The sequence below is a fragment of the Myotis daubentonii genome, chromosome 17, assembly GCF_963259705.1.
Source record: "Myotis daubentonii chromosome 17, mMyoDau2.1, whole genome shotgun sequence".
NCBI classification, from domain to species: Eukaryota; Metazoa; Chordata; class Mammalia; order Chiroptera; family Vespertilionidae; genus Myotis; species Myotis daubentonii.
Window position 1 is genome coordinate 52,256,360 of NC_081856.1, and position 144,179 is coordinate 52,400,538.

A 144,179-nucleotide genomic window follows, 5' to 3' on the forward strand; every position below is an offset into this window, starting at 1 on the left:
CAACTATAGCTCTAATATATTGGTACATGAGCTGCGCCATATTAAAATTCAGCCCTTTCTTACTCCATCAGCTTACATCGCTCACTAAGAATAGTCCCTGTGGTCTTCCTTTTTCTCCCAGTCTCTCAGCCTTGCCCTGGTCTCACTTGATTCTAAGGTTGACCAAGAGGGTAAGTAGAGATCATCCCTGTAAACGTGTCAGAAGCCTCCATTCATCCCAGCAGGCTCCAGGTTCAGTGTGGAGGCCCCAGCAGGGCATCCTCAGGGATCCTGGCATCAGTTATGGAACCAAATCCCACTGCTACATCCTGTGGTGAAGGGGACTTGGGCGCCATCTAGAGGCTGAAATGAAGAACTTACATACAAGGAGCTGTGTTGAAATCAAAGATCTTGTTCACCTTTCCTTAAACTTTGACCCCAGTTTTGTGTGTGTGTGTGTGTGTGTGTGTTTGTTTGTTTTAAAGAGCACTCACAATGGCTTCCATTTTAAAATGTGCATAATTTAATAGAATTGGTGCCAAGAAAAGTGCTTCTAACATTGTCTGGCACGTACTAAGCACTCAACACATGTTAGAAATTACTAACTGGAACCAAAATTAGGCTATTGGTAGGTAGGCATTTTATTGCTGCTCCGATACCTAAATATTAATGCCAAGCCACGACATGATGATAAAATTTTAATTTTAAAAGTTCTGTCACCAGAATGTGCCTCGAGCTCATCAAGGTCAAGTATTTCCAAAAGATAGCTCTTTGGGATCAGATAGTGCAGTCTCTTAAGAGACATATAAGCAAGTGCCAATCACCATGTAATCACCTTGAATTTGTATTGTAAACACTTACAACGATCAGTTCTAAAGAGTTTCCTTGTAAAGCATTAAATGATATTCACATAATTGCCTCGTTGCAGTGCATTTTGATGGAAGTGGAAAAACACCCCTGGAATCCTTGGAATTGAACGGCGTGCTGATTCTGTTACTATTTCAGGGGGTGCTTGAAATGGGCATGTGTTTATAGCTAATCATAAGAGGAGGGTTTAGTGACCCTCAGTGTTTATTTTTATATCAGGATGCCTTTTTTAGGCTAGTAAAAGTCAGAAATAAAAACGATGATGCTCCAGAGATGCGTTTCAGCCCTTTGAAGGTCAGTGCGGATTTTGAGGCCCGTGCCACAGTTCACAGCGCCCAGTGCCGGGAACCTTGCCTGACAGGTTTGTGGGTGGTGGCTAGTGGATGGATACTAGATGGAAATTAACAGAATAAAACTGATTTCTACTCATTTTTCCCCTTTCTGTTTAGACAATTCACAATGAGTTATTAAAAAGGAAGTAACCGTTGAGAATTTTTCTCAGACTGTATGGAAAAAAATGACCTCTGAGATTAAGTGTGTTAAGAGATGAACCGAGGCGTGCTAAAAATTTCAAGGCTTTATTTGAGCAGAAATCAATTTGAATCGGTCAGCATTCAATCTAGCAGATAGGAAGGCGCTCCGAGGAGCTGTACAGAGTGAAAGACTTTTATAGACAGAAGAGATGGGGAACAAGGAAGTTATTCTAGGCAACACAAGCAGGTCTATTACTGCCAGATCTCTTTCCTTCGGGGTGTCAGGGATCTATCCGGCGATTACCTGGCTTAGTGCTGAGCAGGTGACTCCTGACTGACTGGTTTCTGATTCCATTTTTGCAAGAGCCAAAGCTGTAATTAAGTATCGGTGCGGTGATATGGAGGCTTAGCCTAAGTGATTCCATTTTGGGCCTGTTGTCTTGTTTTTAAACAGTTCTAAATACTGTATATGCCCCTTAATAACATGGGTCCTATGCAAATCACTCCACATCTCTGGGTTTCAGCATTCTCTTCTGCAAAGTAATAATTCTCACGTTTGTATGGCTTTGGGGGAAATAACACGAGGGAAAGTGTGTTCATCAAAGCAAGGGGTATGGGGCATAATAGCAGTGCAGACACATTTACTTAAACAGAGATTCTTGGATGGAAAAATGTTCCCAAAGCCCTAGCCCATGTGCTCAGTGGATAGTGTCGGCCTGCGGACTGAAGGGTGCTGGTTAGATTCCACTCAAGGGCGCGTGCCCCAGTTGTGGGCTTGATTCCCAGTAGAGGACACGCAGGAGGCAGCCGATCAATGATTCTCTCTTATCGTTGGTGTTTCTCTCTCTCTTTCCCTCTCCCTTCCTCTCTGAAATCAATAAAAATATATTTTAAAAAAATGTTCCCGAGGCCAGTCATCCGTTGATAGCCTCACCTGGGGACACGTATCACACAAGGTGGCCGTGCTCTCATGGACAGGACCAAGCTATTGTTTTTTAAAGACTCTCGGGACACACGTGTAAAATCGGTGAAATCGGAATGAGACCAATGGTTTGCATCAGGGCCCGTCTCGGGCTGTGATGTATCATAGTCATGCAAGGTGGGATCTTTGGGGGAAAGGTGGTGAAGGGAAGTGGGGTCTCTGTGTATTATTTCTTACAACTGCATGTTAATCTAAAGTCATTTCCAAGTAAAACGTTTTACACAAAAGGGACTCTTGGGATTGCACGCACTGCTCGACGAGCTGCTGGTCCGTCTAAGGCAGGAGACGAGACTATGAACACGAGGTGAGCCATCCCAGGCAAGTGGTGGTTCCATTAGTGGAATCACAGGGGACGAAAGGAGGTGAGTCACTCGCCTTCAGAAGTTTGTCGGCACAGCTGGGGAGCACAGCCAGCGGGCACTTGTGTTTGGACAGAGAGGGGGACCGCCGTGGATTTAAAACGATCCGATGTGACACCTTACACGACAAAAGCGGCAATTAGTGAGCGATCCCAGCCCGCCAGTCTGTCCCTGTCCAGTGCCCTCAATCACTGGCCTCGTTGTCATGTACTCATTGCTATTCTGTGGCTCTCAGTTGCCACAAACCATTCATTCCTTCATGTTATTTGCTGAGAAAAATAAAGGAGCATCTGAGCGTATGCTCGGTGAGGCGTGTGCAAGTCCTGTGGGCGCGGAGGTTTTAGCCCAGGCGTCAGTCCTTCTCCCGCGGGCACCGCCCACAGGCCCAGCCCCTGTGGCAGTGCCGTCTGCATGTCTAGGGGCCACAGAGCCAATCTGTCCAGATGGAGCTCTTGATGGCCCGTTATTTCTGCTTCTCTTCTGGCCTTCACCCCATCATGTATATTGCATCAGAAATGTTCAGTTACTCAAGCAAAAGTCATAGGAGTCATCTTAATATCTCTGTCTCCTCACCCTTCCTGCACATTTCATCCCCAAATCCCTCCATTCCGTTTCAAAATACAGTCAGTCCACGACTTACTTCCTCCTCACAGCGCTTACCTTGGCCAGGGCCGCTGTCTCTCCAGCCTGCATCTAATTAGTCTCCTTGGATTTCCAGCTTTTCTCTCCCTGGACCATTTTGAAGGAAGGGGGAAGTTATCTTTAATGAATGTAAATTATGTAGTTTTATTTTCCTGCTTAAAAACCTTCGCTATCTCCCCCACTAGTTGGGACTGAAACTCACGGAGCCACGGGCAAGGAGGACGCGGGATCTGGCCCACAGATTCACCTCACATTCGCCCCGATCACCCTCTGCGCACGGCTGGCTCCTCTGATGGGGCAGCTCGCAGAGGACTGTGTTAGTTTTTTAAATGTTTTTATTGATTTTAGAGAGAGAAAGGGAAAGGAACAGAGAGATAGAAACATCAATGAGAGAGGAACATCGTCTATTGGCTGCCTCCTGCACGCCCCACACTGGGGATCTAGCCCGCAATCCGGGCATGTGCCCTGACTGGGAATGGGACCTGCGACCTCTTAGTTTCTGGGTTGATGCTCCACCACTGAGCCACACCGAACGGGCAGAGGACTGTATTGACGACGCTAACTGAGATAGCAAAGCTCCGTTTACATCCGTTGAGTTCTGTCGCTGAGGAAACCCGGGAACGCTCTGTTGTCTGCTGCATGTGACTGTCCATCTGCTGCACTAACATCAGCTCCATGAAGACAGGACTGTCTGTGAGCCACTGCCCCCTGGACACAGCAGCGCCTGGTACCTGTTGGGTATTTGATAAATATTTTAGTGAGTCACACACAGAAAATTCTCAGACCACTGCCTGACACACCATAGCACTAAATAAATTGTCAGCCATTAGTGTACTTTCTATCACTTTTTGTTAGCTGAGTAATTGATTGAACAAATGCAATACATGATTATTTGCAGTTTCCTCATTTGAAAGGGAAGGACATGAACTAAATCATCCTTGACCCCCCCTCCCCTCCCCCATGTATGATTAAATAAATTATACGTTAAAATTGCATGGTGAAAACTTTCAAACACTTGCCCATTTTCCACCTGCTTCCCATAATAAATGTTAATTTGGGGCAGCTCTCTAGATCTTAGACACACATTGAAAAATGGGGGAGGGAGAGGTTATTAATTACTCTGAGACTCAGGCTCCCGAATGTACAGAGGGTAGATAGCAAGCCTGAGTCCTGGGTGGGTCCTGAGGTTTAGGTGGAGAGAGTGCTAACCTGCCGCGTGCTCGCTTGCTTCCACTTGAGCTACGTCCTCCGGGAGTTTGGGAGTGGTAGGAGGACAGGGTTACCTGGCAAAATGAAAAACATCTTCACGAGTCTAAAAATTTAAGAATAAAAGAGCTACCTACGTGCCACAGCGGTTCCCATTAGGAGCTAGTTGGTGAGATGTTGGCGAGGAGAGCGGGAGGAGCGTGGGGGAGCGAGATTGTGAGGAAGCTCTTCCTGAGAAAGAATGTGCTCCAAGAATTAATCGTCGTCAAATGAATTAAAGCTCGTGAACGTTGGTTTAGTTTCTGGACTGTAGTTTCTTTATTTGTGAGATGGCCTTGCTAAATCCTAAAATGTGAGCATGTCTAACACGGTTCCTGACCAATGATGCTCAATAATTGATAGTTTATTTTCCTTTCCACTGGCTTACATCTAAGAGTGTCTGTTCAAGAGAGCCCTTTGTCACAGTGATAGTCTAACAAAATGCACTCACACACACACAGGAGATGGTCTGAGAAATAATCCCCTCTGGTTTAGAGATGACAAAACTCTATTGATTTCTTCCCTTTGACCCTCTCTGTAATAACACATTCACGAGACAGGGAAATACTATCTATATATATCTATATATCCATATCTATATCTATATATCTATATCTATATATCTATATCTAATCTATCTATTTTATTTTTCCTTATTGGAGGACAAAGTTCAAAGAGCCCAGCAAGGTAAACCATTCCAATTCCTGAGACTCTGAAGGTCAGTGGTCAAGTTTAATTGCATCATTGGCAATTGAGATCCATGTTTCACAGAAAACATACATAAAAAAGGTTGTGTTGCTGCTTTCGGATGAAAATGATACATAGTCACTAAGCTCCTCTTCTTCTATCTAATGCAGAGCTTAAAATATAATTGGACTCACCAGATGTGCATTGAATTAAATATATAAATTCCTAAATGGAATATTTTTACACAGATTTTTTAAAAATTAAAATCTGCCCAGCGCTCAGTGCTGTGCATCAACCCATGAACCAGGAGGTCATGGTTTGATTCCCAGTCAGGGCACATATCCCAGTTGTGGGCTTGATCCCCAGTAGGGGCAGTAGGAGGCATGCAGGAGGCAGAAGATCAATGATTTTCTCATCATTGATGTTTCTATCTTCATCTCCCTCTTCCTTTCTCTGAAATCAATTAAAAAACAGCATATACAGTTTTTTTAAAAAAGAAGGTAATGGGGGGATTTGGAGTATTTTAGGAAGTGGTGGGAAACTTGGAGGTTCTAAGCCTACAGTGTGTGGTGCAGTTGTGGGGAGGTAGGGACCTAGCCGAGAGCTGGGGGAAGAGACCACGGGACTGTGCCAGACGAGCAGGGTGATGTTGGCTTTGAAAGGTGCCCAGGTAGTGTGCTCCACCCCCGGGAAGAAGTGATATTCCAAGGCGATATTCTTTAGGGGACACTACGCATATGGCACAAAGCCCTGACTCTGAGTTAGCCGTTCAGTAGGGCAAGGCCCCCACTTAGAGAGGCTCACTCAGGCTCCTTCGCACTGCACGGCGCTCACACGGTTATTTCAGCACACGGTACATGTTCTACAGTGAAAACCACACAGTTCTCTGGTAATCTGGTAGCTACAGAACACTATCAGGCCATATTTAATTTCTCCTGCCAAGGAGGTAATAACCCATAATATCTCTGTGCCTAAAGGAATGGAAGACTAGTGTGTGCCTCTGGGTCAGCGGTTCTCAACCTGTGGGTCGCGACCCCTTTGGGGGTCGAACGACCCTTTCACAGGGGTCGCCTAAGACCATCGGAAAACACATATATAATTACATATTGTTTTTGTGATTAATCACTATGTTTTAATTATGTTCAATCTGTAACAATGAAATTGGGGGTCACCACAACATGAGGAACTGTATTAAAGGGTCGTGGCGTTAGGAAGGCTGAGAACCACTGCTCTAGGTCTCAGAAGTCACGTGCGGCCAAAGCCAGTCTCATCCCAATTTCTCTACACCGGAAACTGGTCTTCTTGTTCCACTCAAGTTCCTACTTAATGTCACAGATCTATTTTAATTGTCATTTAAGACGTATCTCAAGTTGTAATTTTGTTTCTTTCCACGCCAAATCCTTTTCAGTAACTTTTTGCAATTTTGCCTTACTGTATTGTTATGCATCAAAGCGATACAGGAGCTGCTGTATGGTGGACGTATGGAAATGAGCACACACTGACAGAAGCAGAAACAGAACCCACCCGGGGCCAGGTTATTAAGACAATGACGGGAAGTGCTTACTTTCTGATTTTCTTCTCAAACGTGTTCTTTCCGGAATGGACCCACATTCTCTAATTATCGTTTCACCCGTCCTCTTCCTGTTAACATCCCATGGCGAGCGTTTGCCATGACATTAAACATTAGATGAAGACACTTTCCCTGGCTATTCTCATTTCTGCCTCCCTCGCCTCAAAGTGACAGTGACCTCACCGGCCAGAAAATTCCAGACGGATCGATGAAGATGTTTCTGGGAGAGGCTGACCTACCTGAGATCAGGCGTTACATCTCGGTTTGGTGTTATAGGCCTTTAGCATGAGTGACCGCTGGGGCCTGTGGTTTTTCTCTTTAACGCTGCTGGCTTCACGTTTCTGAAAAGCTCCTCTTTTCCTGGCCTGTTGAAAAGAGGGGCTTTGAATAAACCTTTGCACCCTGCCTATTTTAGCTTTCGTTGGAGGTAAACCTCTTAAATGAGTTATAATTAATACAGCATTTTTCTTCCTCCCCCAATGCCATAAAAGGCATCTATTTTCCTCAGTCACGTCTGTGACATCCACATTTTCTGCAAAATGCCATTCATCCTTCCTTTCCACCTCACATGTAATTCTGGATTAGTTTCCTGGGCTCTTGTTTGGGCTTTTCTAATGAGACAATGAGTTACGTTTGCAAATGCCCATTTAACCAGACTTGCTTGGTAATGACACCTTGTGGGTAGTTAGCCCACAATTGTCTTTTTTAAAGTGTTATTTATGTGTTAGATGTTGGTTGCTGCGCAGTCTCCTTGCTAATTGTGTCACAGTCTCTTTCAGGGGAGGCGCGCTCTTGTATTCTTTATCAGCGTTCCCTGTGGAGCTCCGGCGGAAGTTTTGGTAAAGAAATAAGCTAACATTTGTAGAAGCCACTGGAATTCATGGCGAAGCACCCCGGGGGTTACATGTGACTGGGACTTAGAGGCCAGAGTTCAAGTCTGTTTTACACCTGCTAGAATTTTTCTGGCCTCAGTTCCTCCTTATGTTTTTTTAAAAAAGAATAAAACCTACACTTAGAATGATGTAAAGATCACCAGAGACACTGAACTTGAAAAGAAAGAGCTTTGCCAATTGTAGAGAGAGACAGGGAAGTGAGGGGGGTGATTTTGCTCTGCAGGCTGAGCAGGGCCTCTGAGGGAGAGCAAGGACGGGTCCGCATTTTGTTTCCATTCTGTGCCTGGGCACTACGTCCTTTCTGGGCGCACATTCGTGGAGCGGGAAGTGAGGGGGGAGCAGGGTCTAGGCAAGTCCTTCCTTCCCCCCAGCATGCTTTTCTCTGCCTTGCCCCCCACCCCCCAGTCTTCTCTTTCTGTATCGATGCTCGGGAATGTTGATAAGCTTACTCTGTTTTGCAGTATTTTGATGGTCTCTAGCATAATTATATTTTTAAATTTTGATAATGTTATCAGCATATTATGCAACATTCTCTTCTCACTCCACACCATTTGATGCTTTCTTCAACTAATGTAACCTGGCCAAACCAACCGGCATACCTGTGCGTGTAGAAATGGCCTCAGAAAATATTTCACTTGAATCAAGTATGTGGAGCAGGAAGTGAATGACGAGTGGGCTTGCCTTTTTCATGGTGACGTGTCTTAATCACCAGCGCCCTCCTCGGGTGTTTGTAATCCTTCATTTTATTCCAGTCGAACCATTCTTTAGATTTTATCACCAAAAGTGGGGTGGGAGTGTCCGTGACTAATCAGGAAAGCTGGATTAGTGGGGTTTACTAGAAACGAAGCCAGTTTTAATCAAACCGCTGAACGGAGTCGTTAGGAAGAGGCTTCTGGAGGGGACGAGATTTATGTTTCCAGCCACAGTGCCGTCTGAGTTCTCTCAATGAAGATAAATGAATGACTCCGTCATCTCAAGGCGTAGTCTCTTCAACCAACACACTGTCTGCTCTATGATTTGTGATGGTTTTTCCCGGAAAAAAACTAACTGAGATATATCATGGCTGTCAGATCCTGGTATCCCTGTGGCCTTGGCGAACAGACGATTGCGCGGCTTTCATTATCTTTGTGTTACGGATAATGGGTAATAATCCAGCTTACGGCCCCCCAAGGAGAACTTCTCGGACCCCAGGAAAGGCTTCAGACTCACTGTGTGCACATTAAACTCTCCCTGCCCTCCCAACATGCCCAGAGTCAAATAACAATCACTTTACTTTCAAAATCAAGAATCAATTTTGCAGAGTTCCCTGGTTGAAAAGGATACCTTTATCTGTGATCCCATCTGACTCTTGAGGAATTTAATTCTCCATTTTTCACAGTTTTGTTGGGAGCACTCTAGGATCCACTGGGGCCCATTGTATACCCCAGGCGGCCTCCCAGGGCTCGTCTTTCTTTCTCATTTCAGACTCCAGATACGTGTCCTTTATTCTCTTTTTCTCCACGTCAGCACGTCCCCATCTGCCCTTGGGGTTAGGGAGGAGCCAGGCTATTCTCCCATGGGCCCTGGAAGAGGTTGATCTCCAGAACATGCTGGTTGAGTTTTCTTTCAGGGGTGCTGACCCCCAGCTTCCCACAAGGCACCAGTAGTTTATACAAGCAAGTACGAGAGTGATCTTACTGGTGAAGGCACAGGCAGACTTCTGGGAGGCTGAGCGGCCCGGCTCTAGGGGTTGCCTGTGGACGTCTGATGCCCATACCCGGGAGTCTTGGGGCCAATGAGGCTTCACACAGTGGGAAGGCAGGAAGACACGCACGCTACGGGAGCTGCGCCTGAGCACAGTGCTGTGGCTGGGAGGGTGGGCGAGATCCACGCAATCCAGACTGAGCACCAGGGTCATGACGGGAAAGCCTACTCTTCACATCACAGGGAATGTCAGTTACATGAGTGGTGACTTCATTCATTCCATCTGACATCACCAATATATGTGCTGCTCTATCTCGCAAGTCAGCAGACAATCCCAGTTTATATGGTCTCATGTGATCACTGCAAGTCTCCAGCGCTAGCTTATAGATTTAGAATAAGGACCATGTCATATTATCAGTGCCTAGTACGGTACCTGAAACATACTCTACTTGTTGAATAAATGCACATGAAATTCTTCTTAACTTCTGCAGTTTAATATGCGTGCAACTCAAATCCCATCAGCCCAACATTCCCATAGCTATCTCCTTGGCCATGTGCTTTCCAGTCTTACTACATTAATATAATTCAGATTCTGTTACATTATATGACTAATTATATTTAGATGATGAATGGGATGGTACCTCTGGACAACTTCTCATCTAAATGTAGTTCATTCTCTGTAACAAGGAGTTCTGCATCAGTGATGTCTTTTTAATGCCAGATAAAATATATATTTATGCAATTACTGCTGTAGAAAAATTGTAACCTTTCTTCTATTAATATAAAATTAGATACTAAAAGCCCCTTATTTAAGACTCATGAGTTACAGATAACAACCCATCCAGTGATCAAGGCCCATTGCTCTCAGAAATTTAATTAAAAATAAGTGGATATCACTGGTTCCAACTCCTACTTCCATATTTTAAAAATACGAGTTAATTAAATCACTAGGTCATCTTGGGAATTATGTCATTTTATAAACAACATTAAACTTGTCATCTGCAAGCTTTTCCTCAAGCTCAGCTGACGCCCTCAAAAGTCCAGCACTTCATGTGCATTGCTAGTAAATTCGCCAAAAACAACCTGTAGGAAACAAGAAGAATATACCATGATTCTAGTGATATTGGGCTTGCAGCTACACCTGCTTGAGAAAGCAGAGGGAATTTTGTGTTTCAAAAGCACGATGCGAATTCCTTAACAGGTTAATTAAGAGGCCAGTGATCCTGAGACCAGGGAATCAATTCATTTTCCTGACCCCATCATTAAGTACACAGTGCGGGGCTGGGGCAGAAGTAGGTTTGCAGTTGTGTGTGAAAGATAGAATTTGTTATTTATTAATTACTAGAGGCCCGGTGCACGGTTTCGTGCACTGGTGGGTCTTTCAGCCTGGCCTGTACCCTCTTGCAATCTGGGACCCCCTCGGGGTATGTTGGAGAGCTGGTTTTGGCCCAATCCCTGCAGGCCAGGCCGAGGGACTCCACAGGACTCTAGTATGCATATAAAATCTTTGGTTAATCTCTTCCCGCCCTCCCCTCTCCCCGCTTCCCTTTGAGATTCATCAGTCTGTTCCATGTTTCCATGCCTGTGTGTTGAGTATCTGCCCCCGGTGGTCATTGTGCATCATAGCTACCGGCGGTCAGCTGGTTGGCTGGTCGCTTAGGCTTTTATATATAGAGATTGTTATTTTCCATACAAAACACTGTGAACCTCCAGTTGCCCAAGCTTGTATTTTCCTTCCTTGGACCTCAGTTTCTCTTCCACAGGAGTAGCTACACAGTAGGTTAGTTGTTCCCGATCTTTCCTTCATGTACAGGTTATGTGATTGTGTGTGTTTGCATGTGTTTAAAATCAATGTTCTGAAGCTACTGTGCGCCAGTCAAACTGCATGAACCAGTCGCTCTGTGGGTTTCTGAGGGACATTCAGACATTGACCTTTGATCTTTCCTGACACATACAAAATAGCTCATATTGAGTTTGACAATGAAAGTTGAGAACCACTTAGCTGGATGACCTGCAAAGACGTGTTGGACTTGGTTACCCTAGTTTCATCTTAGTTTTTATTTAAATCATTTTTCACTTTTCAGTTACACTTGGTTACTCTAGCTTTAAAACCATGGTAATGCCTATGCCACTAGATTTTAATAAATTAATTGAAATAAAGCTTGCAAAATACATATGAGAAAATAAAATATTATATGCCATCACATGATTAAGATTATTCTAAAACCTCAAATAAACTTTTATGAGCAAATTGGAGAAATTGATATCCAGATGCTTGCATATGTGTGACATTCATTGAATTTGATTTATTCTTTTATTCAGCCATCAATTCAGTTATTCATCTAAATACTAAGCCACTAATGCAGCAAGTAACGCCATTGAGGATGGCACTGTGCAATGAACGAGACGCAGGATAATAGAATAATGGAGGACATATGAGAGAACAAATAAACAGTCTTTAATCGTGTGATAATCAGTATCATGCAGTCAGCAGAGATGCTGCGGAAAGGTCAGAGAGGGTCTGGAACGGGCAGGAGGTGTCTGGGAAGAGGTGACAACGAAGAGAATTTCAAGGAATGAGTGGGCCTTAGCCCCGGAGAGAAAGGTCCTTCCTTCTTCCTTCCTTCCTTCCTTCCTTCCTTCCTTCCTTCCTTCCTTCCTTCCTTCCTTCCTTCCTTCCTTCCTTCCTTCCTTCCTTTCTTCCTTCCTCCTTCCTTCCATCCTATCAATGCTGACAGCGCTTATCTGTGATTAGGTTTTCTTACAGCCTTGACGAGCCGGGGGAATGTGTCTCCTGCATACGCTTTCTGAACTGATTCCTGGGTTACCTGAATATCTCAACCAAGTCCTTAATTGTGGGGAAGATACAGCTTGAGTGAAAGAAGATAGGACTTAGGTTGATTTGCGATGGGGACAAAATTATGCCTGCCTGTCCCTCCAGATCTACCTGCCTTATTGTTCCGTTGTCCAATGTATGTTGAATGGTTCACTCCCTTCAGTATTCTCTATTTCCCCGTCTTCACTCATTTAGACATCTATCAGGTATTTCATTGGGTTTTTACAGTACGCCCACTGATGCTCTTGTGTCAAGGTGGTATGGAGATAGCAAATGAGAGAAAGAAGAAATAATATTGTGAAAAATAATAATGCAAATAAGGTTTGCAGCCCCGGTTCATTGAATTTGTCCTCACTCTCTCTTGATTTTCAAAGGAAAGTATTGTATTGACATCATTTTACATGGGTAACGTTCAGAGCAATGTCATCCAACTTTAAATATACAGATTGAGAGATATAAACCCAGGAATTTTGTCTTCATATCTCAAGAAACAACTGTCAACTATGGTGGCTGGAGAAGACTTTCCGGGTGAAATGGAAGTTCGAAGACTCCGGAACAGTTGTCTGAGATATCGATAGGTGACTCTAAGGATAACTAAACCATCGCAGAAGGGGACTCATCTGTGCAATGAGTCCTGAGTTACACTATTGACTTGAGCAGCTAGACAGCGACAACCCCACAAAGGTAGGCTGCAAACCCCCCCAAGATCAGACTAAGGCCTACACCCTGTCCTGTAGGCGAAGGGAAGCCACAGAGAATACTCCCCTTCATAGCTCTGCCTCAAGGGAGCCCGGGGCGGGGACAGAGGGATGAGACGTCTGAGGAGAGTTCCAGTTTTTCAGCATAGAGGTTATGTCTACACACTGCGGTGAAACTTCTTGCCTTTTTTTTTTTCTTTATTCCTGGGAGCTGGGTGCTCTGGATTTCCCTGTAGACGCCGGTGCAGGGCTGGGTGTTTAGAGGACTTGCCATGGTTATTGTTGCCATGGCGACTGCCTTCTTGATACTCACTTGCTCTCACATCTGTGGGTGTTTTGTTGATGACCATCGGAGAGAAGCATCCCTGCTGGAGGCTAGCCGGTGAAGAGGGGCTCGCTCCCCACTCAGAGAAGGCAGCACTCACCAGACCCACTGACCCACCGGGAAGCTTCCGCAGCATTGCTCTTCCTCTCATCACACAAGCTGGCGTTGGCATCGGCTGCCAGTGGAAGAAGTCATGGTTTGGGATGAAAAATGGAAATGGAAAGAAAATGGGAGAGTGGACGGGATTAGTGGCCGCCATGTCAGGAATTCCTGGTGTGTGTGTGTGTCGCTCTCTCAGTGGGATAGCCGAGCGACATCTCTCTTATTCAGAGTTTCTCCAAGGCCAGCGTTTCCTGGCGCGCATTCTCTCACGTACAGCACTTTGGGTCTGGGCTAGGGGTGGGACCAGTGAGAGTGCCAGTCCTCACAGTGACCCCTCACAGTGACCCCTCACAGTGACCCCTCACAGTGAACCCTCACAGTGAACCCTCACAGTGACCCCTCACAGTGACCCCTCACAGTGACCCCTCACAGTGAACCCTCACAGTGAACCCTCACAGTGAACCCTCACAGTGACTCCTCACAGTGACCCCTCACAGTGACCCCTCACAGTGACCCCTCACAGTGACCCCTCACAGTGACTCCTCACAGTGACCCCTCACAGTGACCCCTCACAGTGACCCCTCACGACACAGCAGCGCACGGCGAGGTCCGGTCCGGAAGGCTAGGTGGTCACCCCGCCCAGGCCATTTGTGTTTGGGGGAGGGAGGGCGATGATGAAGGTGGGTTCCTAGACAAGGACTTGGGGACGCTGGCACTTGTCCAAGGAAGGCAGGATTCAGCGAAGAAAATGATTTGCCAGGATGGAGCACTTTACCAGCGGACTTGGCTGGCCTTTGGAGACCAGAGGCTTCTAGAATTGGGCTTTAAGCGATGAATCTGTGCTGTGGTGCCAACACCCATTGGAAGAGAGAGGAGAAACTGGGATCCAGGAAGAAAAAAGAGCAAAGGGGCTGACTGTGTGTCTGGGAGCTGAGGAACTGGTCGGTGCCTGGAGCTGAGAAAGACAGTGGTGCCTGGTGCTCCCACCACACTGTCCTGCCGTCCCCAGATCCCACTCCCACATCGCTAGTGGAGGGGCGTGTCCAGTGCGGTGCTAGCCTTAGGAAGGACAGTTGGGCAAGCAAAGGCTAGGAGCGTCCTATGACTAAGCTAGACTCGCCGGTGTCACCCCAACGGGCCAAGACTCTCTCACCCACGTCTTTGTGTCCTCAGCATGCAGAACAGGGTCTGACTCAGGGAGACACAGCTGGGCGAGTGAGGAAGGGATAGATGGATGGCCACCTTGCACCAGGAAGTAGGGAGATGGTACGAAGGGCGGGGCCACATCAAGTGTGCAAGCAGCAGGAATTAGTGGCTATTGGTCATGGTTTAAAAAGAAAGCACCATCCATTTTCTGACAGTTTGTTATTTCATAGTTACCTGGAAGGAGTTTCAAAGAAACTGCCTGTAAGAGAGCGATTCTGAAAATCCCACGTAATAGAGCATGATGGCCACAGGCTGGACTCTAGACAAATCCAGGGAGCAGGGGGTTAGCCCAGATGGAGGTGGGTGGTGGCCAAGCAGCGAGCCAGGCGTACCCTCCCCCCCGCCCCCCCGCACCTGCGGCCCCACCTGTGTACATTGACTAAGCACCAGCTCCGGAATCTGACCGGGGGGGTCAAAGGCCGGTCCCACACGGCACTGCTGTGCACGCTTGGAGAAGTGACTTAACTCTGTGTGTCAGCCGCGTGGCTCTGTGATGGAGACGGTGCTAGTATGTAACGTTAAGGTTATTATGAGAAGAAAATAATGACTTTGAGTGGTGCCGTTGTTACCCATTCAGAGCCAGAACCCGAAGGGCTCACCCAAGGCTCAGAGTGAGCGAGTGGCGGAGACGGGGTGCGGACCCCAGTGACAGCTGCAGTATCTGTGTCTTCACTGCTTCCCAGGCCTTCTCTCTGGGGATTAGTGCAGGTCAGTGTCTGCTGTTCATATTTCTATAACCTTCTCCCGTCCAGTGGGGATCAGCTGTGTTCTGGCAAATAGTGAGGTTAGAGAACAGCGTTGCCGCAGCTGCTGATACCGTTGCTGCTATTGAAAATAGTGGCCACTATGACTTGCTCACTCTGTACTGTGCCTTTGCTGCGCATTTTACTTGACCATGTCACTTTATTACATAGTATCTAGTACAGCATAGTATCTCATTTAAATGGTCACAATGAAAACAATCCCAGCCATGACAAGGACCTGCTGATCCTCCTGTTACAGTGCATTGTACACTCTGAGCTCGTTTCATCCTCTCGAAGGCCCTGTAAGGAGGCACTTTGCTGTCCGCGGTTTATAAGTGAGAAACTGGGACACAGAAAGGTTTGGCGACTTGCCCACAGCACACAGCGAGTGAAGGCAGAGATGGGGGGCCTCACGGCAGCGTGGGTCAGAGTGCATACGCTCCATCCTCATCTGGAATCGAGAGGGAACGGGGCTCTGAACGGGCTCAACCACACGTCCAAGGGCGCAGCCAGTCGGGGATGAGTTATTAGAGGCGTTTAAAAGCGGCACCCGTTACTCACTGAGTGAAGGACTTGGTTCATTAATTGCCTCAACTGGGCACAGTGTGCAGAACGGCAGAGTGCAGCGAAGAGCCACCCCTTGTCCATTCACTGTGTTCTCTCTTCAGCGGATGCACTGTGAGCCCTGGCGGTGGGCTGCGCCCGGGGGCTGGCTCAGCAGACCCTGTAGGGTGCATGATGGACGTGCCCCTGTCCCCCTCCTTTCTGGACACTCCACAAGTGACTCTGGGTCAGCGAGTGCCGTGCACAGCTGCGCACAGCTGCTCTGGGGGACACGCAGGGGCTGGATCTAACCAGGGACCCAGGAAAGGCCGGCTGGAAGGAGGAACTGTGACAGGAGCCCTTCAGAATCGATCTTTGTCTACAGGTGACATAAGGACGTGGGTTAAAACTTAAGTTTGGGGAAACAAGTGAGCCTTCTCCATAAGTGTAACGACTGCAGTTGCTGGCACTGTATTTTCTGGGCTGAGTAGAGTGAGGAGATAATAAAATGCGAAGATTGGAACATCCATCCTCCTGCCACTTTTAAATTAGTTAAATAATTACCCTGGAAAATAATCTGTTTCAATGGGTTTATTTTATTATTGAAATATGGTTGCTTAATGCAATTACTGCAGCCAGGTCATATAACTCACTGTGATTGCTAATTCAATGAGTATAACATCTTATTTGTACAGAGATATATTTGTAGACCTAAAGGAATTCTGTTCTTTTACATCATAGGCCCTTCTTAATGGATGTTGTTATTGTTGTTTTAATGCAAGGGGGTCATCTCAGACCTCTGGCCACACATGCAGGGCAGACGGAAGGAGGTGAGGTTTTAGGCCGGAGACCAGGTAGGAGCATCGGACAGTCAGCGCGAGGAAATGAGGAGCCGGATGGAGGCAGGTTGGAAACGGAAAACAGGGCTCCTCTCCGCAGTGCTCAGAGTAAATCACGGGTTCATTATGCATGAAGTGGAGAAACAATTGAAAAGAATCATGGAGAACCTCGGATGGCCTTAGAATTAGACACTTAATAACTGAGCTAAGTTATCTTCTCCTTTTAGCTTCTTGTTTTCTCCTGCTTATAGACTCTTATGGACCTTTAGCTTCACCTCTTCGTAGCACAGACACACACTTTCACACACAAACACATACATACACCACACGTGTGTGGCTTACTTTGACTTTTAGACCCTGCACACCCTAAGGGCAGAATGTCGGTCTGTTTTCCTCTGCCCTTCTCTCCAAAACTCAGGCCCTACAGAGCTCCTGCCGAAATGACACAGAACTGAGCCCTGTCCACTAGCTCGTGTCCTTCGTCCACTGCCTCACGTTGTCATCACAACCATCGGAACAAACGCAGTAATCCCCCAGCTTCGTGCATGGAGTGACGCGGAAGAGGAAGTGTGAAATGCCTGTCCCAAGGTCACGGTTAGTAATAGTAGAGTAAGGATTTTACCCTAGAGTTGTCTGAGTTCAAATACAGCATGGCAGGAGGCTTTCCCTAGTTTCCCAGAATAATATGTGCGTGACACAAATCCACGAGTGAAAAAGGGTTGCATGGAACTTAACAACTGGCAGTTCTTATTTTATGCCGTGTTTGTTATGGACTGTGAGTCACATTTTGTTTTGCCTTTAACCTATCATGTCTTCTCCATCTCTAGAGAGCACCAAGAATGGGACCCCATGTGTGTCTTCTACTTCCGTTCAGCTCACTGTCCGTCTCTGTCATGTTTTCTCATCTCCCATCATCTTGAACAGAGATGCTAGCAATCTCTCCCATTTATTCCTCACTCTTTTCTTAAAGGCGGTGATTTCTCCACGCTCATTCACTCCCACTAGGGACAGGAGGGAAGTCCAAATAATTGCCTTGGAAATCTGATATATAATAACAATAATAGTATAGTGTTTGCAACAGTTTAATTTTGCGGCACAAATCTTATTACAAGTTTCTAAGTAGCAGCCACTAAGTTTACTGTTTTAGAACAGAAAGTTCTTCCTAAGAGAAATATGGCTCATGCACAAATGAGCAAAGGGATATTTATGGAGCTGAATAAATGAACACAGATTGGATACATATTGAAAATGTTGACCTTTAAATGACAAAGCAAGACCACGTGGTCACGAAACGGCACAAGGACAAGAAAATCACCGAAACGGGTTGCAAAGCCACGATCCATCAAGTGGCGTATGCAGGAAATATAGATCCTCTCGGAGAAAATGGATAGTTCTCAATAAAACTCCATCTGGCTTGCCGGGGCCTATCCTAGATCACTTTTATTCATCCCATCTCGAAGCTACCAGCTTGAGGCGGCCTGCATGGGAGCGCACAGAGGGGTTTGCAGGCTGTGGGCCCATAGCCACGCCCTGTGTACAAACTCCCATGAAACCCTTGTTCTGTCTCCTGATATCCCTGCCCACCTGCTTCTCACTGAGGGCGGCTTCTTGGGTCTCTTAGAATCACAAGAAATGAGACTTTTTGGAAACATTGCACCTTCAACACCCGGCTCCGAACTGCTCTTCGAGTGTGAATGGTTTGGCGTCCACATTCCGAGAACTCAGACGGGTCCTCTGAATGCCAGGCAGCCAGGAGTCCCAGCCCCACCTCACGTCTCAGAGACGCTTCGCCCAGGTTGTAAAGTGGAAAGACTTTCTTGTCGGTCACTTGGAACAGGAAAGCAAATTTCCATGACAGTGTCCCCTGTCCATTGCCTTGACTTTTCTTGGACAGCTGCTTGTATGCTTCTGTCCGGGCAGCAGTTCTCTAGAATGTATTCGTCTTGCCTAACTGAGATTTTATGCCTGTGGAGAACTGCCATAAAATGCAGATTTAGCCCCAGCCGGTTTGGCTCAGTGGATAGAGCGTCAGCCTGTGGACAGAAGGATCCCAGGTTCGATTCCGGTCAAGGGCATATGCCCGGGTTGCGGGCTTGATTCCATTACAGGGTGTGCAGAAGGCAGACGATCAATGATTCTCTCTCATCATAGATGTCTCTAACTCTCTCTCCCTCTCCCTTCCTGTCTGAAATCAATAAAAAAATATTTTAAAAATGCAGATATATTTTCCAAGTATAGATTTACAGTAACTTGATAGGTGAGTTTATGGAATAGCCAGAGGGGCAGTTTCATGTCACAGAGAGTATAGTTTCGTACCATCTTAAGATGTTTTAAATTCTAGCTTAGCCTCCTCCTGCTTATCTGACCCTAGGAAAGCTGAATCAGATATTGTTAAAATGCCTTCCAACTATTCTCCATGCTGCAGTCAAAAAGTAATCGTAATTAAGTGTTCGACTGTGTTCTAACATATACTTCTTTCCATTTTTTCATATATTTCCTGAATTTCTCTCTCAGTAACTTTCCCCTTGGGTTCATCCTATGTTCATTAAGTGCTTACAGGGATTTACTAAGTATGCAGAATTTAGAGGAATGAATGATGGTGTTACAATGTCTTTTGCACGTGTCCATTCTGTTAGTGTGTGTTGGGTAGGAGGGGAAATGTGTGAATATTCAGAAAGAAAAGACAGAGTTCAAGTCTGCAGTCGGGATTTGCTCAGTTTCCGTCTTCAGCTCGGGTGCGGGTGTCAGTCCATTCCAGTTCAGATTCTCTCTGCTCCTGCGTTACACTGCGGGATCTAATGGAGGGATAATGATTTGCATTCGGGGTGGCAATTTTGAGATCAAATATGGAAATAGACTTTGTCCTTTGCAGTTTGGCCCTGGTGTGGGGCCATGGGTCATCATAATTTGTTCTTTTTGCTCTGTTGCTTTAATCGGCATTCTACACTCAGAAGGTAATGGAATGACATATCAATTAGGACTTTTGTGGATAGAAACAGTATCAGGAAAGAGGTAGACTAACGGTTTCTTGAAAGCACCATTGGATACGTGGAATTATTGTCATCAATTGCAAGATGCTGAACACTTGCAAATAACAAAGATGCCTCTTCTGTGAGGTGGTGGAGCCAAGCTTCGAGGATAATCCTGGGGGTGTGGATTGTAAAGAACCATCCAGGGCTGCTGTCTATCCAGTGGCTCTGACCCAAGGCACCCCGAAGTGGCATAAATATTAGATGGTGACAAATAATACTGACATTTCGTCAGAAGCAGGACATGACTCAGACCAGCAGCTTGGCAGAGATGAGCCCCGTGTGGGTGACAGATGGCTCGAGTCTGGCAGGGTGCTGCACCACGTGGACTTCCATCCATCACAGGATATTTAAAAACAACGCAGAACTCAAAACACCCAACACTCAACATTGGTGACAGAGATGGAACCTGAGAAAAAGCAAGTCAGAGGCAGGAACTGAGAGAGCCTGACATGGAAAACGGGGACTCTCATTTCATTGTAGGATTCCCATTTTTCACCATTCTCACACTCCATTAGTCAGAAGTACATGTTTCTGATCCTTTGGGTAAAATCACAGAAAGAGAGAGTGTTGGGAGAGTCAGTGGTTGAAGTTGTGACCTGAACCCAGAGCCTGATCATCAAAGGTTTAGACATGACCTCGGCATTCTTTATACACACGTATGCACAGCGGACCATGGAGCAGCATGGCTTAGTTCACTGTTGTTTCATTATAACATTGATGAGGCCTAGGAACTGAACTGTCTATAGCAATTGGCCCTGGGTAAGGTTGGTTTCATTATGCCATTTCACTTAAAGTCATAGACAATGTTAAGGATGATGTTAATGAGGACTTACTCTACATATGTACAGATGTCCCTGTCTTCCTTCACACTGTCACCTCTACACAAAGGATGTCTTGTCTTTGGGCACATGCAGCACCCATCTTGTAGGAGAACGATTATATTTATTAGGAGAATAAATGAGTAAAAAAATAAATGGATGAAAAAATGCATTAAGAGTCGTGGCATGTTCTCTAAGGAAATTTGAAACTAATATTTTATAATTCTACTGTACCCTCTTTGGGTACACATACAACATATTAGGAGGTTGCTAATCCATTCATGGAGAGGCAGTATACAGAAAACAAGCTGGGAGAGTTAAGTACTATAATTCTCATGTTGCCTCTGGGTAAAGGACAGCTCAGAAGAGAGAAATAGCTGGCACAGGTCCGAGTCTCAGGTCCACTGTTCTTCTCACTCTTCCCACTGCCAGTGACAGTGGGCGGAATACCCTGTGCCCACCCATCCGCAGTCTGCAGAGTGAGGTTGCAAAGCAATTCCTGATGCTCGAATGATGCAAATGGCTCCATCTGCTGTCTGACAGCCTCGGCCTAAATGGCCAGTAGCTCGGGAGCGTTATGTATCTATTTCGTGTTTTCATTTTGGAACAGGATTTTTTTCTCACCTTTATTTCTCTTTATATCGTCTGGGGAAATGCTTATTCTTCTTAACATCTGAGTGTAATTTGATTCTTAACTGAAACAAGTCCCAAAGAGGAGCTTGTAGGCACTAAGAAGGAACGCAAACAAAGGCCAGGAAATTCACAGGTAAGTATGGGTGTGACTACACCATCTAACATCTCCTTTTATGTTAATTCCTGAAAAGTAGACACTTTAGTCCTGGTTTTATCTCTCATAACCATTTAATACAGACATTGAAAAAAATTATGGCGTCTTTCTGAATTTCCCCCCCTGTAAGCCAACGCCTATGTCAGGTTCTTGAACACCATCTCATATGGAAAAGGCACACAATTCCTGAATTCCTCTTTTTGTCTGGAACACCCTGGCACCCGAGAAAATACAGAAATGAGAGTAAATGCCGAGAACACTCAGTGACACAGACCTCACCGTGAAGCCTGCGTCAGTCATTACTAGCCCTCACTGTGGAGAGAGATTTTCTCCTTCAGGCTGGAATTAGGAACTTTCACTCCCATTCATAAAATCAGAAAAACTGTTTCCTGCACAGATTGAGATAACATGTGATTTAGTCTGTACAATTCATGGACACATGCGCTTACAGATGTCTCCCCAAATTAGAGGTGATTAAAAGTGTGTGTGTATGTGTGTGTGGCTGTGTGTGTTCTGGGGGAATTACTTTCTGCAGAGGTTTGGGTTATTTCTATAGCGCATGAAAACATGGGCATCATTCTACAGGTGACCTAAATGAGGTCACCTAAATGAGGTCTGAGCTGCTGGGACCCAGGAAATGCGACCTTTAGCTTCATCTCCGCTGCCATCTAACTGCATGATTTGGATGAGAGCATGACTTTCTCAATGGTCACATGTTCCGCGCATTTAATATGGATGGACCAGGCAGATCATTTATGTGATTTCCTCTGACTGAGTATCATTATTCTGTTCAATACAATCAAAAGCTTTTCTATGACAGAAACAAACTAGTAAAAACCTAATGAAGTCTCAAGGCTGCTGGGATACAAGGCTGAGGGAACGAAGATGAACTCCAATCTGGTCCCTCAGTCGTTTTCAGAAAACGCTCCCCCCCAGTAACAGCTCATGAGAAAGGCTGGCGTTGACTTCAGAAAGACTCGGTACGAAAATACTGCCCGGTGATGAGAAACCTTTGCAGATCACTCCAGACACCTGTCCTGTAAATCTCTGACAACTTGGTAAAGTGCAGAATGGCATCATTGCATCTAATGCACGTCACCTCCAATGTTCCATCAGTGAGAGGAGCATGCAGCATGGCACTGACATTTAAGTTAAGTAGTTACTGGGCACACATATGTACCTAGGAATCTGGACACAGGATTCAAATGAGCATCCAGTGTTCTCTCCCCGACTCATAAAATGCTCCTTTAACAAACCCACGGAGGAGGGCTGTGTGCTTTGGATGAACATGTGTTCCGTTTAGTTCAGGAAACCCATGGAGCTTCTGCTACGTGCTCCATATTGTACCCATCACAGAGGGACGATGTTCAGAAGTCAGCAAGGCCTTCCTCTCCCGGAAAAGAGTGCTCAGCTCCCAAACGCTCCTTCCTTCCAGCCATTTTATTTCAGTGCCATAGGTTGATTCCCACTTACTTACATGGTTATCGGTTGGTCTTGAGAAGTGATCACCTCATAGTCTAGGTCTCAATATCCATGGAAAGAAAGAACCCGACATTTAATAGTATTTATTGGCTACTTAACCAGTTATACTGATGGAACATGAGGTGCCCTAGACCATGGGTTGTATTTAGTGTCTTGAACGAACTGACATGGGTCATGATACTGCTAACTGACTAGTTATATAAGAAACATTGTCTTTCGTATTCATTAGTTTTTATTTAAAGTATTTTTACATACAATTATTTTTAAGTTTTTTATTTGCTCATCCAGCAAACACTGAGATGTAGGCAGAACAGGAACTTGGCTTCTCTTGATATGAGACTCATCAAGTCAGTGGCTGAAGGTCAGTGGTTGTAGGTCGTCGGTATTGCTGTGCAGCAGGGGTAGGCTTCCGTCTAAAGCCCTCCTCTTTATTGTCCTCCTAGTCAAATGCTTGTCCTGCTTCGGAATCTGAGCAACTCCAAGGGAGATGTTCAGAACTCAGGACGGTGTATTATGTGACGGAATAACCCATAATGTGCCCAGAGTTCACCAGGCTCCAATCCCTGCGGCTCCACATTGAAACGAGCTGTGAACTTCTTGTTAAATTGAAAGGATCTGCATGTTTTATGCCTCCAGTGACTTTACTGCTCACTAGAGATTTGCCATATTAAAAAAGCACCGAAATTACTTCTATCAATTAACGATATTATACTTAAAGTTTGGGTAAATTAGTGAGTGGTGTGTGGAGCTACTGTGGGAAACGTCCGCACTGAGTATGAAAATGAGCCAAGTCCTGTACCTGTGTAGGTGGGAAAGGCACGTCTGCATCCACAATAAACTGTGCTGCTGAGGGCGGTAGTGAGGACGGTGCCGATGAAGACTTCGCAGGCCCATTTGAAGAAACGGAGGATGCGGAGTTCCAGGATGTAGTCCCTGCCTCACATCTAGCCATTGGTGCAGGAAGTAAACCAACCCCGAATTCTGACATCACATGCTAAGAACAGCAAGGCTGAGCCCCGCACGCCACTGGAGTGCAGATAAGGGGCTCTACCCCATGCAGAAATGAGGCCAGTGAAGAATTCTGGGAGAGCAAGGTGCTTGACCTGAATCTCAAAGCTTATTAGAACTTACTCAGCCAAGAAGTGCGTGGGGATCCGCGAAAACAAGCTTTGAAACGCATGCTGCCACAAGGAATTATGGAGAAATGACGGGGCAATGGAAAACAAGCAAGTAGTTTTATTTGAGTAGAGTTCATGGTATAAAAGAAAGAATGGAAGGCAGTTAAAGGTCTTACGTAATACACCAGGCAGGCCAGGTGGGTCTCTGCCCCCTCGGGCTGTTACATGCATGAATCGCCAGGGTAGCAGAGACTGAAGTTTCATTCAAGCTCCATCAAAGCAGGTGAATATAAATATGCCACCTCTAACTATTATCATTAATTTATTGGAAACATATTCTGTTGAAGACCGGGTGGATGGTAATGCAGGTGATGCCTTGTCCCACTTGATTCTTGCAGCAGGACTATAACAGGTACAATCCGCTAATGTCACAGAGCAAGAGAGGCAGACATGTCAGCTGAGATGCCCAGGGTCATACATCCTGTGCTGGAGCCAAGAATTCCTATGAATTTTTCAGTCACTTCACATGTCATTCTCTTAATTACCACATCCTTCTGCCCAAGAGTTATCTTGCTTCTGACTTTTAATGTCTCAAATTTTATCTTTGACTGAAGTCTCTTGGCTTATATAAAAAAACTAATCATATTTCAGAAACTGTTGAATCTCTCTGCATTTTATGGAACCCCTGGGCATGATATGAACAAATTATCCTATGTAGCAAACATCACTGTAAATGAGTGACTTACTCTAAGAGACCAGTGACATTTATTTGAACAAAAATAGCTGGTATAGTGATTAAATTGTTGGCGTTAAACTAGGTTACAAAAGATCCCTCACCCTAATAATTCATTAGACTCTACTTCAAATAAGGTTGTTTTCAAAATTATTGTTTAGAAATAATAATTCAAACACATCTTTCTCTCCTGATATTGTAATTGAACCCTTATACTTATTAGCAGTGGAAAGGTTACATTTATTTATAGTTGTAGTCATAAAAAAACAACCCCATGGAACACCACACTTTCAGCCACTTGATATTCTCAGTAATTCTAAGGAAACTGACTCAGAAAACGAAATGGCTTGCCCGAGGGCATTGAAATCCTGGTCTTTTAACTCGAAGTCATTAGCTCACTGAATCACATGTGAATTACGAAAGGTTTTCTCAGTAAACTTCCTATTGGATAGACTTCTTGCTGGTGTTCTGTGGACACAGTAAAATGAATTGACTTAAAGTCAATTCTTGTGTTCAGATTTCTGGTCTGACCTTTGCAGGTATAAGACTTGGAGCGAGTTACTTGAATTCTTTGACCCAGAGTTCCTTCCATTTAAAAGTGAGGTTAAAAATAAAGTGCGCATTTAATATTACATTTGGGCCACAATAAAGTTAAGAAGTTAGTAACCGTTTTTGTGAAATTTAAGTTTAAGCATAGTCTTAACAATAAATGAATGCGTTCCTTAATAAAGCTTTTGTTTTTAGAAGCAGGTTGTCATAGTCTCTGTTTTTCTAGTGAGGAGCCATGTGTTGATGATGTTGCTAGTGCGAGAGCCCGCCGCAGTAAACACATGTGGGAAATTGCTGAAATGATTTAGTTGGTTTTTACAAGTAAACTTTGAGTCACTTTCATCTTTAGGGTTTTAGTGCGCCTTGAGGCCAAATTCTAGAGATGAAGAAGGGATTTTTTTCCCCTTTCTATTTTCAGTATCTTAGAGCCCAACAAAGTTTTTTCTGATGAAAAGAAGTGATGCCAACTAGAAACTTGGGTTTACAAAATGGAATGAAAAGCCCTGGAAATGGAAAATGTGTATGAAGTTATAGCATATTTCCTCTTTCTCAATTTCTTTAAAAGTGATGGATTCTTTAAAGCAAATGTGGACACAATGCATTATAATATTTATTGCATAAGTAGAAATAACTGTATTAAAGCAATAGCAAACAGACCGGGGTATATAAGTGGATATGTACCTTGGTAAAGCTCTTGTATCACATACAAAGTGGCATATTATTCATGGCAATTGATAATAAGCTAAGCATGCCTATTGTAATCCATATACTGTCCATTAAGTAAAGAAAACTATAAAATCAGTATTCAAAAAAAATCAGAGGGGGAGATAAAAGGAATACATAAACAAACAAATTAATACTTGATTTATCCAACCAAAGACAAGAGAGGGGAAAAAAACAGCAAACAAATTGGTAACAAATAACATGATAAACTTAAAACCAACTATAGCTATGCATATACATTACATGTAAACAAACTAAACTTCCCAGTTGAAAAGCAGAGACCATCAGACTGGAAAAAATGTAAAACTCACAATTTACATTTTACAACAGATACGTTTTAAATATAAAGAACCAGCGAGTAAACTAAAAGAATAGAAATGATGAAGTAGAATGATGAAAAAAACAATATAAATTTCACTCAGGAAACGGAGGGTGAGGAAAGATCTCCCAACTCATTCTATGAGACTGACATACGCATAAAACCAAAGACAGTGCATTTCAAGGAAATAAAATTACAGGCCAATATCTTTTTAATTCAAATGCCCTAGCCAGAGTATTAGCAAATCAAATTCAGCAATATGTGAGAAGGAATAATACACTGGGACTGAATGGGGCTTCTCCTGGCATGGCTTCACTTTCAGAAACCACCCAGGTAACCAACCACACCAACAGCAGGCAGATACATCCTACAGGCGGGCAGGGCTGAGACCTGACTTGGAAGAGTCAGAAAAGACGTTCTGAAGTGACCAGTGTACTGTGTTGTCTCATTGAAGGTTAGGTCATCAGGGTTTGCATTTTGGAAAACTTGAACTATGGACTTAGGACCTATGTATTGGCCTTATGTAAATTTACCTTAATAATCATCCCTATTCACCAATACATGCTGTGGCATATTCTTTACTATTTAGGATTGTCTTTTCATAGAATGAACACTCTACTCAATTTCATAAACTCTTTATATGAGGCTGTTTTCTCTGTATAATAAAAGAGTGCGTTCACCCCCCACCCCCAAGATTTGTTAATTTCTCTGAGCCTTAATTGTTTTGTTCTGCAAATTGGGTAAAACTGTCAGGAACCACCTGGTTGCACAAGGGCAATGTCAAGCGTTATAACTGAAGCCACTGCTCTGTGCTCCTCTTGCCCGGCTACACTCGGGTGCAGCGGCCATGGACTTGCAAACGCTGTGCCTGAGAGTGAGAGCTGCCCACTAATCACTCACGGCCGCCTCGGAATCTTATCCTTCCAGCAGCCCTCTCGGTTAGAGTACCGGCTTATACTAAGGATTATTAGTATTGGGGTCTTGGTCCTTATTAGAGTCCCACTTTATAGTAATATTTTTGTGGCTATCTCTCCTCTTTGAATTCCCCTCTGCTAAAATACCGTGGCATTTGGAGTTTGAAAGCACTAAGTTATGCACTTGCAGTGTCTTATGATCTTTCTGTTTTCCCTTCTGTATTGTTTCTCAATTACAGTGGACATTCAGTCTTACCGTGTGTTTAGTCTCAGGGGTACAGTGGAGTGGGTACACATTTATATCATTTACGAAGTGATCCCCTGGTAAGCTAGTACTTGCTGGCACTGTACATATTATCACAATATAATTGACTGTTACCTGAGCTGTCCTGTAATCCTCGTGACTGTTCCGTAACTACCAATTTGTACTTCTTGATTCCATCACCTTTTTCCACCCAGCCCCCAGCCCCTCCCATCTGGCACCCCTCACCCGTTCTCCTCTGTGGTCTTTGGAAGGACCTGTGTGTGTGGTAAGAAACAGTCTGCCCGATGGAGAGGCAGACTCCTGGGGTCCCGCTCCAGCTCCGTAGACTCGCCAGCCCCGCCTCGGGGATGTTTGTTCACATCTAGGAATCTTCCAGCCGTGCGTGTGGACAAGGAGGTTCTCTTAGATACTCTGTGAGCTGGGCTGCCGTTCAGCCCTGAGACTTCACCGACACACCAGCCCCTGGGGAGCCTTTCTTACCGGCTGTCAAGAGGCCCGCAGCAGCCCTGGAACTCTGCCGGGGTCATTACCTCTCCTCAGTGGCTGATTCTCTCCCAGGGGGCCCATTGGCTCTGGGGCAGCCGTGTGCACGGGGATATGCTTCAGGGGGAGAATTGGATCAAGAAGCCCACGATTCCCATGAGGACAAAAATCACCTTCCTTTTGACCTTGAGAATTGTTTACTCCTATATTTAAAATTAGTAATAAGAGATCAATTTCAATTGAGTCTCCATCGTTTGCCTTCTCAGAGAAGCAAATTTACTTGATCGATAGAAGGAATAAGCTGGTTTAGAAAATGCCAAATTCTCCTAGCATTGACAAGTGCCCATGTTTGGAAGTTCAAGGGAGAGCCAGTCAAGTCAGCTGGCCATAAGTCTGTGCAGTTTGTGAGATACACTACCAATGGGCATGGTCCTGAGAAATCACCTTTGTTCCCCCCCCCCAACTGTCCATCATGTGCAGGAGCATCCCTCAGCAGGTGAAACCCCCCCCCGAACTGTCCATCATGTGCAGGAGCATCCCTCAGCAGGTGAAACCCCCCCCCAACTGTCCATCATGTGCAGGAGCATCCCTCAGCAGGTGGGAAAGAACTGGAAACAACAGCTGAGTCAGGAGAGCAGGTAGAGTCCCACACAGGGAAAGATCAGAGCCCATAACGGCCCGAGAGCAGCATCAGGTCAGCTCAGTAACACTCCTCCTGTTGTAAGAACTTGCCCTTTCTTCAGAAAGCATTCACACACACAGACACACAGGCACACACAGACACAGACACACACAGACACAGACACACACAGGCACAGACACACACACACAGGCACACACACAGGCGTGCACACACACAGGCACAGGCACACACAGGCACAGACACACAGGCACACACACAGGCACACACACAGAGAGACACACACACAGACACACAAACACACACAGGCACACACACAGACACACACAGACACACAGGCACAGGCAGAGTGCTGACATTTGTAATACAGTCTCAAATGGGCCTCACCGGTGGTTCCACATTACTTCTTTTTTTTTAAAATATATTTTTATTAATTTTTTACAGAGAGGAAGGGAGAGAGATAGAGAGTCAGAAACATCGATGAGAGAGAAACATTGATCAGCCGCCTCCTGCACATCCCCCACCAGGGATGTGCCCGCAACCCAGGCACATGCCCCCAACCGGAATCGAACCTGGGACCCCTCAGTCCGCAGGCCGACGCTCTATCCACTGAGCCAAACTGGCTTCGGCCCACATTACTTCTTGACTGCCCAGCATCGCTCTTTCACTGAGCGGTTGGCTGGAGCCATCTTACTGGCTTGTGAAAGTCAATTGTTACATTTTCTGGAATGTGGCCAACTGGATGTTTCACATAGCCATTATTAAAAATGTAATTATAGCCTGGCCGGTGTGGCTCAGTGGTTGAGCATCGGCCTATGAACCAGGAGGTCATGATTTGATTCCTGGTCAGGGCACGTGCCTGGGTTGCGGGCTTGATCCCCAGTAGGGGGAGAGCAGGAGGCATCCAATCAATGATTCTCTCTCATTGCTGTTTCTCTCTTTCTCCCTTTCCCTTCCTCTCTGAAATAAATAAAAAATATATTTTAAAAAAGTAATTATCTACACTTACAGTTACATGAATTTTAACATGTGAATACAGAGATCAACATGGAAGTTTATCACTTCCTAAGTATTCCATTGCATTTCACTTTTATCTATCCAGGGGTGGGCAAACTTTTTGACTTGAAGGCCACAATGGGTTCTTAAACTGGACCGGAGGGCCGGAACAAAAGCATGGATGGAGTGTTTGTGTGAACTAATTCACACAAATTCAAAGTAAACATCATTACATAAAAGGGTACGGTCTTTTTTTTTTAAGTTTTATTCATTTCAAACGGGCCGGATCCAGCCTGCAGGCCATAGTTTGCCCATGGCTGACTATACGGTTGAGTGCCCATCTGGTGGGAAAGTGATTGGCCTCTTCCTCTCTAACAGGAAAAAGCAATCTCCACGCCAAAGCCCGCTTCCGCCAGCTGTCCTGTGGCTGAGCCATCGCGGGGACAGAGTTCTTGCTCTGAGCTAACACTCTCCCAGGACCAAGTAGCGTGTTTATCGCTGTCAGGTCGCCGGACCCAGCCCCCGCGCTCTGAGCCTCCTGCGGGCAGCCTCTGACCTGCTCCCCCTGGACCAGAAATTCCGTTTCTTTGTTATGGGGTGAGGCCACAACATTAGTAACAAAGAAACAGAATTTCCGGAGGATAAGGCCCAGAAATCAGGATTTCAAAAAGATTCCCAGGTGATTCTAATGTGCAGCCGAGGTTGAGAACCACTGCATTAGTCTTTTCCAGTCTGTCTCCTGGCCTCTTCTGACGGCTCGTGCTCAGCGCGCGGCTCCCCGGCACTGCTCCAGGATGGAGACGCGGCAGATGACCAGAGCGCCGTCCAGGCATCCGCGCCTGTGACCAGGGGGGCATCTCCCATCTCAAAGGGCAAAGGAAGTCCACAGTGCGCGGGCAGAGACGGTTAAAGAGAAACAAAACATCCCACACATCCCCAGACTCAACACAGAGCGACTGACGATCACGGCAGTTACTGCTCTTACAACACGTGGCAGTTTGTTGGTGAAATCCCACCATCACCGTGAAAAGACCACATTTACTCAGATCCACATCCAGTAAGAAAGGAAGGTCAGCTTTGCTTCCCCGGAGCACTGAGCAGGAACAAGAGACTACCACCCAGGCAGGTCACACAGCATAGCTGCCCAGACCTGGGACGTGGGGGTGTCATCATCAAAGCAGGCGGCCACCCAGTGGCCTGTCAGCATCGTCAGCCACCCCCAGCCACGCCCCTGGGACCTGGTGCTTAATGAGTTGCATGATGTTATCTCTGACATCGTGTCCCGTAAGGAGAGCGATTGAGGACTTCCTCAGCCATTACATCACCCACTACCTGAGTGGTCACTCCCCCCACAGAAACAGCCTGTGTGACCCAGAGGGCACGCGTTCTATGAGTGAACGAGGGTGTGGCCATCAGTTTTGCAAATGGTCTGTCCTAGAACACTCGTGGCGCGCTCCCGCAGCCCTCGAGGTGGCCGGGCCTGGTGTGTGTGTGTCAGTGGGTGTATGGCCATTTTCGCGAATGTGATTGACAAGGTTGCTGTTGCTAGAAATGGCAAGAGTTGAGGTTGACATGCCGTTTATATTTTAACCGGACTCCAGTGAAGACAAACACAATTCTCATATTCCCCCTTTCGTCATGTAGGACAGTTTCTCAGGTTAGAGAGCGGCAGACATGGACTGATTGTGCGCATGGGAAGTGCGGGGGAGAGGCCGTCTCTCCTCTCTCCGGCGGGTGACGTGTGTAATTCACATCCTTTGCATTTGAGGTCTCTTGGTGCCAGGCCAGCACACGAGACACAAGGTTGCTTCCCATCAGGCTCTGCTCACCTTGGCCGCTCTCACCTGCATTTTCTGACACTCTTCAACCCTAGCATTACTGCTGCCCAGTTCCTGAGCCAGACCACTGGGTCGGGGGCCTAGAATCCCCTTGCCTGTCACTTTCTCCTTTCCTCCTGGAAATGTAGCTCCCATAAGCCAGCTCACCACTGCTGGCCACATGGGATTGAGCGTGTGTGTGTGTGTGTGTGTGTGTGTGTGTGTGTTTCATTGACTTATTCTGCCATAGAGTAATACCCCAGACTTGTCAGGATTAGTATTTAAAGTGCAGACTGCTCTCCTGGATTATCTCTGCCTCGATCATAAGATCATAAGGGTTCTCCTTAGAGCCTAATAAAAGGGTGTTCACATAATTACCATGACACTCCAGTCAGCATAGAACCCTCCTAAACTGGAAAGGACCAGCAAAAAGGAGGTGACTCTGCAACTAATTACAATAGTTACTCCTTGCTCCTCATGTGTAGCCAGGACTGAAATACGTATTTCTGAACGTGCTGTGAAATTCCAATAGTCCAGCTATAGTGCCGATCCCTCTCGCTCTCTCCCAGGCCGTCCTTGCCCACATGTTAACTGTACGTAGCGTCGCACACACATGCTGCAGTCCTGCTATGAGACACGATTCTGACCCATACGGTGTTGGCCCTCCAACTAAAGACAAAGCGCCTGTGCCCTAAAGCCATCATAGCCGTGTGCGATGGATGACTCAGACCACGTGTGGTTCTGCCGTGCCCTCTCTACGTGGGAACTGAACGTCAGCCTTTTCTCTTTTCCTTCTGTATGTGCTTTACTTCCCTAAGCAGGGACCCAGTGCCCGAGTCCCTTGCCTCCTCCTCAGCCTGTGCTGTGGGTCCCGCTGCTTTCACTGCTCCCCTCGGGGCCCGCACACAGACGCCACCTTCCTGCTGTCGGGAAGGAGGCTCTGGCACAGGGCATCTCTCTTTGTAATCAGGGCACACCCAGTGCCTTCAGTTGTGCGGAACTGAAATGCCCAGGGACAGAGTCGGAGGGAGGAGGAAGCTTGCTCCGTGGCCCTCGAGTCTGTCGTCAGCAGCCTTCGTGCCGTATTCTCTTGACTTGCCGTCACCCAAGCAGGACTCCCAGGGCAGTAGCTCACCTGCTCTCTGCACCACCCTCCACCTTGTCGCCAGCAGGGAGGCCATTTCACCTTGTCTCCAGTGGCTGACCCCTTGCCTGAGACGGGACTTGCTCTTCCCTCCCCTGAGGATGGCACCAAGGACTTGTCCCACCCTGCTTTCCTGTGCGGACATTCCCTGGCTATTTATTGAGCCCGAGTTTGCTGCCCGTGACCAGCCCTGCCCTCATGCGGGCGCCCAGTGTCACCTTTGGGACCTGGGACTTGCATTCCAGCTCCATCTTCCCCTGGAAGGCAATTCAGAGGCCGTTCTGAGGGGGACTTCTCCACTACGTGCGTTCCCCTTTCATCTACAGTAACTCATAAAGGCAAATTCAGAAGCAGGCTACTGGTCTGCATCTGAGGTGTGGCATTTCAGAATCCCAGGGTGGTGCAGGCTATGACCACATCATTTTTAATAGTTGTACAATGTTCTTTTTTTTAAATCATTTCCATTGTTGGCTCTTTAAGTTTATGCTAGTTCTAAAATTAAAAAAAAAAACACACACCATATACACAAACCATAAAAATTGTGACTATGTAACCAATTTCCCCTCAAATTGAGGATTATCCTTTTAGAATATGTTAGTGCACGTGTTTACTAGGGCCAGAGCCTTACGGGTTTAAAAGGCTCTGTAGCCGCATCGCCACCCTCATCGCATTTTTATTTACTGTCATCAGAAAGCCTGGCCCCGCTGGTCCCGTCCGATGCGTTGCCGCATTAATGTTGCCACTTTCCTTGTGAAACTCAGTCATTGGAGTTACAGCACTGGAGTAATTACTCTTTAGTGTTCGCTTGTAGGGGAAGAAAAATGACGTGCCTCGTTTATTTATGTAATATATTAGTGGGCGCTTATTAGTTATGGTCCCACCTACTGAACGGACGGCAGAAACCACACAAGCGTGAGTCTGGTCACTTAGAGCTTACATTCTAATGGCATATGTTCTAGTTAAAAAAGTAGAAAAAGCATGTTGGCATCTTGATTGAGTTTTGAAGAACTGCGACTTCCCCCTGCCCCCCTCAAGCTAATCAAATCCCAGACATACAAACAGAGACCCCATCTTAAACAGAAAAGCTTTGCTTTGGGATTTTATTCTGTTTTTAAACCATTTGGCTGGGAAGCCTGGAAATGGAGGGTTGTCGTGTAATGGTTTCTGCAACGCCAGCTCCTCTCCAGCTTCCTTCTCCGCATTACTGTGTTGCTTCCCCAGCCAGGGCGCCCAGCGGAGCCCTGGACGGTGGCTCCTGTGCTGAGCACCAGGGAGGAACGCCGTGCAGCTGCTGGTGTGGCTCCTGCCAGCTAGTCAGCCTGGGAAACTAAAATTACCCCGATGAGACAATTTGATAAATGTGACAATTCTTCTTCCTGCAGTGCAATGTGTCAAGCTTAGGAAACTCATTTTTTTGTTGTTGTTGTTTTTATTTTTGCCAACTCTTTAATTCAGCCTTTAGTTTCCCAGCCCAAGCCCAAGAGAAGAGAAAATATCAAGGGGCAGAAAACATCAGGGAAATAGCAGCTAAAATAGTCTGGTTCTGCACCCCAGAGTTCCTCCAATGGCCACTGTCACTAATGTTGTGGCCTCACCCCATAACAAAGAAACAGAATCTCCAGAGGATGAGGCCCAGAAATCAGGATTTTAAGAAGATTCCCAGGTGATTCTAATGTGCAGCCAAGGTTGAGAACCACTGGTCTAGAGCATCTTGCATTCCATCTTCAAAGTGTTATGCTGTCAGGTTATGTCATATCACATGTCTGGTCTATGTGACAAGTCTTTTTTTTTATTTTATTTTTTTTTATTGCTTAAAGTATTACAAAGGGTATTACATATGTATCCATTTTATCCCCCCGCCCTAGACAGTCCCCTAGCCTCCCCTATCCCCCAGTGTCTTATGTCCATTGGTTATGCTTATATGCATGCAAACAAGTCCTTTAGTTGATCTCTTACCCCCCTACCTCCTGCCCCCCAACCCTCCCCGGCCTTCCCGCTGCAGTTTGATAATCTGTTTGAGGCAGCTCTGCCTCTGTATCTATTATTGTTCAAAAGTTTATAATGGTCTCTATTGTCCATGAATGAGTGAGATCATGTGGTGTTTTTCCTTTATTGACTGGCTTATTTCACTTAGCATAATGCTCTCCAGTTCCATCCATGACGTTGCAAATGGTAAGAGTTCCTTCCTTTTTACAGCAGCATAGTATTCCATCGTGTAGATGTACCACAGTTTTCTAATCCATTCATCTACTGATGGGCACTTAGGCTGTTTCCAGATCTTAGCTATGGTGAATTGTGCTGCTATGAACATAGGGGTGGATATATCCTTTCTGATTGGTGTTTCTGGTTTCTTGGGATATATTCCTAGAAGTGGGATCACAGGGTCAAATGGGAGTTCCATTTTCAGTTTTTTAAGGAAACTCCATACTGTCTTCCATAGTGGCTGCACCAGTCTGCATTCCCACCAGCAGTGCACAAGTGTTCCTTTTTCTCCACATCCTCTCCAGCACTTGTCGTTTGTTGATTTGTTGATGATAGCCAGTCTGACAGGTGTGAGATGGTACCTCATTGCTGTTTTGATTTGCATCTCTCAGATGATTAGTGACTTTGAGCATGTTTTCATATGTCTCTTGGCTTTCTGAATGTCCTCTTTTGAAAGGTGTCTATTTAGGTCCTTTGCCCATTTTTTTATTGGATTGTTTATCTTCCTTTTGTTAAGTTGTATGAGTTCCCTATAAATTTTGGAGATTAGGCCCTTATCAGATATGTCATTGGCAAATATGTTTTCCCACACAGTGGGTTTTCTCGTTGTTTTGTTGATGGTTTCTTTTGCTGTGCAGAAGCTTTTTATTTTGATGTAGTCCCATTTGTTCATTTTTTCTTTAGTTTCAAGTGCCCTAGGAGCTGTATCAGTGAAGAAATTGCTTCGGCATATGTCTGAGATTTTCTTGCCTTTGGATTCTTCTAGAATTTTTATGGTATCCTGTCGTACATTTAAGTCCTTTATCCATTTTGAGTTTATTTTTGTGTATGGTGTAAGTTGGTGGTCTAGTTTCATTTTCTTGCATATATCTGTCCAATTTTCCCAACACCATTTATTGAAGAGACTATCTTGGCTCCATTGTATGTTCTTGCCTCCTTTGTCAAATATTAATTGAGCATATTGGTTCGGGCCGATTTCTGGGCTCTCTATTCTATTCCATTGATCTATATGCCTATTCTTGTGCCAGTACCAGGCAGTTTTGAGAACAGTGGCTTTGTAATACAACTTGATATCTGGTATTGAGATCCCACCTACTTTGTTCTTTTTCAGGATTGCTGCAGCTATTCGGGGTCTTTTTTTATTCCAGATGAATTTTTGGAAAGTTCGTTCTAGATCTCTGAAGTATGCTGTTGGTACTTTAATGGGAAGTGCGTTGAATTTATAGATTGCTTTGGGTAGTATGGACATTTTAATGATGTTGATTCTACCAATCCATGAACACGGTATGTTCTTCCATCTGTTTATGTCTTCCTCTATGTCTTTTTTCAACGTCCTGTAGTTTTCTGAGTAGAGGTCTTTTACCTCTTTAGTTAAGTTTATTCCTAGGTAGCTTAATTTTTTTTGGTGTGATGGTAAATGGGATTGTTTTTATAATCTCTCTTTCTGAAAGTTCACTATTGGTGTATAGAAATGCCTCAGATTTCTTGGGGTTAATTTTGTATCCTGCTACATTGCCAAATTCATGTATTAAGTCTAGTAGCTTTTTGATGGAATCTCTAGGGTTTTGTATGTATAATATCATGTCGTCTGCAAATAAGGACAGTTTTACTTCCTCTTTTCCAATTTGGATGCCTTTTATTTCTTCTTCTTGCCGAATTGCAATGGCTAACACTTCCAGTACTATGTTGAACAGGAGTGGTGAGAGGGGGCATCCCTGTCTTGTTCCTGTTCTTAGGGGAAATGGTGTTAGTTTTTGTCCGTTGAGTATGATGTTGGCTGTGGGCCTGTCATATATGGCTTTTATTATGTTGAGGTATGATCCTTCTACTCCCACCTTGCTGAGAGTTTTTATCAAAAATGGGTGTTGAATTTTGTCAAATGCTTTTTCTGCATCAATTGATATGACCATGTGGTTTTTTTCTTTCAATTTGTTTATGTGATGTATCACGTTTATTGATTTGCGGATATTGTACCATCCTTGCATCCCTGGGATAAATCCTACTTGGTCATGGTGTATGATCTTTCTGATGTACTGCTGGATCCGATTTGCTAAGATTTTGTTGAGGATTTTGGCATCTATGTTCATGAGGGATATTGGCCTGTAATTCTCTTTCATTGTGTTGTCTTTACCTGGTTTTGGTATTAGGGTGATGCTGGCTTCATAGAATGAGCTTGGAAGTGTTCCTTCCTCTTGAATTTTTTGTAGTAGTCTGAGGAGGATAGGTTTTAGTTCTTCCTTGAATGTTTGGTAAAACTCCCCTGTGAAGCCGTCTGGTCCTGGGCTTTTGTTTGATGGAAGCTTTTTGATGATTTCTTCAATTGCTTCCATAGTTATTGGCCTGTTGAGATTTTTAGATTCTTCCTGATTGAGTTTTGGAATGCTGTATTTTTCTAGGAATTTGTCCATTTCCTCCAGGTTGTCTAGTTTGTTGGAGTAAAGCTGTATGTGACAAGTCTTGATCATGGTTCCTGACCTTGTTTTTTCTATGACACTTGAGGTGATGAAAAAACATGTTGTGTTTGTATTCCCTTTGCCAACCATAGTGTGTGGCTCAGGCACATTGTCAGCAATTTTCTGTAAACTGAATCCTTTTGGGCAACTTAATTTTATTTACCTGTCTATCCACCTATCTACTTGTCTTCATAATAGATAGCTGTGTTTCTGTCAGTTTACATCCCACATCTGCAACCTCACAGACGGTGATTATAATGAAATAAAAAGGAAGGCTTACTTGACTCTGGGCCTCAGGTCCCTCATTATTAAGTAAGTAGAAGTGAGCACAGGATGGTGTTCCTCAAAATAAGATCTTCTCAGCTAAAAATACCCACATTGCCTACCTCACAGCATAATTAAAAGCCTAAATGAGAATGCAGGTGAATGTACTTTAAAAATAGCGCTCTGGTTGCTGTGTCCGCTGTGTGGTTTCAATGGCCGTTCCAAACGGGGAGCTTTTAAAATATAAGCATCCCTGACTCCAGTAAATCCCCAGTGAGTCCGAGTCCCAGGGCGCATCCCACCACGACGTCTTACACATCTTCCCAGGCTCTTTTGATGTGCAGCCTCCGGTAAGACCTCCATAATCCACGCTGAGTACTGGGGGGAGGGTCTTGAATGAATGGCACCCATTTGCTCCAGGAATCACTTACAGAACAAAAGCTTATCGCAAGGCAGACTTGTATTTGTTAAACTTATTCGACAAGAATTGGGTTTTTATGTAGGAATTGTGTGTGAAACCTACTTGGTGATCTGCTTTAAGTGACAGTGTGTCCTTGAATAATGCTTTGTTCGATGTTGTTTTGTTACAACGTCCATGAGATGCTGGAGGAACTTCCCTTTTGTTCCCATCACTGAGCCAGTGGTGAAACCGGTACATATCGTTTCACTGCATTTCCTGGACCCCATTGATGGCCGTAAGTGAGGACTTACTGACACAGAATGGAATTGGAATAGAATATTTTGATTTTCTGAAAAGAGTACAAAAGCATTGTCTGTTTTAGGAGTTGGCCTTTCTTCAATTTTTCCCCCCCAAATTTTAACCATTCCTAAATTTTATCCAAGGATGATTGGTTTTTATTTACCTTCTTCTTCTAATTCCTACACACTGACATTTCCCATAAACAAGTATTTATTCCATTATTATGCTTCAAATTTGATGAAAACAACAGTGAAATGAAGAAATCCCAGCACAACCCAGAAGGTTGGTGTAGCCTGTTGCCTATAATGGTCTCTGATTTCCGCAGGTTTCTGATACCTGCCTTCTGTCTCCCTCGGAGACCCCGGGTCAGACCAGAGAGGCTGCATTGTTTATGCAGATAGAGTGTCAACTCTATTAAAATCTTGAAATTTTAAAATTATGAAAAAGACTTCTCATAGACCTCTGTGGAGACATTTCTAAGAAACAGAACTCCCATTTCAACTGATCCTTTTGTTGAAACCAGAGGGGCCAGACTGTAGCTGCTCGGCTAAATTCTTGGTTGACACAGAATACAAGTTGATCCTTAAAAAACAGAGTGCTCTGTTGGACAAGTGGAATGTAACCAGAGGTTGAAACGTGTGATTCTGTGAACCTGGTTTTGTATTAGCTTGATGGCTGAGCAGACTGAACTCCCCGGGAAACCAGACTTGGACCCAGTGGTCCTGTGTCCCTGTCACCAGGATGGAGTCTCGGGCAGCATCGGCCCTCGGTCAGTGTCTGAAGTGGACGCTGAGATGGGAAAATGTCATCCACATGGTGTGGCCCAGTCACAGGGAAAACTGCTTCTGAAAATCATGACATAAACGCCTTTGCAGGTTGATTACGTCCATGTGCCGCAGGCTACAGCCCTGAAAAGGATCCATTTGCCTCTTATCTGTAGACCAATCGAATAATGCAGAGCATTGCCAATCTCTGTGCACTCAGGGTCACATTGCTTTGTCGACCTCGGGACAGAGTGATCCCCACAAGTTAACTGTGGAGTTCATAAAACTGAAGTCAACTCAAGAAACAGAAGAGGTCTTCGCAAAATGCACATCTTCTTCACTTTCATAGGAAAAAAAAAAAGAAAAAAAAATATATATATGTATATATATGGTTTTTCTTTTACAAAGCTTAGACCACAGGAATCCCCCAAGTGGACTGGAACCGAACAAGCCCATTCCCATCCCTGACACGGAGAGAACAGCCTCAGGGTGGGCCGCTGCCTAGGAGCTGGAAGTAGCAAGTCCCATGTCCCATCCTGGTTGGTTCCAGCGTCTTGTATTTGGGAAACATGGACGTATCGCATTTGCAGAGGGGCAGGCTGGATGATCTTGTTTCAAAATTCTTCTTCAACTTCTCAGAAGCTTGGCATGCCCCTGAGCCTTCCTTCGTAGGAAGCGCTCTTTCTTCCAGTGACATCTCATCCGCTGGCCTTTTCGCCACCTGCTCTGGCTGCTGAATTCTCTCCGATGGACTTTTAAACGCTGGAGTTTTCCCAGGTTTTGTCTTGGTCCCCTTTCCGCTCTTCCCCCCCTCCATTCTCTATAGCCCACCCTGTTCTCAGTCACAAATGCAGTAGCGCCGCTCCCTGATGGTGCAGCTGATTACGCACGCTCCCCGCGCATAGTTCATTCCCAGTGACTCACTCTCACTGTTATTATATTGCTCCTCCCTGCTTCTGTTGTTGCTTTACATTTAAGCTAATGGCAAAACCATACACAGCTGATGGCATTAAACTCTTGCAACTAAGGTGTTTGCTTTTTGCCCCTCCTCTGTCTCCTGGTCATACCCAATTAACATCCAATTAACTGATCCTCCCCAATTAATCTCCGAGTCACGTGGAGGCTGCCTTTGTGGCGTGTCTCAGTGGGATGACTATTTTTATCCCCACCTTGTCATCCTAGTCTGCGAGCCAGCTTCCTCGTCGGGAACTTGTTCTCCATTTTCTCCATTAATCCATCATTCTTACTGCTGGAAGGTAATTAGTTTTAGCACATTTCATTATGTTAGGCAGTTGCTAAAGAATCTAACGCCCAGAATATAAATTAAGGCCTTGCTTGGTCTGACACTAGCCTGATTTCCAGTCTTATCACATGCTTTTTTCTCACTGCTTCTGCTGCAGCCATGCTTACCTAAACATATATCCAGCCCCCCAATTTTACCCCCTTTAGAGTCCTTATACACGGACTGCCTCTGCCTGAAATACTTGCCCTCTCTCTCCTCTGTCATGTTCTTCTGGTTAGAAAGGCTGACCTGAGAGAACCCCAGCTCTGGCCATGATGCGATGACACATATCTTACATCTTGTATTCCCATAATCTGCCTGTGTTCTCTTAAATTTGGACACAATATGATAAGGAACTCTCTCTTTTAAAATAGGCTTTATTTTTTAGAGCAGTTATGAGTTTGAGTTTATATATGTGTCAGGAAATTTGTTAACAACTTCACTTGCCTTAGCTTAATCCTTTCATTATTCTTACGACTTAGAAGTTATTATCCCACTATTAAAGAGGAGGATTTTGAATTGAGCTAAATAACTCCCTTAAGATAACACAGTGCCCAGAGCTGACATTTTATTCCTGGGAGTTGACTCAAAGCTGCCTTTTCCATATGACTTTGATCCACTGCCTCCCCCAGATGGTGCTGGTCATTATTGTCGCAGGCATTATCAACCTGTGTTCCTTTCTCTGTGGCTCATCTCCAGATCCTCAGCAGATGAACACCCTGACGCGATGCAGTCCCTTCAGCTTCAAGGAACTCACAAGTCCAGGGGCAGCACGCTCACTGAACATCTCCAGGGTTTGTTATTCTGAACTAGAACTTCGGGCTGGACCTCACACATCCCCTGTGAGCTCTGCAGAGCTAGTCTACACTCTTTTGAAATGACAACCTTTAAAATACAAGAGAATGTCTTCCCTGGCAGGTGGCTCAGTTGGTTGGAGTGTTGTTCTATACATCAAAAGGTTGTGGGTTCAATTCCTGGTCAGGGCACATTCCTAGGTTGGGTTGCGTACTGGAGAGAACCAATCGATGTTTCTCTCTCACATTGATGTCTCTCTCTCCCTTCCTGTCTCTTTGAAATTAATAAACATATCTTCCGGTGAGAGTTAAAAAAATAATGTGAAACCTGATTTATTACTCCTCTCAAAAAATATTTTATTTGGTTTTTTAAAATAGAATTTTTTCATAGAGTTCCAGTCTTGCTATACATCCTATATTCCTTTCTAATTATTTCAAACATGTTAATTTATGAACAGCAATATATATTTATTTATATTTTGTGTGTGATTTCAATCCTCAAATGCTAATTCTCTGTTTTGTTGAATTTCTGCCTCGTTAGCATCTTGGAGACTTTGTGTCTTCGAATTGCTTGCAGTTATAATCAGGCCCTGGCTTGCAGCAGTGTGATTGCCTCTGGCAGGGTCCTTGGGCCCTGCCTGGCTTTGTCCAGGCTCCTCAGGCTTGCGAAGGCCTAGGTGAGTCCTCACTTCCGGAGGTGGGATGGTCACACTTGCTTAGAGGCGTCGGCTGTATTGGATCCATTGTGTGTGGTTCAGGACTGATGCTGTGACTGAGTTTTTAGTGGCACCATTTCGTCTGAAATCCTGGGACCCGCTCCTCCTGCAGGTGTTAGAACCCGAGCCCAGTCCCCAGGGCGCGTGTCTTCACTTCAGACCTCCATGGGTCGTGGGTCACTGTGACACTTTTGCTGGTTTATTGTCATTCAATTTATTCCTGGCACCGAGGACTTTTTTCTATTGAATTCAGCCAAGTTTTTTTTGTGTGTTTTGTTTTGTTTTGTTTTTTGCTGTGCCTACCAGTATTTGTAGCCATTTTATTTTTAGCATTTATATTGGTTTGTAGTCATTCTCATCGAGTCGTGTGCCATATTGCATGTTCCTCAGGACCATGCTTAGATTCCTCAAGTTCCACAGGAGCCTCTGTGCCCCTTTAGAATTCTCACTGGAAAGTCTCCGAAATGCCCGCACGTCCATGTGTCCCTGCAACCAACATCTGGTTACATATCGTTCCCAAGTAATTGCATAGGAGCTTTTTTTTTTTTTTGCTACAATAATGTAAACTGCTTAACACACACACGCCTATGCTCTAATCCTACAGCCAATGTGATAGTGGGCCCGTCTCCTCACAGGAGACTTCATTTCTCAATCAAAGAAGTCTGAAAAAACTGTAATCTAAATTCACACGTAGCGCATTTCAGTACATAAAGGACATTTATCTTCACAGTGAGGCTGGAGCCAGGCTTGGCCTTTGACTTTGCATATCAAGTTCAGGAGGGGATAGTCCAAGGCCATCCTGTTAAAACCCAGCAGAGACGGGATCGAGTGTCCGTTCTGCTCAGCGCCCACGCCCCTGCCGCACACCTCCTTGCTGTTTCCCGGGCAGTAAGTTGAGGTTGTCTGGAAAGCCGCAGGGGGCGATGGGCTTGCAGCGACCTTGTAAGTGGGAGAGGATGGTGTTCGCTGTGAGAACTGATGGTGGCTGTGAGGCAGGCTGTCAGAACCTGTCTCCACAGGGAGAAGCTGAGTCTGATAACTCGTTTACAAGGCACTTCTGATCTCGGTTAATCATTGTTCTGGCTGCCTCCACCAGGCTGCCCTCCTGGGGTTCAGGTGGGTGAGCAAAAGGCCCTCAGAAGAGCTGGGTTGGGTCTAAGGCAGTGATGGCGAACCTATGACACACGTGTCAGAGGTGACATGCAAACTCATTTTTTTGGTTGATTTTTCTTTGTTAAATGGCATTTAAATATATAAAATAAATATCAAAAGTATAAGTCTTTGTTTTACTATGGTTGAAAATATCAAAATATTTCTATATGTGACACGGCCCCAGAGTGAAGTTAGGGTTTTTCAAAATGCTGACACGCCGAGCTCAAAAGGTTCGCCATCACTGCACTAAGGGAACCTCGCTCAGTCTCGCTCGTTCATTAGAAAGGATCCCCAGATGACATTGCCTCTTGGGTCCTGAGCTCTTGCCCTGCCCCTGATCCTAGCAGTCTTGATCCCCATGTGATTTTACAGCTCGCCCTCCCTCTCCCTCTCCCTGGCTGGGTGCTGCCTATGTTGTGATATCCTGGTAGCTGGGCCTGCGTGACAGTGAGGGGCGAATTGAGATTATGAGCCAGCTCATTCCAGGTAGCGATGTTGCCACCACACTTGTCTGGGAGACTGGACAAGCCCTTCCCTTATCGTTAGACCAGCGGAAAACCATGTCAAAGCGTGGTGCCCTTAGAGGCCATACACATCCGAGCCAGTGCACTGACATGTTGGTTGATTGAAGAACTCTAAAGAATTCACCATTGCAGATGGTGCACTGAAGGAAACTGTATATTTGGGTGTCACTCTCTCTCTCTCTTTCTCTTGATGCAAAATTGTGCAATAAATGTATCTTCATTTATAGAACTGCCCCAAGTTGTTATGGCAACTGGGATTTGGGGTCAGGCAGAGCATGGACTGTTACTATTGTTCCCTGAGCCTAGAGAAATGGTTCTCACGTAGGATAAGAGCTGTGAGCATCATTGAAAAAAGGGGGATGTGTCCCTTTTGTGCTGAGAATTCCACCTCTAAATGCTCTCTTCTTGACAAATGTCACTGCGCCTAAACGCCTCCTCTTCCTAGTCACGCTTGTTTTACAGGGAGGCCGATGTTAAGTGTGTAGCTTGACTTGGAGTCCTGCCTGCGATTTCCAGGGAACATTCTTTCGGGACGGCTTCCTCGGGGATCTCAGAGGGACTGGTTCCAAGCTTGTGATGATCTTGGCCATATTTCAGAGAGTTTCTAACCTGTAACATGGATCTGGTAAAGCATGACCCTTAGGCCCCAGTCGGTTGGCTCAGTGGTAAGAGCATTGGCCCACAGACTGAAGGGCCTCGGGTTGATTCCCGTCAAGGGCACATACCTTGGTTGCAGGATTGATCTCAGGCCTCAGGTCAGGGCCCTTGCAGAAGGCAACCAATCGATGTGTTACTCTCACATGGATAATTCTCTCTGTCTTTCCCTCTCTTCCACTTTCTCTAAACATTGATGGAAAAATAGTGTTGAGTGAGGATTAAAAAACAAATTAAGAAAAAGGATGAATATCTGCACTTCTTAAGATTAAGGCATTGGCCCTTGAAAGGATAAATGATGAACTTTGTATTTAGAACAGGAAAAGTACTTTCATTTAGGGCCGGAAGGACATTTTTGTCAGTAGGGTAGAAATTCTGATGTGGGTAGAAGAACTTCACCAGGCGATGATTCTGATAATTTTGAGAGTCCTTTTTCAATTGCAACACATGAAAAATATTTGCATTGGTCTAGGAATTTTTAACTTCCCAAACTTCTTTGTGGAATGTGTTTTTCTTGGTTCAGTAGCTTCTGACATGAGGTAATTCAGATTTAGCTTTCCAAAGAGACACACAGAAGCCTCTATTTTCCCTGCTTTTCCTTTGGAAATGTAAGTCCACGTTACTGAATGCTTAACTGAGGATGGAAGCTCCCACATACACTCACGTTGCTTTCTTCTGGTCCAGGCCCTGATATTCCTCATCTGACCAATGAGCTCAGGGTGTGCGTCTTAGGGGATCTTTCCTGTTTATTAATGATGGCAGAAATGCGACACTTTATGCCACTCCCATGTTTTTCTTCCTTTTTATTTAGCTTAATTAAAATTTCCTTAGGGGATTTTTATTTCTTTTGTGTATGCAGAATCCAAATGTCTCTTTTTTCCCTCTTATGTTTATTCCATTTCTAAAACAAAACAATATGCCTTATTGTTCGTGTTTTCCTACACTATTTAAAGAATAGAAACATGTCCTGTTTTTCTCAGCCTTAGAGGTAATTTGAGACTAACCTTAAACCAAATAAGAATCTTTATCAATTTATGTTTATTTACTGATACTCCCAAGTTAACAAGATTTTTTCCCCCATAAGATCCAGATTTCTAGATGAATACAAGGCTCTTTACTAATTTAGTTTCATCATGGAGAGTTTTGTGTAGAAGCATTAACACATTTTTCTTCCTTCTTGGCTATTGTTTTCCATTGCAGATGTATTATTTCAAACACACAAAGGGTCTATTCCAGTCATCTTGAAATTGTTAATTAAAATCAGATCACATTTTAGCTGTAAGTGCTGAGGGAAATAAGATCCTAGGTTAAGAAAAAAAGAAAGAATAGCTGATAAACTAGTTGAATATTTATATTCATGTGAAGCAGGCACCTCTCTCTCTCTCTCTCTCTCAGGCCCTGTAATGATTTTATTTATTCTTAGACTCAGTATTCTTTTGGCAAACATTTACTGACTATGTGCAGAAGGCAGACATGCTGATAGACATTATGGGAGCCAAGGATGTGGGGTATGGAGGTTGTAATGGTAAATATCTCTACCTCCACGCATGCTCTGTGTGATGGTTCACAGAGCAATTGGTGCCTAATGTGAATTCAACTTAATAGAATCTAGACAAGTAGCTGAGCTAGATAGAAACATAGATATAATTATGTATCCATAATTCACATTATTATGATGTAAACATTATGCATATGTAATTTTAGTGTTAATCAAATCTCATAAAGACCTTTACATTTAAGAACTAGAAATGTAGCCCTAGCCAGTGTGGTTCTGTGGATAGAGCGTTGACCTGCAGGCCGAAGGGTCCCAGGTTCAATTCCAATCAAGGGCACATACCTCAGTTGCAGGTTCCTCTCTGGGCCCTGGTCAAGGCTTGTGGGGGAGGCAACCAATGGATGTGTTTCTCTCACATGGATATTTCTGTCTTTCCCTCTCTTCCACTCTCTAAAAATCAATGGAAAAATATCCTCAAGTGAAGATTTAAAAAAAAAACACAAAAAAAACTAGGAATATGTAGTTTAAATTTTATATTTAAAAAATTAGAACAATATACATGATCTCACTTAATTCTTTTAGTGACCCAGAGGAGTGAAGCATTCCTTTCTCCTGTGACACTCGGGGCACTGACCATTCAAAGAATTGAAGGGAATTATTGCGGGTCACACAATGTGCCACCTGTGCCGTCTGTGCCAGGCTTTGCCCAGTGCCAGCTCCTCCGGGGCTATAGGGTTAGCCAGTCTGGGGGGCGGGGGCCGCTCACTGGGAAATGCAGACCAGCGTGCGCAGCAGGCATGCCTGGCGGTATAGCAGGCGCTGCTCCCAGGCACAGGTACCCAGGGAGGAAGGAATGGGACGCACCGAGCTGAGCAGGAAGTGGAGGGAGAGCTCCCTGAGGCATTCATTTCTTGGGAGTTCCTGCTTGTCCTTCCGCCCTGACATATAATTCCTCTTCCTTCTTTATGGTGGACTTCCCACATGGCCAATCCAGCTCATTGTTTCCTGTCATAACAGCAATTTCCTGCTCTTTGTTTGTGATTCTCCTTTACTCCCTCCTTTCACATAACAACTTCTTGATGTGTTTGCATCCGTCAGCACCAGACAGAAAAAAAATACCGTGTGATTATCGAGTGGGAGAGGAACAGACCACCCCCAAGGGCCCAGCTCCTGCTTCGGAGATGTTGCAAACAGCCAGGGCACTGCCCTCCATTTCGATGATCCATTTAGTACTTGTTTGGGGCAGGATGCTACACACATACATGAATTGAAAGCATCAATATGGTTGCCTCATCCCTCATGGAAATCAAAGATTTTCTTTGTCTTGAGGGATGATGGTACCATGTAGTTCTATGGATACGATGACCCTTGGCCACCTCTGAGAGTGTGTGACTCAGACGTAATTAGCAGAAGATCCCTGACTAATGACGTGGCGGTTTGACACCAGGATGCTCCCAGTGCCTTGTCCTCTACAAGGGAAGGGACGTGGCTGCCACGGTCCTGTCGGGCAGTCAGTGCCTTTGCGTGAGGAGCCCTTGAGGGAGAGGAAGGGCCTCGCCCTGAGACAGGAGGGACCTGGCCCCCAAGACTGACCAAGCCTGAGCGCCAGCACAGAGCCTGCAGCAGGTGCTCAGAAGTGCTGTGCTCCCCACCCTGCTTTTCTAAAGTAAACGTGTGTGGACTTGATACTCAGTCAGCGATTTGAAAAGTTGAGGGGTGAGGAACTGAAGAGCCTGGTGAGCCACACGATAGAAATGCTGCGAGTTGGGGGTCTGCATGGCGCCTGCCTCTTTCTTGGAGGTCTCCCTGGACCAGATCCGAGAGGAGGAAATGCAGGCAGCTGTGGCCACCCAGGACTGCACAGGCCTGCTCCGGGCGTGTGTCAGGGGATGGACAGGTCGCCGGGGCCCGTCCGTGCTGCTGTGGAGGGCTCATGCTGCCTCTCCCGCTGCTATACACAAAGCCGCCGTGGGCAGTCCTGGCTGTGTCTTTGGTGCACACAGACATCTGTCGCTCTTGTGTGTATAAATAGGAGCACGATTGCTGAGCCCGAGGGTGTGTGTGCTCAGATTCAGTCATTCCTGCCAACTTCCCACAGTGAGTGTAACAAATCCACCCCCCTGGCCACGTCTGAGCGTCCCAGGGTTCCGAGCGTGTGAGGGCAGGGGACCTGCGAGTGTGTCTCCATGTCCCCACCCACATGCTGCTAGCAGGCGCTCGCTAAATGTTTGTTGAAGCGCTCACTCGACTCCTCTCCCATCGTGAGCCAAATATCCGACCAAATGGTGAGGCAGCTACGGCCCTCCAGACGGCAGCCGTGGCCGCTGCGGCCCCTGAGGCCTGACCTCTCGTCTCGCTGCCCTCCATGCCCTGGCCAGTTTGCTCAGGGCACCACTGCTCCCCGTATCCCCATGACAGCCCCTCCCGTCCTCCTGCCTGTAAGCCTGGATTTAGGATCTCAATGGCTCTGGATAAAACTGAACATGGCACAGAATAGCACAGGGGAAAGGTGACACCATAGAATGCACCTTGTGGTGGTGAGTCATGTCAGTCCCGGGCAGTGTTTCCTTGGAGACGGGTTACTGACAGCCCGCTGCGCGCTGGCTGCTGTTGCACTGATTGTTGCCCTGTAGGCAGATGCGGGCTTGTCCTGCAAGGATCTGGGAGACTTGCCCAGACCGAGCTGTCCTGAGGCTGCACATTTAGCAACCATCCCCCGAGTGTGCACCAGCCCGTGCTGCGCTGGGGCAGATCCAAACATAAATCAGACGGTTTCTTCTCCCGCCTCCCGCTGTGCGCCCAGAATGCTGGCTGGGCCCTAATGGTGGCAGCAGTCATCATAATAAAAACAGGCGACGATAGTTCCTACCCACTGAGCGCTCACCACATCCTGGGCATAGGGTGAAGGGTTCACATACCACAGGTCACACCAGCCTCGTCTGCGCGATTGTAATAGCTCCCATGGCCCTCCAGGGTCCCAGAGACTTAATTTTTGGAAGGAGACACAGACAAGCCTCACATCTCCTTGCTTAAGGTGGTCAGTAGCCCAGTTAAGGGAGAGGACGCTTACAGAAGCAGCTGGGGGCCGGCAGGAGCTGTAAGGATAAGAGGAGAGGAGGCTCTTGTCCACAGGAAAATACATTACGTTGCAGAGACGTGAAGATCAGTCAACTGCGAGTTTATGGAGCCCACTAGGGGGGCAACAAGAATCCCCCACGGCTGCCTGTGGAGGGTGTGCGGGGAGGAGGGCAGATGGCAGAGCGGTGTAAAGAAGGGTGATGTTGCCGGGCTGGGGTGGCTCAGTGGTTGAACATTGCCCTATGACCCGGGAGGTCACAGTTCGATTCCCAGTCAGGGCACATGCCTGGGCTGTGGGCTCGATCCCCAGGGTGGGGCATACAAGAGGCAGCTGATCAGTGATTCTCTCTCATCAGTGATATTTCTATCTCTCTCTCCCTCTCCCTTCCTCTCTGAAATCAATAAAAATATATTAAAAAGGAAGAAGGAGGGCAGCGCCTGCAGTAATGAGCCTCCTGCATCTGCACCTGGTAGGAAACCATGCTGGGTCCTCAGGGGCCGGGATGGCGGCCACTCTGATGTCGCTGAGGAAGCCCAGGTCGCCCTGGTGTCCTCACGGGATGACTGCATGGCTTTGTGTCCTCCGACGGTCTCGTTAAAAATAACCCGTATTTGCTGAACATTGACACGTGGGAGGGACTTTTCCAGGCACGTCCTTAGATGTCTCCTTTAAACTCACAGCTACCCTCTGCTGTACCCACTGCTGTGATATTGCTGTGAAGACGGGGGCACGGAGGTTGAGAGAGGTTCGGTCGCTTACGGAGGGTGTTTCTGCGGCTGTGCCTTGGGCCTCCGCCCTGCCCGCTGTCACGGGGGCTGTGCAGGGAGCTCGCCCCTGGTCACCCTGACAACGCAGGTGTGCTGACACCGCATGCACCCCCATACCTGCCCCCCCACCCGTGAACTTTCAGCCTGACCGCTGAGCCACCTCCATCTCCTCCTCACCCGCCCGGTGCTCCCAGCAATAACCATCCCTCGCAGACCCTCCAGTGCGCACCCCCACGGAGAACACCCTTCTCTCATCCATAGATTAAGCACAGTTGCTAAATAATGATGATGGTAATAACTATATAAAGGGTCTAAATACATAGTAAATTTTGAGCCGGGTTAGAATGCAGAGAAAAATTCAATTTTCCAATTTGCGCTGCCAAGAAGAGAAACTGCCGCCTGGCGGGACTCAATACAGGTCTGCATGTTTAAGGGAGGCCAGGACCCGACCGGCAGTAACTAAAAATAATACGAAGGCGGGGCCTACGCCTGCCTCAGGGCACGTCACCCGCCATCCTTGTCTCTGTGCATCCGAGCTTTGTTGGCTGCCTGAATCATTGCACCACAATGATTGCACAGAAATATTAAATATGGTTTTGCTTAATTCTGAATGATCTTAAGCTGACAATCCTACACTCCCTTACTTTAAAAGTCCCTTTATTAACTCTCCACTTGACATGAAAAAGGACACACTCTCCATCCCATGTATGATATGGCACATCCTTCCTAGTATGACAGAGTAGGGTCAATCTTTCTTCTACTAAACCTCTTCCACAGTCTGTCCCATCACACAAATGCTTCCCGAACACAACAGGCTTTTCCGTGGGAGTGGCCGACAGGCACAAAGAAAAGGAAGTCACATCCACCTTTTATCATTCCCGGAGCAGCGCTGGTTGATGGCAGCGGTGCCTGGACAGCACTTAGACACATACTAACTCAGAGGGTAAAATGTAAATGCCTCGTGTCCCTCCTGTTGCCTCCCTCCTCCTTAATGCTCCGATGTTTAGTTCTTATTCTAAACAGGGAGACAACCAGAAGCAGACTTCTGATTAGCATCTTTGAGGATCCCACCCACGTGGGGTTGAGTCCATTGGGCTCTGTCTCTGTGTCGCGGCATTAACCGTGTCATTACTTTGACCCTCACGTTCCCCCTGGGAGGTGAGCAGCCTTACAGCCACCCCGCAGATGAGAGAACTGAGCCTCGGAGAGATTACGTGCATGGTCCCAAGTTATGCACGAAGACGCAGCGTCCCCGGAGTTCACAGCCCCGGCATCTGATGCCAGCCAGGCCTTCCTTAGTACTCTTCCTTACGACTGCGCTGCAGATGGGGGGCTTTCTACCGCCACGACAGCGTATGCTGCTACATGAGCTCTGAGAATAAAGTGTTACATTTCATTTCTTGAAAAGAAAGTGAAACCCTTCGGCGTCACGGTTTTATGTCACAAATAGTATACATATTTTTTAAAAACCATACAAAAGCTCCGAAAAGATAAAATGTGAGTCAGTTGTATCTTCTTTTCCTAAATCTTATACCAAATAGATGTTGACCTTAATCGATGGGGACACTAAAATTCCCGATAGCGGTTTCCATGTCAGTAACGGTGCTGATATATATGAGGAAGACTTTGTTCCTGAGACGATGATGGCACTAAAGTCCATATATATCACTTCCATGCCTAGCCTAGATTTTTCTGTTGATATTGGAGAATACAAATGAATCAATTTATCTTTAAATTGTGAATCATTTGAGAAATATCCATTGGAGACTAATCGTTCCAAACTCATACCTGGTTTAGGACGATCAGGTCTGGATCTTAAATCTGGGACCCAAATCAGCTTCCTGCGTCACTCCCCAGCTCTGCATCCTCGGTCCCCACCTGGGGCGTGTCCTCTGCGGCGGAGTCACCATTGGATCATTCTTCAAAAAGCATTTCTAGGGTGTCCACTGTGCGCCCTGTGCTCTTTCATTCTTGAGGGCATTCACCTAGCCGCCCGACGAGTCTGCAGTTGGTTTCATGGAAGGTAGATGCAAGCTCTGAGCCTGCCATGCTCCCTGTATACGGAAGGTTCAGAGTCAACGCAGAGCGAGCATCAGCGTGGCCTACGTGAGGGCCTGCTGCTCCGTTTGCCGAGGCAGGACCACTTACCCTCACGCAGCAGAGAAACAGGACTCTGCGAGCATCTGTCTCCCACTCACGCCACGAAGAAAATTTCAGGAGTGACTTATAAGTTCCCCAAAGAGGGAAAGTCGTAGGAGAAAATGTTGCAGCTGCCTTTGAAATAAGTTTTAAAGGAATAGATTGAGTCGTGCATTACAATTGCCAACTGTTGGTTCTTTAAACCCACTGAAATGATCAAGTAAACTCCAGGCCAACCAGAAAGTGCCTCTGAAGGAGGAGACCTGTAGGTCATTAGGGAAACTTCAGCTTTTGTTCCCCCGGAAGGTTCTGAAATGTCAGAATAAAACATTGACAAATGGACTGTATGGCCAAGGCCAAGCATTTACTCCCTGCCCTCTCTCTCTTCTTCCCACCGAGGAATGTACAGCAGTTTTAAATAGTCCCCATCTACTGTATCATTACTGCAAATGCCACAGGCCTCATCAGGACATTGGAATAAGATTGAAATCCTCTATTAATAAGTTAGAAAACTTACATGAAGGGGAAAGTTTTTGAAACCATATTATAAAAGTAGAACATTATGACTCATGAACTGATGTACCACCTCCATAGCGTAGCAGCCAGTGAGGTAATTTAAGGGCAATGTTCTCCTCCATCTGGACGGGGTTATATAAGTGTTCCTTTTATAGTTACTCATTTAATTATCCAAGTTTTGGTTTTGTCTTTTCCATGCGTGTGTTATATTTTGATTGGAAAAATCAGAAAAATGAAAAGATGTTTACCTTTCCTACTTAGTCAAGGAAATGAAATTTTATATCACAGCGAAATACATCCATACTCTGACATTGATCAAGTGTATTTTCTTAAACTCACACAAACTCTTTACAGTGGACACTCTCGGCGATTGATTACACGGACACTGGATTTGCCTTTTGTGGAGCCTACTCTGGGGGAACGGAGAGGGTGGAACTATGAAGTGGAGAGTCTAGGACGTTTGCCTCTCACTGCTTCTTCATGTTCAAACTTACCATCTTCGTAACTTGCTTTTCCAAGACATATTGCTATTCCCCTCCTTGTTAAGGTTTATTAATAAATGTTGAGGTTTGACTAGAAATAAAGTCAGATGCATGTATAGTATTATCTGTAGAGAGGGATATAAGTGTGAAGTTGACTCTTTGCTCTCATTCATCCATCCAATATTAACCAGCCTGTGCTTTTGGTCCATCAGCCTGATGAGTGCCTGAGGGTGTGGACCAAACTAGACACTGTCCCTCATTTAGAAGAGCTTAGAGTCTGGCAAAAACAAAAACAAAAACAAAAAGCAAAGATAGACTGAATTTTGAAACCATGTGTGAAGGTGGCCAGAATCTGAATGTGGGCGCATGCCCAGCAGAGTGATCTGCGTTCGTGGTGGGTTGGACATCGATATCTAGTTGACCGCACAGAGGCATAAAGCACAGGTCTCCTCCTGTAATGTGAGTCGTTCATCATGCCTGGAGTGTGGGATAAGTAGGGGGTAATTGCAGAATATTACATATTTAGATTAGATGTTGTCAATAATTTGAACTTATTTTTCTTATGTAAACGTGGACTATCAAAAACTTGAGACTGTTCTCCCGTCGTCATTGACCTGTCTGTTCATTGTATGTACTTCCGTATTTACACACACACTGGGTAGTGGGCCAGGTTGCATTCCCCCTGAGCTACTTTCCCTCGTCCTTACAGCCCCAGAATAGCACAGGTTCACGCTCGCCGCAGATGGTCAATACATGTCTGCTAAACGGTTGAATTACATTATTTTTAAAAAGCAGGTGAGTAGGAGATCCTGTCGTTCTCTTTACAAACTAACTATAACAAGTTGCTCTGTCATCTCACCCTTCAGCGGACTTTTTTCCGGTGAATTAGTGACCCACACAAATAAATCTGCCTGGCCTCTGTTTTATAGCATATTCATTTAAGGAGAGATCTATATATGGTGCCCATAGGAGTTAGTATTGATTGCAACTCCATCCATCAAATAGTATGATAACAAATAGAGTTATGATTGAGCTGCACCCACCATTCATTCATCGCTGTTCATTCACCCACAGTCACGGGGCGTCTGTCTTGAGCCACCAACTTAAATGACCAAAGCATTAACCGGAAGGAGGTGGCAGATGTCCAGACCACTGTACTGTGGCCACACTTCAAGGGACGCCTTTTATTAGACCCAAAGCTTAAAGAAGAACAGGAAATGCACAAACACAACATATTTATACTTCCTGTTCCCAGGCCCACTGGTGCCGAGGCGGAGGAAAGATGCACATGACCACACAGCCGCGGCTCCGTGAGTCATTCCTCGAGGCCAGGCCTGCTTGCGCCCTTTCCCTAAAAGGCTCAGACGTGGAGGGCATGGACTTCACCAGCACCCACAAGCCCTCCGCCCCGTGGTCTTTTTTCCTCCTTATAATTGAAGTGCTGAGCGGTTATGCCAGTGAATCTAGGCAGTACATGGCATCAAACTGCCCAGAAATATTCGGAATGCCCTTCCCCTCCAGGCTGCACGGGCATCTCAGAGCGTCTGCGTGCTTTCTGCACAGGCCCTGGTGCCCACCTGGGACAAGGAGTCTCCTGCCCTTTCCTGCTCCATTTCTCACTTCTATTTCTTCACATTGTTTTATATTTGTTATTTATTAAGAGAGAGAGAGAGGAAGGTGAGGGAAAGAATGGGAGAGAGAGAGAGAGAAACATCAACTGGTTGTTCCGCCTATTTATGCAGCCGTTGGTTGGTTGGTTGGTGTGTGTGCCCTGACGGGAGATCAAACCTGAAACCTTGGAGTTTGGAAATGACCCACCAACCATCTGAGCTACTGGGCCGGGCCTCACCTCCTTAGTATCTTATGGAAGGAATAACCCCTCTGGGGATTTAAAGTGCAAATGTGGACCCAGGGCATCAACACAGGCTCCCTGAGAGCCGACAGCGCCTTATGCACAGAAAGGAAACACCGTTCCTGCGCCTGAGGAGGAGAGCGGAGCGGGGTGTCTGGGGCAAGAGGACAGGAGCTGAGAGGCCACGCTGAGATCTCTTCCTAAAAGTTATCGTCTGGCGGGCTCAGAGGTGTGTGTGGGTTTCTGATGTGGTTCAGCTTTGCAGTTTGGTGAACAGACGTGGCCTGCAGGAAAGAGACCAAATATGGACGTTTGAGACCGAAGATTCAGGAGAAATTGTGGAGGAACCTCCATCTTTCACAGGCCGCCGAACTCTAGAATAATTACACTATGGCCATTGGGTTGAGCAAGAGAAGTACGTAAAGCTGTTCATTGAATTTTAGTTTAACAAGTACTTACTAAGAAAATGGTAATAAAATAGACTGGGTTCCTTCCCTAATGGGATTTAATGAATGGTCAAGGAGACAAAAATAAAAAGCAGCAAATACATAGATTATTACAAATTGATAGGAAGCATGGAAAACAGCCTTGGATGTGGAAAATAAATAGCATGATAGCTGGATGAAACTGACATTTCTTGAAGCTACGCCATGTTCCAGGACTATTCTGAACATTTAAAAAACATATTCCCGTTGATTTCAGAGAGGAAGGGAGAGGGAGGGAGAGGTAGAAACATCAGTGATGAGAGAGAATCATTGATCAGCTGCCTCCTGCACGCCCCCTACTGAGGATCAAACCTGAAATCCCTGGCATGTGCCCTGACCAGACATCGGACTGTCACCTCCTGGTTGGTAGATTGATACTCAAGCCCTGAGCCACACTGGCGGGGCTCCGCTGAACGTATAAATGTTTATCCTCCCGACAGACCGCAGACACAGTCCCCTGTGGTAATCCCATGGGCAGTGAGTTACCTGCCTCCGCCTCCAGGCCGTCCTGTGTGGAAGGCCTCAGTCTCCAAGTGGGGATGCTTTGTAAGGTCTCGGTAAATAAGAGAGGACAGTTATCGTATGGGAGTCAGGCCTCAGTGGGCCTGTTGAGCTCCTCATAATTCCTTTCTGACCCCTGAGAGGGAATCCCTGCCCCTGCCCCTCTGCCCAGCCCTCTCCAGCGCTGCATTAGCAATCCCTGTAGCCTGAGGATGCTGCCCATTGGTCGCTGCCCAGCCCTAAGCCCCGCCCTCCCGCTGAAGCCAAGCTCAGTGGGACCAGGTTTAAGCTCAGCCAGGCTGGGTTCCTCCCCCCTTCCTCTCCTCCTTCCCTTTCTTTCTGCTTTTAAAGTACATCCTAATGGAATTTCAACCCAAATCCCTTGAGTGTATTAAAGAAGGGAAAAGAGTTAAGTAAAGAAAATGACTGAGGAAAATAATCAGAAATGCATAAACATTTCCACTGCTTTACTTATAAACTTAATATAAAATGAACACATCCAGTAATTAAGAATGGCTGCATGAGTTACATGGCAATCATGTCCTGGAAACATTCAAAAGAGATTTCTAAAGATTGGTTAAGGTCACAAGAAAATTTACATAAGTGAAAAATGAAGAGCATAAAACTGTGTGTAAAAGGTGTTAATAATTTGAGCTATGTCAAACTACTGAAAATTAGAAGGACCCACTCAAACATTTAGACTCCTTATCTCTGGAAAGCAGAACATGGAATTAAAAAATCATTTTAGAATATACATGTTTTAATTTTAAATTAGATCAACACCAGTAAATAAACTTTATTTATGAGGAAAATTATTATGCCATCTAAAACAGTAAAGATGTTCTTAATTTGAAATAGACAAGGTGGCTTAATTTATGTAACATTGTTTTTCAAAGTTAAGAAGCAAAATGCAGAGCAATGACTTGGGTTACTATCCTGAGGCCCTTGCTCTGGGTTCTCATCGAATGCAGTCTGGATTAGTTTTTGGTGAGGTGCATGCCACCCCAAGGGTTAGGACACTGATATTTCCCTTTGCACCCCTATTGCCTAATATTGAGACCATCACATCCTACATAATAAAAGGCTAACAGGCAAATTGTCTCCTCGACCAGGAGTTCAACCTGGAGTTTGACCAGGGGGTGGGGCTGGCTGGCCAACCACCCTCAGCCCCTCCCCCTGGCTGGCCCTGCCCCCAATCACCCACCCCAATCAGGTGTGGTCAGCTGGATCCCACCTGCGCACAAATTTGTGCACTGGGCCTCTATTATTTAATAAATGCATAGAGTCAGGGATGAGGTTAATTTTTCTTTTGAATTCTTTCTTAAACAACTAACAGAGTCCATTGTGCAGAGAAATACTCAGGAAGGATGTGCTGGGTTACTTTGCATGTAGGCTTGGCATCAGATAAATGCAACAGGAAATGCCACCCAACCGGTGATATTTACCCAGAAAATTAAAATCTGCATCAAAGGCAGGAGTGCCCTGGAGTCTGCTCGCGGCTTTGGTGGGGGTTGTAGAGTAAGCCACAAAGTTTTTGTACTCAGAAAAGAGCATTTGGACTCTTCCTCTCTCAAGGGAGTTTATCCTTGAAACTGGAGTTCAGAGTTAAGGCTCAGTGTATCCATCTATCTATCCATGTGTCTATCCACTTTTTCCCTAAGATGCAAAGGCTATAGACTGCCTATCTCTGCCCTCCTCTCCCCATTCTCATGTTGAACATGAACTGCCCTGGTCTTCAGAGTGGAGCCTTGGCTGGGTGGTTAGGTCAGGAGGGGGGTCCTCAGTAATACCAGTAGGGTGAGCGCTCTCATAAAAGAGACGGGGAAGTTTCCTGGCCTCTCCCTCGCTGTGCGGAAAGCCAGCCTCTGTGAGGAAGCTGCCCGCCCAGACACCGCACCTCAGGCCTTGCCAGCCTGCAGAGCTGTGGGATACATTTTCACTGAGCTGCCTGGGCCACGGTGTTTGGCTAATGCAGCCTGATCAGGTTAAGACAGGTGCCAAGGCATCTCTCCATTTTTATTCACAAGCAGGTGGTGGGAGAGCCAGTTCCTAAGAGAAAGAATGTTAATTCAATAAAGGAAAATAAAATAATTCTGCGTAGCCCTAAACACGTGGCTTGGTGGCGTTACACCTGGGCAGAAACCCAGTGGAGGGTTTAAGGGTGCCTCTGTGCCCAGTCTGTTTCATAACCCCGGGCAGCTGCCGGAACCCCTTTAACCACCCCCTCCCCCCCCGCCCCACCCCCCCACAGCCACCGGCCTGGTCCAAGCCAAACTCAATCGGAGCTCAGTGCACACAAATCAGTGTTCTCGCTCTTTTTCCTACTGCCGAGACAACTACCTTTCCTAACCCTGCCTCTTTTCCTGACCTCATGTCTATTTGCTATTTTCCCTGCAGGATTCAACTCAGCTATGTCTCCCCTGACCTCTCAGACAGAGGAGAAGTCAGACTGCTCACCCCTTGCCCTCATCCCACTGTTAACTGGCAGACTTTTTCACTAAAAAGCAGAATCCTCTTGCGAGGACATAACCACACAAACAGGAGCGGCATTTGCCTGGTTCTCCTGCAGGCCTGTGCTTATCACAGGCCCGCCACTCAGCGGAAACTCTGAAATATTACTTTCGAGTAAATGAGTGAATCATGAATCAATTAAATTTAGAGTCAAGAGAACTGATGTGCAGAGAGCTAAGGCACTTGTTCAAAGTCCCACTTGGAAGATATGAGAGGGCACGTTTGAACTCTCTCTGCTGACTTACGTTCTAGAGTGTTCTCTCTTCCCCTCGGCTTCTCAGGAGGAAGGAGGGGAAAGAACATGGGGGAAGTAGAACATGTATGAAGATTTCAGAAAAGTGAGTGAAGTTTGAAAGCATGTGGGTCAGAGAACATCCTCAATCTTAAAACTCCCAAGTTTAGTTTCCTCCAATTCTTGAGCCAGGCTTCCCAAAAGTCATTATCACATCATTTGTTGATTTCTTTCCCAAGTGAATGTTTGCCAAACACTCCCCATCAAAGATTTCATATGCATTAAATATTTATGCCCAAGCTGTTACATAGAAAACTGGAGTATATACTTTGCTTTTTGAATTAATTTATTTCTAATACTTTAATGCAATGTAATTAGCCGAATTGCTCTTGGAATATAATCACTTGCGTATTTGAATAAGCTAATCCTGGCTTTGTGGAAATGTGACTGGTTTATAATCATCTAGGCGCCTGCACTGTTCTGTTTGGCTACAAGATTATGATCGAGCCCAGTGGCCACTTACACGGGAACCCATTAAACATGGCTTTAGGCAGTCGCCCTTAGAAAACGTGCCTGTTTCTCTGTTTACGTCAATCGGAAGTGAAAGCGAGAGGTGCTGAAGGAAGTCCCTTCGCTCAGCTCATGCCCCATCTCCCATGAGGCCCTGTGACCAAACATCAGCTCACAGACCAGAGCCAGAGGCGTGGTGTGGCCTTGCTCAGGGTGATCGCCGTCACCAGGCTCGGTCCCTCCTGCTGAAAATGACTTCATTAGGTGAGGAGGCCTGTAAAGACCCCCCCAGGCTCATTCTGCACATTTTGTGGTTTTTAAAAATATATATCTTCATTGATTTCAGAGAGGAAGGGAGAGGGAGAGAGAGATAGAAACATCAATAATGAGAGAGAATCATGGACCGGCTGCCTCCTGCACACCCCACACTGGGATCGAGCCCGCAGTCCAGGCATGTGCCCTGACCCCTGACCGGGAAGCAAACTGTGACCTCCTGCTCCGCCACTGAGCCACACCGGCTCGGCTGAGCTCTCCATGGCTGTGCATCCGGCTTCCTGCCCTGGAAGGTCCCTCCGAAGTCATTCAAAGGGGAGAGCAGGGCTGCGCTGATGGTCCGTCCTCCTGAGGTCAGGAGGTGGGAGCCTGGGGGAGGCCCGCGCCGGCCGCTCCAGCTGCTTTCCCGCCACGTCCCTCTCCCTCTTTGCCCTCCAGCCCCAGGCCCTGGCGCGCTGCTTCTCAGGGACAGGCCTGTGCTCTGGAGAAGCTGGTAGACTCGAGGCACTGACCTGCCCAGGGTCCCTTCCTCCTTCCCTGTGACTCCCCAGGACTCAGGCGGAAGGGGATCCATCCTCAGAAAGACTCCTACTTGCTGGGTGTTTCTGCCCTCCCTTCCCTTCCCTTCCCCTCCACCCTCCTTTCTCCCCTCCCCTCCCTTTCCCTTCCCTTCCCTCTCCTCTCCCTTCTCATCTCTCCCTCTCCAGCCTAAGAAAAGGCTGGCGGTGACAAATGGGAGAGTGTGTTGCCTGGAGAGCTTGGCTTCTCTGGCATCGCCTCCCTGCCCCTCCCCCCATGCCCTTCTAGGGCTTTCCACGTTCCTGGGCGCAGACCCTGTGGGTGTCTTGCCTGCCCTTGCAGGCAGGATCTGCAGCATGTTTTTGGTACGTGATTAAACCCACTCTAACTCCCTCTCCCTCAGTAAACTCGGGCAGGCGCCTCACCCCCTGGGATCTCAGCCGGCATCACAGTTCTCGAAACAGAGTAGGAGCTCAGTGTTGTTATTTGCTTAGATTTCGAAACACAACCTCCACCGACTCCTCTTCAGCTTTGCTCGGCACCTTTTCCTGCCTGCGCCCGGCCATTCCAGGTGACGGGCTCAGCCGGCCCAGCCGGCCCCGGCCTCAGCCACGAGCCTGATCCCTTCCACTTACCCACGTTCATGCCACGGACTCCGTGATGCACTCCCATCATTCCTTGTCCACTTAGTGAGATTTCATAAGCCATGAATTTTATTTCCATAGAAAATACAACAGTGGGCTTCCATCTACAGACAAGAAGTGTGTTTTTCGCAGAAATATTTTTTAGAAAAAGGGAATATTACACTGTAAATCTGCCACATAAAAGTGATTTCCTGGTTCTGTCTTAACTCGGATGCATCTGAACAAGAAATATTATCTTTCTTGCGTGTACAGTGTTCCCTAACTGTCCTGTGTGTATGGTTAATGAATATCTTTAATGACAGAGCTGGGGAAGGGATGACAAATGGGGGCGGAGAAGACTGGATAAAGACACTGATGCATACAGACGCCGAGAAATCCACGGGAAATTGGAGGGCACAGCTTAGCTTCGGGTCTTCCATTGCTGGGAAGGCGAGCTGTTGGCTTCAACCCTGTAACCAGTGATCTTGCTCTCCCAAGGTGGGGCAGCCCTGCGGGGCGGGGGTGGGGGGGTGTCTGACACCATCCATTCCCAAGGAGTGGCATATTATGACATAAGGACATTCTCATACTGTGGGAACTAGAACTTGAATGTTGCCACCTAATTAAATCCTGCCATTCCCATTCCACACCCAGGTGTGGCCTTCCTCCAGTGGTACCAAGCCCGAGAGCTACAGAGGAATGGGTGTTTTCTGGAAAAAAGCAACAAACCATTTCAAAGCAATGGACTTAGTCTTTAATTTAGCTTTAATTTAGAACATGCTTTTCCTAGGTTTCATGCGTAATCTCTTTATAGTCTGCAATGTTCATTTTGATATCATACCTCTATTATCCTCCCGTGCCCAGCACCAGTATATCAGATGAGGAGTAAAAGGAGCCCATAGATATATACACCCCAGTTTACATCGCCATCATCCTCAACACACGCAGTGACCCCCTCCAGCTTGCGAACTATAATTTAGAACATTTCACGATGGAATACATGGACCTCATTTTTTTTTTCAACAATGAACTTTTAAAGCCCTCTCCGCTCCCTCCCTATCATTGCTCTTCCCCAGGCCACAGGCCTAAGCTAGGCAAACTCCTGCCTTTTCCTGAGGTCGCCTGCTTCTCCCTCCCCCAGGCTCTCGTCACTCCACGGCACTGTCCCCTGTGTGCATCTAGGGTTAGCTCCTTCCTGCGGGAGGGGGTTCCTGTGCACCCTCCTTCCACCCAATGCCGCAATGTAGTCCTATAAACCCCACGGGCCATCTAAGCTACATGCACTTTAATGTTCTAGTAATGCCTCCTAAAATCTGTGTTCCTCCAGGCAGACATCACTCCTTATTCAACCTTCTTTCCCATATATTCTTGTTTTTGAAAATATGTTTTTATTGATTTCAGAGAGGAAGGGAGAGGGAGAGAGAGAGGAACATCAATGATAAGAGAGAATCATTGATCAACTGCCTCCTGCATGCCCCCTACTGGGGTTAGAGCCCGAAACCTGGGCTTGTGCTCTGATGGGGAATCAAACCACAACCTCCTGGTGCATGGGTCAACATTCAACCACTGAGCCACACCAGCTTGGCTTTCCCATATATTCTTACATAATGAACCCTAAGTAGAATTCAATTAAATTTCTCTTCTAATTTACTTAATGGAAGAACTTGTTCATGGTGGGTTATTCGGCAGTGAGACCAAGTTAGAGAAACACCATGCTTTCCAAGGTGACCGACAGTCTAAACTAGCATCCATCCCCCTTCAGCTTATTAGCAAAATTACTGTGACTCGCTTAACAAAAGCTATAAGTCTTAACGACATGACCTCCAGCTTCCTTAGTGGGAGTAGACTTCTTCAATTGTGAATAAAATTGAAGGGACATAAAACACGCCCGCTGCCCACACTTCAACCTTGGAAGGAGTTTGAAATGAGAATCTCACTAGTAAGACCAGCCCGACTCAGCCTGGGTTCTGCCCGTAACAGCAGCCTGCTATGACAGTCACGTCTTTCTCCATGATAATTCCAAATAAAGCACAGCAGGTTTGCTACAGGAAACCGTAGTGTGAGGAGGGCTAAAGGCATGTGAGGGAGAGTGAGGTACAAAGGAAGGAGGCACTCATTGGTGACGACAAGTGACATCATGTCATTCTTGAAGTGCAGGTGCTCAACCAATAGTTAGTCCCCATAGCCTTCCAGGGCCATGGTGGTATGAGTTAGTATAGGCCAACCAGCAGTAACAAGTAAGTCCAAACTCCAATGCTTAAGGAATAAGGAGTTAATATGGTTCGCACTGAACAGTCCAGGGAAGGACTCCGCCTCTTCCATCCCTGGGGCAGAGCCCACAGGTGCGCTGCCATCTTCACCAGCTGGTGCCTCCGCTCCCTGTGCCTGAGCACTGCAGGTAGCCGCCTGGAAGCTGATTCCTTCAGCAGCTGCCTGCAAGAGCACCAGGAGAGTTTAGTAGTTGGTGGTGGTATTCATTCATTCATTCATTCATTCTGGACCAGGCCTGAAAATGGCACAAACTGTGACCCTCCACATGTGACTGGAGTGGGCTGAGTCGCATGGCTACTACCCCTGCGAAGGAGCCTGGAAAATATAAGAGGAGCTCTGCGCCCAAGGACAACAAAGGGAGGTGTTAGTAAGGAGCTAGCAGCTTCTGCCCACACTCAGGCTCGCTGTTGAAGTTGCAGAGACATTTGGGACAGGGACCCGGAAGTCCAGCGCGCACTGTCCTGTCTCCCACGTCCCTCCTTGCGTATAGTCATAACTCACACCTGCACTTCAGCCACTCGGCCCTTTTCAAAGCCAGTTCCAAAGATGACAGAAAAGTGACCCAGGTCAGGCATATGAAACACCTAGTTCAAGGAAAGCCATCACCGCTAATGACTTTCTACAAACGAAGAAGTGATAAAAGTAGGGTACTGGATCTCAAAATGGACTTGGCCATCATAGTTGGTCACGGGTAGTTGGGAAGTGTTTTGTTTCGTTGTTTATTTGTAATGGAAGCTTTTAGTCATGGACTGAAGCCTGAATAATCACAGGAGTGGAAGGAGTCACTGGATACGACCCGAGACCTGTGTGCGCCTGGCAGGTCGGGGCTGAGAGCAGGACCTCTCCAGGCCCGTGTCCGGGCGGTGGTGTGAGCTGCGCAGAATGTACAGGCTCCTTCCTCCTTCCTTCATTCCCACTCGGGCAGCGCCGGCTCATCACGGTTTACACCTCTAGCTCAGAGGTCCAGTGTTTCTCAGGACTCTCTCTTTGTAATGAGGCTTGTGTTTGGGTCATTATTCTGGTTCATATTCATCGTTCCCACCCCTTCTCAAGGGATCACACACCATGGGTGTGTGTGTTCCCCAGCACCGTGCCTGATGCACAGTAGACACTCCATGTACATATGCTGTGTGGGTTACTACATTGTGGTTTTGAAAATGTGTGTGTGTGTGTGTGTGTGTGTGAGAGAGAGAGAGAGAGAGAGAGAGAGAGAGAGAGAGAGAGAGATATTTTGAGAGCAGGATGCATGAAATTATTAATGATGGTTATAAGTAGTAAGATATTGAGTATTTTCAGGTAGCTATTCATATATTTTCCTAAACTGTGTAATAAGAAGAAAGTTTAAGTAAGTGAAACAAATTATTTCCGAAGAACCAGTTTTCAGAATCCATTTTCTGAAACTCTCCTTTCTGCCTTTTCATTTTTTCCAAAAAGATAAATTCCTTGGCCTCCTTCTTCTGTTACTTCTGCACAAAGTAATACTACATTGAGGGCTGCAGATCAGCATCCCAGTGACACTCAAGGGAGAGCATTGGATTCGAAGCTAATTATCTAGTTATGTGTTACTTGCACTGACTAATTGCTTGAAATCAGTTATCCGATTGAAAGAAAAATCAATGATTTCTTTGAAAGAGTCATAAGGGGATATAGTAGCAAGCTTTTTTCTGCATAAATTGCTAGCTGTTTTTTTTTTTTAAGAGTTATGTGTTTAAAAATCAAATAAATAGGGAATTTAATCCTTTTAACCCAAAATGATATTGATGATATTTATGCACGCACACTTCAGATGAGAAAAACTTTTTCTCCCAGTGTAGTTTATCCTCTTTAAAATCGTTTTAGAACAACAAAGTAGACTTTGCTTTGCTTATGTTTCTCAGGGTATCCGATTAGCTGGGGATTGCATCATAAACACGAGGCACAGCCGGGACAGTAGCCCAGGTCTTTCGGCTGCTCGGCTCGGCCAGCCCCTCTTCCGTGTCTCTCATCCTATTATCTAGAGAGCGTTTCCCCCCGGAAGTCTGGACCACTTGCTATAGGCTGTTCTGGAGACACCAGGCAGGGAGACATGCCACTGCCCCAATGAACAGCTGTGTTACATGGAGGATCTTAGGAAGGAGTCACACCACCCTGAGTGGTACTAAGCCGACTGTACTGTGGAGGAAGCTAGCTCCTCGACAGCTCAAATAGTTTCACCAAATTCACACAGATAATGAACGGAGAATCAGGACTCACACTTGTGTTCTGCACTTTCAGCAGAATCACGGGGGATTAATCAGCTCACCCAGCACGGGAGTTCGAAGGGATGGGCCAATCCTAAGTCTAGGACCGATGGCTCTCAGCACGTGTGTCTCAGCTCAGCAGATGCCTTTGAGCAAACGCTTGCTCAGCCCCCACGGCCACGCCATCACTTCGTGAAGCAGAGCTGGTCGCTCAGGCCCATTGAAGATGGACGTGTCCTCAGAAGGACCTCAGAGGCCAGTAGGAAAGTGGTGGGTCTTCAGTCTCATCAATGAATTGAGTGCTCACTAGACGGCCATCAAAAACTCTCAGACCAAGATGGAATGGCGACCCACACAGGCTGGGAGGACAGGGAAGAATACAGACGAGAGCATGGCCTGGGTCAAAAAGAAAAGGGAAATTCTCGGTATAAAACCAGCTGTTTATTGAGTAGTCTTTCTCATTCTCATTGCCTTAATGATTAGCTGAGCTGTTTGTCCACACTGAGCAGCTGGACAAGATACCACTCATTTGATTTGATCAAACGTTAGGATGCTCTCCTTCCCCAAGGCCCCTGAACTTTGACCCACTGTAGAGCTTAAGCCAGTGGTTCTCAACCTTCTGGCCCTTTAAATACAGTTCCTCATGTTGGGACCCAACCATAACATTATTTTCGTTGCTACTTCATAGCTGTCATGTTGCTACTGTTATGAATCGTCATGTAAATATCTGATATGCAGGATGGTCTTAGGCGACCCCTATGAAAGGGTCGTTCGACTGCCAGAGAGGTCGCGACCCACAGGTTGAGAACCGCTGGCTTAAGCAAACAATGGAGCATTGAAACCGGCTCCCCTAAACAGCCCGCCAGAGAAGTGGCTGGTCGTGCCACCTGCCCCTCAGGTTCCCTGCACCTGCTCTTCCCCAGCCTTCCGATCGTCCCTGGAAAGGCAGGTCCTTGCTACTCCAGCTCCATGATGCTCGCAGGCCTCGCGGTGGGATATTCTCACTATTGCAGTAGGTCTCCCTCTTCTGGTAGCAGTAGTGTTCCCAGAGGCATTCTCTCCTTAACTAAGTTCAGATTCATTTTGTATTGGACGTTGGCCGCCGAGGGCTACTGTTGCCTGTCTGGGCAGGCTTGGTGCTCAGGCCCATGGGCTATTTCTACCAGCTCCCCACCAAACCAGTAGGGAATAGGCAGATACTAAATGTGCGCTGAAAAGACCAAAACCTTTCTTCCCAATGTGAAAATTTGAGAACGCCGTGTCATACACTTGGGGTATTCATAGTCACTGAACTACCCAAAAGAATATTCCATTTTCGCGCTAGCTGCGATGGTTCAGTGGATAGAGCGTCAGCCTATGGACTAAAGGGTCCCGAGTTCAATTCTGGTCAAGGGCACATACTTCAGTTGCAGGCTCCTCCCCGGCCTGGGCCCTGGTTGGGGTGCGTGCAGGAGGCAACCAATCCATGTGTTCCTCTTACATCAATATTCCTCTCTGTCTTTCCCTCTCTCTTCCACTCTCTCTAAAAATCAATGAGTCTGTTGCCCTGACTAACATGCCATAATTATCCGATGGTGTTGAAAACTCCCTGGCGGGCTCGGGTGCAAGGAAATGACTCAGCGGTTGTGTTTCCCTCCTTCTTGATTTTAACATGCGATCTCGATTCTCCTCTGCCCAATGCTTCCCAACCAGGCGTGTGCCTCAGTGCACTCCTCCACTCCAGACTGTGCGCGCCCTGAGGATGGAGGTGATGTTGTGCGCATCACTGTGCCCCTGATAACAGAGTAACTGGCCCAGCGCAGGAATTCATTATAGATTTATCCACTCAGTGACTGCTTAGAGAGGACTGGCTCGAAATGAGCAATAGAAAGTTTGGTCTTATCATTTGGGAATTTTTTCTGGGTTAGAGACTGCCCAGCTGCTTAATAATCTCATTATGTGTAGAGAGAACATCACAGAGGCTTTAGCTATTTAAGTTTTCCCAGGGCAACTGAAGCTGGCCAGCCTCTTGCAAAATGAATTTCTGCTTCACTATAAAAGAGGATCGATTCTGGGTGGACTGGCGATTGTTGATTAGAAAAATTAGCATCCGTCTCTTCTCTCAGGTGTTTCCTCAATAGAGACAATGAGAGTAGTACCTAACAATTTAGGAGTATGTTAGGGAAAACACTGTGAGCAGAGAAACGTGTATATTGTTCATTCTACTATAGATCACATCTCTGCGAAGCCTGTACCCATTAAAGCAAGTGGTAATTCTCATTATCTCAGGGAAGGAAGAATGGGTACCACACAGACAAGTCTACCAATGGAAAGGTCTGTATTCCAGAGGGACTTGCTTCAAACATTGCTGAGAAAATTAGCCTTGAAACTCAAGCTTATAGAAAGAGAAAGACAATTGTTTTCCTCTATTCTAGCAATTACTTCTATACGTCAAGTATCAGCAATAATAGATTCCTTTACCGCATCAATTCAAACAGACTTCGTGGCTTACAAGAGTGCCCACATATCACCTTGCAGGGTTTTTCTGTGTCAGGAGTCGTTGTTGCGTGGCTTACCTGGGGCTCGCGTTCCAGGTCTCACTGGGCTGTGCTCAGAGTGTTGCCTAGATCACACCTGCAGGCGTGGCCGGGGAGCCTGGAAGGATCTCCTTCCAAGTCCATCCAGGTTGATGACTGGATTCATTTTCCTTGGCGGTAAGATGAGGCCCCGGCTCCTTTCTGGCCGTGACCGAAGGCCGTCTGGGGTCTGGGAGGCAGCCTGCGGTTCCCGCCGTGGGAAGGGCACAGCATGGCATTGTGCCACCTCCAGCCTCTTTCTCCTTAGCCCATTGTTTTCTCTTACAGTTTTACTTTTCAATTACAGTTCACATTCAATATTATTTTACAGTAGATTCAGGTGTACAGCATAGTGATCAGACATTTATATAATTTACCAGTTGGTCGCCCCAATAAGTCTAGTGCGCACCTGGCACCATCTCTAGTTATTACAGGGTTATTGATTATATTCCCTGTGACTGTGTTGTAGCGGCCAGTTTGTACATCTTAATCTCTTCCCCCTTTTCACCCAGCCTGCACTTTCAGGAATTATTCTCACACCCCGTCGCTGATGCCCTCTAAGCCGGGACCTGGAACAAGTCCAAGACAAGAGCCCGCGGGCTGACCGCCTCGGGCGGGGGTAGCCTTCCTGTTAGAGAAGGAGTGCCCTCTTTGCTTGAAGCGTGTGTGTCCTTGGCACCTGGCCAACCCCACTGCCAAGTTTGCCCTCCGCGGGGAGCGGAAAGGGTCCCTTCCATGGTGGCGGGAGAGCGGCGCGCCTGGGCGGACGGCCTGCAAGGTGTCTGGGAAGGCCCACTGGCCGCCGGGGCCCAGCACCCACTTGGGGCCGGTCTGTCCGTCTTCATTCCGTGGAGGTGGGGCAGCATTTCCCCCGCTGTTAGGCTGTCCTGTGTTCTCGGCATTTCTGATACCGACACGCCATGGGAAGGCGGTTGCATGTCTCTTGGGGTCCATAAAGGGGTACATGGTGCCCTACTCCACGCTTATGGAGAAAATCAAGGCAAGACAGAACGATGAAGGTACCGGGGTGGGTGGCAGGGCACTTGTACATGCTCTGCCGAGGGAGTGGTCAGGGGGAGGGACACCTGCTGAAGGATGCTGATGTCGGGTCTGTGTGGCGCCTTTTGTTGTCTACCTCGGCGGAGTGCGGGGGGGGGGGGGGGGGGCAGCCTGCGTGAGCGGCTCAGCATGAACCAGCTAGGGTTTCTCCAGAGAAGCAGGGATGCTGCCCACGGATGTTTTCATGAGAATCAAACAGGTCAATGGGCTGTGAGTCAGAACAGACAGGAAGCCTGTGTCCGCCTTTAGCTCTGAGGGACCCTGGTCTTAGCCGAGCACATTCCCCTCCCACAGAAGTTGAAGCCGGTAGGGCTGGTATTGGAGTAAAAAAGGATGCTCTGAAGCAGCCATCACCAAGCTTCCGGCCCTCACGGACCACCAGTGGCCAAGGACCACCAGTTGGCAGCGGCTGGTCTAAAGCATTTAGTCATGAATTCACTTTTCTGCCCCAGCTGACCTGGAGCTTTATGACTTGTTTTGCCCAATGGAATGTGGTCATTTGTGGGGGAGGTTTTCATAAACCCATTCTCCGCCCTTCCCCTCTGCTGCGGCAACTACCCGTGTTCCCGGGGATGCTGGCCTCGGAGCAAGGACCCGCCTCCTCCAAGGGGCGCCATGCCTTGGCCAGAAGGGCGTCTTTGTCATCTTAGGACCTTGAGGCTTGGCACTGGTTCCCCAGTGCAGCTCCATGAAGCCATTAGGACTACAACAGGGACCGAGGTCTTGATGGGAACAGTTAGCGTTCTCTCCCGCACAGGGGCGGGGGGGGGGGGTAAGGAGGGTGAGGGGGGTTAGAGTTGGGGGCACACTATCACTGCTCAATTTTACAGACGGGGAAACAGGCGCAGGCAGGTTAAATAATCTGCCCAATTGCACACAGCAGATCGATACGGAGGAAACGTCCTCCCAGAACAGCATGTGTGAGGCTGCCAATCGGAGTTTCTAGGTATTATTTTTATGATCCAAACAGCTCAAACTACTAAGTAGTGCAATGATTTTCATATTTTACAAACCCGCCTACATCTGATATTTCCCCGAACAACCCCATACCATCCAGCACTAAGCAACCCTATTTTTATTACAAATCGGATCTCTTGGAATGTTATCCGGTACACTTCATTTAACAGCAATTAAATTGTTCATAGGTTTGCATTAAATAATGTCCTAATGACCAGTGTTATAAATGTGCCTTCATTACGATCTGCAATTAAAACGGCCCGTGGAGCCTCGTGCTGGCGATAAGGACTAAACGGCCGACGCGCCAGAATGCCCGAGGGGTGCGGGCCCTGGAGCCGGGTGTGGAGACGGAGACGCGGCCTGGTCGGGTCAGCTGCCGCCGCCACAGATGCGAATCCGCTCATGAATAAGCGTTGTTTAACCTATTTCGAAATATTCCAAACACCTGTTTCCAAACCAAAATAGAAACCTGTTTCCACAGGCACCGGTGGAAGGTGCGCGCGTATGAACGCGGCTGAACTTTATCCCATCGCTGATGTGCCCCTGGGTGTTTATTACAAGGACTCAGGACGGTGCGAACACAGTGCCCCTCTGGACTCTGTTTCCCATTTTGCTCATCGCTGACCCTAAAAGGTCCCCGGATGCTGCCACTCTGTCCTTGAGGACGTCTGTAACCATAGCATTGGCGTCTCAACGTTGTGTGACACTTCCCCTGTAAAACCACTTTCACATAAGCTCTCAAAACCATTCTTGTGTAGCTACCTTACTCCCATTTTTTAAAATTTATTTTAATATATTTTTATTGATTTCAGAGAAGAAGGGAGAGGGAAGGAGAGCAACATCAATGATGAAAGGGAATCATGGATCGGCTGCCTCCTGCACGCCCCACACTGGGGATCGAGTGCATAACCCGGCCATGTGCCCTGACCGGGAGTCAAACTGTGACCTCCTGGTTCATAGGTCAGTGCTCAGCCATTGAGCTGGGCGACCTTACTACTATTTCAGACATTGAGTCTTGGAAGTATTACGTGCAGAGGGACTTAGAACAGACGCACACACAGCTCTTTTGACGGTGAGCGCGGTGTGCTTGCCATTGCGTGACTCGTGGAAGCACCTGCCAAACACTTTCAAGGGGGGGCTCCTCCGAGTCAGAGTTCAGCGGGAAGTGAGGTGCCCAGAGAGCACCAGGGGAAGGCTGGGCAGCTGTGTCAGACTTTCCCACGTAATACAGAGGCCTCACGGACCACGCTCCCATGGAACCTGCAGGAGAACACACTTAAGCTAATTTGGGGACGGACTCTGGTTGGAGATGGAACTTGGATCCTGAAAGAGGAGGGAGCGGTAGTGAAAGTATCCCAGGCGCCCGGGCTGTCTTCTGTACAGCAAACCAGCGCGAGATGTGGAGGCTGGCTCCACAGCGGATTTTACTTAGACCCTGGATTCGCGGCGTAGGCAGAACTCTGAGGGCGGTCTCCTCTCTGCTCCATGTGGCATCGTCTGGGTGTCGGGACGGGTGGGTTGGGAATCCTCCCAAGGATTTTGTTGCTAGGGAGGACCCTCAGGAAGACCCTCAGCAAGAACACCTGCCAATGGCCTCTGCCTTCCTCACAGCGGGGGCGGGGCTTGGGGGAGCCAGCATCCCAAGGGATAGGGAGGTGTGGGGGAGGTGAAGATGTGACCTCAGGATCTGAGAAGACTGTTAAGGACCAGCCCCTGCGTTGATGCCACGTCACGTCTGCCCCCTTGTATTGTTTCTCTGGAGTCTCTGAGGCTCGCCCATCTTCCCGTGGAGAGAGAGTTGACTCTCCTTTCGATGGCGGGAGTATAACATAGTGGCATGTTTTAAAACCATCACCAGAGTTTTAAGGACTAATTTCAGCATATCACTAAGACATAAAACAGTGCAAGACAATTACGTGCAGAAAATGGGTGCTTAAATTTCTATCATTTACATGAATATGGGAGAAAATATACATGTGTATCTCTTATTTCCCCCAACCATTCATGGAGCTGCGTAAATATTTGTTCAGTGAATGAACACTCAGTGCGCCCGAACTAGACTCGTCTTTGTCATTTATCCTTGTGAGCACATCAGCGGAGGAGGGGAACCCGCAGCAAACCGTCTCCTCCTCATGATGCCTCCGGGAGATGCGCCGAGAGACAGGCCTGCGAGGAGCGGAGGGGCGACTGAAGAGGTGCTGGGGGCGGGTGTGGAATGCAGAGATGGGGGTGCCTTCGGTCCCCCGGGCTTTGCGGTGGCACCACGTTCTTCAAGGGAATCGGCAAGGTTGTGACCGGAGTGAGGAATGAGGAGAGAGGACCGTAGGGAAGTGTGTCTGGTGGGAACGTCGGTCACTCTGGGCTCCATGATATGGAAGAGGGCGGGGCAGCTGGCTTTTATTTTTTAGGAACAGAAGGCGCTAAATCAGTAAATCCAAAAGAAGTTGTCTCGGGCCAAACTGTGCGATGGTTTGCATTTATTTCAGCGTGAGGTCAAGGCTGACAGTAGGGCGTGTGGGACGTGAAGCAGAGAGAGGTCACGATAGATGCCTGTAGTACTTTGTACAGCAACGATCTCTGGGGACTTTGGCAGTGGTGCCAGCTTAATATTGATATTCCCATTTTCTCCAGTCTTGCCCTGCTGCTCATGGACCAAACCCACACCTACATGGAGGAGAAGCTGGTTTCTGCTAAGTGTACAGCACCCTCTCCTGCAGCCCGTGGCTGACCTTTTGTTTATGCCACATCTACTTCCCTTAAGTTCGAGGATCAAGTGGAAAGAGGTTAGCATCAGGGTCATTGCCCAAGGGCATCCTTCCCTACAGTGGAGAGACCCCTCACCCTTGGATCGTGACCTTGAACACAAGCACAGCCATGGGGGTTCGCTTTGCTTTCCCATCCATGGTCCTCTCTCACTGATGTTTCTATCCCTCTCCCGTCCTCTCTCTCTAAAAACATCTTAGTAAAAGCATTTTTTTAAAAAAACAGATCCAGATGTGCTTCCCTGCCCGCTTCTTCGCGCATCACCACCCTGCGCGGCTCAGCAGCATTTACCCAGCCCGCCCGGCCTTGGCTGCGGGAGGCCTCCTGCTGAGGAAGCCTTCACGGGGCAGAGGGGGCATCACCCCCACCCCGGAGCAGCTCTTACGGAATTTCATCTTCTCCCCACGCTGTGTGCTTGTTCATTTTGCTGTTGCCAGAAGCAACAAAACCATTTATGAAATTGAAAATATCCAAGAAGTCATTTTGGAGGAAGAGTTCATGTCTCTCTCTCTGTCGCAGAGCGCCCTGGGAGAAGAACAGAAGCGCACGTAGTATGATGATGGGGTATCACTTTCCTAAAAATGTTTGTTTTCAACAATTTTTCCTGTGAGTATTTGGCCCAAAGCTCGGTCACCCTGTTGATAAAGACAATTGTTGGCCCTAGTTGGTTTGGTTCAGTGATTAGAGCGTTGGCCTGCAGACTGAAGGGACCCGGGTTTGATTCTGGGCAAGGCACATGCCTGGGTTGTGGGCTTGATCTCCCGTGGGGGCATGCAGGAGGCAGCCGATCAATGATTCCCTCTCATCCTTGATATTTCTATCCCCCTCTCCCTTCCTCTCTGAAATCAATAAAAACTATTTTTTAAAAAAAGACAATTGCTTAGACATTGTGTGTGGATTCAGAATCCTAGATGATCAAAGGTGGAGGCTATCTGAGTCAACTTACCTGATGCCTGGCCCCTTCTGAAAGCAGAACTACGCGCCCCTCATGAGGCAGCGTGGGCATACAGCTAGCTCACATTTCAAAGCCAGATTTTTTTTAAGTTTTATGATACTCTACATCGAGATCAGGGATTCAGAAATGTGCAGTGTGCCTAAAGGATGTACAAACTACGGAATTTTGATTCCCTTTTCTGACCTCTGGCCTAGCTTCTTTTTTCCTTCCACACCATGAATCTCATTTAAAAACAACAACAACAAACAAACAAAAAGAAACAAAACAATCCTGAGACATTGGTTGTTCATTAAAACCATGTTGCCTCTCCAAACTTTTATCCACTCACCTCAGAACAGAATCACACGGAGCAAATAGTGAATCCAGCGCTAGGATCCCACCACATTTAAACAAGATGAGTCCTTATGTTATCAGGGCATGGCATATGTACACAAAGTTCACACTTGCACCTTAGATATGGCTTTTTAAAAGTCATAGTCAAGTCTGGCCAGCGTGGCTCAGTGGTTGAGTGTCAACCTATGAACCAGGAGGTCATGGTTTGATTCTTGATCAGGGCACATGCCCGGGTTGCTGGCTCGATCTCCAGTGTGGGGCGTGCAGGAGGCAGCTGATCCATGATTCTCTCTCATCATTGATGTTTCTCTCTCTCCCTCTCTCTTCCTCTCTGAAATCAATAGAAAAAAAAATGTTTCAAATGACTTTTACTCTTCCATACACATGCTCTTCCCAGCCCCAAAAGTGATCTTCTTCCTGCCTATTACCAGTCCATCAGGTTGGTATCCAGTTGATATAATAATACATTCAAAGTTAGTAAGAACCCCCATATTCATAAGAGGAAAAACGAAGGTGAAGGTGTTTTGAATCAATGACTAGAAAGGGCGCTAAGTTCTGTAAGGGGCTTCTGGTAGTTTCATTTTAAACTCCTTTTTTCCTTCTTGGCTCTGTTTTCTGAAATTGTTAAAGAGATTTTTCAGGTTTCAGACTTGCTTTGATTTACTGGTTTCCTGAACATTAAATTATGTAAATAAATAATAGAAATCTAACCACTGACTTGGCTTCTAACGATAGCCGGCCCTTCCTAACTTACGCTGAGAAATCTGGATGCTTTCTGCATTCATTCTCCTCTTTAAAACTGTTCTCACGTTTATTATTCTAGGAATTAAAATGTCTGTTTTTAAAAATCTCATATTTCTTCCTCTGGGTCTTATCGCTGCCTATTCCTGCCTGCCTGATTTTCCATGGTGACTTGAACTAATTTATTTTCATCTTCTGCCGGCAAATGAAATTTCCTTAACCTTTCTCCATGAGACATTACAAAGGATATTACTCACGGTGCTTAATTCCTTCCCACCTTTCTGGCGATTATATGCTCAGTGAGGTGTGGTCCGAGGCTGCGGAGGATTCTCAGGCTGTACCTGAGCCCAGCTTCACCCCCAGGAAATAGGCCCCTGGGGTTTGCCTCATTTTCACAGTCTGTTGCAATGTTTATCCTATTGAGTGTCCACTTTACACCCGCGGGTGTATACACCCTCTCAAATCTCTGTAGCATCTCTGCTAAGCCCACAGCGGTCAGCACCGCCTAAGCCCACAGCGGTCAGCACCGCCTAAGCACCTATGATTTGGGGGTAAAAGCTATGTTTCCTGAACAGACAGTTGCCTTCCTTCCGGCTCTGGCGGTGCAGAATGCCTGGCCCTGGAGCGCCAGGAGACTGCCCAGCTGCTCTGCCCAGCCCGAGCTAGGTGATCGCTAACTTAGAAAGAGGCCTGGATGCGTGGGACAGGCTGACAGCTGTCAGAGGGGAGGGGGAGGGGGCCTGGATGGAAGGAGCTGGCGGGATTAGCCAGAAAACAGATACATAGCACACAGACTCAGACAACAGTGTGGTGATAGCGTGATGGAAGGGGGTGGGGGGTGGAGATAGGGAGGTAAGCAGGGGAAAGGGGGACGGAGAGAGACTCTGCTGGGGCGGCGGGTGCACGAGGCAGTGTGCGGATGATGTGTGTTGAGTTGTACACACCAAACCTGTATGGTTTTGTGAACCCATGTCACCCCAATAAATTCCATTTAAAAATTCAAAAATACATAGCGTTGGGTATACAGGTAGTTGTTCACCCACCGATGGATGGGATTGTTGGTCAGGCTTGAGCTGGGCTGGAAACCACAGTTGATACCTGCCTGGAGGGCTCACACTCCTCTGGCCCTGCGTCCTGCTGCCCCACAGCTGGCTCTGAAGCCACCTTCTTTAAGTTCTTCTCTCCTTTAGGAAATTCTACTCTTCTCTCAATTCAGAAAACGTTCTCAGGCCTTTGTAGACACTTTAAATGTGACGTTCGAGTTCAGTGACAGGGATGTTGTACGGATGCTCTTGGTTTTTATTTGCCGGAAATAAGTAAGGACAAATTATATAAGAAAAAATGAAACAGGTTTCATGAGAAGATGCACACGTGTCATGTTTTCGTGAGCACAGCCCAGGTTGCAGGGAACTGAGGCCAGGACCTGAGCTGGGTTTGGGCTGGAGCAGCAGCGCCATCAAAACATCATTTACCAGAAAAGGATGGATTTAGCTCCAATTCAGGCCTCGCTGAGATTCAAGGAATAACAACTTCATTTGCTAGTTTGAATGAAAGTCTGTTTTGTTTTGTTTTTAAATCTGATATCATACCCTCAAAGCCTCTATTATCTTCTTAGATTTTCCCATTTCGTAGAATCGTCTCTCAGTTGTCCCGGCACATAGCCGCTCCCCTCTTCCCTCATTGGCACACACAGATGGAGACCCACTAGCATATGTTTTGCTTTCTCCTTTATTCTCCGGCTCTAATCCCAGTCGCCCTTCTCAGTCACCCTCTCTGCTTGTTTCCGTGTCGGTTGTCGGGAACAAGTGGAAAAGAAGCGCCTTTGTTCAGAGAAGCCGGTGACACCCAGTGATTCTGCGTCACAGAAATACCCCGTTGCCTTGTGGAGGGGCTGCCGCTTTGTGCTTTGACTTTGTGTGTTAGTAGCCAAGGTTCCTAATGTTCCAGTTGATTAGTTGTTTTTAAACGTTTCTAACGTGTCTCTTAATTTTGTTGCTTACATTATGGGCTAATCACCTTGCCTGCTGTCCCCTGCTGTCTTTTTATTTTTTGACAATTAAGACACCATTTATGAAACAAGTACTTATTTACATGACAATGGTTGGAAGGGAATGTATTTGTCCAAAGAAAATTGCCAGTTTTCATGATTCCTTATTCCCACCTCCTGTTTCTCTGGCAAAAAACAAACAACAAAAAAACACACCATAAAACATTAATATTTTAAGAATGTGAACATTTCTGTGAATCATAAATTTCAGTTGTTTTTTTTTTATTTACTGTGAGAGATTACTTAGGGGAAATGTTTTGTTTACATGGAGATGTTTGCATAGAGATGAAGAAATAGTCTAGTGAAATCTCTGTAGACTTGTCTAGAGTGGGTGGACTTTAAAGTTTCTGTGAATTTTAACCTTGCAAGTAGGCAGGCGCTGTCTGCCAAGGTTTCCTCCAGGCAAGACTGGGAACACAGCAGTCAGTTTCTCACTGTTAGTAAGACTCTCATATTCATACACTTAGCCCCAGCCTGTCTGTTGATTTCCAAATCAACATCCCAACACCATGTTTCACAACTTCATTATATATTGCAGGCACTATAGTATCAGTAGATCCCAAACCAGAATCATGATGTCCTATTTAACCAATCCTATCCCACAAGTCCCCCAAATTCAACTTACCACATTCTTAGCCTCAAAATATACCCAAGTTAGAGAGGAATTTTCCCAACAAAAATCCTAGTGCCACCTTAATGGAAGAAACATGGATCTTTCCACTAATGCCAGGAGCAGGGCACCCCTTCCCAACACTGTGGTAGAAGCTGCAGCTAATGCAATATGACAAGAAAAGAAAGTAGTGTGTCTACAGATTGGGAAGGAGGGAACTCACCAACTCAATAGCAAAACAAAAAACATTCCAATTAAATTGAGCAAAGGAACTCCACCCACATTTCTTAAAAGAAGATACACAAATGGCCAACGGATGTATGAAAAGGTACCTATATTACCAAGTATTGTCAGGGACATGCAAATCAGCACCACAGTGATATTTCCCATCACAGCTAATCGAATGGCTAGTCATCGACAGGCACATGACAGCATGTTTTGGCAAGGCTGCAGAGAGGGAACACCTGTGCACTGTTTGCAGAAATATAAGTTGGTGGAGCCATTATGGAAAACAGGAGGGAGTTCCCTCAAAGACTTGCAAGTAGAACTAGCATGCGATCCAGTAATCCCACTTCTGGGTATAAACCCAAAGAAAATGAAGCAGGCATCTCAGAGAGATACCCACAATCCTGTGTTCATTGCAGCATTATTCACAGTAAACAAGATATGAAAACAACTTAAATGTCCAGAAGGATGAGCGGATAAGGAAAATGTGCTCTCTCTCTCTATAATATTCGTTCCCCTTTACAAAGAAGGAAATACTACCTTTGCAAAAACATGGATGAACTGGAGGATATTATGCTAACTGACATAGGCCAAACACAGACAGATAAATACCGCATGACCTTAGTCCTGTGTGAACTCTAAAATAGTCAAAATCATAAGAGCAAGGAGTAGAACTGTCATTGCCAGAGGTGGCAGAGGGGAGGGAGAAGGAATTGAGGAGATGTTGATCAAAAGGTATACAATTTTAGTTATGCAAGATGAATGGTTTCTGGAAATCTGATATACATCATAGTGACAATAGATAGCATTATTGTATTGCATCCTTCAAATTTGTTTAAGAAGACATCTTTTTAAAAATATATTTGTTTTCATTTCAGAGAGGAAGGGAGAGGGGGAGAGAGATAGAAACATCAATGATGAGAGAGAATCACTGATCGGCTTCCTCTTGCAGGCCCCACTGGGGATCAACTGAGCCTACAACCTGTGTCCTGACCAGGAATAGAACCTTGACCTCCTGGTTCATAGGTCGACACTCAACCACTGAGCCACACTGGCTGGGCTAAGAAGACATCTTAAATTGAAAATAACAAACACACACACACACACACACACAGAGGGTAATTATGTAGAAGTGTTGAATATGTTACTTGGTTTGATTGTGGTACTGTTTTCACAATATATACATATATCAAAACATCAACCTGTATGCTTTAAATATGTGCGTATCCCAATAAAGCTGTTAACAACGTAATTACTGTGTAAGGACAAGCTTGCCTGCAGTATCTGTAATTCTCTCACGCGCAGTCATGTACACCGGTGGTTAAACTGCAGTGCTGCGGGATCTGCCCACAGACCTCTTCCTGCCTCAGTAGCGCTCTGTGTTGTAAACACAGACTATTCTTTTGTCCTGGTCAGACATCACTCTGAGCCTCTTACCTCTAATAGTAAGTCTTCACCTTTTCTACATGGCTTTCAAAATACGCTGACATCCACAAGTCATCTGGGTTTTTTAAGCACAACACTAAAATTGCCTACTTATAGAGAAAAAAGAAAACCAAGTTTGCACGTTTGTCGAGTTCTGTGTTATATGTGGGAAAGATTAAATATCATAGTTCCCCAACACATCGGCAGGAACCACTGTGTTAATACAGCCGACAACTTATTACAGTTCCTGTTCTGTCCTACTCTTTGTCGGTCATATTCTAAGTTCCTTGAGGATGTGAATAAGCTTAGAAACTAGAGTATCCCTTTTTTCTAATCAAATCTAATAAAACTAAGTCACAAACCTCCTCCATGTAAGTGCCCTGAATTACAAGGTAAGACAGATGGAATCAGGCGCCGCATCGCTGTTGGATCTTAGCGAACTCCCTTCACAAAGCATCTTATTTCTTTACCTCTGAAGTGAAATAAACAGACCGAATTATATGGCTCCTTCCAGCAGGTCTAAAATGAGCTGAGAAAGCACCGCGTAAGGTGTGGGTTAGCCGGCCCGGGTCAGGAGAAGCTACGGGAGAGAGGTCGGCAGGCAATGACTCCAGCGACAGGGAGGGCTGGGCCGAGTCTGGAAGGAAGGAGTAGAAAAGTTACCGTCCGAGAAAGCGTTAGGGGTTGACGCATTAGAAAGAGGTAGAAGAAACACACGCCAGACTCAGCTATGACGAGCCACCCTGCAGCGCAGTCCGGATGTCCAGCAGCTGTGTGGCCTATCATAGACGAAATTGGGCTGTTCCCAAGTTCTGTAGAAGATGGAAAGTTCAAAGATTCCCTCAAAAGCAGATGACATCGCTGATAAACAATAAAGGACAGCCCCAGGTAGGAGGCCCTTCCTCATCCTTTGCATAAACTGCACCCATCACACAAAATCACTGCACTGTTGTTCTGATACTAATATAGAAGTGCTTTAATGTCTGCTCCACTTAATTTGCATATGTAATTGACAGCTCATTAGAAATGATGGAAACATGATTATGGAAACAAACCTAGAAGGAGGGACACAGCCTCGCCTGGTGAATTATTGCCAAGTTGGCTTCATGCGTCGTCTTGTTAAGACGGACAGTAATTAGATTTTTTCCCTTCAGACCCCCCCCACCCCCCGCCTCTAAGAAATCAGAAAACGGGATGCAAACATGTGAGAAAATGCTAAGCGGTGTGTTCAGAGCCGAATCGGGAGTGAAAGCCTCCGTTTCCACTTCCCGCCAGGCCCTCCCGCCCCGGGCATGGTGCTGCCGCTGAATTTGGCTGCAAAGCCAGAGTCCAGCTCAGCAGTGAACAGTGTTGCGTTTTCCTGTGAGGACTGGGGACCCTAACCCCAACTCTGAGCTTCCGGGCAGCTCTCTAAGGATCTTCAACAGAAAGGGTGTCCTGTGTATTTCCTTACACGGCCATTTATTTAACATACGTATTCAGTGCCAGTGACTCCCAATCCGGAAACACGTAAAAAGAAAAACTAAGACTGATGCATTCAGGACTGCCTCACTAATGGGAAATAGCTCCTGAAGTCGAAAAGACCAACTGCTGGATAAACACACGGGCAACATACGAACACATAGTTCACAACAGAATAAAAACAGCTGCTATTGAACATAAAGGGGTGTTTTTAGTTTTCTTTTGTTTGGGGCTAAAATTAAGAAAAATGTAAGTTAAAATACTTGAGCCCTGGTTGGATGTTGTCCCAGGCACCAAAAGGTTACCAGTTCGATTCCTGGTCAGCACATGCCCAGGTTGTGGGCTCAATCCCAGCCACGGGGCATGCAGGAGGCAACGGATCAATGTTTCACTCTTGCATCAATGTTTCTCTTTCCCTCCCTCGCCTCCTCCTCCCTCTCTCTAAAAATATCAATTAAAAGCCTGGCAATAACAAAGCCTGGTCATGGGGGCATACCTTCTAGTGCAGTGGTTCTCAACCTTCTGGCCCTTTAAATACAGTTCCTCATGTTGTGACCCAACCATAAAATTATTTTCGTTGCTACCTCATAACTGGAATGTTGCTACTGTTATGAATCATAATGTAAATATCTGATGTGCAGGATGGTCTTAGGCGACCCCTGTGAAAGGGTTCGTTCGACCGCCAAAGGGGTCGCGGCCCACAGGTTGAGAACCGCTGTTCTAGTGTATTAGTCATCCTGCATCTAAGGGACCGTGTTTGACACAGACTCACAAGGAAGGAGGGACCCAGGAGCGGCCAGAGCAGCAGGGACCCGAGGAGGCGTTGCACTGGGAAGAGGGGCAGCCCTGTTGCAGGCTGGGACAGGAGAGTCTCTGTCGGGGGCAGGAGAGGACCTAGAACTTGGAGATAAATTTGAAATCTTTCCTTTAAGAGAAGAGCCCGAGGGCAACCACAGCAGCTGGACCGTGTGGAGAAATATTATGAACAGTAAAACCTTAAGAGGCTGACGACGGTCTGCATCTGTACAGCTGGACCGTGTGCTGGAGCGACGAGGCTCTGTGTTCCGCACACCACCTGCCCTCCTTGCCGACTCTCGCACTCCACACCCCTGGGTGGATGCTAAGCATCCCAGCCAAACTGAAAGTAAATGTGGGCTACTGCTCTTTGGAGTTGCAGACACATTAGAATATGAGGTCAATCAAGTTAACGTTGCTAAAGAGGAAACAAAACAAAAACAGTGTTGTGGAGAGGAATATAAGGAGACCTGTACAATATGTAACTAAGGAAGTCCACAATGCAATTTTCAGTTATCCAAATTATTAGACAGATTTTTAAAAGAAAACATGAGCCAGGCATAAGAGGCAAGGCAGGAAATAAAGAGCAACCTTCCCATGACTCAGAGGATGGGGCCAGCAAATGCTGATTTTACAGCAGCTGTTACAGCCAGGCACAAGAACAGTAGAAAACATGACAATGGTGAGAAAGTAACAGATATTAGCAGGAAACGTATACAAAGAACCAAGTGTGATTCCTAAGAATGAAAAATGAATTATCTGAAATTTAAAAATAAAGAAGAGCCTCCTCTTTGCATGAAGTTACCGACATACTGAAAATGAAAGAAGAAACCAGTGACTGTGAATACGGGTCAATAGAAGTTATCCAATTGGAAAGTGTGAGAACAAAGGGAATAGTGAAGAAATCTCTGCGGTGCAGTACAGTAACAGAACTGCAGCAGAAAGACAGGAGGTGAGGATGCACAAGAAAAAAACTACTAGTTCCAAGAACTAACATTTCAAAATTTCCCCACATTAGTAAAATACATAACTTTAAAGATTCTGGATGTTTAGTGGACCCTCGGGAACATAAAGTCAAAGCCAGGAATGACCTGCTTATTCCACTTAAATTTGGGCAAGTTCCTGCCTTCTTTATTGCTCTACCCCTAGTGGATCAGATATTTCGCAGGTAAAAGTTAAAGCCATTATTAGAATTACATAACTAGGGAAATATTTTGAGAGAATTGTCAAGCTGTGTAAAAGGCTTTGAGAATCTTTTACTTTAATTTAGGAAATAAATTCAAAGAATCATTTGCAAACTACAGGATAGCAATATTCAGGTCAGGGAAACCAATTCTCTTGTCTGCTTTTTAAATAAAGAATGAAACACAAAATTCTAGCCAATAACCAATAAAACAAAAAGAACTACTCTAAATCAATATTAATTCCAAATAAAAGAAAGTAGTGAATGGAGAGTGTGAAATTAATATTGAATGTGCGTGTAGATACAGGTAGAAAGTCAACAGAGAGAAGGTCAAACTCTAATAAAGAGAGAAAAACATCCTGCATAGGTCTCGAGCTAACTTCCAGAATGTTCTTTATTAGTTTGTCTTTTGACTATTGTGTAAACATTTGAAGTATGTTACAACCTTCCTGAACCATGGAATCTGTCATGTAAAAATAACCGTGGTTGTTATAACAAACAATCCCCAGCTCTCACTGGCTTGTTTCAGCAGAACAAAGATCTCCTCCCACTCAGGCAGCGTTCCGTGTGGATGTACGTGGTTGGGCATGTCTCCTCCACAGCTGTCCTGCAGGTGGTAGACCAAGGCCCCTTCCATCACGTGGCTTTGCCATCTCACAGTGGCTGTGTCCAGGTGAGAGAACATGGGGGGGGGGGGCGCGGAGAGTATGGACAGCGTTGTGGAACAGTTTAGGAGGAAGGCCTAGAAGGGGCTACTGTCTTCTACAGTGAACGGCCCTCTTACACGGGAGGCCCGGAGGTGTGGTCTCTCTGTGTACCTGGGTAGGAGATAGAATGATCCGGTGCATGCAAGGCAAGGACTCTGGTGCTGAGGGTAGTCTGCCCGTAACTCTACTACTGACTGCTTCTGCTAGGAGTTCTGCAGGCACAGAGCCATTCTTTCTCTACATAGCTCCCTCAAAGATGGGGGTGGTGTTCCTCTCCTTCACATATATCTCACCCCAGATTGAAACATACATGTTTTGAAGAACTGTTCTCATGTCAGATCAACATGGACTTGATTATAATTGTGCTCAAAGGATAACCACATGCTCCCTGCACCATTTTGTGAATATGGGTCCTACAAGGAGATACAGGTTATACAGGCGGATAGGGGTCATACACGGGGATAGGGGTCACACAGGTGGATAGGAGTCATACAGGTGGATAGGGGTCATACAGGCGGATAGGAGTCATACAGGTGGATAGGGGTCACACAGGTGGATAGGAGTCATACAGGTGGATAGGGGTCATACAGGTGGGTGGAGGTCGTACAGGGGGATACAGGTCATACAGGGGGATACAGGTCATACAGGGGGATAGGGGTCATACAGGTGGATAGGGGACATACAGGGGGATACAGGTCATACAGGCGGATAGGGCTCATACAGGTGGATAGGGGACATACAGGGGGATACAGGTCATACAGGCAGATAGGGGTCATACAGGCGGATAGGGGTCATACAGGGGGATAGGGGTCATACAGGTGGATAGGGGTCACACAGGTGGGTAGAGGTCGTACAGGGGGATACAGGTCATACAGGGAGATATGGGTCATACAGGTGGATAGGGGACATACAGGGGGATACAGGTCATACAGGCGGATAGGGGTCATACAGGTGGATAGGGGACATACAGGGGGATACAGGTCATACAGGCGGATAGGGGTCATACAGGCGGATAGGGGTCATACAGGTGGATAGGGGACACACAGGGGAATAGGGGTCATACAGGTGGATAGGGGACATACAGGGGGATACAGGTCATACAGGCGGATAGGGGTCATACAGGCAGATAGGCGTCATACAGGTGGATAGGGGTCACACAGGTGGATAGGGGTCATACAGGCAGATAGGAGTCATACAGGTGGATAGGGGTCATATAGGCAGATAGGCGTCATACAGGTGGATAGGGGTCACACGGGTGGATAGGGGTCATACAGGCAGATAGGCGTCATACAGGTGGATAGGGGTCATACAGGTGGATAGGGGTCACACAGGTGGATAGGGGTCATACAGGCAGATAGGAGTCATACAGGTGGATAGGGGTCACACGGGTGGATAGGGGTCATACAGGCAGATAGGCGTCATACAGGTGGATAGGGGTCATACAGGTGGATAGGGGTCACACAGGTGGATAGGGGTCATACAGGCAGATAGGCGTCATACAGGTGGATAGGGGTCATACAGGTGGATAGGAGTCACACAGGTGGATAGGGGTCATACAGGGGGGTAGGGGTCATACAGGTTAATAGGGGTCACACAGGTGGGTGGAGGTCGTACAGGGGGCTCAGGCCGTTCACAGGGACACAGGTCATATAGGGGGGTAGGGGTCACACAGGTGGATAGGGGTCACACAGGGGGGTAGGGGTCACACAGGTGGATAGGGGTCACACAGGGGGGTAGGGGTCACACAGGTGGGTGGAGGTCGTACAGGGGGCTCAGGCCGTTCACAGGGACACAGGTCACACAGAGGGTGGTGACCACACTGCTGGAGGTGTGCCCGCAGGCTTTGCTGGAACTCCCTGTACCTGCTTACCGCTTTCTGAAATAACTCGCTCTGTTTGCTGTGCTGTGAGGGGTTGGTTTTACTAGTACCGGAGTCACTCTCCATAAGAACATGACTAAAACCAGTTTGGATTTCTTGGAGTAGTTTTTCAGTAAAAGATTTAGAAGCAATACGACTGCTTACTGCATAGGTCTCTCCAAAACTGCTGGACAGCCACGCATTTTAGAAGTTGGAAGGAGTGGAAACCTGGTCTGAAAGCGCAGCATTGAATCAAGAGGAACATTTTTTTCGCTGCATCTAAACTCGAGAGTTCCCACAGCAGCGTTCCCGGCTGGCTCCTTACCAGGGGGTGGCTGCTTTTCCTGCTCAGGGTTGTTTTCGGGAGCATTCACCTGCCGCAGACCATCACGTCAGCCTGCAGTGGGCTTTGGGGACGTTCCAGCACAACCCTCTCAGTTCATGGAAAAGGGAAGGGACCCCCAGCCTTGGCCTGCGCCAGGCCTTCCAGGTAGATCTCCCCACTCAGGGCTGGAGGAGGCAACCCAGACATTGCTGGGAGTCCAGACACTAAACACAGGCCCAAAGGAGAGGTGGTAAAAAATGATGGTGACCTAGCTGGTGTTGCTCAGTGGATAGAGCGTCAGCCCACGGACTGAAGGGTCCCGGGTTAGAATCCTGGTCAGGGCACATGCCCGGATTATGGGCTCGATCTCCAGTAGGGGGCGTGCAGGAGGCAGCCGATCAATGATTCTCTCTCATCATTGATGTTTCTCTCTCTCACCCTCTTCCTTCCTCTCTGAAATCAATAAAGAAATACATTTTTGTAAAAAATGATGGTGAGACAATCCCCCTCCCACAGGTGTTTCCTGCTCTGTGTTGTGCCCATTGGTTGTGAGTGGACTCAAAACACATGAAGCAAAAACTGAAGGAACTGCCAGAAGAAGTGGACAGACCCATGATTACAGTTGGGTCGCTTCCCCTCTCGCAGTAACCTACAGACCAAGCACGCAGGACACCAGCGAGGAGGCGGACTGTCTGAAGAGCTGTCAGCACACTGGCCAGACGGCCCTTCATAGAACCCGTCAGCCAACACCAGGGGCTGGACTGATGTTCAGGTGCACGTGAAACATTCACCAAGGGAGACCAGATCCTGGCCACCAGACACACCTCGACTATTTCAATTAAGTCGTAATTATATAATATATGTTTTGTAAAAATAACTAAGTACTAAAAAAAGTTACAAATATTTCTGGAAGACAGAAATATCTGAAAATTGGAACACACTTCCAAATAACCCCATGGGACAAAGATGGAGTGATTAAGGAAATGAGAATATATTTTTAACTTGAAGAAAATGAAAATGCAACGTATGAAAATTTGTAATGTGTCGCCAATGTACTGTTTAATAAGTTCTCCAATCCATGCGACTGAAAACAGAAAAACAATAGAGAAAACCAGTGAGATCAGTTGTTTTTGGAAAAGATCAGATTGATAAGCCGCTAGCCAGATTGATCAAGAAACATATAGAGAGAAACGAGTCACTAATTTTAGGAATGAAAACAAGCATAAATAACTCACAGACATTAGAGTCTAATAGAGAAATATTACGGGAACATTTTGCACATAATTTGGCAACTTATAAAGTGGACACATTTCTTGAAGGACAGGTCCTGGCAGATCTCGGTGTAGAGCTGGAAATGGTGACCAGCGTAATATCTATTAAAGATATTGGATCTGTCGTTGAAAACCTTCCAACAGTGAAACCTGTACAACAATGAAAGGTCCAGATGGCTCGACTGGCAGGTTTTCTGTTCATTTGCTGGTTTGCAAGCTCGGAGCTTCCTGGGTGGAATCTGAAACTGGCCCCCAGGTGGAGGGCGAGGAGAGAGGAAGAGAGAGGCAGGCACTCCAGACGGGTGGGTGGCAGGGTAAGAAGCAAGAGGACTTCCATTCCTGCTTGACTTGGGCAGCTGCAAGCAAATAGATTGCCGCACTGCGCACCGGAGTCTTCAAAGCTTGCATAGAGGCCTTCGTGGGGATTGCTCTCGGTCTTGTATGCCATCCAGAGGGTCTCGGCACCACATGGCTCTCTCAAAGCCTTAACAGTGGCCCCACTGTGGGAACATGAGCAGAAGGTGCATTCCAAGGATGGAGGAGGATGGGGAGCCTTCAAGTGCCCGGGTTCAGCTCACCAGTTAACCAGTGGTCAGGTCCTCTCAACGACCTCCTCCAACAACATTTAAAGAAGAAATGATACCAATTCTACTCAACATCGTAAAAGTAGTCCAGTGTCAGACATTTAAAAAATTTCATTAACATTCCGTAACAGTGAGAGAGAGCGAGAGCATGGGTTGTCACCCTAATGTAGTGTTCTTGTAATCAAGACCACCCCTTTGCAAATGTTTGCAGTACCTTCCTCTTAACTGTGTATTTATAAATGTATTTGTCAGTGTTGACAAATATGACTGTAATCTCATTGGGAGATTTATTGGAGCCAGGTCTATGCAGTCAGGGTTATGCACTGTGCAAGGAATTACTTGGTTGTGCCACACAACTCAACTGTTCTGTTGATTTCTTAATTTATTGAGAACAGTGCTTTTATCACACAATGTACGCCACCAGACTGTTCTTATATTATTACCTCAAAAACAAGTAATTTGTATCTTTATTTTTAAAACTTTGGACTGAATTTGCAGAGCACACATATTAATGTGCACACTTAACATAATGAACTTCTAAGATACTGACTTTGCTTCCATGATTTTGATAGAACCAGTGTTGGAATGAACAGATCATAAGTGAGGCATGAAATTTAAAATTATCATTTAACTGTCTGCAAAGATCTTCGTCTACTAATGGAGTCAACACATTTATTTTTATTTTTCATTCTGCACAAGAAACTGGGAATAGAAAAAGAAGACAACTAAATTCAGAACAATAGGCTTTTAATCCACATTAAAGGCCCTGCCTCAAATTGTGATGAGTAAAAACAAACACATAGATGAAATCACCATCTTCAGACACAGACTTTAAAAAACAATTTATTGACTTTTTTGGGGGGTGACATTGGTTAACAACATTATGTAGGTTTTAGTTGTATAATTCTATAAAATAGCATCTGTATATTGTGTCCCCACCCTAAGTCAAGTCTCCTTCTGTCACCGTCTCACTTCCATGTGGAATCTAATGAACAAAATAAAAAAACAAAATAGAAACAGACTCATAGATCCAGAGAACAGACTGACAGCTGTCAGAAGGGAGAGGTGTTGAGGGGCTGGGTGTAAAAGATGAAGGGATTAAGTTTAAAAAAAAGGAAAAACTCATAGACACAGACAACAGTATGGTGATTGCCAGAGGGAAACGGGGGTGGGGATGGTAGGCGAGAGTAGAGGCAGGCACAGACTTTTAAAAATCACCTCTAATGTGACAACGAGATGCTGAGGCACATGGATAGGTTTTGGTCTTCACGTAGGCAGTGACATTACCCTCGACCCCTATGGTGGAATGTTAAATTCCATCATATAATCTGTGAAAGTTTCATATTCATTGTCAATTTCACAGAGAAAAAGATATATGACACTTGATATTTTTTTGTTAAACTTTCATCTCGTTTCTTCTGAAATGCTTTCTTTAAATTAAAGCATCACCAAAAACAAAAAAGATAAATAAATAGGTAGTTACAGATGCACTATATGGCAAAAGCACTATTCAGACGATTTCCTATTCCGGGCATCAGCACTTTTTCCGTGAAGGCAAGACACTTTAGGATTTGCAGCCCTGTGATCTTTATCACACCACTCAGCTCTGCCAGGGAACACAAAGGCAGCCAGAAGCTCTATTTAAACTGCTTGAGGGCACCGACGTCCAACTCACAGATAAATCAGTTCTGGAAATCTACCACGTGGCATCGTGGTTACAGTCAACAATAGGTCTTATAAACTTGAAAGTGGCTAAGAGGCTAGATCTTAATTCTTCTCACCACAAAAAAGAGATGATGATTATGTACCGTGACAGAGGTGTTAGCTAACGCTGTGGAGGGAATCATATTGCAATATATATAAATGTATCAAACCAACACACTGTACACCTTAAAGGCACACAGGGTCATTTGTTGATTTTGTCTCAGTAAAAAATGAAAGCGAGTGAGCACGATGTGTTCCAACATGACTTTGCTTATGGGCACTGCCATGTGATTCCCTGTGATCACCGCCTGTCCTGGAGTGTTGTTCTTCTGTTCATTCCCTTGCAACCATTCAAGCGGGTACAGGCTGTTGTTAGTTTGCGGGGCGTGTCGGCGTCTTCAGAGGCCTGATGTGGCCCCTGGGTGGTAACTTGCTGGCCCCTTCCCTGTATGTTCTCCAGAGCAGCGGTCGCCCACCGGTGGTCCGTGAAGTCCGAAAGGTTGGTGAGCGCTGCTCTAGAGCACACTTTTATTTTAGTTTTTATAGGTTTGGGGACCCTTTGGTCCATAGGCTGACGCTCTATCCGCTGAGCCAAACCTGCCAGGGCTGGAGCGGGCTTTCCCTTTGCCTGGGTAAATCGGGATGCATGGTCACAATACTTAGATGTCCAAGTTGACAGCATCGCCTAAGAATACTGTGAGAAAGCGCGGGTTTTTGAAATCTTGGGATAATAACACATGGCGAGGGTCAGAGGTGGTCCTTAAGGACCCAGCATTTGGGGGGCGTCAGGAGGCCATAGAGGATATGGCTATAAGCCAGGGCATTCTCGTGGGGAGCAGAAGGTTTCTCCCAGCAGACCTGTAGACGTAGGATGTGGACGAGGGAGTCGGGGCAGGTGGGAGAAGCGGGCCCTCTGGGGTTCGCCCAGTGGCTGCTGCTTCAGAGGAAATGGTCTATTTGATTTCTTTGTGTTTCTCAGAAATACCTGGGTGATCTCATCTCAGATACTCCTGCCAGTGCACATACAAAGATGTCTTTTCTCCGGGGAGCTGTTCTAGCTCACTCTGCGGATTTTATTCCTTCTTCTGACCTACTTCTGTGCTGTCTATACAGTCATTAGCACAGGTCTCCCAGGTCGCTGTACCAATGACTTCATGCCAGTCCCCAGCCACACTGAGCTCCTGAGAGCTCTGGGCATGGCCTTGTTTGTCTGTGACACCACGACCTAGGACAGCGCTTGACACCGAATTAAGAGCGTGAACATCTGCTGTGCAAATCCGATAACAGAACTGATGCGATTTGCATTCTGCCTTTGTCACTCACGCTTTTATTACAAGCATTGCATGTTGCTTTATAGTCTTCATAATTATCACTCTAATGTCTGCATAAAAGCCCATCAAGTTCCTGTGTCATAATTTGCCATATTATCTTGGCTTTGCATATTGACCTTTCCTCTACAGTTTCACTATTCATTAAATATTAGCCATTACTTTGTCCTTTTTTTAATCTGGAGGCTTGATGGCATGATTTCAATTACTTGTGTCTCTTAAAAACATCTTTGTAACCGAATTTGGCTACTTTCCACGAACACACTTTTTTGTTGATCAAAGTAATATTTAATGTTATTAGTCCGAATATGTGAATGTAAACAAAAACTGTAATACACACAAGTAAATATACCACAATATGTAAATATATAAAGTATAAATTTTAGATAGAAATATTTCACTGAGACATGGCTTACATCTGAGGAATATTTAATTATATACTTGACTGTGGGATATTTTGCCGGGAGCCAGTCCATCCTTGCTGTTTCAAGGGACCTGGCATATATGGCATACGGTTCTTAATATGTTTGCTCACCTTCTTGGCGCTGTGTTTTAACCAAGGTCACCTCTCCGAGAAAGGTTGATTCCCCAGGTAGGGATTTTCCCCTGAAGTTAGGGAGGGAATAAAACCCCTCAACTAAGTGCCAGGCGGGTAATTAATCCCTTTAACTACGAACAATCATGCTTAAACTACATAATCTTTTCTCCCTGGAATGGAGATAAGAAACGCCCTAACCTTTGTAATAGAGATTGATAGGATTGAATCAACTGGTATAAATACAGTTGTAACAAGACAGAAACACTCAGAACTCAGAACACAGAACTTAGAACAGAATCAAGAAGACAGGACCTACACGGAGCCTGGAGACAGAAGAACTTCGCTGGAGAGAGCATGTCGGAGGATCCTGGAGAGGGACTGGCCTCGGAAACTAGAGACAGAGCCTAGCGGGAGAACATGGCAAGGGATCCTGGACTGAACCTGACTACAGAGATTGGCAGGAGAACCTGACTGGAACCTGGACACTGAACCTGACTGGAGAGCCTGGACAGAACCTGGCTGGAGAACCTAGCGAGGGAACATGGCTACAGAACCTCGCTGGAGATCCGAAGCAGAGCCTCTCTGGAGATCAAGACCAGAACTTGGCTGGAGATCCTGGCTAGGCTGCTGATCAACTGAACGCTGTCCCCGTGTCATTCCTTCCTCGCCGACTCCGTCCACACCTTTGGAGACCCCTGGACCCGCTGGGGTTGGACCCCGGCATATGGCGCCCGAACAGGGACCCCTAGGTAAGCGCCCCACACTCGGGACGGATCGGACTCCACCGTAGGAAGAAGGTGGATAGTCTTCGCCGACTCCGTCCACACCTTTGGGAACCCCTGGAACAGGATTCCCTTAGGTAAGCCCCCCCATTGAGAACCCCCACACTCGGGATGGATCAGACTCCACCGTAGGAAGAGGGTGGATAGTCTTCGCCGACTCCGTCCACACCTTTGGGGACCCCTGGACCCGCTGGGGTTGGACCCCAGCATCTGGCGCCCGAACATTGGACCCCGGCATCTGGCGCCCGAACAGGATTCCCCTAGGTAAGCCCCCCTCCCCCATTGAGAACCCCCACACTCGGGACGGATCAGACTCCACCGTAGGAAGAGGGTGGATAGTCTTCGCCGAATCCGTCCACACCTTTGGGAACCCCTGGAACAGGATTCCCTTAGGTAAGCCCCCCGATTGAGAACCCCCACATTCGGGACGGATAGGACTCCACCAGGGTGCTGCAAACCCCCCTACAGAGGATAAGTAGGGTAAGAAGGTGGATAGTACAGAACTTAGATTGAGAAGATGTGCCATACTGAGTCCAAAGAAAGAAGACTCTGTATTGATCTTTAGATTAAGAAGATGTGCCATACTGAGTCTAAAGAAAAAAGACTCTGTATTGATCTTTAGATTAAGAAGATGTGCCATACTGAGTCTAAAGAAAAAAGACTCTGTATTGATCTTTTAACACATATGCTTGCTAGCAGAGGAATTAAGGTTACTCCCAGTCAGACAGAACGTTTTATACAAGAAGTATGTCCATGCTTTTCTGAGGAAGGAAAGGTAAATGTAATGGCATGGGAGAAGGTAGGCCCAAGGAGCCTTATCCTTAACCCCACTGCAGCCTTTCCACCCCGGGAAAGTGCAGGATTGGCAAGCTCTCCCTGGGGTGATAGATCAGGACTCAGGTAATAGCAGAAAGCGCCAATCCTACTCTTAAAATGGATACAAGAGAGCGTTTCAGGTTTTTCTTTTTAATGCTTGCTTTTAAAAAATAAAAAAGGGGGAATTTGCCGGGAGCCAGTCCATCCTTGCTGTTTCAAGGGACCTGGCATATATGGCATACGGTTCTTAATATGTTTGCTCACCTTCTTGGCGCTGTGTTTTAACCAAGGTCACCTCTCCGAGAAAGGTTGATTCCCCAGGTAGGGATTTTCCCCTGAAGTTAGGGAGGGAATAAAACCCCTCAACTAAGTGCCAGGCGGGTAATTAATCCCTTTAACTACGAACAATCATGCTTAAACTACATAATCTTTTCTCCCTGGAATGGAGATAAGAAACGCCCTAACCTTTGTAATAGAGATTGATAGGATTGAATCAACTGGTATAAATACAGTTGTAACAAGACAGAAACACTCAGAACTCAGAACACAGAACTTAGAACAGAATCAAGAAGACAGGACCTACACGGAGCCTGGAGACAGAAGAACTTCGCTGGAGAGAGCATGTCGGAGGATCCTGGAGAGGGACTGGCCTCGGAAACTAGAGACAGAGCCTAGCGGGAGAACATGGCAAGGGATCCTGGACTGAACCTGACTACAGAGATTGGCAGGAGAACCTGACTGGAACCTGGACACTGAACCTGACTGGAGAGCCTGGACAGAACCTGGCTGGAGAACCTAGCGAGGGAACATGGCTACAGAACCTCGCTGGAGATCCGAAGCAGAGCCTCTCTGGAGATCAAGACCAGAACTTGGCTGGAGATCCTGGCTAGGCTGCTGATCAACTGAACGCTGTCCCCGTGTCATTCCTTCCTCGCCGACTCCGTCCACACCTTTGGGGACCCCTGGACCCGCTGGGGTCGGACCCCGGCAATATTTACCATTTAAATTAGGGGGAAAGGGGCAAAAAAAGACTTTTCCCTCATGTTGAACAAGTCTGAATCGCAGGGGTCCATCTGGCAGCCCTGCTAGGAAAAACTAGCCTCAGAGATAGGAAAAAGTAGGTAAGCTTTATAACCGTAGATCCCTGATCATTAAAACCCAAATCAGGGAACCAGCCGAGGGACATGGAATGTTCTCATGCTTGAATAATCCATGTGATCCAAATGTAGTGGATGTGAAGTACAAATTTTTCATGTATAATTATCCATCAATTTCAAAAGTTATTATTAGTAATTTATATTTAAAGCAATTTTATTAAGGTACTAGAGGCCTGGTGCACAAAATTCATGCATTTGGGGGAGGTGTCCCCTCAGCCCGGCTTGCGCCTTCTCACAGTCCGGGAGCCCTCGGGGGATGTCTGACTGATGGCTTAGGCCCACCTCTAATGGGGTTAAGCCATCAGTTGGACATCCTTAGGGCTACCACGGAGGTGGGAGAGGCTCCTGCCACCACCACTGCGCTCACCTGCCGTGAGCGCACTGACCACCAGGAGGCAGCTCCTCTGTTGGGTGTCTGCCCCCTGGTGGTCAGTGCATGTCATAGTAACTGGTCATTCTGCTGTTTGGTCGATTTGCATATTAGCCTTTTATTATATAGGCTAATTTATATATAATAAGCTATGCCTACTGTATTGAAAATGTACAATTGAATATGTTTTGACATACACACACACACACACACAGGAAACCATTATTACAATCAAAACTATGTAAATTTTTCTTGTGTCTCATTGTATTCTTTCCTTCAACCCCTTCCTGTGTCCTATCATAATCAAACTACCACTTACCTGCTTTGTGTCACTATAGATTAGTTTGCTTTTTCTAAAATTTTATATAAATGGAGTCATACAGTATGGATTCATTTTGTCCAGCTTTCTGTGTGCCAGCAATTATGATAAACCTTTCTATATGTTACCTATGTCACTGTTTTTCAAGTGTCATCAGATTCTTCAGAAGGCACATGACCAGAGGCAGGTTTGACATTCTGCTTTGAAAGTAAGATACTCACCTAAATTCTTGCCCTGTTTTATGGCCTCTGACACCCACAGACTAGGATGTGGTCTCTGTGAGCAGGAAAAAGCCCAGCTCAGCCCTCCTCTGCACAGTACGCATCCCCAGACCTTGCCTCTAGCCCTGCAAGGCTTATCTGGTCGATTCAAACCAATGGATATGGGCTGGCAGTAGAGGAACAGACAGAAGGCGCCTCCACAGCTCATGAATCCCTGGTCTCAGGAATGTTACACTAAAGGACCATCGGTCACACTGCGTGATCCTGATTTCTTACCAGCCTGGACACACAAAACCAAGAGTGAGTTCACAAAGCATGTGGCCACACTCATTCTTGTGGGCCATCATTCAAGGCATCTAGAATAGTCACTCATTTTTTCCTTAATGTCAGAATTTTACAAAATGGAAACTTGCATCTTTCGAGACCTTTAGAATATAGTTGAATATGCAGCTCTCGTCGATACCGACATAGAGACCACACTGAGTGGTGTCAGGACGCCAGCATTCAAGGCCTCGCTCTGCTGTTTCCTGCTGTGGTGCCATCAAGTTTTCTGAATTCCAGTTGTCTCACTGGGTAAAGATGACTAATAGGAACCAATTCCCAAGGCTGTTGGGAAGACTGAAAAAATATATATATATACATATATATATATTTATTTATCAAATAAATGTGAGACAACGTAGCGCATGCCTACACATGGGCGTTTCTCAATAAATATTTCTTTCCATTGAGAAATGTCAGTATGTAACTACCACAAAAGGCAAAATAAAGGCATATTTACATGAAATTTACATATTTCATATATATATGAAAAAGCATCAAGTGGAGAGTTTTGTGCACTGTCTTTGATGAGGAAGTGTGAGTCTCACCAGTTGAGCGATTAGATGGATTCTGGGCACTTAAATTGGAAAACACAGGTCGGACAGGACGCCAGAGGTAACACCACAGCGTTGGGAGCTGGACTTCCACAGCCTCTTTAAGTCAGTGCATGTGACCTGTCGTTGGCCAGTCGGCAACCCTGTGAACCTAAAGACTGTGCTCAACCACCAGGAATCAATGGCCATGTGTTCAGCCCTGGGCATGCCATTCAGGGCCTTTCAACCTCAGTGGACTTTTATGCATAAAATAGTAATCATTGTACCTATGTCTTATCTCCTGGAGTTATTTTAAGACATTAATAGAGTCATATATGTCAGCGTCCTTTGCAGATGACCCTGTAGACTGCCAGGGAATTATCAAAGTGTGGCTATTTACTGAGCTGTAGGGTCGGCCTCCCGGTCATTGGCTGTATGTGCACCCACCCTTTCCAAGCCGGGACCTTTGGTTCCGTGGAGAAGGGATTCGCAGTATCTGATGCGCCGCATCCCTTACACCCACAGGTCATCCAGGCTCATCACTTAACCTGAGCCCGGGCTGGACACTGACAAGGAGCGGCCTGGCACTGACGGAGACGCCCATGGCAGCTCCAAGCCTTCCCACCAGAGGAAGGCTGTCGGCCTCATGTGACACCCCGTGCTCCCTCGGGGCTGCATCTGCCCCTGAGTGAGGACCTTCAGAACTTCCCCGAAAGAGTTGTACGATTGTGGGGAAATCTCACTCAAGTGACACAACCCACTTCTCTCAACCTGTTCCCTCCTGAGGTCATTTCGTGACCATCTTCTCCACCAGGGCTCCTTCCAAAGGCAGCGGCGTGCTCAGTCGGCACAAGAGTGATCAGGCGGGAGCCCCATGTCCTTTCCCAGAAGAAATAACGTGTCAGATGTGACTGGGGGGGAGAGGCTGCACTGAGCCATCTGGTGGCATAAGGAAGGAAACACGGAGGGTATCAGCAAGCTCTACGCATAAGAATGAAGGGAAGGGGTGATATTTATGACCCAAGAGATAAGAATAAAACAAGACAGGTCACAGTGGTAGAAAGGACTTTATTCATTTACTATTGTTTAACAAATGATAACTTTTGGCAAACATTTTCGACTGATTATGCAGGCCAGTAGGCAGCTGCCTGTCTGTGTTGGTGGGGATCAAAAAGAAGAGAAACGACCCTGCTCTCTTGAAACTTATATCCCAGTGGAGAAGGCAACATAAATCACACACACACACACACACACACACACACACACACACACACACACACGTTAGTATGGGTGAGTCCTCTTCTGAGGGAGTTATAACACTCCCATCAAATCTATTAAAAATACACTTTGAAAGTCTCTAAACCAAAAGTGAACTGTCTTGGGTCAAATAGAAACTTACGGTCGAATTCTAGGAGCAGAATGTAGAGCTGTGATTTTTTTCTAATTTTCCCCTCCTTTTCCTGTGGAAGCAAGAATTCTACTTTGTTCTAAGAGCTGGAGAAGAGGCGCACTGTAGACATGAGCCCCAGGGTTCTTTGTATTACTGTGAATTCCAACAGTGACTTCCAAAAACCAGAGATCCTAAGGCGTGACTGAGGCCCTAGCAGGAGCAGGAGGCAGACACACTCGGCTGGGCAGGGGTGGCATTTAAAGCCACTGGGTCTGTGGGTGGTGCTAGAGGGTAGCAGGCATTGCTGGTAATGGCTCCTGTAAATTCTATACATTTCGAGGGAAGAATAGCCAAGCATGCCACCTCTTAGCACATCCAGCCTCCACTCCACTCCCCGAGTGAGCCATTTGATTCCTGGGCTCCCAGACAGAATCGGGATCCAGACTGTCGTGGGCATTAGATCCGGGCAGCTCCTGTTATAGTCCTGCAGATGGAAGAAGACTGATCCAAGGCCAAGGATGCTCAGAACTATCCAGGAATAGAAAACTGGCCCAGCCGGCGTGGCTCAGTGGTTGAGCATCAACCTATGAACCAGGAAGTCACAGTTGGATTCCAGGTCAGGACACATGCTCAGGTTGCAGGCTCCATCCCCAGTGGGAGGCATGCAAGAGGCAGCCGATCAATGATTGTCTCTCATCATTGATGTTTCTATCTCTCTCCCTTCCTCTCTGAAATCAACAAAAAATGTATTTTAAAAAAGAAGTCTGGGCACAGCAGCTCAGGCAACATCCTCAGGATCCAACTTAACTTCTTCTTTCCAGCCCTTGCTAGGATGTTCATGCGTGTGTGGGCTTCATGCTAAGGCAAGTCCTTGGGGCAGACTTCAAAGATTAATTTGGTTAAAAAATAAAAATGAGGAGAGGAAGAAAGAGAGAGAGAAAGACAGACAGATTCCAGGATGAAGCCATGGATGGAGAACCCTCTAGCACTGTTGGTATTGGCGTACCGTACATGCTTAGAACATATAAGCAGACCATACATGCTTAGTAAATATAAGCAGGTCATACATGCTTAGTACATATAAGCAGATCATACATGCTCAGTTAGTTGGGTCTAAATTCAGTGAGTGCCTGTTCAGGAATGAAGATAACTTTCTTCGTAGCCCAGCACCTTTTCCATTGCAGATGTGATGAATAGTTGAAGAGACAATAAGAAATGATCATCTGACTTCCAGCATCAACCAAGACAGAAAGCCATGTGACCTAAAGCCATGTGACCTGAGCTACAGTCACTGCTGCCTCTAGGCTCCTGCTCTGTTCACACAGCTCGGGCCCCTCTAGCTCCTTTCCTAGCCATGTGTACCCCAGCTAGTCGGTGCTGAAAACATCTAAGTGGAGGAGAGTCATCATCATCAACCTTGGAATCACGTTCCTGGTTCTATTCTGGTTCACTACTTCCTGTCTTGGTGACTTTAAAGGGAGGACCAGCCGTCCTGGGCAGATTTCCTTCCTCAGTGCAGTGGGGACCGCAGCACGGACCTCATCAGCTGCTGGGAGGACTGATTCTGGAGTGTGTGTGGTACAGTGACTGGCACATCGCAGTTCCCGTACAAATGGGTGTTACCCACAAATCTAAATGACAAGGAGGCACAAAGCCTGTCTCTAATTTTCTCACTCACGTTGATTCAATTAATTTGCATGTGCTGCTGCTGATGCTATATTCCCAAAGGTTGATTACAAATTTTTAAGTGTCTATACCTTCCTTTAACATTTGCCAAACAATTTGTTAATGACACCATTTTAAATGAGCCTGCATTTCATGAATTGTAATCCAATTAAGAATGCTACAGCATAAGGTTGGTAAAAACATTCTCCTGGGTGGGAATTAGATTCTGATTTTAATGAGGAGGCCGCGAAGGTGAGTTGATTTCTGAGCTCCATCCCTGCGCTCCTCATCACGCGCCTGCTTTTCGATTCTAATCAAGTGCGTTCATCACAGATCAGGAGGCCCTGAAGGGTCCTGGCCCTGCCGTTAACCTTCCCGCATTCCCATTCCAGGACGGCTACTTACTGTCTCTGCAAACTCGGGCACATCACACATGCCATTCTCACAGACTCCCCTGCCCTCCCCCGCCCCACCTTGGGTTAGATAGCACAGCTCTGTACCCTTCTCCGACTCCATAAATACCTTTGCCATGAGCTTGGCCGTGGCCATCGTGTAAGAATAAGATAGCACAACATATGTACTCTTCATTTGATGAGTAAATTGTTATGATTGTGGATGATTTATGTTGAATGATTGAATAAATGAATGAATGGGAGAGAACACGTTAGTTCAGGGATGACCCATAAATCCAACTTACGGAGTTTCTATGGATGGTAATGATAGCCAGTTATCAGTTCCCTTCTTCATAAAACTTATCACTTACCATTTTAGTTCTGATGTAAATAACACATTAATTTCTGTTCTGCTTCGAGGGAGTATCATGTATGCCTTTATTTTGCCCTTTGTGGTAATTACATACTGACATTTCTCAATGGAAACAAATATTTATTGAGAAATGCCCATGTGTAGGCGTGCGCTAAGGTGTCTCACATTTGTTTAGCTGGGGTGGGGCACGTCTAGCCCTTATAAGGCCCGCAAGACATTAGGGTGAGTTAGTGAAGTGTGTGACCAAATGCAGCAGGCTAATTTTTAAACTGATAATTTTGTAGAGCCTGTGAGTGATGTTATAAATACCCACGTGGCCTTTGGCAGGAAAAAGGTTCCCCGCCCTGGCTCACTGGTAGAGCGGGAGCTAGTGTTCTGATGCTATCGATTGGTTTTTACCTTCGAGAGTCACAGAAGTTATAAACCAAAAAAATGGCGTTTCACTGAGTGCCTTTATTTAACTCAGGTTCTGGGTATAAAATTATTTCTACCAACTAAACATACCGATGTGATGTTTGGTGAGGAGAGTGGCACAAAGACCACGCCTCGTATAACTGTTTCTTCCTGATTCCAGGCCAAAGCACAGAGATGTGAGGTTTGCCGTGGCCCCACCCAGTGTGTCTTCCCGGCTCCCTGGCTGTGGGGGCCACTGAGGAGGCTCCAGTGGCAACCACGTCCCCGTGACGTGGGGTAGATGCTGTAGGCTGAGGCAGTCACCGCCTCAGGCAGTGGTCCCTGATGTCACTGCTGCGTTGGCTTGGAAGTCGCTCCTGGGCACTAAGCTAGACCACACTGCAACGTCGCCTGGTTTCTAGGTTATTCTACAGCGAACAGGGCAGCCCCTACCTCAAACAGTTCCTTGAGCCAAAATCTGAATAGTGCTGGGCTAAGAGCCCTTTCTCTTTAGCACAGGTGGGCTTATTGTAAATTAACCCACACTGAACTATTATTGAAGTAGTTCTTGAGTTTTTTGTGTTTCTAAGAATCCCTAATAGAAATCATTTTAAAATGCATTTTGACAATCCTCATTCCTAAAAGTGTTGCTATAATGGGAGGCCTTATGTTGGGCCCCAGGAATCTGCACGAAAACCAGAAACCTAACCCACTCCAAATGCTTCTGGTATAAACAGTCGACGAATCTTACTCGGAGAAGTGACGCAGGAAGAAATGGTCTGAGCAGGACTATACCTAGTATAATTTTCTCATAGATCATCGTTACTTGTGTATCCATCTCCCTTGCTGAAGCACTAAATCAGCCATTTGATATTTATGCAGAACATGGAACTTTCCAGGCACCACAACGTTGCTGGGAAAACAGCAGGAGAGAACTTGGAGAAAGTTCCAGCCCCCTGATACTTAGAGGTGATCAAACCGTCTAAATGGGTGTAAGAGACTCAATGCGGTTTCTGCTTCCCCTCCTGCCTCCCGTCCGGCCCTAGAACTGCCCTCCACACACAAGATGCTTCATCAGCGCCTCACTACTGCCTCCGCCGCCCAGTGTGCGGACTGTTCATAGGATGTGTACTCTGATAGACACGGGATGTGTGTACCTGGACATAAGCATAGCGATGTTATTTCCTAGTATGTCTTTTTTTAAAATACATTTTTATTGATTTCGGAGAGAGAAAAACATCAGTGATGAGAGAGAATCACTGATCGGCTGCCTCCTGCACGCCCCACACTGGGGAACCAGCTCACACCCCGGGCCTGTGCCCTGACCGGGAATCGAACCGTGACCTCCTGGTTCATAGGTTGATGCTCAACCACTGAGCCACATGGGCAGAGCTCCTATTATGTCTTGTGACGGCCAGGCATTCATTCACATGCTCGTTCTAGAAGTATCCTCACCCATTAAAGAGTTCACACATTCCAAGGATCATGAAATCCACAAACAATGCAGTCCTCACCATTCTAATTATAATTCTAGCGCCTGCATAATCTCTCAGTGCGTTGAGGGCCAGCACTAACTTAAACATGCCCTTCCCGTGGGCTTTTTTGTCTTTTGGATGTTTAGTAAAATAGTCCAGAAGATAAGTGTTTTTAATATGTTGTTCTTTCCTCCTTTTAATTTTTTTTTTCCCTTTGGGATACAATCCTGTTAAATTTATCAGCTCACAATGGGACCTGTAATTGATTTAAAAGTAAATGACTCCCCTTAGCCTCAGCCTTCCAACTTAACAATGACTCCGTGGTGGAGAAAGAAATATATTAATCTGTAAATTGCATGATTCTATTGCAAATCTCCACACACCCCCGCTCTTCCTGTTAGCCTTGTTCCCTGGCAACATGTCACAGTGTAAAAGATATTGGAAGAAAAAGTGTTTTGTGTTTTTTTCCCCAAAAATAGATGGATCCAGTGAAGATAAAAATCTTACCAAAAAGATTGTCTCATAGACCTTTTCATGCGTTCTTCGTCATTAATAGTTACAGAAAATTAGTGGGTAGCTGAGTTATGCTTGCAATGTAATTACTATTTTTCTCTCTAATTTTCTGTAGACATTTGTCTATTTGTGATTCACCTAAGGTTAGATTTTGTTTCTTGATAGACTAAACTTGTGGCCTATAGAACCCTAGATCAAATTGATTGGCCAGGTACATGGAGGAGGGATGTGGCTGAGGGCAGAAGGTGGCTGGTATGGACAGGTACTGCTTCCGGTTGGCACATCTGGGATGAATGCATAGATAGGGCACAATATTTCCCCACTGTCACACAGCTACCGAAGGAATCAAGGATCCTGAGATCATGCTTTAAAGAAGGAAAATCGACAGGGGGGTGGGGGGATGGCATAGGGAGAAACTTTCCATGGCTGTACTGAAATGTGCTGGTAGGTTTTAAACATCAGGTCGGAAAGCCTAGAGACATGCCAAGGGCTTGGGTGGGAGGGGCTGGGGTTGTACAGGGTACTTGGTTAAGCTTGTTAAAGATCGTGCCTTCAAACTGCTTCTAATGTTTTTGCATCGTACGCTTATGAACAGGCCAACAGATTGACTTACAAATGTTTAAAGGTATCCCTTCCATAGAATGTTCTAGAGAAGTAACTGTTCCTGGGTGGGTGAGGTGTCAGCCAAAGGCAGCTAAGGGCTGCATAGGCGAGGTTCCTGTGTGCACAGCTGTGTTTTCCCTTCCCTCAAATCAAACCCCAGAGTACCAGTTCTCTGATTCTCGGCCATCCACAGCTGCTTCCTAAAGCTCTTTGGCCCCTTGGAAGTTGTGTCTGAATGGAATTTCTTGGAGCACAAAGGCATAGATTCCGCCCTAAGGTTCAGCCAAGATGTAGGAGAGAGGCAAGAACGAGGTTGCATTCTGATAACTGCACTGAGGCAAAATACAAAGAAATCTGGGATGTATTTGAAGGTGGAGAGAAGTTGTGTGGATAACAGGGTGGAGAAAGTCCTGTCTGAGCAGGGGTGAGGCGTGGGGAACGGTGCACTCTGGGAAGCACCACGTCCTGTGAGGGGACTCATGATGGTCGGGGTCAGGGGAGGAGACACGCTGTGCTTCCCAGTGGGTGGAACACAAGTGTCCCCATCCCTTCCCTCCCCTTCCCTCCTTCTCCTCTGACCTCCCCTCCCCTCCCTTCCCTCCTTCTCCTCTGACCTCCCCTCTCCTCCCCTTCTCTTTCCTCCCTTCCTCTTCCCTTCCTTTATTTTAATCTCCCCCAACCCCTTCATTTGAGTTGTTACCTATTTATAAAACCTTTCCCTAATTTCAGTTGCCTTTGCAGTCTTTCTACAGCGTAGCGCTCATACTCCACATCCCAAACATAATGAGAGGCATGCTTGGTTCTGAGCTCTGTTCATTGAAAACTCCCATTTGTGCCTTCTCTCCTCAGGGGCTCCGCCTTCCGCTTTGTGTGGCTGTATTTCTGTCCCCGGAAATAAGCTCTGCTGAACCCCTGAGATGGGAGTGCGACCCCGGACAGAAGCGGAGAGTCCGGGCCGAGCACCGCCGATGCACAGCCCCAGGGAGGAGAGGCGGAGGGCGGAGGGCGGATCGCGGAAGAGAGAGGAGACCTGGTTTTCGCGTCCCAGAAATCTCAGGGTTTGAGAGTGAGAGCCAGGAGGCGTTTCAAGACCCTCTTTGTTAAAAGGAAAAGCATTCGGGGCACGATTTCACTCTTCCTATCTTACCATCTCGTTTGAGAGACAGGTGCAAGTTCTCTGTGGCACTAGTTGCCTTTCTCTGATCAGACTCTCCTCTCTCTAACCCTGACAGTCTGTCTGGCCAAGTTCACATCCACATCTATTCCACGTCCCTGACAAAGAGCTCATATGCGCGCCGGGGCTGCCTTGCTGCCTTGCCTCCAAAAGGAGCCAGGACTGGCCACTGACCGCAGCCCCTGTTTTGCATCCTCATTTTCGGAAAGGTGGGTCCCTCCTTGTGGGACGTCAGGTTGCCTTCATGGGAGACTTTATGCTCTGCTTTTAACAAATGTGATAATATTTTAGGCAAGAAGAAAACATAAGAAATTGTTACGAAAATCACGAGGAACGGTAAAGGATCTCAGTTGGCCTCCGATGAGAATTTGTAAGCAGCCTGATGAATATGCGTTCTCACTCTTGCTCCTAATCAGTCAGACAGTCATGGGTCTGGATCTCAACTTGCTGTTTAATTAGGCAAATGAAGCTTCTTGCTTTTATAGCATCTTGTTCTTCCTTTCATCTGCCTGCTCCGATGTTGTAGTTCAGGGCGATAGGTCTGTCTTGCCCACTAGGCTGGGGTCTTTCTAAGGAGAGGATGCTGCTCGGCCCTTTCATAGCTCTGCCATCAGCCCAAGAGCACCCCCCTCGTAGTATGTTTCATAAAGGAACGTCTCTCCTATCGTGTTCTTCCCATTGGATTGCAAATATGGGGAAAGTTATTAAGTTCCTCAATACTATGGGATGGGTCCTTCTTGCCCCTCCCCACGTCAGCACCTTCAGGCAACACTGTGCGCACTAACTCATGGGTCTTCAAAGTCAGAAAAAGTCCATCGACCTTCCACATGGTTTCTCAACTAAAAGGTGAAATGCAGGTGGACAAGGAGCATTCTCATCTCATCCGAGGGGACAATATGGGGAAGGTAGTCGCCTGCTCCGATAAAGTGTGAAATAATGTCACAGCTCAGAGTCCGTCATGAGTATTGGCATGGAGTGTCAAGCAGGATTAATGGGCTTGATTTCCCACATGGTGGCGTCTGGTTCCTGAAGCCTGCAGTCCTTGGTTAGTATGGAAAGGTGACAATCTGCTTGCCCTTTACAGAGCTTATCATCAATTCCAATGTTTATTTCCAGGAAGTCTGGGTACTTCATCCTAATTGCGGCCGTTGAGGCAAATGGTAGGAGAGGGCTAGCCTGGTGCTGCATCTCCATGGCTCTGTCAGAATCATAGAACTCTCGCATCTGGCAGTTATAAAATATTTAATTAGTAGCCCATGGAAGGTGTATGTATGTGTGTGAAATACATGACCTTCTATTTAATTATCAAGAAATGCACCTATTAAATGTTGAGGAAATTGCTCCCCCCCCCAACCCCCACTCCCCCCCGGATTCTCAGAAGAGCTTCCCGGCTAGTTGGGAAGACGTACATTTACAGCAGTGGTTCCGCAGGAAGGTGATGTAGCGCTCTGGTGGCCGGCTGTGTGAAACTCGGGGATCACACGACTGGGGTCATCAGCTCTGCTCAGAGCTTCCCGAGAAGGACCTGCTGGGCCTTAGAATCGGGAGATGGTTTCAAGCTGTGGGTACAGCCTACGTTCCAGAAGCAGAAAGAGCTGAGTGCTGTGGCTTTCAGGATAAGACAAGCTGGTTTTGGTGTGTTTTCTGGAAGTCTGATAAATGCAGTGACTAGAGTAGAGGGTACGTGCAGACACTATGTAATTACAGCAGTAGATGGGGTACCGATCATGAAGGGATTTCAACTGTGAATAGATTAAGGACAGCTGTGCCTATGTTCTGCTTCCATGTGGAAAGAATGAGTCCCATGTCTAAGTACAGCTAAGGGGAGCATACAAGTTTCTGAACATAGAGGCTCCTGGTCAGTGAATGTCATATTAGTGTGTTCATTAGCTTTACCCAATCCCCTCACCTGACCCGGCTTGAGCTCAGCTGGTTGGACATAACGGGGCCCTACACCGTGAGAAGGTCTTGAACACATTGCTAATCACCGAGAGACCCAAGTCCAGGCTCAGGACTTGGTCTTCCACACGTACCCTGCTGCCAGTTCAAAGCAAAACAATGGATCCAGTCTCCCCACACACAGGCTGTGAAATCGCAGGGAAGGGATGACATTTTCATTGGCTGTAGATTTTAACAAATCATTTCTCAACACTTCAACACTGGGAGATTTAACAAAAACAACCTGATAGCAGGCTTTTGGGGTAAAAGTCATGGTCAGCGTATTAAGAAGCACAAACTACCAGGTATAAAGTTAGCCACAGGGATGTCAAGTACAGGACAGGGAATATAATCGGTAGCATTGTAATAACGACATACGGTGCCTTACTTCGTAAGGTACATCAATGTCTAATCACTATTTACCTAACCCTATATAATAAAAGCATAACATGCAAATCGACCAAACAGCCTAACAGCAGACTGACCATCCGGATGACCATCCAGACGACCATCTAGGACCACGCTATGACACCCACTGGCACCAGACCAGGCAAGGCAGGTGCGATGCGATTGGTCAGGGGCCCGGCCATCGCCCCATGATCACCCCACAGAGGGAGGCCCAGGCCACTGGAGGTGGGGTGATCAATCGGGGAACTCTGTGATTGCCCCAAAGAGGGAAGGAGGCCCAGGCCACCGACTGACGGGCTGCAGCAGGTGGGTGGGGCCTCCCTCTGTGAGGGAAGTGTGGTTCCCAGGTGCTGGCAGCCAGGGGAAGGAAGACCTACTCTTGCACAAATTTCGTGTGTCGATCCTCTAGTAGCAATATCATATGGCATGGCAGCTATAATTAAAAATAAATTTAAAATATTTGTTTCATGAAAATGAAAACAAAGACATGTCAGTAACATTAATGTGTATCTTTAAATCAAAGAAGTTCCATTTCCTTTTAAACCTGGTGCCTGTTGTGCAGGGAGAGGATGAACAAGAACCCAAAGTGAAAAGTGCAACATTGGAAGCAGATGTTTGTTCCCAGGACACAGAGGGAAGGGAAGGGAGGGAGCCTGGGTGCTCTAGCTGGCAGGCCCTCCACTTCCTGGGCCAGGGGCAGGCTGGAGAGAGAAAATAGGGGGGAAGCAGGGGAAGAAATACTGTCAACAATAAAAATAAACTTGAAAAATCAGAAAACTACAGTTTCAAGTTCACTTCTCTCAGAATGAGTATTCCAGGAGAAACTGGGACAAAACTACAAGCCTCCGTGACCCAGCGTAAGAAGGGCCAGACATCACTGGTCTTGCACTTTATTGGCCAAAGAGTCACTAAGTCAAGCCCAGGCTCCAGAGGATGGACATGCTACTCCAACTCTCAGCAGGGTTGTCACAAATAATCCCAGCCCGCTTTCACCCGTCACCAGGCGTAAGCCCATAATGAAGAGCTGTTTTAGCTCAGGCTGCCACCAAAACACCACAGCCTGCATAGCGTAGCCAGCAGGCATTTAGTTTCTCACATTCTGGAGGCTGGAGGGCCAAGGTCATGGTGTCAGCAAAGCCGGGTTCGGATGAGCACACTCTGACTTGGGCTGGCTGCTTCCCCGGCGTGTCCTCACTGTCTTTCCATGGGTTGTGTGCATGGAGAGGGAAGAGGTGGCCCCTTCTATTCCTAGAAGGACACCAGTCGGATCCGATTAGGACCCTTACTCCCTCATTTAACCTTAGTTACCTCCTTCAAGGCCAAGTCACACTGGGGGTTGGGGCTTTAACCTGTGCATTTTTTAAAACCTATTTTTATTGTTGATAGAATTACAGATGTCTCCCATCCCCCCAGCCCTCCCTCCCACCCCTACTCACTCCCCCAGGTCTTCACTATCCTATTGACCGTGTCCATGGGCCATGCCTATAAGTACATAAGTTCTTTGACTTATCTCTTCTCATTCCCCCCCAAACCCCACATGCATTTTTTGAGGGACATAGTTCAGTCTATAGTGAGCGCAGAACATGAAGAAGGGCCACATAGCATCTATTGAGCTCCTGTCTCCTCCAGGCATGGCTGAAACCAGGTCTCCTAGTGCCCCCTCGGCAATGAGAACCAGTCACCTACTAGTTTTCTGTAAGACGATGTTAACCAGATATTCTTTTGTTTATGACACAAAACACCCTGGTTGATATAACTTGTCAATAATTTAGCACCATGTTACAGTCACCAATGTCAGCAATGGAATTTGTAAGAAGGAATTGCAGTCCTGGAATCGGCACAAGCAGGAGATGATGACATCAATGAGTTTGCAGGATCGGAGGACTTAATTCCCACAGACAGCCTCTGAAAAACATAGGGTTACCTTTAGAAAACAAGATAAGACCTTCTTAATTTACTATAAAGGTTCTTACGGGCATCATCCAATACCTGAGACACAAAAGCAAAAACATGCCACAGTCCAATCAGAACCCTTCGGAGATGTAACATGGATGTCCCTCCGAGACACTTGAGTTTGATGGAAGCACATTTTCCACACCAGTGCTTGTTCTATCCCCTCCCTTCTGGAGGAGAGAGCTGTGGAGGGGAGGCAGAGCTATCAGTATGTCCCGGCGCAGAAACCAAGGCTCACAGTGAACATGGTGGCTCACCTTTAACAGGAGCAAATATCCCTTTGTGTTTACGATAGCCCCATCCTCCCTCTGACTCTTGGCTTCCAAGTCAGGTGGATCTAGGCCCCCAAAGGCAGACGGGTGCCTTCAAGGGCAGGGAGGGAGATGTGGGAGTGTCTCCAAGCAACAAAGATGACCTCGGGCTTAGCAAGGTCAGGCACCAAGAATAGACACCAAGAATAGAGGCCCATTAATCCCTGTCACCGGGGTCACGGGCACCTCTTCAACCACGACAAACGGCCGTCTACCTAACGGTGTGCGTTCAGCCAGGATATTGTGGGGCTGACAGCCATCCATCTCGCCACAGCCCCGCCCCTCCCGAATGCATTAGGCCAGCCCTGCTCTGCGTGTGTAGGGAAGAGTGCTCGCATAGAGCACCTTGGGGAAGACGTGAAAGCAGTGGGCCACGGGTGAGGAAAGAGATCATTTTCGTGGGGTACGTTCAAGTACACAGAAAATTCTGCGGGTATTGAATGCCCTTGAAGCTTTACTTAATTTATCAAAAATTCAAATCGCAGTTAATGGTGCCCACATGGCAGAGCTTTCTCTTCAAAGAGAGGCCACTTCCCTCTCTGTACTCGGAGATCACGCCTTTCTATAAAAGCACGGATTACGTTGTGTAGAGATCTGCTGATTAACTCAACTCCCACCTCCCCACTTCCAATTCCAATAGGCAATCATTAGTCTTCATAAAGGGGACTGGTTCCTTTAAAAATCATGTGCGTCTCAGGATAGACCCTCCACGCTGTCTGTGCATTTGTGTTACAGAAGGTGAGGGGGCAAGGAAAGCCCAGGGAAGAGTCCTTTGTGAGCGTGTCTCATGGCTGCTGGCTGACACGGGACTGCCCCTCCTTCCCCACACATAAGCACCTGCAGGGCATGAGATGGATTCTGGGAGCAGGGCCTGCCATATCCACTCAGGTTTTCCAGTGCAAAAGGCAGTCCATGTATGAACATGTGAGTGAATGAATGCATGAGTGAAATACATAAAGTAAAAAAAGGCTTAAAGATTCGGTTTTGTATTTTGATCTCCCTGGTTGGCCACCCATGACTAGAGCAGCCCTACGGTTCCTTTATGCACTAAAAGGGCATAACTGTTTTCTAAGTTTCCTCAGCTCCTGCACCCTCAGGAAGCATGTCCTAAATACTTTTTATTAAACAGAGAACATTTGTAGTTTTTTTCCACTGTAGGGAATTATTTTATATATATATATATATATATGTATATCTTATATAATAAAAGGGTAAAATGCAAATTGACCCTAACAGCAGAACAACTGGGAATGACTGGTCACTGTGATGCGAACTGACCACCAGGAGGCAGACACTCAATGCAGGAGCTCCCCCCTGGTGGTCAGTGCGCCCACAGGGGGAGATCCACTCAGCCACAGCCAGGCTTATGGCTGCGAGCACAGCAATGGTGGCGGGAGCCTCTCCTGCCTCCTTGGTAGTGCTAAGGATGTCTGACTGTGGGCCTAAGCTGTTAGTCAGACATCCCCTGAGTGCTCCTGGGCTGCCAGAGGGATATCTGACTGCCAGTTTAGGCCCAATCCCCCAGGGAGTGGGCCTAAGCTGGCAGGTGGACATCCCCCAAGGGTTCCCGGACTGCGAGAGGGCACAGGCTGGGCTGAGAGCACCCCCCAACCGAGTGCATGAATTTTCATGCACTGGGCCCCCAGTGTATATAAATAGAGATAGAGATAAAGATAGCTATATATATGAAGCAAGTAAGTGAAATTAAGTACATGCATAAAAACCTATTGTTATATCTGTCTCAGGCTATGAACATATTTGAGTAAGAGGTTGGATTTGCTAGAATGTCCCAGGAATTGGGACTCTGGAGAGTTGGATTTTCTGTGGATAAATGTTTTTATTTCGGCTCTTCTAAAATGATTGCAAATACGTAAGTCTTGGTCTTCCTTCGTCAGCCGACCATGATTGTATCTTTGCCTACTGACTAGGGCATCCAATCTCCAGCTCATCAGTGCACACGCTGTGGGATCTGATGTGGATGTGGATGTGTGAGGAGGTCGGTTCGTTTCCTTCTGAGTTGGGAATGCAAGTACTCAGGAGCCTGTATGGTTTCGGCAGAATCCCCAAATGCTGATAACAAAGCAGAGGTCTCAGAAAATATTGGGTGAGTGGCATAATAATGTAATATGTGCTGTTATTTACTGGTTTATATGTGCCGGGCAGAGTAAAAGAAACATTTACTCACTTGCGTTATCACACTTATTTCTGAAAACCGCACTAGGAGATTGATGCTATGATTCCCTTTCTAAAATATATATTTTTATTGATTTCAAAGAGGACGGGAGAGAGAGAGAGAGAAACATCAATGATGAGAGAGAATCATCAATTGGCTGCCTCACACACACCCCACACTGGGGATTGAGCCCACAGCCTGGTGCCCCAACCAAGAACTGAACCGTGACCCCGTGGTCCATAGGTCAATGCTCAGCCACTGAGCCACGCCGGCTGCGCTGCTGTGAATCCCTTTTTACAGCTGACTAACTGCAGGTGGGACAGGAGCTTCTTACACAGACATGTGTCTGCAGAGCTCCTGGAGGTCTCATAAAGTGCTGCCTCCGGGTCCACACCCGGCGAGTCTGGGAGGCAGCAGGTCTGACAGGCTCTTGGGCAGTGCCCACGGCAAGCACCTCGATGCAGGACTTTGGGGAATCCCGGCCCCTCGTCAGGTCAGCGACGAGGCTGGCATTGGGGACTTCAGGCCGGTGCCTCTGACCCTCAGGCCCGGCAATCCCGCCACGCAGAGGGCTCCTTGTCTGGGGCAGACACTCACGTTGCGCTGGCATCCTTTCCGCTCAGCAGGACCCTGTCTGCGCTTCTCAGTGCAGAGGCCAGGGAGTCCCGGCTGTCGGTTCGCCCGGCGCGGTTCCCATGGAGCTCATGCTCTCGGCGCTGCACTTTCTTTTTGGGGAAAGACTTACACGTCCATCTTCCTTGAAAAACAGCACTTTTGCCTGTTTCTAAATTATAATTTTAAAATGAATTTAATGGGAAGCATACATTCTAGTGGCAGAACATGAAGACAAAAGGGGAAGGTGGCCTCTGTAACGGCCCGTGCACAGAGGCGAGGGCGGCGTGTTCTGTGGCCATCGTCTCCTGCACACGCTTCCCCACAGATTGGGTCAGGGAGGGCGTAAACTTTTGTGTTCTGGGAGATTACATCATTTGTCTTTTTAAAAATATACGAGCGCATACTACTCACTAAAGCAGATATGCCATAGGTTAATTCAACATTTCACATCTCCCCTAAATTTTGCTTTTAATTTATTTTCACCCTTATTAAGGATAATATTTATGCTAGCCTTTTTTTCTGTCCATCATTATTATGCCAACTTAGTGATTCGAAAATTCTAAAGTTATTCTCTCTTTTCTTATGGTTTATGCTTCAGAAGCGTAAGCTTGGCCGCTTGGGGTGTGTGTTTGGCAGGTCTTACAGTTTTCCATGGATCGACGCACACACGGTCCACACTCCTTGCCCTCTCATTCACATGTGGTAGTTTTTATAGCCAAACGTATGTGCTATCTCAGAGATTGCACTTTAACACAAAAACTCCTGTTTGATGAGAACTCCGGGTAACAGAAGGAAAATCATTGAAATAATCATCTTTTCAAACCTTTTTTTTTTTTAATCACCTGAAAATGATTTCTCTACTTGAGCCTTACTTCACAATCTTACCCCGCCACCCACGGCTTGATTAAGACACAAGAATGTAATTATCTGGTAATTTTGAATCTCACTGATCATAATAGAAAGAACTGGCTCAGGTCAGGGGTTATCTTGGTGCATAATTAATTGTCCGACATCATCTTATTCAACATCTCTTCAGCTCGTGCGTCTTGCATTTCGTGGACAGGAGCGGGGAGGCAAGCCGTGCGATTTAATCAACTCTGCCTGAGTTGCCAGGGATGGCTTCGGGGAGGCGGCGTCCCCCCGTTATTAGAGAAGGAACTGGAGTGTGACAACCTTCCGAGATGGGTCCCGCGTTGCCACGTGTGAGAGACAAGGTGTGTTCGTGAACACAGGCCCCTGGTGCGTGGCTCATGGCAACTTGATTAATAGGTGGAAGTCGCAGGTCCGTGAAGGAGGGTGTGCGCGGGTGATGTGAGCTCTGCCCTGGCACTGGCCACAAAATGCCATCGACTCTTACCAATGCCAGGTTGTTTGTGCCACAGCCAATGCTTATTAAAATATAGGATCTGCCTTTTTTTTTAAAGTCACAATAACGTGACTTGTCACATTTTCATAAAGATGCAGTAGGCCAGTTCTGCCCTCGCCGGTGTGGCTCAGTGGATAGAGCATCGGCCTGTGGACCAAAGGGACCTGGGTTGGATTCCAGTCAAGGGCACGTACCTCAGTTGTAGGCTCCTCCCTGGCCCCTGCCCTGGTCGGGACTCCTGCTGGAGGCAACGAATCAAAGTGTTTCTCTCACATCGATATTTCTCTCTGTCTTTCCCCCTCCCTTCCACTCTCTCTAAAAATCAATGAAAAAATATCCTTGGGTAAGGATTAAAAAAAAAAAAAAGATGCAATAGGCCAGTTGAAATAACAGCGGGGAAGATGTTTTAGGCAAGGTCAGGGCTTGCAGGCTCAGAGACTAGTCTGGGACCCTGTGCGATGCTCATTCCCGTGGCCATTGTGGCACCAGAGCGCCAGCCCCCAAACTAATGCTTAGCAAACATTCTTTTTAATGAAACGAATTGATTAATTCTTTTCAAGAAATGTATTCTCGCCGTTGCAGGTCACCCTTGCGCATAAAATGGACTTTTCTGCCTCTTAATGCAGTACTTCTGGCAAAGAGAGACCTCAGGCTGTATCAGGATCACAGACAAGCTGGGCCAGAGTTGCTCCTACCTTTTCATTTAGAATCCAGTGCGCCTCAGAGCTTAACAGCCCCATTTTTTCCTGCTTAAAAAATCCCTCATTTGTTTTTTAAAGTATCTTTTAATACCGCACTGCAAAATTAGCTGCCACCTAAACACAGTTTGGCCAAAACTAATAGGACTCACAGTATTGTTTTCCTTTTATTTTTATTTAACAAAATGCTCCGGATACAGATTGACTCTGCTGCCCGCGCATTGGTCATTGTCTTACTATCCACAAACACGCCGAAGGTTCTCTGATTAATGATCCTCAAACTCCCTGGGTCTCAACGAGTTGTTGGCACCTTCCTCTGTTTTGTCGCCCAGAGCACAACCCGGGAACTTCCTTCAGCTGCACAGCTCAGCGGCCCTCAGCCAACACCAGGAATGCGGGCCTCTCACCACGCCCGGACCCCTGCCCTGCGTGCTGGTCCCCTGGTCACCTGGCCTCCCAGCACCTTCCAGGGGAGGCCCGCTCTCAGCTGGGCACTGGAGGAGCTGGAGTGAGAGTGTTGCTGCTCGTCTGGGAAAGCAGATAGGAGCCCAGATCTTCTTCCCGCACAGACGTCTCCAAGGTCACGAACACCCAAAACCGTCCTACTTTCTAGGAGGACGTGGGATGCAGGGGAACAGCAGGTGTGGAATAAGATGTTTGTTTATTTTTAAATAATAGCTTTATTGAGGTACTAGAAACCCGATGTACAACATTCATGCACTGGGGCAGGGGGGGTCCCTCAGCCCAGCTGGCGCCCTCTAGCAGGCTGGGACCCCTCAGGGGATGTCCGCCTGCCCAGGGGTCCTTAGCGCTGCTGTGGAGGCGGGAGAGGCTCCCACCACCACTGCTGCGCTAGGCAGCCATGAGCCCAGCTTCTGGCTGAGTGGCACTCCCCCTGTGGGAGCACACTGACCACCAGGGGGGCAGCTCCTGCGTTGAGCGTCTGCCCCCTGGTGGTCAGTGCATATCATAGCGGCTGGTCGTTCTGTCGTTGGGTCGATTTGCATATTAGCCTTTTATTATATAGGATGATTGATGTAACCTAAAATCCACCCCTTTAAAGTATACAATTCAGTCATTTGTAGTGTATTTTCAGAGTTGCACAAACATCACTGCCATCTAATTTTAGCATTTTACTAGTATAACCCTAAAGAGAAACCCATTAGTATTCACTCCCTATTGTCCCCTCCTTCCATCCGCTGGATACCACCAATCTACTTGATCTCTCAGGATTTGCTTATTCTGGAATTTTCATATAAATTGGATCATATAACATGTGGCCTTCTGTGTCTGGCTTCTTTCTCTAAGGATGTTCTCCAGATTCATTCATTTTGGAGCATGTGCCAATCCTTGGTTCCATTTGATGGATAAGTAACATCGTGTTGTCCAGATACGACACGTTTTGTTTGTCCATTCATCAGGTGATGGACAGGGGGCTGTTTGGCGTTTTGATTACGTGACCACGCTGCCCTGGGTGTCTGTGTCCCGGTCTCTGTGAGGACATCTGTTTTCAGTTGCGTTGGGTACACTAGAACCTAAGCGTGAAATTGCTGAATCATAATGGAACTTGAAAATATTTCCTCCCATTCTGTGGACTGATTTCTGATTTTATTGGTGGTTTCCTTTGAAGCATAAACTTTTTTTCTAATTTTTACAAAGTTCAATGTACCTATTTTTTCATTAGTTGTTTGCACCTTTCCTGTGATGGGGAAGGAACTATTGCCCAACCCAAGGCCAGAAAGGGAACTCCTATGTTCCCTCCGGAGAGTTGTATAGCTTTAGGTCTCATACTCATGTCTGTGACTCATGTTGAATTAATTGTTATGTAGTGTGGAGTAGGTTTCCAACGTCATTCTTGGCCTGTGGATATCCCGTTGGCCCTACGTGATTTGTTGAAAAGACGCTTTTCCCATTGACTTGTGTTGGTATCCTCTTGAAATTGACTAAACATCAGCGTCTGGCCGGGGAAATCCCAGTGTGAGTGCAGGAGCGCTATCCCCTGAGGCGCTGTGAGAAGTGAAGGCAGTGATGCCTCCACAGCGTGTAGTTGAACATGGAGAAAGGAGCTGCACACTTTTTTTCTCACTTCAGTTTTGTGCTTGCTTCCCTCTTGTTTTATTTCCAGATCCTAACCTAGCAGGTTCCAAGTACGCGCGTGCTCAATGAATGAATCAGCACCTAGGTGAACGGATGGAGGAGTAGGAGACGCGGAAGTGTCTGAATTAACTGAGGCTGTGCAGAGACGTCTATGTTCAGGACAGGGAGGAGGGAAATGGATTGGGACAAGGGTCAGTGGGTCTCTTGACTGCAGAATCCCCAAGAAGGCATGTGGCCTTCCTACTGTGATGGCCCTGGCTCCATGGGCCTGGCTTGGGATGAACTTGGGCACAGTCCAGGTTACACCTGTCCCCAGTGTGCAGCCAGCTGGAAGCTGCCCTGGCGTGGCTTCCCTGCTATTAAAAACCCCAAAGGCAGCTTCTCTCTGTGCAGATACCAAATACACACATGCACGCACATGCACATGCACACACACCCCTACATATAGCCATTCAGTTATTCTTGGTTCTGGTGTCTCTAACCCTTGCTTTCCCTTTTTAATGTTATAGGATTCCATTTTTAAACATCACACATATGTGTTACCGAGGAGATAAATACTGAATCGAAGTCTGCACTGAGATTTCTGTAGGCAGGTTCTCATCGCTGAGCCCCTGTGAAGCACCTAAAATAAGGGCTGGCTTGGTAAATAAACAAATACACGGTCAATAATTGCTTGTTTAATTAGTTGACAGGGTCTGCTAAAATTCTCTGTATTAATTAAGCATTAGCATACTAGCCAAATTTGGAAAAGACAACCCACATTTAAAATACATTCCATTTCATGATTTTTTTTAATTAAAAGTAATTATTTACTCAGTATGGAGACAGACAAATACAAAGCCACATTTTAATTAAAGCCAATGGAACTGCATTTGTGCCAAAGTAGACTGGCTGCGGAAGATGCCTTTGAATTTTAAATAGAGAAACTGCATGAAACCCGCTGCTTCTCTCCTGGTGAGAAACACACAAGCTCGCCGTCAGGCCAGGAGTCTGAAAACACCCCATTTTTATTTTTATCTCCACGGTATTTTGATTTGTAAGCAGACTTAGCACAAGGAATATCTGGTATCTGATATCCCCCTAGATTTTTTTTTTTTTTTTTTTAGTTGACGCAATCTCACTCTGTATACGCTCTGATTTTTATAACAACCTTGGGAGGTAGGTCAGAAAGTGTCTGTCCTCATTGTACATGGAACTGGCTCGGCCAAGGTTAGCCTGGTACGGAGGGGCCGAGCCAGGATGGTAACCTGGTAATCCTGTGTGTTCCCCCTCCAATCCCCTTCCACGTCGCATAATAGGGGGCATGTGCCCTGGCTTCTTTGGGACCTTTTATAGGGTCCGTGTCCCTGTTCCCACTTGGATTTCCTAGGAATATGCTTCCTGACCGTGAGTTACATTTTGGCCTTGGGAACCACAGTGACTGTAATTGACTACTGACAAGTGGCAGTGATTTAACCAGGTGACCTCCTTTGTGCTTTCTCCTAAAATCACAGATCGAGCACTGACAAAGTTGCAAGCATCACGGAACAATCAGAGACAGAAAACTCCGTCCGCAACAAGAAAAACAGGGGTATTTATAAGCCAGCCGTCCCTCCCCGTGATCAATGGGCTCTTCCCATTTCGCTGGGAGAGACGCGCTCTCTCCATAATTCTGCAGGAAAGACTAACAATTTAATGTCTCCGCAGCGCGGCTGCGCTCTAACCTTTGAGTAATCACCCTGTCACCTGGCTCCTCGGTGCTGGAATGCCAGAAATATTAACAAAGATTTAATTTCCACATTAAAATGCTTGCTGGGAAGAGTTCAATATTTCATCCTATCAATTTGAAAAGATTAATATTTACTGTGATCTGCTTTATCTCGGAATCCAATCCACTGTGTTCTGAGGACGCGCTAATGGAGTTGCACGGGGCGTGCTCCGAGAGGAACATAGATTAGGTCCCCGATGGGAGGCATGAAACACTGCGAGGGGCCCGTATTCCCGCGAGGGAGCACCCCGCTGGGATCTGGGATCGGGGGTTCGTCATTGACAAGCGCACCGCACTGTCTGGGACGACGTGGGGAAGACACGTGGGGAGAAGGCCTCAGCTGGGAGCCCTTTAAACTTGGCCTCGGGAAGCACGGGCCTGCGGCCTGCTGGTCCGGGGTGAGCGGCCGCTGCACAGTCCCGAGCGGGGGCCCTGGGAGGCTCTGCGCGTGGGCGTGGGGCGAGCCCTGCCCTTATCTTTTCTGTGTCCCCATAAAAAATGACGAGTGGCACTTTAGGATAAATTTTCTTTCTTCTAAGTTTAGTCTGGCCTCATCCACTATCTCAGATCTGTTGAACCTGTCAAGGAGTGAAAATAAAGTGAGTTATCCACTGGTAAAGTGTGTCTGTGTGTGTGTGTGTGTGTGTGTGTTTAGGGAACACCCCATATACACGAGTCCCGAGCTGTGTGCCTGACGTTCAAAACATGCCCATTAGCCCTCGCCGGTTTGGCTCAGAGGACTGGGCATCAGCTTGTGGACTGAAGGGTCCTGGGCTCCATTCCCAGAGGGGGCGTGCAAAGGGCAGCCGATCAATGATTCTCTCTGTCATTGATGTTTCTATCTCTCGCTCCCTCTCCCTTCCGCTCTGAAATCAATAAAAATATATTTTTTTAAAAACGCCAATTAAACTGTGGCCCTCCGGCGGCCGTGGTCCGTAGTAAATAGTGTGAATAAACACCATCGGAAAAGTACTGCATTGACCCCCCGTTTTGAATGACTTGGACGAACGACACAAGTTGTGGATTGTATGTGGTGAATAATAGGGAGCCACTGATACTGCTCATGAAGGAAGCGAAATAACTTACATCCAAGTGGGAGCCGCTAGCTAGAGGTTGGCAAGTTTAGTGTCCGGGAGCACCCCAGTGAAGGTAGTTGGACAAGATCAGTCTCCCTACAAATTGGCCTCTTGCTGCAGTCAAATCTCTGCTCCAATACACGCCACAAAACCCCTTCTCTCCGACACGGCTTTAATTTGTAATGAAGCCAACTTGGAAAAAACTACAGTGGGGCCTTGACTTACGAGTTTAATTCGTTCTGAGACCGAGCTCGTTAGGGAGCTCATTAACTCAAATTACTCTGTCAACTCAACGCAAAAAATCGGCCGAGAGACAGCTGGTATCTCATAAAACTCGTTAGTCGGGACACTCGTAAGTCAAGTCCCCCCTGTATAGGAAAACTGCTCAATGCAGTTCGTCCTCAGAACACCTGGTGTATCTCTTTAAGGTGTGTGGGACACCGACTGTCTTTCTTGCATTCCTTCCAGTCACTTTTCTAACTTTTATCTTCCTTTGCCCATTGAGTTCACTTTTTGCCGAAAACTACCGTTTAAAGTGTTACTTATTGAGCACACATCGGCTGCCGAGTTCAGAGGCCGCACCTTCAGACCCCAGGGGCTGTGGGTGCAGGCGCCGCTGGCACCAGGAGCTCAGCTCCACACCTGTTGCCGTCGCCACCGACGCTGCTGGCGCTCGCTGCTCGGGAATTAGCAGACACCCGTCACCTCATCGTTTCCACCTCCTGGGTGTCCTGAGACCTCTCACAGCACATCCACCTAAACGATTTAGAACCAACCCCAACTTTTTCCCTTAACTTGTTCTCATTCTCTGATCTAATCAAGAGATCTGGAGGCAGTCTTTAAATTCTTCCTCTTTTAGACGCCCAGATGGCCACTCAATACAAGCTTTTTGAAAACAAAATACGTGTATATGTATCTATCTCTCTACCTCTCTCTCTCTCTCTCCATATATATATATATATATATATATATATATATATATATATATATATATATATATATATATATAATCTTTCATCCACTGTTCTTCAGGTTCCCAGTATAGTATTAGGCCATAATCATTTATAACTCCAACAGTAAAACACATTTTACCTTCCTCCAATCTCTTTGCTCGGACATATTTTTCAGTAACCTTTAGAGCAGCGGTTCTCAACCTTGGCTGCACATTAGAATCACCTGGGAATCTTTTTAAAGTCCTGATTTCTGGGCCTCGTCCTCCGGAAATTCTGTTTCTTTGTTACTAATGCTGTGGCCCCACCCCATAACAAAGACACAGAATTTCCGGAGGACGAGGCCCAGAAATCGGGATTTTAAAAAAGATTCCCAGGTGACTCTAATGGGCAGCCAAGGTTGAGAACCACTGCTCTAGAGCAATATTTTAAAGCTGAAGTGTTTCACAGCTGAAAGCTACAAGTTTTCCTCATCATCGTATTTGCTTATTTGCAACAATCCTTTGGATGAGTAGGAAAGAAAGCCGCTTTGGAGAAGAGGAAACAGACTCGGCGCTGAGCTTGCCGGTGGTCCCACGGCTGGCGGATGGGGAGCGTGGGCGCGAACAGCAGCTAACGACGTAGCCCCTCCAGAGGCACTGGCTGAGGTGAGGGGTTCTGAGTGGGGTCACAGGAAAAAGATCTGGCATCTAAAAGCATCCTAGCCTCCCATGGGCCATCCGGGCTGTCCCCCAAAATGCACACGCATTGACAGCTGGTAGCTCAATTTTGAAAATGAAATGTATTTTAATAAACACGGCCTTTGCCGTTATTCAAAGTGTGTGTGTATATTTTTGGGGACACCCTGTATATTCAAGCATTGTTACACTGCGGGCTCGAATAAAGCCTGGTCAATGTCTAAATGACCGATGAAGATATTTTATGCCATTAATTTTTATAAGGCTTACATAAATTAATGACTCTGAATTTTAAGAAAAATCGCAACGACGTTTTCTTTTCCTCACATTATTGTGGGAAGCAGTTGGCTTAGACTTGCGATAATTAGGCTATCCTCTGAGATATTCTACTAACCTTACCTATCACCTTAGGGGAATTCCCTGAACTTGCTAGAACTGAGTTTCGTTGCTTTTTGCTTCTGTAAATGGAGAAGCGGGGGAACGGCCCAGCTCCCAGGAGGCCTAGCATTTCCCGAACCTGAAGTCCGTGGGCTCCTCAGGAAAGTCAGGACGTAAAAGGAATTCACGGAATCAGAGACGAGATGAGAAACACTAAGACAAGGGTGGGAGCCTTACAAAAAATGAAGCCCACAGCTCTAAAATGTTATTACCCAGTGTTAACTCCAGTAAATTCAATGAAAATAAGGAAATGAACACCAAAGGACAGAAAGGAAGAGGAATGGGAGCATTTAGAACACTTTTTCTAGCAGAAGAGGAGCGTTGAGTTGAAGTGCAAACTGAAGCACAAAAATCATTTTTATTAACGTCTACAATATGAGAAGAATGCATCAACTTGAATGAATATTAGCTAATCTTGCAAAAAAAAAAAAAAAGCTTGCAGAGAAAATTTTTTTTAAATGTCAAACAATAGAAAAAATATTCCTGTAAGGAAAATGTCAGCTTTATGGGGCTGAATCTGATTACACCTGGCATTTTTTAATGTCCTCCAATAAAAAAATAAATTTAAAAAAAAATTTAAAATGTGTTCCAGAACAAACACACAGCGCTAGCAGCCTGGTATTGTGGGAGGATTCGAGGGGCTCGTTCCCTTCATTTATGTCACCTCTGTCTAGCCCAGGGCCGTCCACACGGCCTTTCCACACCTCAGTGGCCTTATCTATAAATTTGGAATGAACAAAGATGCCTTTTCTCAAAATAGGGTCTTTTCAGAGAGCTTCTCCTGCTCTAGCACCTCTGACTATGTGGTCTCTCCCTCGTTCCTCTAATAAGAGGGAAAAGAGAGACAGAGGTTAGAATGGGTCTTCTCTGCCCAAGTGCCAATCCAGCTCGGCTATTTGCATATTTTCATTGACACCTGGGCAGGCCTAGCCTTGAGGCTGTGGGAATCCGCCCCGCCCACCAGCAGGAGAACACACACAGGGATCTTTCTCCATGTTTCCTCCAACGCGCCCCCTCCACCCCGTCACCTCTAATCTCTGCGCCCCTGGAGTGCAAACCCCCTGCACTGGTTAAGCTCCTCACATGCCTGGGTGGGTGGCCCCCTCTGTGCCGCCCCATAATAATATGTGTTCATATACATGTGTTTCCTAACCCGCTGCATCCCTGCCCACGCATGTCCCTGGTACTTGGTTTTATCTCCACCACTGATATGTAAGAGTGTGCCCTGTTCTCTATTTTGAGTGCGCTATAAAGTCATAGGCGCATAGTAGGTATTATAAAACGAGTTACTGTCCGGCCAGTGTGGTTCAGTGATTGAGCATCAGCCCCTGCACCAAGAGGTCGCAGGTTCGATTCCGGGTCAGGGCACATGCCCAGGTTGTGGGCTCAATCCCCAGTAGGGGGCGTGCAGGAGGCAGCAAATGCATGATGTTTCTCTTTATGGATGTTTCTATCTCTCTCCCTCTCCCTTCTCTCTTTAAGATCAATAAATACATACTTAAAAGGTAAATAAAATGAATTATTGATTGAATGAATGCACACACATATATGTCAGTTCTCATGCAGTCTGTGTAGAAATTATAACCATCCTTAACTTGAATGTCTGCACTGGTGGGAAAATCATGACCTCATAATGAATCACCCCCATGCTTTGAATGCTGGCACACAATGTGCCATAGTTCTGTTATCTGGGTCATATGCGATGACTGTTTTTTATCCTACAAGTTAAAAATTAACAACTATGTTAGCCTCATAATTTAGGGAACATTTTTCACATATTATCACTTAATTGGCACAACGGCTTTATTGGCTATATTTTATTCATGTCTATAGTATCAGCCAGGGTCAAATTGGGATACAGAAACCATGCCGGTAGTTTTAAAGGAGAGAAGTTAATATGGTAATTGTTAACCAGATGCTAAAGACGGGGAAACACAAAAGAACAAAGAGAACAGGTTGGAAGGATTTTATATTTGTCAGTTACAATTGACATTCAGTAATATTTCCTGTTAGTTTCAGGTGTGACCAGGGTGGCTAGACAGTTCTGCAATTGACGAGTGACCCCCCCACCCCCACCCCCAGCCTGGTCGTCTCCGGACTCCAGCTATGGTTATTACGATGTCACTGACTGTGTTCCCTGGGCTGTACTTCCCATCTCCTGCCTGTTTCCTAGAAGTTGGGATTATTAGCCCTCAGCAGTTCAGAGGAGGGGCTGGCACAGGCTGACACCTGAGGGACAGAATGAGGCTGGTCTGTGAATGTGCGAACACCGCAGACCGCCTGCTGGGAGAGCCAGTGCTGCAGGAAGTGCACAGACACAGGAGGCGAAGCCCAGACAAGCAGCAGGCAGGATGTGGCCTGCTCCTCCTCCCCACCCCCAGCGCTCCCGGAGGCAGATGATAAGACAGTTGGTTTTCACAGCCAGTGTTGGCTGAGCCATGGCCCAGCACTGTCAAGCAGACGAAGGTGGTTTGCTGCTGGAGACAGCGGTGAGCTGACTGCATGCTCCTCCTGCGCCCAGGGCACCAAGTAAAGGGCTCCTGGAGAATGGTCCCGCGTCCAGCCCGTCAGGGGGGCGGCGTATGGCGCCGACCTGGATTTCTGTCTTTCTGCCCAGACATAGGGCATTCCTCCTTCTCCCTCAGCATCACGAAAAGTGGTATGTGTGTGTGCATGTGTGTATGCATGTGTGCATAGACATGTGAGCACTTGTGTATGCATGCATGTGGGAGCACTCGTGTGCATGTGTGCACCTGTGTGCATGTGTGTACACATGTGTGTGCATATGTGAGCACTCGTGTCTGTGCACCTGTGTGCACGTGGGTAAGCATGTGTGCATGCACATGTGGGTACTCATGTGTGCGGGCATGTGGGAGCACTCGTGTGCATGTGTGTGCATGTGGGTAAGCATGTGCATGTGCGCGTGAGCACTCATGTGTGTGGGCATGTGGGAGCACTCGGGTGCATGTGTGTGTGCATCTGTGTGCATGTGGGTAAGTGTGTGCAGGCATGTGTGCATGTGTGTTGGGCAGCGGGTACAGTAATGATGTGGAAAGGGAAACGGCTGTGTTTGCTGACAGCATGGAGAACTGACTAATGGAGAGAACTGCAGCAAGTCGCGTTCCTGTCTGAGCCACAGTCTCTGCACCTGCAGATGCACCCGATGGGTTTCTTACAGGACAAGATGGAATCGTCCGTGACCAAACAGTGAGCGCTCACAATGTGCAGAGCCCTGTGCCATCGCTGGGCACCGAAGGATGAAAAGAACCGTGAGCTCACCCTCTCCAGAGGTGAGGGTCCAGGGCGGCCCGGCATGAACGAAGCAACCCCAGCGAGTGGACAGAATGAACCGAGGAAAGGGCTGCCCCGCGCTCATGATGGCAAGTCCGCCCGGCCTGAGGCTGGTGCAGAGCAGAGGACCCGCCGGGGGGAGTCCTGGGAGGCTCCTGGGGAGAGTGACACTTAAGGGAACTGTGGTGTGTGTGTGGGGGGGGGGGGGGGGCTAGGGAGCGGGAGGGGAGGCCTTCCTGAGCCTGGCTCGTTCTAGGACCTGAAGACAGGCCCTGAGGCTGGGCCGAGGCACAGAGAGCAAGTGGGGAGATGAGCCAGGAAAGAGGCAGCAGCCAGAACCTCGAGTTCTAAAGGCCGAGCTTTGTACACTACAAAATGCTGACATAGATATCATCATTGTTCCAGGAATTAAAAGACAAAACAAAACTCTGGGATATTCTTTACCCTCTGCCATTTAGAAAGTGGGTCATTGGAACCAAAAGGAAACTGATAAGGAATCACAGAACCACGTGGCTCTCCCCGCATCCCAGCGGCCCCCACGCCCACCCTGCGTTAAGGATCTGAGGCGGCAGAGGGAGCGGAGCTGGCATCTCACGCAGAGTCCACTCAGCAGCCGTCTCGGGTAGAATGGTCATGTGGCTTCAGCAGGTCTGGTTGCTGGCTCGCAGCAGCTCGTTAATTAAAGGTGCGAGAGGGGAGTGATTGGAGAGGGGAAGTGTGCACCTCGGGGAGGCATAGGATTAGTTCACCTGAGGAGTCAGATTAGTGTTCCTGGCGGCGGGCCAGCTGCGAGGAAGAGCGGGAGCCGCCTGAGAAATGAAATCTGGACTTGGCAGGCTCCGTGCGCGGCCGGCCTCCGCCACATGTCAGGGGCCAGGGGGAAGGAGGCCACGCAGACTCACCCCAACATGATCTCTTGCCCAAGAGTAAACATGTGGCCTGGAAATGGCTCTTGGTGGTGATGACTGTGCCTGGAGTCCATTTGGCTGAGCACGTGTGTGGCTGTGGAGGCACTGACACGAGTGATTAATGAGGGGGCTGGTTCTCACACCCTCCGTGGAGGAGAGCTGGGTCCAGTCCCGTCCTCAGGGCCCGTCGGGATTGGCTCATGGCACAGTGGCCTGGGTTTCATCCAGATGAGCAGCTTGGTCTCCAGAGGGGTGACGGAGAGGGAGATGAGGGCCCTCCTGCAGGCGCATCTCCCTCCGGCTGGGCTGCTGTCTTCCTGGGAAACCCCGGGTCCTGGAGATGACCCGAGGGAGCCGATTCCGGGATGAGATGTGGGGCTGGAGCACCTGACCTCTGGCTGCAAATGGCTCATAGACATGCGCATGTGCTGGCTGAGTCTGCCTGGCCCCATTTTACTCTCATGTCTGTGAGTCACCCCAGGTTTAAATTCCCAAAGGAATTCCCAGAATTTGGCTGAGGACTCCCAGGAGCTGCACTGTGACAGCTTCTCCTCCTGCCCAGACAGACCCTTCACCTTCCTCTCAGGGCCAGTGACTCCACAGCCAAAGCATTTCCTTATAAAAATCTCACTCGTGAAATCTCTCTCTTTGTCCCCGAGGGACGCACTCAGTGACAGGTGTCTCCCACGTCTACACTAACAAACTCCTCCCTGTCTGTTTCTGTCGTCTCTGTGTCACTCTTTCAACTCCCTAAGAACATCTGCAAGCCGGCGGCCCCGCCTGGGCACATCGCTGTGGACGCTGGAAATATGGGGGTCACCCTCCCCTTCCCCTCATGCCGACCTCGTTCTCCGGCTCCGTAACAGGCTGGTGGTAACACTCGTGACGTCACGCACTGCGCGGAGACGAGGAAGCTCAGGCTGGGTTTCCATGCAGCCCCATCACAGAGCTCAAGGTGCAGGTGTCCCACCATCTCTGAGCGCCTGCTTCCTGAGCTGAGATTTCATATAGAGCAGCGGTTCTCAACCTGTGGGTTGCGACCCCTTTGGCGGTTGAATGACCCTTTCACAGGGGTCGCCTGAGACCATCCTGCAGATCAGATATTTACATTCCGATTCATAACAGTAGCAACATTACAGTGATGAAGTAGCAACGAAAATAATTTTATGGTTGGGTCACAACATGAGGAGCGGTATTTAAAGGGCCAGAGGTTGAGAACCACTGGCATAGAAGGATGCCTCCCTTACCATTGTTTGTGTATGACAGCAGCTGGACACCTCTTTACGTCGATATCTAAGGACTGTCAATGCCATAGGCATTTTTTAGCCCCGAGAGCAGCATGAATCATCAGATCCCTGAGGAAAATATGAACATAACAACACATTCACGTTAATAATAATCCAGGCAATGATTTTTTAAAGTACTTTCTCCTCAACAGCTAGAACATGGGCCATGGAGTCTGAAAATTTTGGATTGGATTCCTGCTTCTACAGCTTAATTTCTAGGTGGATTTGGAAAACCTAGATGAAGTTCTTGAGACTGATTTTTCTTGCCAATGAATCTATAAGTGAATACTACCTTTCCCAAGGCTGTTGTCAAGACTGAGTGAGCAACGTACTTAACTGAGAGCGTTCTTACAGCGAGCCCTCCAGGAACGAGGACAAATGCCGTCGTTTTATTTTACTAGCTGTTGCTGTCACTGCAAATCCTTACTTTAAGCCTTTGAGATAGACAGGGGAGATTATTACTTCTATTTAGGGACGAGGACAAGAGATGAAGTCACCCAGTCACATGGCTAGCAAGATGGTGGTGCCCTCGTGTTCTCAGCCTGTGCCTTCCCCTGTGCTGGCTCCATTAGCGGGGTCCCGTGACACCCTGGGGGCCCCAGTATGATCAGTGAGCAGTGGTTCCAATGATCTGGAGTGTTAAGGTGTCATCCTGGAGGTGAAGGGTCCTGGCCCTTAACTTTCAGTGAAGTTGTCGGTTTCCGGGGCGTCCCTGGCAGCCTGCCCAGTGGTTCCTGTAACAGGTTCACACACCGGTTCTGTCCACAAGCCCGACTCGTCGGAATCCACGGCGTCTTCCATTGTTTTCCCTGAACCCCGCCAGCGCCCTGTTGGTGCCGCTTTAAGATCGCCTTGCACACAGCGTTGTTTGGTTTGACGTAACCTGGTTTTACCCTTGGGAAAGGGTAGCATTCAACAACAACAAGTCTCACACAAGAAAAACAGGGAATAAAGAAGCAGCGAAGCGTCTGTGATTGCAGACTGCACGCCGAGAGATCAGCACAGCGATGGCTGACCCAGATGATTCGGGGGAAGAAGGAAAAGGTAGAAATAAAACACCAGGACAGAGCTCAGCGGTCCAGGCTGTTCACAGGCCTCGGTGTGCGGACATGGAGGGCTCTGTGTGCCTCTCACCCCGTGTGACTCCTCTCTCCCGCAGGGTCATTCTTAAGGGGTCCTTTTCTCCCCCACAGCGGTTCTGGCGTGGGGTGCGGGGAGGGGGGGCGGGGCAGGGAGACACATGCACAAGAGAGGCAACGACATGCATACATTTATTCAAAGAAAACAGGACAGAGAATCAACCAATCAAATGTAACGGAAGTGAAAAAACTATAGGCAAGATGATGGCAAAGTAATTACCCTGGCTTGAACTCTAGGTCTACACTTCTCTAATTTATTTTAATGAAGCGCTATGTTCTGCCTCCGTAAATCACGTGTTTCTATTAAATTATTTGTTATGAAGTGTCTGTTTAAACAGTTGAAAAGACCATGGGGCAGCGCGTAGGTGCTGGTGGGATAATTTGGGAGCAGACACAGAGGGGGAGAATCGGCAGCATTTAACAAAAGTTCTAAATGAATCTAAATTAGGTATTGAAGTTAAGTGTAATTTCTCAAGCTAAGAATAGGACAGTGTATGTATTGAGTGGAGCTCTTTATAGCTTAGAGACATGAGAATGAACGTCTAACCCAATTTAGTTATTCTTGATGGTTCTCCATCGCAGGAGGTAGCACCCTCCTTATCCTAATGGAGTGCCCTCTCTCACTCTCATTAGTAACTGTCAGCGTGAGATCCTGGGCTAGTGGAGAAATGACCACCAACGTTCCCTTGTTCTGTGAGGATCAGGCACTTTGGGGATGTGTGGAATGATGGTAACATTGACCCTTGTTGACCTGATCTTAAGATGATGAGTGGAATTTTTTTAAAGTGTTCTCATTCTTTAAATTTCACATACAAATTTAGCTCATTGAATGATCCTTGATTAAGGTGACTATGTGTAGATATTCTTAGACGCTGACAGAAGAGGCAGGGAAAACAAGTAAGCAAGACCCAAAACACACAAACCAGTCGGAAGACACACAAGAGGAGAGAGATGTCATGCACACACCATGTCCCTGGTCTAATGGAAATGGGGTCACAAACGAGGGCATGGCCAGCTTTTCCCAGGGGGCCAGGAAGGGGAGCACTGCAGCAGGTGGCCAAGCACTGGGGGGCGGGGCAGAGTGTCCCCCCAAAAGTACCTTCTCAGGGGTGGGCGGAGTGGGTTACCCCGCCTGCCGTGGGTACGTGCAGGGACCTGGAAGCGTGGGATCAGGATGGAAGGCTGTGTGTCGGGGACGACGCTGCGTGTTCATCGTCTCCTGTGCCATTTTATGTTCTTGAGCGCAGAACAGCCCTTTCCAGACCCCTCTCCATGGGAGGGACCACGTGACGGCCTAAGGTGCTCCTGATTCCTCCGCATCACCAGCTCTCTGCTTCCTGTCCCTTCGTGAGCATTGTTGCTGAGAAGCTCTTTCCTCCTTCACGCACTGTCAGCTGGATTTAAGGTCCACGCAAACGCGCCCTGTGTGCTGTCAGAGCTGCTGAGTCCCTGAGCAGTAAAGGCCCATTCCAGTCCTAACAGCTCAGTAAACGGACAGCGCCACCTGCCCGTGGGGACGTGGGGCCGGGAACCCGCAGGATGGGTGAGAGGAATGCAAGAGGGTCAACCACATGGGACAACAGGCCGCTTTCTGCAAAGCTAGACTTTCTTATGACGAGACCCAGCACTGGGCTCCCAGAAACGGGGCCCGTTGTGTTGAAAACGTGTGTCCCCACGGGTAGCTGCACACAGATGTCACACTGGAGGCACCGAGATGTCCTTCCGCCGGCGAAGACCACAGCCCGGGCCCAGCCGCACCGCAGGGGTCCTTCGGGGGCAGGATGTAAAGAAATGGGCTCTCATTTCTTAAATGCGCATGACTGAGTCTGAAAGGGACGCACGCTATGTGGTTCCGGCTGTATGACGGTCTGGAGGCGGTAAACCTACGGAGACAAGAAGACCGGTGGTTTAGGGGAGGAGAGAGGGCGGTATCACTGGTCAGAGCACAGGGTTCTTAGGGCAGGAGACCTACCCGTGTGGCCTGGAATGGAGCATAAGCATGGTGGTACATCCGTCAGGACCCGATGAACTTCACAACACACAGCGAACCGTCATGTAAACTCTGTGTAATTGCGACGGCAATGTGTGGGCTCACCCCATTTTATCGTTTCACTTTATTGTGCTTCCCAGATGTTGCGTTCTTTGCAAATGGAAGGCGAGACCCTCCATCAGTGAGAAGATTATGACTCGCTTTATAGCAGTTTTTGCCTGCTTGCTGGTCTGGAAATGAACCCACAGTGTCTCCGAGGTTTGCCTGTAGTAAAGTGGGTCCACGAATGCTAACACATACATGCCATGTGTCACAGCAGTGCCCCATGTCAGTAATACATGAAACCATGTGTAGAATGCCATGTATAGAGCTCAGAAGTCTCCTCAGTTTTTCTGTAAATCAAAATTTGTTCTAAAAAGTAATGTCTAGCACTAGCCAGTTTGGCCCAGTGGATAGAGCATCAGCCTGCGGACTGAAAGGTCCTGGGTTCAATTCCAGTCAAGGGCACATGCCCAGTTTGTGGGCTCGATCCCCAGTAAGGGGTGTGCAGCAGGCAACCAGTCAATGATTCTCTCTCATCATTGATGTTTCTCTCTCCCCTCTCCCTTCCTCTCTGAAACCAATAAAAATGTATTAAATAAATAAAAAGTAATGTCTAGTCATTAAAAAACAGACATCTCCACGGCTTTGAGTGTGAACAGTTGGGCGTGGGGGAGACGTGGTGAAAGGGCCTTGCTACTCCCGGAGTCATGGCAGGAGGAGGAAGCCGGCATCTTTACGGCCCTTCTTTCTGGGCACAAGCCCTCTGCGGTCCAGCGGCCGCGTTGACAAGATGATGGATTGCTGCGATGATTCCTTTTAAGATGTTAATCCTGAAGCATCTCATATTTTCGTGCTTCTCGATGCACTTTTTCTCCATTTGCTTCCGATGTTGAAAATTTATTCAGAAAACGTAGGTCAACGAAGAGCAGCAGAGAGTGGTCCAATGGAACTTGGGGAACTGGCTAAGCGATGTGCATCTTGCGCAGGACATGATCCGGGCGACTGCAGTGAGCAAAGGTGACCAGGCCGTCTGGGAGACGAGTCCGGGAGGGAGGAAGCCACCACCTGCTCAGTAGGCAGGCGGGATGGCCTGCGAGTGGGTCAGCAGGGACGGCCGTGAGGGGGGCACGGAGTCTGTCCCCAGCAGGACCAGGCTAAGTCCTTGGCCACTATCACATAAACAGAGGTGCGAGTAGCTAAGGCCCCGGCTGCCTCCGCCCTCAGAGGGTCCGCACAGTGGGGGCAGGACGGCCCCTTGTTCAGCTTTGTGGCGGCCTGAACGCTGCCCGCAGGGGTTGGTGGCGATGGGGGGGCGCTTTCCTCGACTCGTGCATCATTGGTTCTGCCTCCGAGGACAGGCGCTCATGTCGAACAAACCCCTCTGCTGTCATCGGGTGTAACAGCCAATTTAGCTAAATCCGCGAGCTGGGGCTGCAGAGCAGCATGTGGCCTCAGCAGAGATGCAGCCAGAGGCTGGCGCCGGTTGAGGGTCGCGCCCCTTCAAAAGAGCCCAGCCATTCATCCGAGCCTCGCGAGGCCCCATCCCTGGATGGAAGAGGAAGAGTGTCCCAGAGGCTGACGAAGGAACCTGTTTTACACAAGTGGCGCCCATCCTTCTTGCCTGTTTTGACCACCTGATCTGGCTGCCACTTAGGCCTTCATTAGACAGGAAGCCAAGGAGACAGGAGGCTGCACAGGCGTCCAGGTAGCCGTGGAGACGGGACCGCATGGGCTCAGAGAATCTGAGCAATAACGTTTGGAGATAGAGAAATGGGGTGCGTGAAAATGTGGGGAGAAGAGGAGAAGGTGCTCCCCTCCGGGGGAACCTCGCGAGCCCTGACCCAGGACGAGGCAGCACCGGAGGACCTGCTCACAGCCGTCAGCCGCTGGAGCCTGTGGGGGGACCACGCGCTGGAGCCTGTGGGGGGACCACGCGCTCCCAGGCAGACGGCAGCCCGGCTCCTGTGGCCACATCAACAGGACGCGCTGGGTGCTCATCCGTAGCGCAGCCCGGGGGACAGTTCGTTCTGGTGATCAGAGACCGTCTGGGAGTGGACATCCATCTGCCTCGCCCAGCCATCAATTACACAGACCGACAGGCCGGACATTTCTTGAAAGAAGCTGGTGCTGACAGAGCTGCTGGCACCAAGGGTGCTCCAGATGGAAGGTTCAAATAGCCCGAGAGGGAGAGCGCCCCCCAGAGGCCTGCGGGAGATGTGCCCCCCGGAAAGCTTCCGCGGGGGGATTCCTGGACCCTTCTCCGTACCCTCCGCTCTGGGTGGGATGTGTGCTGTGTGTGTTTTTCCTCGTTTCTGAAGTCGGTTTCAGCCAGAAGGTGGACCCTCCCTACAGCAGCAGGTTCAGGCCTGACTCATGGTCTCCTCATGCTCCTCCTCTCCCGTGCTAACCTACCAGTAACTCTGGAAAATACATTTAACCCGGCTGCCTTTGAAAAATGATAGTCATTCTAGTTGGGGGGTAGATTAAGTCTTAAAAAATCAATGACTGAACCTTATCGGGCACAGAACGTGGGTATTTTGATGGAAAGGCTAAGATGTGGGGTGACGGTGGTGTGGAGGCCCCAGGGCCACCGAGCAGGGTGTGTAGGGACAGGAGCAAGAGGCGGGGCCTGGGGTGGAGGAAGGCCTGGGAGTGGGAGGGACAGGCTCGCTGCTTCTCAGGGAAGAGGTGCCTGCCCTCGGGCTGAGCGATGCCGCCAGCTCTCCACCTCCAGCTTCCTCTAACGCCCGTGGTAATGCGGGTCCTTTAAGAACCCGTGAGAATCGCACAGGAGCCTGGCCCACAGATTCAGGTCTCCCGGTGGTTTTTCGTAGTTACACGGAGAACGGCACCGGAAGGGAAGGGGCGTGATCACAGAAGCCGCTCAGGAGCTGTCCGCTGGCCCCTCCTGTGACATCACAGGATCAGCTCCTCTTAGAAGCCTCTGCGCTGACAGGGGCTTAGGAGTGGCTGCTGCCGCTGTCCCCCCTCCCCGCCCGGGGCGCTTCTGAAGGTCCTTCCCAGTGACGCTCCTTTCCGCGTGGAGTGTCTGCTCGTGGGCTTACGGGGGGCGGGGGGGGGGGGGGTCACGGCTCTCAGCGATACTGCTCGAGGGCACAGCGCCTGGCGGCTCAGTCACGTCAGCCAGCAAGTCAGCTCAGGGACACCGCCAGGGAGGCCGCCTGGCTTTGGGGAAGGAGCCCGTCGCTCAGCGGAACCGAGGCAGGACCCTGCTGGGCCCCGACCTCTAGCCACAAGGGACACGCTTCCCGCCCCCTCTCTTTTCTGACGTTAAACAAACAGGACAGGACACGGACATCACTTGTGAAGCTCTCGGATTTCTAGAGACTTCACGCGCCCAGTGCCGTCCCCGCAGAGGCCTTGCCACCCTCCGGGCGTACCTGCCGTTAGGAGGTGGGCATTGTCAACTGGAGTAGCCGCCGTTTAAAAACAGGTGCAGGGTCCTTCTTAGAAGGAAAGGGGAGGAGTGACAGCGTTGGACACAGGACAGCGGCCGCAGGCCACATCACTGTGTCTTCCCAGGCGGGCAGAGGAGGCACAGGGGCCCAGACAGCGTGTCTGGTTGGACGCCCGCGTCAGCTCAGCCTCTCGGACTTTGTTCGAATTTGGCGAAGCAGGAGCTCCATCAGCCACTTTCCAAGCCCCGCCATTCTGCGGGCTGTGCCTCCCCCGGAACAGCCACGGCCCCGCAGGAAACATGGTTTGTTACACCCACAGCACTGCCTTCCCGGGGCAGCACCGATGCTCAAGAGAAGTAATGACTGAAAAGCCCCTGCTCCCCACTCGCTTGTCAGTAGAGGAGGGAGAGGAAAAACACGGACACGAGGAAAGGGCCCGCCTGGCGCAGGTGCTGTAATGGGGCCATCAGCACCCCACGGGGTTCTATGAGAAATACACACACAGCCAGGCTGCTGGTGAGGGGCCGTTTCTGTTTTCATGCGGGAAAGGCAGGCCACACATCAGCTCCCGCCTTGTGGTTCTCTCACGTGTTGGCGCACTGAGCCCGGCCTGCCCTTGGCTCTAGGCTGACTCCTTACACGCGTCAGTGACAGGAGCTTGGCTCACGGCGGGGCTCAGGGTGGGCAGAGCCCTACCGCGTGGTTTTCCCGTGACACCGCGTTGGCCACAAGTCAGCACGAACCTGCCGTCCCCCTCGCATCAGATGACAAGCCACATCGCAAAGATGACGTCCGCCCCCTCCCGGCGGAACCTCCACCATAAACTGCTTTTGGTTAAAAAGTTTTCATTTCAGACCATCCTTTGTGGTGACTTCAGGTCTGTGAGTTTGCAAGGCCACCACGCAGGCCTCCCCTGAGGGCCACGCAGGTTAGCAGGTGGCCCCTTTTCGTCCATAAAACCATCGCGTAGTCAGCCAGCGCGGCTCTCTCACGCATTCCTCAGCCGTGTCCGGCCACGCAAGGCTCTCACGAAACAGCACCGCCTCTGAGCGCTCCGTGAAACCTCACTCCCAGCGGGGTTCGTGTGGCTCCCGTGGGCTGTCCTCGGGCCTGGCCCTGCCGCCACGGCCCCGCCGGGAAACGACTGGAAGGGCCCCATGTTGTGTCTGTCTCCCTTGATGAAGGGTGGGCTCCTCAAAGGCAGGACGTTGTCTGGCGCCCTCTTCTCTAAGCACCGCCTGGTACGCAGCTGGGAATATAATAGACATTTCCCAAGGACAGCATTTCATCGAGTGTTTTTCACGATACATTTCACTGCTAATTTGACGGCATCTGGATTATATACTGAGGGGTAATTTGTCAATAGGGTTTGATTTTTCCCGACCTAGCTTTTAAACACAAATAATCTGAGACTGGAGGAATAATTTGTTCCCACTCGCTGCGTTTAGCCCTGTCATTAATCTCACTGAAGAGGTAAGCCAGCCCAGGTCTCAGAGAGCGGCTTCCTCTAGCACGTGGGACTCCCGGCGGGACACAGACCACTCTGGGTGTTTGGGGCAGGCGATGGATTTGTAGGAGGAATTAGGTGTTTGTGAAATCCTGAAAGTCCCAGAGGAGCAAGGGTCAGGGACTTGGGGCCACCGGGGGGAGTGTGCCCGCCAGCACAGGGAGCGAGGAGCCGGGAGGGGTGACACAGCCACCGCAGCCCACACGGCCACTGCTCGGTGACAGTCACACTGCGGTGAGCGCACCGGCCACCAGAAAGAGCAGCAGGACACGGTTCTTCTCAGTGAGTTCGAGTGCTTCTAGTTAACAGCACCACCTTGCACCCAGGAGCCGGCTTACTGTGGAGCCAAGAAGTGGCCGTCCTGCTTACCAGCCTTCGCTCTGCAGAGACTCGCGGAGAAAGAGGCGGTGGGTGCTGAGTCACTGTCCACCCTGAGCGCACTTGCCCGCCGTGGTTCCGCCAGGAGTTGCTAGCGATGGGCCTGGCCTCCCGCCAGAGACACAGCTGAGATGGACAGCGTCCAGTGAGCCCGCGCTTTCTAGTTATGGCGCAGCAGGTAGGCTTCTGGGGCAGAAGAACTCCCAGGAAAGCCGGCCTCCCTTTCTTGCTTTATTTTCTCCCTAGCATTGATCATCATGTTACAGTTTTTAAGTTTTGTTTGTTTGACCAAAGGAGAATGCAAGCCCTAGGGTGACAGCGTAGGCTGACCCCTGCTGCTGCGATGCTCCGTTCTCACAGGGAGGGCGTGCGGCCCAGCCGGCGGTGACATCCACGTGACCCTGGTGCCAGGGGACCCGGAGGAAGGGCCCCAGCTCAGACTTGCTTGGAGATGTAGTGAGAAGTGCTGGGTGTTTGCCATCGTTCGCGTCTATTAGATGAGATGTTGTATTCATGCTGAAGAGACGATCAGTTCCTGAGGGGCCTGGGTCTGTGTGGAAGATCCAGGCTTGGGTGTTGACCGACCAGGTAAAGTCACTTGTTCCAACTCCCTGGATCCGGTCACTCCTGGAAACAGAAGTTGTGTTTTTGTAGCGCTGCCGTCTGTATTTCCGATAGCCCACAATTCCCCTGGCATCCGGAATTCAGACAGGCATTTTATTTCGGAAGATCACAGATAACCAATGCCTGTAAACCAGGGGCCTGGAATTCCTACTGGAGAAGTTGAAAGAGAAGACATACGGGGAGAGGGCGAGGAAATGGAAGCATTTGGTGGGGAGGGTGGATGCTGATCCCTGCCTTTGGGCTGTTTTTCCTGAATATACCCACGAAGTCCTTCGCCAGCCATAACTGTGAGGAAAAGGTTAATGCTGGGCAAACATCACACTGTTAGCACTAAGCGCCTGTGACCTCGATACGTGTGAGTTATGAGAGGAGGCCTTTGGGGGAATTAGTGTGACGGGTGCTTGTCAGCGAGGCCACTTACTGATGAGCGGGAGTCTTTCCTGCCATTTCCCCAAATACTCAGCCCCTGCCCAGCGCCGATCATGTCTGATGGGGATGTTTTGCCTCAAATGTGGTGATTAACTCTGATAATTATGAAAAAGCTTCAATTATTAAAATACTGCAAGTGGGATCATATGCTGAGAGAGAGAGATTAATTACCCCAATCACAGGTGTCAGGGATTTTCATAAGGCATTTCTGAGCCGAGAGCAGAGAGTGCAGACCAAGTAGAGAGGCAACATGTCTGTCCCCAGGCGCCTCCCTGTCCCGCGGCCCCGGAGGGTCAAGCGCCCCCTCCTAGCAGAGCAGTGCGGGCCCCGTGCCCCGGGTCCTGCTGGATGCCTCTCCGAGTCTCTCCACACCTGAGAATAAACCGGTGTTTTCAGTGTGTGTTTGTTGAGTGGCTCCTACCTGGGTGGAGAGACCCGAGGTCCTCCTCCCTCCCGCAGGCCCCGGATGAAGGCTGCCTCCCGCATCACGGGGGGTTTGGCTACCATCGCTCCCTCCAGTCGCCCCTGTTGTGGTCCTTATGGCGCCTTGTCATGCAGTCTCCTTGACCCCGCCCCGCCTGGCCGTGAGAACGGTTCACGCACCTTGTTTACGAGGGCTCTGAGCTTCAGTCAGGCCGTGCGAAAGGCAGCAAAATCCTTAAACACACAAAACCAAACATGCCTTGGGTCAGGGGTCACAGAGAACACGGGTCTGCTGGGGGGAGCTTCGCAGTGGGCGGGAGCTGCGCACGGAGGGCAGCCTGCATCGTAGGAACCGATTCTCCGGGCATCTGTTCCGGAAGGAATTCCAGGTGTTTCATTGTAAAAGAAAATACTCTTTATAAAGACAATGAGGGAGAAATTTCAAAAAACACACAATACAGAATAATTTAAATGGTGAAAGAGAAAGACAGCTATAGCTAAGGAAGCGCTGTTCCCAGCTCCGCCTCTTCCTGCAGCCTCTCCTCTCCCGGGTGTTTCCTCATCTGCTTATAGACAGACACAGAAGCCCATCCCCACAACTCACAGATTCCCACCAAACGACAACAAATCCCCAGTGACTTAAACCATAGGAATGCTCTCTGCAAACCTAAATGATACCTTTTTCTTAATGTATAACCTAAGCTTAATGAAACCATCATTTTGTTTTAAGGATTAAATAATAATAAATGTGAAAAACCTAGCAGAGTGCCAGAGACACAATAATACTTTCTGATTTTCCTACTATTATTGCTATGATTGTTTATTATAATTATTACTAGAGGCCCAGTGCACGGATTCCCTCACATTGAAAGTAAATTAATCAGAAGGTGGCCGGTGGGGTGGGACTGGACGAGACAGGCTGGACACGCCCTGGAGCCACCTCCCCCGGTCCCTCCCTGGCCAGCTGCACCTGGGGCAGCACCGGGGCTCGAAGGGCATCTGTGGAGTGAGCCGTCCCTCTGCAGGTGGGGTTCCTCGGCCTGGCCTGCGGGGATCAGGCCGGAACCAGCAGTCTGACATCCCCCAAGGGGTCCCGGAGTGCGAGAAGGCACTCTGCAAAGTTGCTGTTGCTCTGCAGCTCCTGAGTTGAGCGTTGCCCCCTGGTGGTCAGTGTGTGTCATACCTACCAGCCGGTTGGCCAGTTGCTTAGCCTTTTACATCTATAGGTTGCTGTTTTAGTAATGCTGAGCCCAGTGACTTCCGGGACTCCAGGCACAAGGGGAAGTAGCCATGAGTTGGGCAGCAGTTGGGTCGGTCTGTCTATTGTGATTAAACACACCCCTGCATGGTGCCCAATTCCACCTGGGGCCATGGCAGTGCCAGAGGCTGGGATGTGGGCTGCCTGGGGGGGGGGGGGTGACCACATGCTTGGAGAGGCTCCCTGAGAGCCAGCCATCCCTCATGCGTGGCGCCAGTCAACAGAAGTCTCATTCCAACAGTAATGACTGCTTTGATCTTTCCCGCTACCACTGTGAGGTGGCCGCTGGAGGGTCCCCAGTGAGGCGAGACGCATTGGCTGTGCAGCAGGCACGAGGCCTGACGGGGCCATTGGTTTCACAGATCTCACCTTCGGGGGGTAATGTAAGCGCAGGATTGCGCGGCTCATCGCGGCCTAATTCAAAGCCAACCACCCATGTTCTCCCGCTCATCAGGGGGCTGGTTCTCTGGGCTCTCGGCCCCTCTCAGATGCGCAGCACCGCAGAGCGGCTACTGTGTTATGATTATTGCTTAAGGGACTCTCTGCAGTTTAAACATCCTGCCAACCCCTCGCCTCATAATTCTCCAAGTACACCTGTAAGAACAGAACGGCTTTCTGTTGGCAATTTCCATTTGGGCCTTTTTCTTTATTTTTTTATAGTTGCCATTTCTCTGCTGAGACTCCCACCAGTTTACGCATCATTTCTATCTTTTGCCTGAAATTGAAGAACAGCCTGTTACTAACCAGCATTGCTCAAAGGCTGTTCCTGAGTGTCCGGGACGTTCTGTGACTCATTCACAGCTTAGCACGTGTTGTAGGCGGGGGCCCGGCACCCGGCGTCTGACCGGTGGGGTCAGCAACCTCGGACCTTGGGTTCTGGCTGGGAAGGAATTCAGACAAGACCCAAACCACAGAGAGCATGTCCTGGGTGAACCGCAGGGAGAAGTCACGCCCAGAAGAAATGGTCAGCAGACAAGCTGTGGAGGGGCCTTGGAGCGGGGGCCGAGGAAGCTCAGGGACCTGCCTGGGTGGAGGGAAGGGGAGGCAGGCTGTGCGCCCAGGAGGGAGAGGCCCTGGGCCCTCCATCCTCAGGGCTCTCAGGGAGGAGGTTGTGGGCAGCTCCCGGGAAGGCCCAGTAGAAGAGGAGCAGCGTCCAGGTGTGTCCTCTCCGGCTGTGCTCTCCACTGAGTGACTGGCCGGCACCGGGCAGGGTCACTGTCCAGTGCAGCTGGTTGAATTCCTGGTCGAACTCCCAGTCCAGGGGACAACTTACGTATTAGCCTTTCATTATATAGGATAATGGTTGCAAAACGCATCAAAAGACAAAGAATGTTTTATGATGTAAAAATCATATGCAATTAAAATATGAATGTTTACGAATAAAGTTTTATTGGAACATAGCCACACTCACTCAGGCCCATCCATATCCCTCTCGAGTCTCACCCCACGGGAAAGACCCCGGGGCAGCTAGAAGCCCTACAAATACTCGCATGTTTACGGACGTACGGTCACACTGTGGACTGCTGGGATGTTCACGAGAACCAATCAGTGTATATCACAGCGCAGAGTTAAATGAGACATCAGTGCTCATCTTCATGGCTGGCAGGATTCTCTCTGCCTCCCACCACCGGCCCTCTGAGGAGTGAGAGGATTTACGCACTTTCCTGACCCTCGCCCGACACTCACCTTAGTGTTCTTTCCACACTTGGCCCCTCCAGGCGTCTGTGTCCCCTGCCGTGAGCGAGTCCATCAGAAAAGCCTGTTCGTCCCTCCTGCTCGCAGCTCCGGGTGGGCAGAGGCTGTCACTCGCTCTCTAAGCAGACTCAGCGGTGACGTCATCCTCATATCGCCAGGTGCTGTGGATTTTTTTAATCCTTGTTATTGCTGTTTTCTTTTTCTCTCTACAGCGGGGCCTTGACTTACGAGTTTAATTCGTTCTGAGACTGAGCTCGTTAGGGAGCTTGTTAACTCAAATTACTCTGTCAACTCAATGCAAAAAATCGGCCGAGAGACAGCTGGTATCTCAAAAAACTCGTTAGTCAGGACACTCGTAAGTCAAGGCCCCACTGTACTTATTTAACACCCCCTCCCTTGCATGTTGTAGATTTTTCTATAGGACCTTTCAGTGGATTTTCAGGAAAGATCCTCTCAGATTTTGAGGGAAATTTACCTAAGAAAGGGGAGCTGATCACTTTCTGCAGAGGCTGCTTACATGGGGAGGGGGCGGGGGGGGAGGGGTAGCCCAGAGGATGAATTCAACTCAGCGAGGAGAACTGGCATCGGCACAGGCCAGAGAAAGGGCGGTGTGGCCAGCGAAGTGTGCCCATAGCTCAGTTCCAAGTTTTCTCAGTGTTAGTACAGGCTCCTTGGCCTCTTGGACTGATGCCAGGCAACCCATGCAGACAGCTCTTCCTCCTCCTCCTCTTCTGTCTCCTCCAGGTCCTCCTCCTCCTCCTCCTCCTCCTCGTCTCCCCCTCCCCCTCTCCCTCCCTTTCTCCCTCCCCTTCCCCTTCCCCTTCCTCTACCCCTTCTCCTCTTCCTCCTCCTCCTGACACGGGAAGACCTAACTGGCTTTCATTACAGATGCATGAATTGGGCAACATCCCATCCAGCAAACAGAGAGGAACCCCCAGGAGCTGTGGAAAGGGGAGATGATTATAAGGCAGAAAGAAGGCACAAAAAGGAAGTTTCCAACAAAGAAATGTCAGGCAAGGTGGCCTTCCCTCGGGGGAAGGGCAGGGTCCACCCTGCAGATCACCTCCCTCCTGCGGGCGCCTCGTTCCAGATGAGCTGGTGGAAGGCCTCCCTGGGAGAGGTAGGCAGTCTTGGTCTGCTGAGTGGGCTCAGCGCAAGTGCCTCTGTTTCTTCTTTGATCCTGAGGCCCAAACACCCCTCAGTAGGTCGGCTCCTGAGGGCATCCACCACGTGTGCCCAGCGCTGGTCAGGTGACAGGCACAGAAGAAACAGCCACCAAGAATCCAGGAGTTTTAATTACATACAATGCAGACAACAGTTATATACAGTGACATCATCCACGCTTGGTTGGGAAATGTTTCATATGTTGGCTTTATATTATCAGAATATTTGAGTCTATTGAATTGTATGTCACTCAAACCATTGGTGTAGGTGTGCGAAGTGCATGCCCTGAAGTTTGAAATGTGTCACTTCCCTGTCAGTGTCTGTGCATGTGTGTATATGCATAAACCAGCTTAGAGGCTTAATGCCTCATGCATAATAATCACTTATGCATATTTGATAAGTAGATATAAATAGATGTATGCATTTACTTTTATATTTATATATGCTCATGTGTTAATATAGTCACATGTGTGTGTGCCGATGTAATGACTGAAATCCCCAGCTCGTCGGCCATGGTTGGGTGAGGAAAAAGCTAGATTAACTGATCCATGTTACAGTAAATCTCTTATTCCATACCTGACATTTCTTAGAAAGCCGTGAGACATGATTAATGAAAGCTTAAAAGACAAATGTGTGCTCTGCCCCCTGCTCTTTATTTAAATAGCCATTAGCTTCCAGTGGAGACAGAAATGAATGTGTCAAAAGTTGTGAGCTCCCACAGAGAGCACTAAAGGCATATGCCCCAAGCATACATGCTCTCATACACACATGCACACACATACACACACATACTCTCACATGCATATACACTCTCACATACACACAGTCACACACACATGCAGACGGACAGGCTAGAGTCTGGCCTCCGTCTCTCTATATAAAAGCCAAGACACCAGAAAGCCGTAAAGGCCAGAACAACCAGTTGCTATGATGTGCACTGTGGCCGACCCCTGCCAGATAGGGGCCAGGGCCAGCTGGCCAACCTCCCTCAGCCCTTCCCCCCTACTGGCCCAGCCCAGCTGGCCTCCATGTTGGGGGGGGGGGGGCAGCCGGACACCACCAGTGCATGAATTCGTGCACCAGGATTTCCATAGCCTATGCTGCTTTTAGGATTAAGAGCACCTGATACGTTGTCCACATGATATTTAAATGGACAGTCATCATCACCGTGAACTGGGTTCAGGCTCCGTCTGCAGAGATATCTGTGAGGATGCCCAATGGTTTGTAAGCACCAACTGGCTTCCCATCCCAGTCCAGGGGTGCCTGCTGTGCCGTGCAGGCTCCTGTGCAGATGTGGCATCGTCTGTCTGAGTTGCTGGCCCGTCATAGAGGCATGGCTCAGTCCCTGGTGGGCGGGCATGTGGGTGTGGCAGTCTTCCACGTGGTGGGTGCTGGTCTAGTTTCTTCCTCTATGAATGAGAAAACTGAGGCACAGGAAGAGGAAATAATTCCCTATAACAGAACATTGATTTCTCACCGCCTCTTACACTCCCTGCTCAGCCACCTCACACTCCCATCTGGAAGTCCCAGGAGTGGGTCTCCTCAGTCTGACCCTGGCTTTCCCCTGAGGACCATGGCGCACACTTTAATTCCCGAGGGGTCTGCAGTGTGCCCCCAGGTCCACCATCCCTGAGGCGCTGGCTGCTGGCAGCTGCACTGTGGGGCTGGCCTCAGGACAGGGTCCTTGTCTGCTTGGCTCTCATCCCGGACCTTGAACTCAGACACCCAAAGGTCAGAGGCGCCTGTAAAGGATTCAGTGCCACACGGGGAACAGAGGGCCCTGGGAGACTCACAGGGCAGCCAGGGTGGCCAGGAGGCTCCCATGTTCACAGTTCAATTGATCTCAAGGACCTGGGTCTCCCCCTAAGTTGATAGTGGTTGAGTTTGTTGGTTTCTTTTTATTGTTTCCTTTAACCTCAAATGTGCTGTATAGAAACCATTTTCCTTCAGGCAAGAGGACAAAGGCAGCTCCCTGCTCATCTAACTGGAGGCCAGTGATTGCTTCGTGGGAGGCAGCTAGACCTGAGCAGAGCAAGGCCCATGGCCAGGGCAGAAGGTCCTCGGGGCGGAGGGCCCGGGTGCCTGGCAAAAGCCAAAACCAAGGACCTGGCCCAGGGTGACCTTTCCTCCCTGGCAGATCGCTGGCCATGAGGTCAGACCCCGACCTTTCATTGGGCTGGTCAGGGGGTTTGGACCCTCCCCTGCCTTCCTCCCCTGGTACCTGGGTTAGACCCCTGCCCTGGCGCCGACCCATCAGTGGAGACCACGGCCCTGAAAGGCCACACCTGGGAGCTGATGGATATTCTGATGACCGTTCTTCCCCGGGACCTCCCTAATGCTCACTCCTACAGCCCGGAGGATGGAGGGCCTGCTCTCCCTCCCTCCCTCTCGGGAGCACTACCAGCCTTTCCCATCCCCCTCCCAGGCTGACTGACGCTGTCACAGTAAATCCTGTATTCCATCCCAGCTGCCCACCCTTATGTATTCCAGTTGCTGGCTTTTTATATAGAGAGATTTTTGAAGAGACTATGTGTTACTCGATCTAATTTTTTAAAAATCTTATCTGAAAGTGGAAAACTGATTAAATTCAAGGACAGTTATGCCACCTCGCAGACACGGCCGTTGTTCTACAGAATCTGGGCCATATTCCTATTGCTTCCTCAGAGGACAGCCGCAGCGGGAGACGTGCAGCGCGTACGTGTGAGGGAGGACCATTAGAATGCTGGTGGTGCTCATTTGTTTTCTGTCCGGGACATGGTTTGATGCAGACTGTGCCTTGGGCACCATCTGTTGCCTTGCAGGCTACATGAGCACCCTAATTTGTTTGGGGCTCTGGTTTCATCTGGAATTTGGATGAACTACAGGCAAACCCTCGGGCTCTGTGCCCTTCGTGGGAACCCCCCCCCCCCCAGCTTTCACAGCCAAACCGCTGCATGTCCAACCAGTGACAACTCATTTTTACTCAAATCTTCTCTGAGTCTTCACAAAACTCTAAAGATTATCCAGGCCCTGATTTTAGGTCTTTTTCCACATCTGAGTATCTATTATGAACTAAATTGTGACACCTCCTCCCCAGATTTTATATGTCGAAGCCTAAAGCCCAATGTGACTATTGGGAGATGGCACCTTTCAGAAGGTGATTAAGGTTAACTGAGGTCAGAAGGGTGGGGCCCTAATCGAAGATGATTGGTGTCCTCCTAAGAAGAGAAAGATACACCAGCTATTTCTCTATCTTGTGGGACTGAGCCCTTCCCTGTGGGATCTGACACCATCTCAGGTGGATAGTGTAAGAGTTGGGTTAAATTCTCAGCTGGTGCCAAACAGAATTGCTTGTTGTGGGGAAAGCCTCCCACACATTTGGTGACCGGAAGTATCAGAAATAAAGCACTCTGTGTGCAAAGTAAAGGAGACACAGAGAGAGACAGCGGGAGAACTGGGCTTGTCCCTGCACAGGAGGAGAAAGGCTGCATTTTCCCTCTTTAGAGATGAAATGGTTTCACTTTCTGAAATATGTCAGACCACTGTGAAATATAAAATGAAGGGAGTTAGCAAAGATGCTCTCTAGGCTATCCTGGAAAATTCCAAAGTCCAACCACTTGTCTGTATAAATAACTTGCTGATACACCAAGAATGTTGTGATAGTTCATCTTTAAGGAAAGGGGAAAAATTTCCAGCATTGCTCTCAGCTCTACTTGAAAATCGCTGTATTTATTAACCCCCTGCGACATTTCCCACGGTCCCAGGTCACTCCGTTCTACACCACAGCATGCAGTCCAGTCTCCTCCGTCCAGTGACCCCTTCATCTAACACTATCACCCGAAACACTTCTCACCCGTCGCCCAGTTTCTCCCCCAGCAGCACTCAGGTTCTCGGAGATTCACAGGACTCGCCGTGCAATTCTACAGGTTTACATGCCAGCCCTCGCTTCCTTGATCTCCTCCCATGGACGGTTTTCTTAGGAACCTTGTATGTCCTTTATATCTCACCTCAAGTGTTACTACTGGAGGTGATCAAGCCACTTTCTCCCTCTGTAGGTTCTACATGTTAGCACCGTAACCTTCTATTCATCACTTTTCCCGCCATTTTCTATTCATCGAAATCAGTGTTTCCCACCCTTGGACTATTTAGCTTTGGGGCTTGATAATTCCCTGTTGTGTTGGCCGTCTGGTGGGTTATAGGGTGTTAGTGGCATCCCGGATTTTACCTACAAAATGCCAGTAGCACCCCTAGTTGTGACAACAACAAAAAAACATATCCAGATTTCGCTATTGTCCCTTCTAGGAGCAAAGCCACCCAGTGGAAAACCACTAATCTAGAAGTTTCTAATGATAGGTGTGAACACCTCAAAGTCCCTCACCAAGGCAGTGGTGAGCTAAGTGACGGTGTGTGAAATAGAGCAGATGCCCCTGTTCTAGTCCTCAGAACTGTGACTGCGTTACCTTACATTTCCAAAGGAATTGTGTCCACGTGTTAAATTAAGGATCTTGAGCTGGGGAGATTATTCTGGATTATCCTGACGGGCCTGATGCAATCAACATCCTTATAAAAAAAGAGGCAAAAAAAAAAAAAAATCAGAGGCTAAAAGGGAAGACAGGACAGAAGCCGAGGTCATGTGATGCTCTCTGAAGCTGAGGGAAGCAGCCCTGAGCCAAGGAATCAGGTGGCTTCTAGACCTTAGAGAAGTCCCCTAGAGCAGAAGGAACTCTTGCCCAAATGACACTGCGATTTCAGCCCCGTGAAGCTGAATCAAAACTGCAGTTTAATGCTTTCTGAAAATGTCTGATCACTGAACCTACCCCATGATCTTTCACAGGCAGATACTGTAATAGAAAAACATGGAGATCCCAGAGCCAGACAGGCACAGATTTGCAGCTGGATCAGCTACTCGCTAACGGGGACATTTCGTCACATCACTGAGTCTCTCAGAGCCTCAATGTCCACCTGTGGAGGAAGGAAAAAGGTACTTGGAGGGAGCATGGCATCATGCCAGAGAGTATTAAAAATAAAATAATATTCACACTGGGATATGTGGGCTGTCTAACTCTCCCCATAAACTGTAAGTCTTTCAGGGGCAGGGATTATGAAGTATTTAAGCATTTTCTAAACCAGTACAATATTTGAACATAGCATATTAAGAATGAATGAAAGAACAGATATTTGAATGGAGGAAATGATCAAATAGGTGAATTCACAGCCAAAATGAAGAATGTGTCTGTCTAAGGGTGTTATTACCTTAAACTCTCACTGCAAGCTGCATAGAAACCATGCAAAACGTGACGCAGGCTGGTTTCCTGCAGGCGGCTCCTGACAGCGTTCGCATGACGCTGCCTGCGCTGAGGACAACTTGTCCAATGAAAAGAGGCATCGTCTATAAGAATTAACGAGTCAGCACATGGACAAGGAATTCTATTTAAATTCTCTACTCTGTTCTTCTCTATTTGAGAGGCACCTTTCTTTTTATGGCTGAAAATTTACGAATCGCATCCCTGGTTCACAGATAAGCATTGAACCAGTGTTAACAACTAATATCTTTCTTTGTTATGAAACATTCAGTTAAACACCACAAAACAGTTTACCACAAAATGTTTAGTGGCTACAGAACAGAAAATTCTAAAGCTGGCAAATGAAGTGATTTTGCTCAAGTTATTGCATTCAACTCAGATTTTAAAGCAAATCTCATTTCCTTGTTGTACCATGACATGGGCTATAGAACTCTCTTTGACGGGAGAGCTCTGAATAAGCCATTTAGGATTTCTGGTATCTGTGCTACCACCTCAAACAGTAAAT